We start from the raw sequence: 144179 nt of genomic DNA on the forward strand, positions 1-144179 counted from the left end.
CTTGCAGATCAGGAAAATAGTGTTTTTTGGCAAAAAAAGTGTGTTTTTAAAACCCCAGAAAATGATGGCTGTATTTCTAGCTTAAATTGCACACTGACTAATCCAGATGTTGTATATTTCCAAAAAAGTGTTTTTTTGGTAACAGAACATGAAAGCTGTATATATTAAACTTGAATTTAACACTTGCTGATCAGGAAAATTGTGTTTTTTGGCAAAAAAAAGTGTGTTTTTAAAACCCTAGGAAATGATGGCTGTATTTCTAGCTTAAATTGCACACTGACTAATCCAGATGTTGTATATTGCGAAAAAAGTGTTTTTGTCACGGGGCGCCAAAGGCTGGGAGGATCCCTGCTCCTAGATCTGCCTTGAGCGCCGAGCTGATCACTCGGTGCTCGACTTGTTTGTCTGTCATGTGACGCTGGCCACGTGACATGACCCTCAGACCCCACTCTAAATACAGGCAGCCTGCTGGCCACAGGTTGCCTGTTAATTCTAGGTTCCTGGCTATTTGTTGGACTACTGAATACTCACCTGATCCTGTTCCCTGACGATCCTTTGCCTGCTCCTCCTGTACTGCGCATCCCTCCTGGTATTGTGACCTCGGCTCCCACCTGACTACTCTTTGTGGACTCCTCCGGTACTTCTCTACTCTCCTGGTATTTGACCCCAGCTTCTCCTGACCATTCTTTGCTTAACCCTTTGTACTGCGTAGCTCTCTTGGTTCTGACCCGGTCCGTTCACATTCCATATTTTGTCTTGTCTGTCTTCCCTGCACATATCCTAAGTAAGGGACTGTCGTCCAGTTGTCCCCTGTCATCAGGACTCGTGAGGCAAGTAGGCAGGGCCAGGGGTGAGGGTGGAGCGCAGTGGTCACTATCTTTCCCCCTGTGTGTGTGTGTACGTGACCGTTACAGATTAACAGGCCGAATAACCACTGTATCATGAATCCTCTTGTGACCCTGACTGACCATGTCTCTAACCTGACACAGATGGAGAGAAACTCCGTTCTTTTGAGTTAGGGCAAGGTTCTTCCACTCCTCAGCCCTCCAGTCCACATTTTGAGCCCCAGATCAAGCTCGCAGAACCCTTTTCTGGAGACCGGAAGAGGTTTCTCTCCTTTAAGGAGAGTTGCAAACTCTACTTCCGTTTGCGCTCCGTGTCCTCCAGTCCCGAGAGCCAACGCGTGGGTATTATCATTTCTCTTCTACAGGGTGATCCCCAGGACTGGGCATTCTCGTTACCTCCTGGGGCCAGTTGTCTAACTTCTGTGAAAGTTTTTTTCAGGCCCTGGGTACTTTCTATGACGAACCAGACAGGGCCCTGGTAGCCGAGACGGCTCTTAGGGCACTGGTTCAGGGCCATCTCCCTGCGGAGGAGTATTGCACCCAATTTAGACGGTGGTGTGTCCCCTCAGGATGGAATGAACCATCCCTGATGAGTCAGTTTAGGTCTGGTCTGTCTGATAATTTAAAAGATCGGTCAGTTATCAAATTCCAGAGACCTTAGAGGAGATGATGACCCTAGTTGTCCGACTTGACGACGAGAGAGACGACAGGAATGACAGTTCTGTTCTCAGATGGTGGTCCAGCCAGAGGCCTTTTTCAAGGACAACACTGAGGTCTCCACCGAGGAACCCATGCAGGTTGGCATGACCCGGGGTAATTTTCGTCACAGACGCGGAGAGCGCTTCTACTGTGGAGATCCTGGCCATTGGATCAACAAGTGTCCTAAGAGGGTCCTCTCTGACAAGTCTCCTAAGGCAAGACAACCTAAAGACCTGGTACACCCTGATTTTTCTAAATGTAAGCTTTTGGTACCCATAACAATTTCTCTGGGGGTTAATAAGTGGCCGGGTAAGGCCTTTATTGATTCTGGTTCAGCGGCCAGCTTTATTGACTTTGAATATGCTAGTAAATTGGGTATTCCAATGTTTGCTTTACCTACACCTATCCATGTCATGGCTATTGATGCTACTCCCCTGATTGGTGGTACGGTGAGGTCATGTACCTCTGAAATTTCTCTAACCGTGGGTGTGTGCCACTCTGAGAGATGTTCTCTTTTAGTCCTGGAGAACCTACCGGTTGAGGTGGTACTAGGGTTGCCTTGGCTCCGTTTACATAACCCCACAATAGATTGGTCCAAAGGAGAGTTGGTGAAATGGGGACCTAAGTGTGACTCATGCTTATCCGTGGTCCAGGCTGGGGTTTCAGTAAGGTATAATACATTACCCTCAGTTATTAAGGAATATTCTGATGTATTCTCATCACCTACTCCAGAGGTTCTACCCCCCCCCCCCCACAGACCTTATGATTGCGCCATAGAGCTAATAGAGGGTGCCAAATTTCCTAAAGGGCGAATTTATAATCTTTCTAAGCCAGAACGCAAGGCTATGGAAGATTATATTAAGGAGAGCCTTGCTAAAGGGCATATTAGACCTTCAGTCTCTCCTATGGGAGCAGGGTTTTTCTTTGTTAAGAAGAAGGATGGTGGTCTTAGGCCTTGTATTGATTACCGTGGATTAAATAAAATCACTGTCCAAAATAGATACTCTCTCCCATTGATTCCGGATTTATTTAACCAGGTTCTGGGGGCAACCTACTTTTCCAAGATTGACCTGAAAGGGGCATACAATCTAATCCGAATCAAGGAGGGAGACGAATGGAAGACAGCGTTCAATACTCCGATAGGACTCTTTGAATATCAGGTGATGCCTTTTGGACTCAGCAATGCCCCAACTGTGTTCCAAAACTTAATGAACGATATTCTTAGGGAGTTCTTAGGTAAATTTATTATTGTCTATCTTGACGACATTTTGATATTCTCTCCTGATTTCGAATCTCATGTGTCTCATGTCAAACATTAGAGGTGTTGAGGGAGAATCAGCTATCCGCTAAGCAAGAGAAATGTGTCTTTGGTGTACAGGAGATACTGTTTCTAGGGCATGTTCTGACTCCTCACGCCTTTAAGATGGATCCTGGTAAGGTTTTGGCAATTAAGGAATGGGTAAGGCCTTCATCCTTAACCTCCTCAGGACCGCCGTACGCAGGATTGCGTCTTTGCGGCGGCCCTGCTCTTCTGGGTGGAGACGCGAGATTTCCTGTGAACGCGCGCACACAGGCGCGCGCGTTCACAGGAACGGAAGGTAAGAGAGTGGATCTCCAGCCTGCCAGCGGCGATCGTTCGCTGGCAGGCTGGAGATGTGTTTTTTTTTAACCCCTAACAGGTATATTAGACGCTGTTTTGATAACAGCGTCTAATATACCTGCTACCTGGTCCTCTGGTGGTCCCCTTTGTTTGGATCGACCACCAGAGGACACAGGTAGCTCAGTAAATATGTTGCACCAAGCACCACTACACTACACCCCCCCCCCGTCACTTATTAACCCCTTATTCACCCTTGATCACCCCATATAGACTCCCTGATCACCTCCCTGTCATTGATTACCCCCCTGTCATTGATCAACCCCCTGTAAAGCTCCATTCAGATGTCCGCATGATTTTTACGGATCCACTGATAGATGGATCGGATCCGCAAAACGCATACGGACGTCTGAATGAAGCCTTACAGAGGCGTGATCAATGACTGTGGTGATCACCCCATATAGACTCCCTGATCACCCCCCTGTCATTGATTACACCCCTGTCATTGATCAACCCCCTGTAAAGCTCCATTCAGATGTCCGCATGATTTTTACGGATCCACTGATAGATGGATCGGATTCGCAAAACGCATACGGACGTCTGAATGAAGCCTTACAGGGGCGTGATCAATGACTGTGGTGATCACCCCATATAGACTCCCTGATCACCCCCCTGTCATTGATTACCCCCCTGTCATTGATCAACCCCCTGTAAAGCTCCATTCAGATGTCCACATGATTTTTACGGATCCACTGATAGATGGATCGGATCCGCAAAACGCATACGGACGTCTGAATGAAGCCTTACAGGGGCGTGATCAATGACAGGTGGTGATCACCCCATATAGACTCCCTGATCACCCCCCTGTCATTGATTACCCCCCTGTCATTGATCAACCCCCTGTAAAGCTCCATTCAGATGTCCGCATGATTTTTACGGATCCACTGATAGATGGATCGGATCCGCAAAACGCATACATGCGTCTCCCTGGAGCCTTCCAGGGGGGGTGATCACCCCATATAGACTCCCTGATCACCCCCCTGTCATTGATCACCCCCCCCTGTCATGCTGCATTCAGATGTCCGTATGATTTTTACGGATCCACGGATACATGGATCGGATCCGCAAAACACATACGGACATCTTAATGGAGCCTTACAGGGGGGTGATCAATGACAGGGGGGTGATCACCCCATATAGACTCCCTGATCACCCCCCTGTCATTGATCACCCCCCTGTAAGGCTCCATTCAGACATTTTTTTGGCCCAAGTTAGCGGAAATTATTATTTTTTTTCTTACAAAGACTCATATTCCACTAACTTGTGTCAAAAAATAAAATCTCACATGAACTCCCCATACCCCTCACGGAATCCAAATGCGTAAAATTTTTTAGACATTTATATTCCAGACTTCTTCTCACGCTTCAGGGCCCCTAGAATGCCAGGGCAGTATAAATACCCCACATGTGACCCCATTTCGGAAAGAAGACACCCCAAGGTATTCCGTGAGGGGCATATTGAGTCCATGAAAGATTGAAATTTTTGTCCCAAGTTAGCGGAAAGGGAGACTTTGTGAGAAAAAAAAATATATATCAATTTCTGCTAACTTGTGCCAAAAAAAAAAAAATTCTATGAACTCGCCATGCCCCTCATTGAATACCTTGGGGTGTCTTCTTTCCAAAATGGGGTCACATGTGGGGTATTTATACTGCCCTGGCATTCTAGGGGTCCTAAAGCGTGAGAAGAAGTCTAGGATCCAAATGTCTAAAAATGCCCTCATAAAATGAATGTGGGCCCCTTTGCGCATCTAGGCTGCCAAAAAGTGTCACACATGTGGTATCGCCGTACTCAGGAGAAGTTGGGGAATGTGTTTTGGGGTGTCATTTTACATATACCCATGCTGGGTGAGATAAATATCTTGGTCAAATGCCAACTATAAAAAAATGGGAAAAGTTGTCTTTTGTCGAGATATTTCTTTCACCCAGCATGGGTATATGTAAAAAGACACCCCAAAACACATTCCCCAACTTCTCCTGAGTACGGAGATACCAGATGTGTGACACTTTTTTGCAGCCTAGGTGGGCAAAGGGGCCCACATTCCAAAGAGCACCTTTAGGATTTCACAGGTCATTTACCTACTTACCACACATTAGGGCCCCTGGAAAATGCCAGGGCAGTATAACTACCCCACAAGTGACCCCATTTTGGAAAGAAGACACCCCAAGGTATTCCGTGAGGGGCATGGCGAGTTCCTAGAATTTTTTATTTTTTGTCACAAGTTAGTGGAAAATGATGTTTTTTTTTTTTTTTTTTTTCATACAAAGTCTCATATTCCACTAACTTGTGACAAAAAATAAAAACTTCCATGAACTCACTATGCCCATCAGCGAATACCTTGGGGTCTCTTCTTTCCAAAATGGGGTCACTTGTGGGGTAGTTATACTGCCCTGGCATTCTAGGGGCCCAAATGTGTGGTAAGGAGTTTGAAATCAAATTCTGTAAAAAATGACCAGTGAAATCCGAAAGGTGCTCTTTGGAATATGGGCCCCTTTGCCCACCTAGGCTGCAAAAAAGTGTCACACATCTGGTATCTCCGTACTCAAGAGAAGTTGGGGAATGTGTTTTGGGGTGTCATTTTACATATACCCATGCTGGGTGAGAGAAATATCTTGGCAAAAGACAACTTTTCCCATTTTTTTATACAAAGTTGGCATTTGACCAAGATATTTATCTCACCCAGCATGGGTATATGTAAAAAGACACCCCAAAACACATTCCTCAACTTCTCCTGAATACAGAGATACCAGATGTGTGACACTTTTTTGCAGCCTAGGTGGGCAAAGGGGCCCACATTCCAAAGAGCACCTTTCGGATTTCACTGGTCATTTTTTACAGAATTTGATTTCAAACTCCTTACCACACATTTGGGCCCCTAGAATGCCAGGGCAGTATAACTACCCCACAAGTGACCCCATTTTGGAAAGAAGAGACCCCAAGGTATTTCGTGATGGGCATAGTGAGTTCATAGAACTTTTTATTTTTTGTCACAAGTTAGTGGAATATGAGACTTTGTAAGAAAAAAAAAAAAGAAAAAAAAAATCATCATTTTCCGCTAACTTGTGACAAAAAATAAAAAGTTCTATGAACTCACTATGCCCATCAGCGAATACCTTAGAGTGTGTACTTTCCGAAATGGGGTCATTTGTGGGGTGTTTGTACTGTCTGGGCATTGTAGAACCTCAGGAAACATGACAGGTGCTCAGAAAGTCAGAGCTGCTTCAAAAAGCGGAAATTCACATTTTTGTACCATAGTTTGTAAACGCTATAACTTTTACCCAAACCATTTTTTTTTTACCCAAACATTTTTTTTTTATCAAAGACATGTAGAACAATAAATTTAGAGCAAAATTTATATATGGATCTCGTTTTTTTTGCAAAATTTTACAACTGAAAGTGAAAAATGTCATTTTTTTGCAAAAAAAACGTTAAATTTCGATTAATAACAAAAAACGTAAAAATGTCAGCAGCAATGAAATACCACCAAATGAAAGCTCTATTAGTGAGAAGAAAAGGAGGTAAAATTCATTTGGGTGGTAAGTTGCATGACCGAGCAATAAACGGTGAAAGTAGTGTAGGTCAGAAGTGTAAAAAGTGGCCTGGTCTTTCAGGGTGTTTAAGCACTGGGGGCTGAGGTGGTTAAAGGCCTTACAACGGTTTTTGGGTTTCGCTAATTACTATCGTAAATTTATCATGAATTTTTCTGTAATTGCTAAACCATTGACCGACCTTACTAAGAAAGGGGCGGATTTGGAGAATTGGTCTACCAAGGCCATTTCTTCATTTGAAACATTAAAAAAGGCATTTAGTAGCGCTCCCATTCTGATCCAGCCTGATCAGGAGAGACCCTTTATTGTGGAGGTGGATGCGTCCGAGGACGGCGCAGGAACAGTCCTTTCACAAGGTCCTGCTAGCCTCACTAACCTGAGACCGTGTGCCTTCTTCTCCAGGAAATTCTCTCCCACGGAGAGAAACTACGACATAGGGAATAGGGGGCTGCTGGCTATTAAATGGAGGGGGCAAGGCATTGATCCTGTTCCCTGACGATCCTTTGCCTGCTCCTCCTGTACTGCGCATCCCTCCTGGTATTGTGACCTCAGCTCCCACCTGACTACTCTTTGCGGACTCCTCTGGTACTTCTCTACTCTCCTGGTATTTGACCCCGGCTTCTCCTGACCATTCTTTGCTTAACCCTTTGTACTGCGTAGCTCTCTTGGTTCTGACCCAGTCCGTTCACGTTCCGTATTTTGTCTTGTCTGTCTTCCCTGCACATATCCTAAGTAAGGGACTGTCGTCCAGTTGTCCCCTGTCATCAGGACTTGTGAGGCAAGTAGGCAGGGCCAGGGGTGAGGGTGGAGCGCAGTGGTCACTATCCTTCCCCCTGTGTGTGTGTGGACGTGACCGTTACAGTTTTTTTGGTAACAGAATATGAAAGCTGTATATATTAAACTTAAATTTAACACTTGCAGATCAGGAAAATAGTGTTTTTTGGCAAAAAAAAGTGTGTTTTTAAAACCCCAGAAAATAATGGCTGTATTTCTAGCTTAAATTGCACACTGACTAAGCCTGCAAATGTACCAGATGTTGTAAATTGGCCAAAAAATTTGAATTTTCAATGTCCAAAAAGCTCAGATGCAGTGCAAGTGCAATGAGCTTGCATAAAATGGCCGCCGCCACCGCCCACCTAACTGACAGTCAGACAGTTAACCGCTTGTTGACAGCCTTTCAAAAAGCGCCAAGAAAGCACCGAACACCGAACCCAAACTTTTACTGAAATGTTCGGGTTCGGGGTCCAAAAATCCTAAAGTTCGGTACGCTCAACACAAACTGAAAGGATTTGGACCTTTCTGGACCTCTACGACAACCTTGGTTTGAGACACTGACGTCAGGAGAGATGTTTATCAGTTGCTAATAACAGACACACAAGTATTACTGAGATACACTCTAATTTTATTATGCTATAGCTTGGCCTTATATAGGCACTAGAAAAGTTTGCATAACAACAGCGTTAATCCAATCATAAAAGATAAACATTGGTGCTCAATGCACAGATACTACTGGAACATCCTTTTACGGTATGTAATACGTCACACATAAGAATGTACGCAGTTGTGCCGAATGACCCTGAATGAGACAGAACATTTGTTCTAGTTCTGGGAGAGTCCCAGAATCTGTCCTGAGACAGATGACAGATAAGTGAACCTAACTCACAGCGGGGTGGGGGATGTGAAGTGCGTGGGTGAGATATAACAATTCTGTACATGTAAGAGAAGACAAGATGGAGTCACATTTCTCTTCAATCCCCTCTTAGAACCAAATTTCTTAGATAATATGGTTCTTACCCTTGCCCTTTTCCCTGTATACCGCCAGATATTTTCTATATCCTTCATGTGAGTATAGAGTATACCGCTGCGTCTGTATCAACCGGCTTTATAAAAAAAAATCACATGACCTAACCCCTCAAATGAACGTCAAAAAAGAAAAATTAAAACTGTGCTAAAATTTTTTTTTTTCAACTAACATCACTAAAAGTGCAACACCAAGCGATCAAAAAGGTGTATGCCCCCCCCAAAATGGTACCAATCTAACCGTCACCTCATCCCGCAAAAAATGAGCCCCTGCCTAAGACAACCGCCCAAAAAATAAAAAAAACTATGGCTCTCAGAATATGGAGACACTAAAACATCATTTTTTTGTTTAAAAAATGATTATTGTGTAAAACTTAAATAAATAAAAAAAAGTAGACATATTAGGTATCGCCACGTCCGTAAGAACCTGCTGTATAAAAATATCACATGACCTAACCCCTCAGGTGAACAGCGTAAAAAAAAAAAAAAAAGTGGGTGAGATATAACAATTCTGTACATGTAAGAGAAGACAAGATGGAGTCACATTTCTCTTCAATCCCCTCTTAGAACCAAATTTCTTAGATAATATGGTTCTTACCCATGCCCTTTTCCCTGTATACTGCCAGATATTTTCTATATCCTTCATGTGAGTTGCCTTCAGGATTAGGCAGCAGAGTCTCATAAAATGACATATTTGAAACTCCTTTCATTATCAGTTTCCGTACACATGGTATGATACATGTTGCAACTCCTGGCCCCCCCACCGATCAGCTGTTTGAAGAGAGGGCAGTGCTCGTATGAGCACTGTGTTCTCGTCTCTGTTTACCTGCTCGCTGTCAACATTGCAGCAGTGTAATTACAAGTATGGCATCTCCATTCACTTCAATGAGACAGCTCTGTTATACAAACTTGAATAGAAAGAAGCCGTACCATTTAAGTAAATAGGGACGGCAGAGTTGCAATTACACCTGTTTACAACTGCGTTGTCGACAGCGAGCAGGTAATCAGAAAAGAGAAGGCCTTCTCTTCAAACAACTGATCGGCAGGGGTGCTGGGAGTCAGATCCCCACTGATCTGATGTTTATAACCTATCCTGAGGCCAAGTCATCAAAACAGGAAATGAGACAACCACATTAACCCCTTAAGGACCTGCGCCGTACATATACGGCACAGATGTCCGTGATTTATGGACCAGCACCGTACATGTAGTCACTGATAGCCGGACCCCTGCTGCATGCACCAGCGTTGGTGAAATTACAGATGCCGACGCATTAACCCTTGATGTGCCGCGGTCAGCGCTGACCGCGGCACATGCGATGTGTGGAGGGAGGGAGAGAGCTTCCATCGGGTCCCCGCGCTGCTGTGACGGGGACCCAATGGCAGGGAAGGCAGCCCGATGTAAAAAAATAAAGAAATTTGGAAAAAAATAAAAGTAGACATATTAGGTACCACCGCGTCTGTATCAACCGGCTTTATAAAAAAAAATCACATGACCTAACCCCTCAAATGAACGTCAAAAAAGAAAAATTAAAACTGTGCTAAAACATATTTTTTTTTCACCTAACATCACTAAAAGTGCAACACCAAGCGATCAAAAAGGTGTATGCCCCCCCCCCCAAAATGGTACCAATCTAACCGTCACCTCATCCCGCAAAAAATGAGCCCCTGCCTAAGACAACCGCCCAAAAAATAAAAAAGACTATGGCTCTCAGACTATGGAGACACTAAAACATCATTTTTTTTGTTTAAAAAATGATTATTATTGTGTAAAACTTAAATAAATAAAGAAAGTAGACATATTAGGTATCGCCACGTCCGTAAGAACCTGCTGTATAAAAATATCACATGACCTAACCCCTCAGGTGAACAGCGTAAAAAAAAAAAAAAAAAGTGTGTCAAAAAAGCCATTTTGTGTCACCTTACATCACAAAAAGTGTAATACCAAGCGATCAAAAAGTCATACGCACCCCACAATAGTACCAATCCAACCGTCATCTCAAACCGAAAAAATAAGCCCCTACATAAGACAGTCGCCCAGAAAAAAAAAAAAAAAAACACGGCTTTCAGAATGTGGAGACACAAAAAAAAAGTTTTTTTTCAAAAATGCTTTATTATGTAAAACTGAAACAAACAACCAAACAAAGTTGTCATATTTGGTATTGTCGTGTCCGTAACAACCTGCTCTATAAAAATCCCACATGATCTAACCTGTCAGATGAACGATATAAATAGCAAAAAATAAAAACGGTGCCAAAACAGCTATTTTTTGTTACCTTGCCTCACAAAAAGTGTAATATAGAGCAACCAAAAATCACATGTACCCTAAAATAGCACCAACAAAACTGCCACCTTATTACGTAGTTTCCAAAATGGGGTCACTTTTTTGGAGTTTATACTCTAGGGGTGCATCAGGGGGGCTTCAAATGGGACATGCTGTGAAAAAACCAGTCCAGCAAAATCTGCCTTCCAAAAATTATATGGCATTCCTTTCCTTCTGCGCCCTGCCGTGTGCCCGTACAGCAGTTTACAAATGGGGTGTTTCTGTAAACTACAGAATCAGGGCAATAAATATTGAGTTTTGTTTGGCTGTTAACTCTTGCTTTGTTACTAAAAAAAATTTATTAAAATGGAAAATTTGCCCAAAAATTTTAATTCTGAAATTTCATCTCCATTTGCCAATAACTCTTGTGGAACACCTAAAGGGTTAATGACGTTTGTAAAATCAGTTTTGAATACCTTGAGGGGTGTAGTTTCTTAGATGGCGTCACTTTTATGGAGTTTCTACTCTAGGGGTGCATCAGGGGGGCTTCAAATGGGACATGGTGTCAAAAAAAACAGTCCAGCAAAACCTGCCTTCCAAAAACAGTATGGCATTCCTTTCCTTCTACGCCCTGCCGTTTGCCCGTACAGCAGTTTACGACCACATATGGGGTGTTTCTGTAAACTACAGAATCAGGGCCATAAATATTGAGTTTTGTTTGGCTGTTAACCCTTGCTTTGTAACTGGAAAAAAATATTACAATTGAAAATCTGCGAAAAAAGTGAAATTTTGAAATTATATCTCTATTTTCCATTAATTCTTGTGGAACACCTAAAGGGTTAACAACGTTTGTAAAATCAGTTTTGAATACCTTGAGGGTGTAGTTTCTAGAATGGGGTCATTTTTGGGTGGTTTCTATTATGTAAGCCTCGCAAAGTGACTTCAGACCTAAACTGGCCCCTAAAAATTGGGTTTTTGAAAATTTCTGAAAAATGTCAAGATTTGCTTCTAAACTTCTAAGCCTTGTAACATCCCCAAAAAATTAAATGGCATTCCCAAAATTATCCAAACATGAAGTAGACATATGGGGAATGTAAAGTAATAACTATTTTTGGAGGTATTACTATGTATTATAAAAGTATAGAAATTGAAATTTGGAAAGTTGCAAATTTTTCTAAATTTTTGGTTAATTTGTTTTTTTTTTATAAATAAAAATTACATTTTTTGACTCAATTTTATCACTGTCACGAAGTACAATATGTGACAAGAAAACAATCTAAAAAATGGATTGGATAAGTAAAAGCGTTTTAAAGTTATCACCACATAAAATGACACAAAAAATGGCCTGGTCCTTGGTGAAATATGGCAGGGTCCTTAAGGGGTTAAGGGCTGTTTCACACGAGCGAGTCCATTGCGGGAATCGCACTCTGTGTGTGAGCGTGATCCTCCATTGTGGACACGGCTTGTCTTGCAGGAGCGCATAGCATTAGGCCTCATGCACACAAATGTATTTTCTTTCTGTGTCCGTTACGTTTTTTTTGCGGACCGTATGCGGAACAATTAATTTCAATGGATCTTCAAAAAAAAAAGGAAGTTACTCCGTGTGCAATCCGTTTCCGTATTTCCGTTCCGCAAAAAAATAGAACATGTCCTATTATTGTCCGCATTACGGACAAGGATAGTACTGTTCTATTAGGGGCCAGCTGTTCTATTCCACAAAATACGGAATGCACACGGACGTCATCCGTATTTTTTGCGGATCCGTTTTTTGCAGACAGTAAAATACTGAAAAAGCCATACGGTGTTGTGCAAGAGGTCTAACTGCGTGTGCATACCGTTTCCGTATGTCTGTTCCCTAAAATAATAGAACATGTCCTATTATTGTCCGTATTACGGACAAGGATAGTACTGTTCCATTAGGGGCCAGCTGTTCCGTTCCGCAAAATATGGAATGCACACAGACGTCATCCGTATTTTTTACGGATCCGTTTTTTGCGGACCACAAAATACATAAGGTCGTGTGCATGAGGCCTTATACTGACATAAAAGCTGTCAGTATGATTCTGTAGAAGTAAGGTCAGGCGGAGGCACATTGTATTATAAATCAGCATTAGGGCTTGTTGCAGGTCCTGAAAGAAGAAGAAAGAAGAAGATGCCGGCTGCGCAAACAACAGGATGAGGTGAGTTCATTTTTTATTTATTTTTAACCCCTCAAGCCACATTTTTGTAAGCATTCTGTATTAAGAATGCTATTATTTTCCTTTATAACCATGTTATAAGGGAAAATAATACAGTGATTAGACCTTAATGGGGTTGCTCATCCCTATCATCTCCTAGCAACCATGTGTGAAAATCACTGCTCATGTGCACAGCCCCATAGAAATGAATGGGTCCGGTTTCAGTGCGGGTGCAATGCGTTCACCTCACGCGTTGCACCTGCGCGGAATTCTTGCCTGTGTGAAAGGGACCTAAACCTTGCACTTTTTTCTTGAGTTGCTACTCCAGTTTTTTTCTTTACATTAACCCTCTACTGGAGTGAGTTTGTAACTTTTTTTTTGCAACTTTTTAAAATACTCCCAATGATAAATCTGGTTCACATGGCACTAATATAACAGGGTTTCCGATTCATTACCTGACATGTCACTAACTGCAACAACAACAACAAAAAAACATGAACAGCAAAGCCTATGCACCATTGGAAAACAATGGGACACTAAGTGCCGCGTGAAAAAGAGTCCCATGTGAACATAACCCTATTGCATGCAGGAGAGGGCTATTTCTTCTTATACGCCTCTATCCAATTCCACGGGTCCACCCTGTACCAGTCCTGAACTAGCACACGTCACCCTGGCATGGTCACGAGGTCATAATGTCAGCGGGAGGTCGATCACGTGATCTCTTGGCGCCCGCCTGGAATGCTGTACGTACAAATGTACGGAAATGCTTGCGTTCCACCAGATGCGTGTCACGTAATTAGTTATCGCGATAGTTTGGGCTACGTTGGTGTGTTCTACTGAAGATGGAGGCCTCCGGGTCGCTGACTGTCAACAACAAAATGAGAACCGGTGTCGGGGGTGTTGGTGCCGGGAGCCCTCAGCCGGGAAAGGGGCGAGAATATAATCGCAATCAGCGCAAGGATTCTGAGGTTAGAATGCGTTTTCTGTCCGTTCCGCAGTGTGAAGAGGGCTGTACTTGGGCGTCAGACTGCTCTGAGGAAGTAGGAGGGAAGCTCCTGCAGATAATGGGCGTAGGAATCAGGTATATGTAGATTTCCCGGAGACTGTGTGTGTATAGTATGGATTCCAGCCAGGGAGCCTCACTTCAGCAGTAAAAGGGGTGTTCCCATCCTGGACATTGGGGGGGATATCGCTGTGATAGGCGGTTGTCTCACTTCTGGGACCCGCAGAGTGACCGCCCTCCATTCATTCCTATAGGAGTATTTCCACCAGCCCTATAGATGTGAATGGCGCGGTCGCTGGGCTTGCACCATGCGCCTTCCATTTATTTCAGTGGGACTTCTGAAAATAGCAAAGCGCACTGCTTCAGGTATTTTGGGTGCTCCCATAGGAGTGAATGATTGGGGGCGGCCACCCATGCCAGCACTTTGAAGGCTCCATTCAAAGTATAAGGCGGGTCACAGAGGTAGGATCTGCACCTATCAGACATTGGGGGCATCCAAGTGATAGTGTCCCAGATGGGAATAGCCTTTTAATACAAGGCACTTACTAATGTATTGTGATTGTCCATATTGCTTCCTTTGCTGGCTTCATTCATTTTTCCATCACATTATACACTGCTCGTTTCCATGGTTACAGACCACTGCTGCAGAGCAGATATGAGGTGGCCAGGACAGGAGCTGCTGCCCATGCGTGTCTATGCACGTCCCCACAGTCCTAGCCACCAGAGAAGCCAGCACTTTTTACTATGATGTCCAAGCACGGCCACCGCTGGACTGCAGGGTGGTCGTAACCATGGAAACGAGCAGTGTATAATGTGATGTAAAAATAAATCCAGCCAGCAAAGGTGGCAATATGGGTAATCACAGTACATTAGTAGGTGCCTTGCATTAACTTTCTCTACATGATAAATGCCATGTGCTGAAATGAGACAACCCCTTTAAGGGCATGTTCCTACGGCTTTAATTCAGCAAAAATCTGAGACTTACCCTAAGGTTTTTGCGGTGTATTTCCATTCCAGTCAGTGGGCGGCTGTTCTGGAGCAGTTACCGCTGTGCAAATTCATGCCCTACAGAATATAGTATGGTAACATGATGCCACAAAGGGATCATACCTTCTTTATAAAGTTACAAGCACAGCTGAACAACTGTGCATGCTGGGAGTTGTAGTTTCACAGCGGCTGGAATGCAGTGGGTTGCTGAGCCCTGATATAGACAGCATTGATCAGGGGAGAAAGCAATTACAAGAATCTCCAGTGAAATCCTGGTTGGCTGAAGACACGGTAATGATTACTTTGTGGCCAAGCATGTTGCCTAGCAACCCCAGTTGTCTTCGGGTGACACATGCAGATCTTCACGTTCATGTGCCTCTTGCGTTCAAGCACATCTCTCGGCATAATCAACCCTGTTAAACCAGACATATTCCTGGTAGGGTTGATGATGCGGTTTAAAAAAATACCTTAGTTAAGTTTGTAGCCTGCAATGTTTCTAAGGTATTAATGTTTTCATAATTATGCAAATTGGGTGCTTCAAGCATCAAGGGGCCGGTCAGGAGGCTTGGAGCACCACTGTTGTAACGCCTATCCCCTTTCTGCTCTCTCCTTGACAGGGCTGGACATCTCATGTAGTCCTGTATTCTCGCACCTGCTCTCACGATCTACTGCTGCTTCCCAAACAGCCAAGATTCTGAGTGAGTGTGCTCCGAGGACACGTCAATCTACCCGGAAGTGGATGCCCTGGCTTTGGTGCTCCCGCTTCTAGGTGTAAATATACAGCAGATATAAAAAGTCTACACACCCCTGTTAAAATGTCAGGTTTCTGTGATGTAAAAAATGAGACAAAGATAAATCATTTCAGAACTTTTTACACCTTTTATTGTGACCTATAAACTGTACAACTCAATTGAAAAACAAACTGAAATCTTTTAGGTGGAGGCAAGAAAAAATATAAAAATAAAATAATATGGTTGCATAAGTGTGCACACCCTTAAACTAATACTTTGTTGAAGCACCTTTTGATTTTATTACAGCACTCAGTCTTTTTGGGTATGAGTCTATCAGCATGGCATATTTTGAATTGGCAAGATTTGCTCACTCTTCTTTGCAAAAACACTCCAAATCTGTCAGATTGCGAGGGCATCTCCTGTGCCCAGCCCTCTTCAGATCACCCCACAGATTTTCAATCGTATTCAGGTCTGGGCTCTGGCTAGGCCATTCCAAATCTTTCATCTTCTTCTGGTGAAGCCATTCCTTTGTTGATTTGGATGTATGCTTTGGGTTGTTGTCATGCTGAAAGATGAAGTTCTTCTTCATGTTCAGCTTTCTAGCAGAAGCCTGAAGGTTTTGTGCCAATATTGACTGGTATTTGGAACTGTTCATAAATCCCTCTAGTTTAACTAAGGCCCCAGTTCCAGCTGAAGAAAAACAGCCCCTTGGCATGATGCTGCCACCACCATGCTTCACTGTGGGTATGGTGTTCTTTTGGTGATGTGCAGTGTTGTTTTTGGGCCAAACATATCTTTTGGAATTATGGCCATAAAGTTCAACCTTGGTTTCATCAGACCATAACACCTTTTCCCACATGCTTTTGGGAGACTTCAGATGTGTTTTGGCTTGGATGTTTTTCTTTGTAAGAAAAGGCTTTCGTATTGCCACTCTACCCCACAGCCCAGACATATGAAGAATACGGGAGATTGTTGTCACATGTACCACACAGCCAATACTTGCCAGATATTCCTGCAGCTCCTTTAATGTTTCTGTAGGCCTCTTGGTAGCCTCCCAGACCAGTTTTCTTCTCCTCTTTTCATCAATTTTGGAGGGACGTCCGGTTCTTGGTAATGTCACTGTTGTGCCATATTTTCTCCACTTGATGATGACTGTCTTCACTGTGTTCCATGGTATATCTAATGCCTTGGAAATTCTTTTGTGCCCTTCTCCTGACTGATACCTTATAACAATGAGATCCCTCTGATGCTTTGGAAGCTCTCTGTGGACCATGGCTTTTGTTGTGGGATGAGACTAAGAAATTTCAGGAAAGACCAACTAGAGCAGCTGAACTTTATTTGGGGTTAATCAGGTGCACTTTAAATGATGGCAGGTGTATGCTGACTCCTATTTACCATGATTTGGAATGTGATTGCTTAACCCCTTAAGGACGCAGGGCGTATCGGTACGCCCTATTTCCCGAGTCCTTAAGGACTCAGGGCGTACCGGTACGTCCTAACTTGAAATCAGTATTCCGGCGCCCGAGGGGTTAAACGGAACGGGATTTCGGCTGAAATCCTTCAGCCGGCATCCTGTGACAACGCCAGGGGGGGTCATGTGACCCCCCCGTGTCGGCGATCGCAGCAAACCGCAGGTCAATTCAGACCTGCGGTTTGCTGCGCTTTTTGCAGTTTCTGATGCCCGCGGTCCCTGACCGCGGGGATCAGAAACTTTTGAGTGCCTATAATCTATATTTTTCACCCCCCCCTGCACCCCTGCACGATTTTATGCCGGCGGGTGGTGCGGGGGGGGTGTCGCATGCGGTGGGGGCGTTGCGGGAGGCGGGCGGTGCGGCAGGCGGGATCGCGATCCCCCGCCCGCCTCCCCATGAACGATCGTTGGCTTCTAGTGGTTATACCAGGGTGCCAGCACATTGCTGGCACCCTGGTATAAACGGCTGACATCTGTGCAGATGTCAGCCGTTTAACCCTTTCCATACCGCGGTCCGTACGGACCGCTGTATGGAAAAAGTTAACTGTCGTCGGTCAGGGAGCTCCCTCCCTCTCCATCGGGGGGCTGCTGTGCCTTTGCAGCCCCCCGATGGAGAGGGAGAGAGCCCCCAGAGAGCCCCCCTCAGCCCCGTGCTTACCCTTCCCCGTCTGCGAAGTTCTGAGCAGACGGGGAGGGTTCCCATGGCAACAGGACGCCTGCTCAGGCGTCCTGCTGTCCATGGTGCTGAACAGATCTGTGCTAAAAGCACAGATCTGTTCAGTGTAAGTAAAATACAGTACAGAACAATATATATTGTTCTGTACTGTATTATACAGACATCAGACCCACTGGATCTTCCAGAACCAAGTGGGTCTGGGTCAAAAAAAAAGTGAAAAAAAGTGAAAAAAGTTAAGATAAAAAAAAAACATTCATCACTGAATAAAAATTAAAAAAATTAAATACACTACACATATTAGGTATCGCCGCGTCCGTAACGACCTGATCTATAAAACGGTCATGTTACTTTCCCCGCACGGTGAACGCCATAAAAATAAAAAAATAAAAACTATGAGAAAATTAAAATTTTGCCCACCTTACTTCCCAAAAAAGGTAATAAAAGTGATCAAAAAAGTCATATGTACGCCAAAATAGTACCAATCAAACCGTCATCTCATCCCGCAAAAATCATACCCTACCCAAGATAATCGCCCAAAAACTGAAAAAACTATGGCTCTCAGACTAAAGAAACACTAAAACATGATTTTTTTTGTTTCAAAAATGAAATCATTGTGTAAAACTTACATAAATAAAAATAAAGTATACATATTAGGTATCGCCGCGTCCGTATCAACCGGCTCTATAAGAATATCACATGATCTAACCCCTCAGGTGACCACCGTAAAAAATAAAAAATAAAAACGGTGTAAAAAAAGCCATTTTTTGTCATCTTACGTCACAAAAAGTGTAATAACAAGCGATCAAAAAGTCATATGCACCCCAAAATAGTGCCAATTAAACCGTCATCTCATCCCGCAAAAAATGAGACCCTACTCAAGATAATCGCCCAAAAACTGAAAAAACTATGGCTCTTAGACTATGGAGACACTAAAACTTTTTTTGGTTTTAAAAAGGAAGTTATTGTATAAAACTTATATAAATAAAAAAAATTGTATACATATTAGGTATCGCCGCGTCCGTGACAACCTGCTCTATAAAATTACCACATGATCTAACCTGTCAGATGAATGTTGTAAATAACAAAAAAAAAAAAAAAGTGCCAAAAAAGCTATTTCTTGTTACCTTGCCGCACAAAAAGTGTAATATAGAGCAACCAAAAATCATATGTACCCTAAACTAGTACCAACAAAGCTGCCACCTTATTCCGTACTTTCTAAAATGGGGTCACTTTTTTGGAGTTTCCACTCTAGGGGTGCATCAGGGGGGCTTCAAATGGGACATGGTGTCAAAAAAACCAGTCCAGCAAAACCTGCCTTCCAAAAACCGTATGGCATTCCTTTCCTTCTGCGCCCTGCCGTGTGCCCGTACAGCGGTTTACGAACACATATTAGGTGTTTCTGTAAACTACAGAATCAGGGCCATAAATAATGAGTTTTGTTTGGCTGTTAACCCTTGCTTTGTTACTGGAAAAAAAATATTAAAATGGAAAATCTGCCAAAAAAGTGAAATTTTGAAATTGTATCTCTATTTTCCATTAAATCTTGTGCAACACCTAAAGGGTTAACAAAGTTTGTAAAATCAGTTTTGAATACCTTGAGGGGTGTAGTTTCTTAGATGGGGTCACTTTTATGGAGTTTCTACTCTAGGGGTGCATCAGGGGGGGCTTCAAATGGGACATGGTGTCAAAAAAACAGTCCAGCAAAATCTGGCTTCCAAAAACCAAACGGCGCACCTTTCACTCTACGCCCCGCTGTGTGGCCGTACAGTAGTTTACGGCCACATATGGGGTGTTTCTGTAAACGGCAGAGTCAGGGCAATAAAGATACAGTCTTGTTTGGCTGTTAACCCTTGCTTTGTTAGTGGAAAAAATGGGTTAAAATGGAAAATTAGGCAAAAAAATGAAATTCTCAAATTTCATCCCCATTTGCCAATAACTCTTGTGCAACACCTAAAGGGTTAACAAAGTTTGTAAAATCAGTTTTGAATACCTTGAGGGGTGTAGTTTCTTAGATGGGATCACTTTTATGGAGTTTCTACTCTAGGGGTGCATCAGGGGGCTTCAAATGGGACATGGTGTCAAAAAAACAGTCCAGCAAAATCAGCCCTCCAAAAACCAAACGGCGCACCTTTCCCTCTACGCCCTACTGTGTGCCCGTACAGTAGTTTACGGCCACATATGGGGTGTTTCTGTAAACGGCAGAGTCAGGGCAATAAAGATACAGTCTTGTTTAGCTGTTAACCCTTGCTTTGTTAGTGGAAAAAATGGGTTAAAATGGAAAATTAGGCAAAAAAATGAAATTCTCAAATTTCATCCCCATTTGCCAATAACTCTTGTGCAATACCTAAAGGGTTAACGAAGCTTGTAAAATCAGTTTTGAATACCTTGAGGGGTGTAGTTTATAGAATGGGGTCATTTTTGGGCGGTTTCTATTATGTATGCCTCGCAAAGTGACTTCAGACCTGTAGTGGTCCCTAAAAATTTGTTTTTTGTAAATTTCTGAAAAATTTCAAGATTTGCTTCTAAACTTCTAAGCCTTATAACATCCCCAAAAAATAAAATATCAATCCCAAAATGCTACAAACATGAAGTAGACATATGGGGAATGTAAAGTCATCAAAATTTTTGGGGGTATTACTATGTATTACAGAAGTAGAGAAACTGAAACTTTGAAATTTTGCAAATTTTTCAAAATTTTTGGTAAATATGGTATTTTTTTATGCAAAAAAATTTACTTTTTTGACCCAATTTTAGCAGTGTCATGAAGTACAATATGTGACGAAAAAACAATCTCAGAACGGCCTGGATAAGTCAAAGCGTTTTAAAGTTATCAGCACTTAAAGTGACACTGGTCAGATTTGCAAAAAATGGCCAAGTCCTTAAGGTGAAATAGGGCTGAGTCCTTAAGGGGTTAATTCTGAACACAGCTACATCCCCAGTTATAAGACTTATGCAACCATATTATATTATTTTATTTTTATATTTTTTCTTCCCTCTACCTAAAAATATTTCAGTTTGTTTTTCAATTGAGTTGTACAGTTCATAGGTCACATTAAAGGATAACTGTCACACTTAGACCCTAATTTCAATTTTCATATATGTAGTTACTAATAACATAATATTCCAGAATCAGTTACTATTAGACTGACTTACCCCATATTTAATAAGATTCAGCCCTTCGCAACCAGTCTGCCTAAAACTGCAATCTCACTATTCAGTTAAGATGGCCGCCACTGCCCTCACCCTGAGGCTAATCCCGCCTGCCCTCACTAGCCAGTAACAATAGCCCCCCAAAAGTGTCAGTAACCAGAGCCCTCCCCTAAAGGGTTAATCTCCTGCAGCACAAAGGGGTCCTCTTACCACATATTGCTTTCATTTATACACTGAGCAGATGGCAGATCTCCACCATGTCTAGCAACCCTATTTTAAGCACAGGTAAAAGTAGGCAGTACAGGGAACAAAAATGTGGAATTAAGGGGTAATTGAATACACAGTGAAAAGTTGAAATAGGGCCACCAAGGTGATATTAGTCACCACAATCCAATAAAAATAATATGACAGTTACACTTTAAAGGTGGAAAAAGTTCTGAAATGATTTATCTTGGTCTCATTTTTTTACATCGCAGAAACCTGACATTTTAACAAGGGTGTATAGACTTTATATATCCACTGTACATAAGGCAGACTTAGTAGTACAGAAATGTCCTCGCCCTATACAAAAGGCCTACAGTCTGTGGATATATGAAAATAACCCCACACAGCTGTGCACAGGTATAGAGGGCAGCACAAGCAAGACATCACCTACTGGGTGGACTGACGTGTCCTCGGCGTGTGCACAGTCAGCATCTGCATTGCTTAGGAAGCAGCAGGTTGCCGAGTGCTGAGCCACAGCGCAAGCGCAAGAATACACAATATCCAGCAGTGTCATTTAAAGGGAAGGAGGGGGCGCAGATAAGAGATGAGCATTACAACAGCTCCCAGTCTTTTGACCGGCACCTTGGTGCTTGAAAGAGCAAATTTGCAAAATAATAAAAATGATATCTTTGGAACACTGCTAGCTACAAACATAACTATGGTATTGTTTTCATCAACGTGATCAACTCTACCAGGCAATATGCCTGGTTTAATAGGGTTGATCATGCGCTTTCATTATTGACGTGCACTGGAAATAAAGTGAAATACATTAACACATGTTCTCTATATGTTTCCTGCTAGAAATCTGTTATATACCAGTACATAGAGTGTGCTCCATCTGAAGATAACAGACAGCCATCAACACAGACTGTAGCTGGAGAACTGGACCAACCATGATCAACCCTATTAATACAGGGACACTGCCTGGTAGGGTTAATCATGGTGAAGTAAATGAGACCCTTTTCTCTGCGATTGGTATTACCAATACAGAGAAATTCTTATCTTCAGCTATGTGCAATTGAACACTGAGGGGCTGGCCTAGTGCTCGGAGCACTGCATTGCTTCCGCCTCTCCCTGTTGCCACTTTCCCTCCCAGTGAGATTGACAGTGAAATCTCGTGCATGCGCTGACACAGTGAAGATCTCCTGAGGTCGTCCCCGCTCCGAGATGGTCATTTGGGCGCATGCTTGAGATTTCAGAGCCAGACATCGTAGCTGTGAAGCACCTGGCTCTATCAATCTCAGGCTACTTTCACACTAGCGTTTTAGTTTTACGGTATTGAGATCCATTTTGTCCCCATTCATTGTCAATCGGGACAGAACTGAACAGAACGCTCCAAAATACATTCCGTTCCGTTTAGTTGCGTTCTCATACCGGAGAGAAAATCGCAGCATGCTGTAGTTTGCTTTTCGTCCTGGGATGCAGAGCAAGACGGATCTGGCATGACCCCCAATGCAAGTCAATGGGGACGGATCCGTTTTCTCTGCCACAATATAAAACTGATCCGTCCCCCATTGACTTGCATTGGGGGTCATGCCAGATCCGTCTTGCTCCGCATCCCAGGACGAAAAGCAAACTACAACATGTTGCGGTTTGTTCTCCGGTATGAGAACGCAACGGAACGGAATGTATTTTGGAGCGTTCTGTTCAGTACAGTTTTGTCCCCTAGTGCATGTGCATGTTCATGACGGATCCGTCTTGGGTATGTTAAAGATAATACAACCGGATCCGTTCATAACTGATCCAGATGGTTGTATTATCAGTAACGGAAGCGTTTTTGCTGAACCCTGCTGGATCCAGTAAAAATGCTGGTGTGACAGTAGCCTCATGTATATGCCGATGTATACTGTATGTATTTATTTGGCCTTAGTTTCCTATACACATCCCCAACCTTTCTTTGGTTCTCCATCTGTGACCTGTGCAGTGGATATACAGGTGTACAAGAACTATGAACTGGATATATTATATCGGTATTATAATGCATTCATTTTCTACATGCCCCAACTACAGTGGATTTATGTACTGCCTTTTCCATGTAGCCTGCTTTCTTTTCTCCCTTTCTTATTTGTGATATTATGTATTTATAATGAATTTATGGAGTATTTTGGCAGTACTGTAGTTGTTGATTGAGTGATCTTTTCAGGTGGGTATCTATGGGCTCACGTTAGAACTTTTCAATATACTATTTGATGAGGATATAGTGGGTTTTTGTGTATATGTTCTTAGTATACCATTGTGTCTTACAGGGTTGCTCAGAGTCTCCAGATCTAGAATTCGTTTATGCTGATAGCGACAAATGGGCTGCAGAGCTCTCAGGTATAGGAGTATGTTGTTGTTTTGCTGTCCAGACTTCTTCTCACGCTTTAGGGCCCCTAAAATGCCAGGGCAGTATAAATACCCCACATGTGACCCCATTTTGGAAAGAAGACACCCCAAGGTATATATATTATATTTTTTTTCTCATAAAGTCTCCCTTTCCGCTAACTTGGGACAAAAAGTTTCTTTCATGGACTCACTATGCCCCTCAGCGAATACCTTGGGGTGTCTTCTTTCCAAAATGGGGTCATTTGTGGGGTGTTTGTACTGCCCTGGCATTTGAGGGTCTCCGCAATCATTACATGTATGCCCAGCATTAGGAGTTTCTGCTATTCTCCTTATATTGAGCATACGGGTAATGAGATTTTTTTTCTTTCCGTTCAGCCTCTGGGCTGAAAGAAAAAATGAACGGCACAGATTTCTTCATTCGCATCGATCAATGTGGATGAAAAAAGCTCTGCCAAAAAAGGTGCAAAAAAAAAAAAAAGGAGGGGAAAGGCGTCTGCCAGGACATAGGAGCTCCGCCCAACATCCATACCCACTCAGCTCGTATGCCCTGGCAAACCCAATTTCTCCATTCACATCAATCGATGTGGATAAATAAATCATTGCCAGAATTATTTTGTTTTTTATAAAAAATGTTTGCCAAAGCATATGAACACCGCCCCTCAGCTCATAAGCCTCGGCAAACGTATCTTTTCTCGCTGGTTTCATTGGGGGACACAGGACCGTGGGTATAGCTTGCTGCTGCCACTAGGAGGCAACACTAGGCTGAAAAGTGATAACTCCTCCCCTGCAGGCTATACCCCCTCCAGCCTGGAGAGAGCATATCAGTTTTTAGCTTAGTGTCGTAGGAGGCAGACCTCCCTGCTTAGCAGGGTGGCTCTTTTACAATTTTGTTTTTATTTTATTTTTTCTTTAGGTTAAGGGGCACAGATTCGCTTGCGTCTCTGTCTCCCTGGGAGGCTGGCCCGTGTTGCCTGTTCCACCGCCCTGCCTCCCCCAAGAAGACAAAGCGGACCAGGGCAGCCTCGCTCCCCTGCTTCCCGCCAGCAAGAGGGCCACCTCCTCTACAGCCCTTCTCTGCCTGGACCCCTGATGCCTGGTGCCAGCGGTAGTGGGGTGGCCCTGCTGGTACAAGAATAAGGGTGAAGAACACAGATGAAGACAGGTGAGTTTTACTGTCCCTCCCTGTCCCCCTCACATGGCCCCTTCTTGAGGGGGTAACGAATCCTCCAGCTCACCTCAGTGGAAAGGGTTAATCCCATTCCATCTACAAACAGGCGCCTTCTGCGCCCTATTCCGGTCCCCCCACTTTCCGACCGACCGGGTGGGCTTCCCGATCGGCCATGCGACGCATCCGATCCGCCCTCTGGGAACGGATCCCCTACTCGGCCGGACGCCACAAAATCTAGTCCCCGGCTTTATTCGGGCCTACCGTCTCATTTCTTTCCTTTCCCTCCGGCAACGCTAATTTACTCCTCCGATGGGCTTACGCGGTCAGTGGACACAGGCGACCGCATTCCAGACATCGATCCAGGGACGCTCTGTGCTGACTAGCGGTGAGTCCCGTCGGCCGGCGTGATAATTTAGTCCCCGGCTTTGCGGCCTTCTAGGCCGGAACTTCCTCCCTCATTTCAGGCCCCTGTTCACTCTAGGTTTCTATCTGCAGGCACAATGTGCCTTAATATTGCAGTAGACAACCCTTCCTGACCTCCTCTCCATATCAGGCTAGGCCCTCACCAAAAAAAAAAAATAATAAATTATGCGCATACAGATCCTACTTTCCTCAGCCCACAAAATCCAATGGAGTGCATCTGAGGGATCCCAATCCGCCCTCTGAGGCCGTTTGGTTGATTATGCTCCAACTGCGCAAATCCAGTGGGGTACATCTGGAGGATCCCAATCCGCCCTCCGGGCCATTTGGTTGATTATGCTCCAACTGCGCAAATCCAGTGGAGTACATCTGAGGGATTCCCATTCCGCCCTCCGGGCCGTTTGGTTGATAATGCTCCAACTGTATAGATCCAGTGGGGTACATCTGGAGGATCCCAATCCGCCCTCCGGGCCATTTGGTTGATTATGCTCCAACTGCGCAAATCCAGTGGAGTACATCTGAGGGATTCCCATTCCGCCCTCCGGGCCGTTTGGTTGATAATGCTCCAACTACATAGATCCAGTGGGGTACATCTGGAGGATCCCAATCCGCCCTCTGAGGCCGTTTGGTTGATTATGCACCAACTGCGCAAATCCAGTGGCGTACATCTGAGGGATTCCCATTCCGCCCTCCGGGCCGTTTGGTTGATAATGCTCCAACTGCATAGAACCAGTGGGGTACATCTGGAGGATCCCAATCCGCCCTCTGAGGCCGTTTGGTTGATTATACTCCAACTGCGCAAATCCAGTGGCGTACATCTGAGGGATTCCCATTCCGCCCTCCGGGCCGTTTGGTTGATAATGCTCCAACTACGTAAATCCAGTGGAGTACACCCGAATGGTCCCCAATCCGCCCTCCGGGCCGTTTGGTTGATAATGCTCCAACTGCATAAATCCAGTGGGGTACATCTGGAGGATCACATTCCGCCCTCTGAGGCCGGTTGGTTAATGGTGCTACAACTGCGCAAATATCCAACTGCGCAAATCCAGTTGAGGACAACTGAAACTTCCCATCCACCCTCCGGGGGCGTCTGTTTGAGTTTCTCCTCCTGCGCAACTCAGCGGAGGACCTCTGGAAGTTCCCAATCCACCCTCCTGGGTCGTTTGGTTAATAGAGCACCGTCTGCGCAATCGGTAAGCAGACCTTTAGTTCCATTCCACCTCCGGGGTAGTTTGGTTCTTATATCAACACCGCCACAGCCTGCAACAGCCATGGGCTAGAGGCTGAGAGGTGGAACTGCGCACGAGCGGGCCGAAGCAGGACAGTTATTCGGACTCTGACATGAATCCGGATTATTTTTCCTAGATAACGTCCGTGCTAACCGGTTCTGGTGTATGCATTAACCCCTTCCTTAGGCACTATTTACACTTCTACTAGATACAGTGCTTAATTTGGGTATTACCTCCTTCCTGAGGTGGACTGACCTCACTAGCATTGGTCTCAATGCCAGCCATAGGGGCCCCTCGTTCTGTGAGTGGCGGAATTGAAGTTCCACTGGGCTCAGTATCGTCAGCATACATTAACCTCTTGTATAGGTGGCATTATGGCATTCTCACTGCTGTCGCAGTGTTTACGTATGCATTACACCCTTTCTGGGGTGGGATGATGGCAATTTCCCACAGTGTACAGAACTCGTCATATGCAAGTTCCTGCTAGGTCGTTACCCCCCTTCGATGGGTGATGTATTTGCACTACCTCGGTTACAGTACTTACTGGATGTGTGACCCCTGATCATAGGTAAAGCGTTTGCACTGCCACTGGGCGCAGTGCTTGCCGTAGATTTTTCCCCCTCCATTAAGGGGGTAATTACACTTCCGTAGATTGCGGTTCTGACGATCACGCTACCCACTTCCCTAACAGGGGGTTTGCGCTTCCGTTGGTTGCTATTCCATCTCCCATTTGCCATCACATACTTCCTATGGCATTACCCTCTACAAAGATTCAGTAACGGGGGAATCACTATGCATCTTTGCTTGCTGTATTTCAGCTACGCCACGACTCTAGATGCCTTGGTTCCCTTCACAGGTGGTCCGTGGCAACAGTCGGTACTGCTGGTGCCTGATATTCTCCATCTAGTGGCATATGGATACTGCCACTGGATACTATGGATACTCCCATATTGTATCCCTCTTTTCTTCATGCACTTATTGGAGACATTAGAATGTCGGCCTTTGTACTCTCAGGGGAGTCACTCAGCCTTATGTGTCCTAGAGGCTCCCCATCCCCATGAGCCTTCACCGTTCAGATCAGTCACACTGCACAGAGTACTTTGATCAAGATCCAGCAAGCGGAATATTCCACCGACTCCGGATGCTTCGTCCACCACTCATCCTTATCTAGGTAAGGGCGTTATGCTGGCAATCTGCAGTGGCTACTACAACGGCTTCTCCTTCGCAGGGTAGTCTTCACGCTAGGGCTAGATGCTCCTAATCGCTGTAGCGAGACAGCCCCCCTCAGGTAGGAGTTCTACCCTGGTACTAATTCGGCAGTTGCTCCTGTTCAGCGCCCTTGTCAGGTGGAGGGTTTAAGGTTAGCTCTACTAACTGGGCCGGCTTGATACCAGAACTTCTACTGGATGTCCTCAGGCCTTTCCCTTATGTCCACGCTGGTGGAGCATGCGGTAGCCCCTACCGCACGAGGGGTGTTTGAGTCACACTACATGCTAAGGTTCCTTCTGCACAATTCTTTCGTCAGGCAACGGATTCCTCTAACACGAGAATCAGTGACCTCTACGGTGTGGCCTACTCCTCGGCTGGAGTATGGCGTGAGCATTACTCTTGGGGCTTCACTTGTAGGGCCTCCCTTCAGGCGGAGTATCACATCACCACTAGACGCTGTAGAGCTCCAGTCTCACATGGGAATGGGCTCTAGTTCTGGCCTCTTTCTGGTTTACTACCAATAAGGGTCCGTGGCTCTGACAACTGTTGTCCTTCTGCCACATCCAATCCATATGTTTGAGAAAGGCTCTTGATGTGAGCCGAAACGCGTCAGAGTATTGTATGTGACCAATAAAGTCATCATCTTTTGTTGAAGACTACAGTGAGTGCCGGTCTTTCTTCATTATTATTATTATCTGTTGTCCTTCTGTCGTCGGCTCGGGTGTGGCGATGGTGTAGTTACTATGGCTGATCAGCACCTACCTTTTGAGTGCGTTCTACTGGGTAGATCAGTCCCTACGGCACTCGTCAACACTAGATTGCCATTCTAAGCGGGACCTGGATTCTAGTAGTCATACCGTAACGCAATTGGTGCTACCTCTGTTCAGATGTCAGTGATATCACCTCAAGCCAATGGTGGTTGTTCTTTCACTGCTCATTCCGGGGGTGGACTGAGAGCCTTCCCAAGACGGGTAGAGCGGGTGTCTGTTACGATGTCCCCCGCTAGTAGGGGTTTCGTCCCTGGTACGGATCACACGTTTCCTTTCCGGTCTCCCCTCCTGGTGGATAACTGATCTCCTTATCCTCCTGTCTAGCTGACCAGTAGCCATGGGTTGTATGACTCTGGAAGCCCATCTCTATTTTTTCGGGCCCAGGGTTCCTCGGGTATGGCGGAGGCGTTGGACATCGTGGTCGAACTTCACCTGGCAAGAGTATTTCTCTCATCTTTGTTCCACTCATCTGCCCTTCCAGGCAGCGTTGCCGCTTTGTTGAAATATGGTCACTGACGGGGCTTCCCATCACTGGCGGTGCTCACATTGGCTTTACTTTACCTTTCCCGTGTGGTATTGATACTTTGGTCTGCAGTGGGGCACGCCTGGCTCAGGCGTTTGTTTCTTAGTGATTCTCAGGCAGCTTCTCTCACTAAAAATCTCACCACCAGCCTCTATGGCTATAAGGGCGTTGGTCTACCAATATTCTGCTCCCTAGGGGGCGTTCTCTGGACCAGAGGTGAATGATACGGACTTGGCCTTTTAGTTCTGATTCCACAGCTGCGGCCAGGAGCCAGCTGTTTGGTGGCGTTATTTTTATTTTTATTTTTTTCTCTGAATTGATACGCCTTCTTGTACGTACTTTTTTTCTTTGAGTGTGAACATAGGGCAGTGTTCCGTCCAGGATCCTCTTTTTTCGCAGAAGGTGGTCGCCTTTCCACGCCCCACAGACATGGGTTTCTCTTCTTTCTCCCTTGTAGTACACGGACAGAGCTCTCCATCAGTCATGTGATTTGGCCCCTGAGCTTGCTTGTCCTTGTCTAGCGCTTACAGCCCTACGGACTTCTACCAATTATTATTCTGGGGTCCTTGTCAAGGCTGACTGCCTCCAAAGGATGTTTTCCAGATAGATCCGTTCAACAGTTGCTCGGGCATTCCGCCCTCGGGTAGGCAACGCCCAGCTGAGTCTTGGCCCACCTGACCAGCGGTCGGCACTTCTCGGGTCCATCTCTTTCATGCAGTAGCTTCCAGTGTGGAAGGCAGTATCTTGGTCTTCCGGGCACACGTTCATCAAGTTTTACCGGGTGCCTTCCTAGGCACCGGCGGATACTGTTCCAGGCAGCAAATTCTTGCAGGCGGCAGTGAGTTACGCATCCTCGAGGGTGTTTTTTCTCCATGGGCATGTGATTTGTTCCCTCCCCGTGGACTGCTTTAGGACGTCCCACGGTCCTGTGTCCCCCAATGAAACCAGCGAGAAAACGAGATTTTTGTGAAACTCACCTGTAAAATCTCTTTCTCGCGTAGTTCATTGGGGGACACAGCTCCCACCCAGTAATTTCTGTTTGCTGTTATTGTTGGCGGTTGTGGAGCCAGTATGGCCCCAGTTCTGGTTTGATCCGACTGGCGTTGGTCAGTTGTTGGTTGTTTACCGTATGGCTATTTTCTCCTACTCCTATTGCTTGGGCACAAACTGATATGCTCTCTCCAGGCTGGAGGGGGTATAGCCTGCAGGGGAGGAGTTATCACTTTTCAGCCTATTGTCGCCTCCTAGTGGCAGCAGCAAGCTATACCCACGGTCCTTGTGATTTCACAAAAATCTCGTTTTTTACTGCAGAGGAGAAATCTCGTCTTGCAGCGCCGCATACACCGACTTTGTGTAATTTAAAAGCAGCGCAATGCTTCTGTCAGAATGCACATCAGTGCTGCAGCTAGTTCATCGCTTGGTCCACCTAGAAGGTAAAAAAAAAAAAAAAACAGGCCGCAACGCAATAAATTTATTAACATTAACTTTATATAACATTTGAACAGAACATTAACTTTTATAAACTTTATTGAACTTTTGGAACATTAACTTTTTTGCTTACCTGTGATTTTTTTTGTTTTGTTTGTTTTTTGTTTTTTACCTTTTAGAGGTCAAACCTCTCCTTCCCCATGGGACAATGTGCAAAGCGCAAATCGCCCAGAGATGTGGCGAAGTACATTATGCACTTTGTCCCAGGTGAAAGGAGAGGTTTGCAGCAGCTGTGAGTGAAAGGGCCCTAATAGCCCTGTGTGCCTGTCCTGTGTCACGCAATCCCTATGCTAATAGTCTACCTGTGTGTGGTACTTCTGGAAACACTCCCCTAAGCATAGGTCAGGGCAGTCAGGACAGAAATAGCGGGTGTCATGCCTTATTCCACTCCTGCTACAGACACAACATCTTTTTCGGGGTGACGCTTGGTTTGAGGTACCAGCAACGACATTGGGGAAATGTCGCTCGTGTAGACTGCTCACTACACTGGTGGTTGGGGCCACGGGACCTCCTGGATACAGGAGATTCTCGATGATCTCTTCCTGAAATTTGAGGAAGGATCTTGTTCTCCCAGCCTTACTGTAGAGAACAAAACTATTGTACATAGCCAATTGAATTAGGTATACAGACACCTTCCTATGCCAGACTCTGGTCCTGCGGGAGAGTAAATAAGGAGCCAACATCTGGTCATTGAAGTCCACCCCTCCCATGAGCAAATTATAGTCGTGGACCAAGAGGAGCTTTTCAATGACACTGGTTGCCCGTTCAATTTGTATTGTCGTGTCTGCGTGAATGGAGGAGAGCATGTAAACGTCACGCTTGTCTCTCCATTTCACCGCGAGCAGTTCTTCGTTACACAAGGCAGCCCTCTCCCCCCTTGCAAGATTGGTGGTAACGAGCCGTTGGGGGAAGTCCCGGCGACTAGGTCGCGCGGTGCCACAGCAGCCAATCTGTTCTAGGAACAAATGCCTGAAGAGGGGCACACTTGTGTAGAAATTGTCCACATAAAGGTGGTACCCCTTGCCAAATAAGGGTGACACCAAGTCCCAGACTGTCTTCCCACTGCTCCCCAGGTAGTCAGGGCAACAGACCGGCTCCAGGGTCTGATCTTCACCCTCATAGACACGAAATTTGTGCGTATAGCCTGTGGCCCTTTCACAGAGCTTATACAATTTGACCCCATACCGGGCGCGCTTGCTTGGGATGTATTGTTTGAAGCCAAGGCGCCCGGTAAAATGTATCAGGGACTCGTCTATGTAGATGTTTTGCTCAGGGGTATACAAATCTGCAAATTTGATGTTGAAGTGGTCTATGAGGGGCCGAATTTTGTGGAGCCGGTCAAAAGCTGGGTGACCATCCTGCAGGAAACGCAGGATGGTCTCAAATAGTGTCCTGGACATGGCAGCAGAGAACATGGGCATGTGATGAATTGGGTTCGTGGACCAATATGACCGCAATTCATGCTTTTTTGTCAGGCCCATGTTGAGGAGAATACCCAGAAAAGTTTTAAATTCGGAAACTTGGACGGGTTTCCACCGGAAAGACTGGGCATAATAGCTTCCCGGGTTGGTGGCTATAAATTGAGTGGCATACTGATTTGTTTCTGCCACGACTAAGTCAAAGAGCTCCGCAGTGAAGAACAGCTCAAAAACCCCCAGGGCCGATCCGATCTGAGCTGTCTCAACCCGAACTCCAGACTGGGCGGTGAAAGGGGGAACTACTGGTGCGGCTGAAGATGGGGGCTGCTAATCAGGGTTTGCCAGCACCTCAGGGACTCTAGGGGCTCTACGGGCCTGTCTGTGCGGTGGCTGCGAAGGTGGGAACTACTGCACGTGCCACCGTGCCAGCTTCAACTGCCCTTCTGGTGCTCGCCACTTCACCATGTTGTACGGCAGTGCTGGTACTAGGTCCAGGATGGGCTGCGCTGCTGGTGTATGCCTCACCACGTAATCCGACAGCGCCAGCTCCACTCTGCTGTCCTTGAAGCGGATCCTGCGCAACCTGTGGTCTAGCAACACGGGGCCGGGTACGCCTGGTGGTATCAGGGACCTCAACCTCATCGTCCGAACTTTGGGTCAGACTGCTACTGCTTTCTACAGGTTCGTATTCTGACCCGCTGGATTCGTCAGATGAGGGTTCCCATTCCTCATCCGACTGGGTCAGAAGCCTGTAGGCCTCTTCAGAAGAATACCCCTTACTTGCCATTTGGTCAACTAAATTTAGGGGGTATTCCCTGAGACTACCCAAGAAAAAAGCAAGCCTGTCTTACAAATGGGAGACTAGCGAAGTACAGGAAGCCGCTGCGATTGATAAAAAATATCAAAACAGATTTATTTTTTATCGCCGCAGCGCTTGAAAATTGTCACTGCGGCGGGGCGGGCGTGGGTGAACGCACGTGTGGGCGACCGATCAGGCCTGATCGGGCAAACACTGCGTTTTGGGTGGAGGGCGAGCTAAGGTGACACTAATACTATTATAGATCTGACTGTGATCAGTTCTGATCGCTTACAGATACTATAAAGTACCAATGCTGATTAGCGATACGCTAATCAGCGACTGCGGTGGGCTGGGCACTAACTGAAGCTACCTACCTACCAAATGGGGCCTAAACTAACCTAAACCGAACAGTCAATACTAGTGGAAAAAAAAAAAGTTACAGTTTACACTAATCACTTTTTTCCCTTTCACTAGTGATTGACAGGGGTGATCAAGGGGTTAATTGGGGTGATGGGGGGTGATCTGGGGCTAAATGTGTTGTGCTTGGTGTACTCACTGTGATGTGTGCTCTCTGCTGGGACCAACCGACGAAAAGGAACCAGCAGAGAGCACAGAAGCCATTTAACACATTATATTTATAAATATAATGTGTTAAATGGCTTGTGATTCGTTTATTTAAAAGTCACCAACCTGCCAGCGGTGATCATTGGCTGGCAGGCTGATGACCAACTCCTTCGGAAACTTTTGCCGGCCTGCACTGCGCATGTGCAGGCCGAATATGCGCGTCGTCTCGCGAGATGACGCACCGATGCGTCAACTAGAAATAACCCGGCCGCCCGCAGGGCGCATCCCTGCGTTAGGCGGTCGGGAGGTGGTTAAAGGATAAATGTCGTATTTATTATTATAATATTTTTTTTGGAGTATTGGATTGTTGTGATTAACCGCCTAACGCAGGATTGCGTTCCGGAGGCGGTCGTTTTGTTCCTCCTGGACGCGCCGGCGCGTCATCTCGCGAGACGCGAGATTACGCTCACAGCCGACCCGTGCATGCGCATTGCGGGCCGGCAAAAGTTAGAGGAGTATTTCGTCACCAGCCTGCCAGCCAATGATCGTCGCTGGCAGGCTGGTGATTTTCAAAAAATCTAATCACAAGCCAGTTAACACATTATATTTACAGGGAGTGCAGAATTATTAGGCAAGTTGTATTTTTGAGGATTTAATTTTATTATTGAACAACAACCATGTTCTTAATGAACCCAAAAAAACTCATTAATATCAAAGCTGAATATTTTTGGAAGTTTATTTTTAGTTTGTTTTTAGTTTTAGCTATTTTAGGGGGATATCTGTGTGTGCAGGTGACTATTACTGTGCATAATTATTAGGCAACTTAACAAAAAACAAATATATACCCATTTCAATTATTTATTTTTACCAGTGAAACCAATATAACATCTCAACATTCACAAATATACATTTCTGACATTCAAAAACAAAACAAAAACAAATCAGTGACCAATATAGCCACCTTGCTTTGCAAGGACACTCAAAAGCCTGCCATCCATGGATTCTGTCAGTGTTTTGATCTGTTCACCATCAACATTGCGTGCAGCAGCAACCACAGCCTCCCAGACACTGTTCAGAGAGGTGTACTGTTTTAGCTACCAAAATCGTGAGTGCTGGAATTTTGTTGTGCTTCATACTAAAGGTGTACTGTTTTCCCTCCTTGTAAATCTCACATTTGATGATGGACCACAGGTTCTCAATGGGGTTCAGATCAGGTGAACAAGGAGGCCATGTCATTAGATTTTCTTCTTTTATACCCTTTCTTGCCAGCCACGCTGTGGAGTACTTGGACGCGTGTGATGGAGCATTGTCCTGCATGAAAATCATGTTTTTCTTGAAGGATGCAGACTTCTTCCTGTACCACTGCTTGAAGAAGGTGTCTTCCAGAAACTGGCAGTAGGACTGGGAGTTGAGCTTGACTCCATCCTCAACCCGAAAAGGCCCCACAAGCTCATCTTTGATGATACCAGCCCAAACCAGTACTCCACCTCCACCTTGCTGGCGTCTGAGTCGGATTGGAGCTCTCTGCCCTTTACCAATCCAGCCACGGGCCCATCCATCTGGCCCATCAAGACTCTCATTTCATCAGTCCATAAAACCTTAGAAAAATCAGTCTTGAGATATTTCTTGGCCCAGTCTTGACGTTTCAGCTTGTGTGTCTTGTTCAGTGGTGGTCGTCTTTCAGCCTTTCTTACCTTGGCCATGTCTCTGAGTATTGCACACCTTGTGCTTTTGGGCACTCCAGTGATGTTGCAGCTCTGAAATATGGCCAAACTGGTCGCAAGTGGCATCTTGGCAGCTGCACGCTTGACTTTTCTCAGTTCATGGGCAGTTATTTTGCGCCTTGGTTTTTCCACACGCTTCTTGCGACCCTGTTGACTATTTTGAATGAAACGCTTGATTGTTCAATGATCACGCTTCAGAAGCTTTGCAATTTTAAGAGTGCTGCATCCCTCTGCAAGATATCTCTATTTTTGACTTTTCTGAGCCTGTCAAGTCCTTCTTTTGACCCATTTTGCCAAAGGAAAGGAAGTTGCCTAATAATTATGCACACCTGATATAGGGTGTTGATGTCATTAGACCACACCCCTTCTCATTACAGAGATGCACATCACCTAATATGCTTAATTGGTAGTAGGCTTTCGAGCCTATACAGCTTGGAGTAAGACAACATGCATAAAGAGGATGATGTGGTCAAAATACTCATTTGCCTAATAATTCTGCACGCAGTGTATAAATATAATGTGTTAAATGGCTTCTGTGCTCCTCTGCTGGTCCTTTTGGTCGGTTGGTTCCAGCAGAGGAGCAGACATCACAGTGAGTACACCAACACTACACTTAGCCCCACATCACCCCCCATCACGCCAATTAACCCCTTGATCACCCCTGTCAATCACCTAGTGAAAGGGAAAAAAGTGATCAGTGTAAACTGTCAAATTTTTTCCCACTAGTATTGACGGTTAGGTTTAGGATAGTTTAGGCCCCTTTGTTAGGTGGTTAGCGCCCAGCCCACCGCACCGCAGTCACTGATTCACTGATTAGCATATCGCTAATCAGCATTGGTACTTTTATAGTATCTGTAAGTGATCAGAAAGTCTGGAGTTCGGGTCGAAACAGATCGGATCGGCACTGGGATTTTTTGAGCTGTTCTTGACTGCGGAGCTCTTTGACTTAGTCGTGGCAGAAACAAACCGGTATGCCACTCAATTTATAGCCGCCAACCCGGGAAGCTTTTATGCCCAGTCTTTCCGGTGGAAACCCGTCCAAGTTTCCGAATTTAAAACTTTTCTGGGCCTTCTCCTCAACATGGGCCTGACAAAAAAACATGAATTGTGGTCATATTGGTCCACGAACCCAATTCATCACATGCCCATGTTCTCTGCTGCCATGTCCAGGACACGATTTGAGACCATCCTGCGTTTCCTGCACTTTAGCGACAACAGCACCTCTCGTCCCAGGGGCCACCCAGCTTTTGACCGGCTCCACAAAATTCGGCCCCTCATAGACCACCTTAGGCCTCTTTCACATTTGCGTTGTCCGGATCCGGCGTGTACTCCACTTGCCGGAATTACACGCCGGATCCGGAAAAACGCAAGTGTACTGAAAGCATTTGAAGACGGAGCCGTCTTCAAAATGCTTTCAGTGTTACTATGGCAGCCAGGACGCTGTTAAAGTCCTGGTTGCCATAGTAGGAGCAGGGAGCGGGGGAGCGGTATACTTACAGTCCGTGCGGCTCCCGGGGCGCTCCAGAATGACATCAGAGCGCCCCATGCGCATGGATGACGTGTCCATGTGATCCATGCGCTTGGGGCGCCCTGACGTCACTCTGGAGCGCCCCGGGAGCCGCACGGACGGTAAGTATGCTGCTCCCCGCTACACTTTACCATGACTGCCAGGACTTTAGCGTCCCGGCAGCCATGGTAACCATTCAGAAAAAGCTAAATGTCGGGTCCGGCAATGCGCCGAAACGACGTTTAGCTTAAGGCCGGATCCGGATCAATGCCTTTCAATGGGCATTAATTCCGGATCCGGCCTTGCGGCAAGTCTTCAGGATTTTTGGCTGGAGCAAAAAGCGCAGCATGCTGCAGTATTTTCTCCGGCCAAAAAACGTTCCGTTCCGGAACTGAAGACATCCTGATGCATCCTGAACAGATTTCACTCCATTCAGAATGCATTAGGATAAAACTGATCAGGATTCTTCCGGCATAGAGCCCCGACGACGGAACTCTATGCCGGAAGAAAAGAACGCAGGTGTGAAAGAGCCCTTAAAGGACTTCTGTCACCCCACTAAACAGTTTTTTTTTTTTTTTTTTGGTTACTTATAATCCCTATACTGCGATTTATGCATACATACTGTAATTAATCATTTTGGTTCAGCAGATTCTGTTAAAAACTTACTTTTTAAAATATGCTAATTACCTTGCTACCAGCAAGTAGGGCGGCTACTTGCTGGTAGCAGCCGCATCCTCCTATCCTAAAGACGCCCCCTCCGCATGTTGATTGACAGGGCCAGCGGACGGGTTCATCCTCTGGCTGGTCCTGTCTGCTATCAAGATCTCGCGCCTGCGCCGTAACGGTATTCAGTCGGCGCAGGCGCACAGAGGCGGACGCTCCTTCGGCCGCTCCATCCTCAATGCGCCTGCGCCGATGACGTCACATCTACACCCGGCGCAGGCGCATTGAGGAAGGAGCGGCCCGACTGAAGACAGGTACGGCGCAGGCGCCAGATTTTGAATGCAAACAGGGCCAGCAGAGAAAGATCCCGTCCGCTGGCCCTGTCAATCAACATGCGGAGGGGGCGTCTTTAGGATAGGAGGATGCGGCTGCTACCAGCAGGTAGCCGCCCTACTTGCTGGTAGCAAGGTAATTTGCATATTTTAAAAGTATGTTTTTAACAGAATCTGCTGAACCAAAATGATTAATTACAGTATGTATGCATAAATCGCAGTATAGGGATTATAAGTAACCAAAAAAAAAAAAAACAGAAGCCCTTTAACACCAAATTTGCAGATTTGTATACCCCTGAGCAAAACATCTGCGTAGACGAGTCCCTGATATATTTTACCGGGCGCCTTGGCTTCAAACAATACATCCGAAGCAAGCGCACCCGGTATGGGGTCAAATTGTATAAGCTCTTTGAAAGGGCCACAGGCTATACCCACAAATTTCGAGTCTATGAGGGTAAAGATCAGACCCTGGAGCCGGTCGGTTGCCCTGACTACCTGGGGAGCAGTGGGAAGACAGTCGGGGACTTGGTGTCACCCTTATTTGGCAAGGGGTACCAGCTTTATGTGGACAATTTTTACACAAGTGTGCCCCTCTTCAGGCATTTGTTCCTAAAACAGATTGGCTGCTGTGGCACCGTGCGACCTAGTCGCCGGGCTTCTCCCAACGGCTCGTTACCACCCGTCTTGCAAGGGGGGAGAGGGCTGCCTTGTGTAACCAAGAACTGCTCGCGGTGAAATGGAGAGACAAGCGTGACGTTTACATGCTCTCCTCCATTCACGCAGACACGACAATACAAATTGAATGGGCAACCAGTGTCATTGAAAAGCCCCTCTCAGTCCACGACTATAATTTGCTCATGGGAGGGGTGGACTTCAATGACCAGATGTTGGCTCCTTATTTACTTTCCCACAGGACCAGACGCTGGTATAAGAAGGTGTCTGTATATTTAATTCAATTGGCTGTCTATAATAGTTTTGTTCTCTACAGTAAGGCTGGGAGAACAGGATCCTTCCTCAAATTTCAGGAAGAGATCATCGAGAATCTCCTGTATCCAGGAGGTTCCGTGGCCTCATCCACCAGTGTAGTGAGCCGTCTACACGAGCGACATTTCCCCAATGTCGTTTCTGGTACCTCAACCCAAGCGCCACCCCGAAAAAGATGTTGTGGCTGTAGCAGGAGTGGAATAAGGCGTGACACCCGCTATTTCTGTCCTGACTGCCCTATGCTTAGGGGTGTGTTTCCGGAAGTACCACACACAGGTACACAGCATAGGGATTGCGTTACACAGGACAGGCACACAGGGGTCTTAGGGCCCTTTCACTCACAGCTGCTGCAAACCTCTCCTTTCACCTGGGACAAAGTGCATAATGTACTTCGCCACATCTCTGGGCGCTTTGCACATTGTCCCATGGGGAAGGAGAGGTTTGTCCTATAAAGGCAAAAAAAATAATAAAAAAATCACCGGTAAGCAAAAAAGTTCATGTTCAATAAAGTTTATAAAAGTTATGTTCTGTTCAAATGTTATATAAACTTAATGTTAATAAATTTATTGCGTTGCGGCCTGTTTTTTTCTTTTTTTTTTTTTTTTTTTTTTTTACCTTCTAGGTGGACCAACCGATGAACGAGCTGCAGCACTGATGTTCCTATGCTTTGGCAAACACTTTGTATATAAAAAAATATATATATATCCCGGCAATGATTTATTTATCCACATCGATTGATGTGAATGGAGAAATCGGGTTTGCCAGGGGTGTCTTTTTACATATACCCATGCTGGGTGAGAGAAATATCTCTCTAAAATGACAACTTTGTATAAAAAAAATGAGAAAAGTTGACATTTAGAGAGAGATTTCTCTCACCCAGCATGGGTATATGTAAAAATACACCCCAAAACACATTGCCCTACTTCTTCTGAGTACAGAGATACCACATGTGTGACACTTTTTTGCAGCCTAGGTGCGCAAAGGGGCCCAAATTCTAAAGAGCACCTTTAGGATTTCACAGGGCATTTTTTACACATATGGATTTCAAACTACTTCTCACGCATTAGGGCCCCTAAAATGCCAGGGCAGTATAACTACTCCACAAGTGACCCCATTTTGGAAAGACACTCCAAGGTATTTCGTTATGGGCATAGTGAGTTCATGGAAGTTTTTATTTTTTGTCACAAGTTAGTGGAATATGAGACTTTGCAAGCAAAAAATAAATAAATAAAAAAATCATCATTTTCCGCTAACTTGTGACAAAAAATAAAAACTTCTATGAACTCACTATGCCCATCAGCCCAGTATAGGCTCCGGTGTCTGCAGCTCCCTCTGTTGTACGGGGCAGAGTTTTTGTATTAGGGTTGTCCCTTGCTGCAGCGCTGGCAAATCGTAGCGCACAGCTCATAGCCTGGGAGTCCCAGACATACTAGTAAGTGCAGTGGGACCCCTGGGCGCTGCTCTGCCCACTGATATAGTTAGTTTTTAGTTTTTAAACTAGTGAAAGGTCCTCTTTAATGGGGTTTAAGCTAGGGGAGCTGAGGTGGTTAATATCACCTTGGTGGCCCTATTTCAACTTTTCACTGTGTATTCAATTACCCCTTAATTCCACATTTTTTGTTCCCTGTACTGCCTACTTTTACCTGTGCTTAAAATAGGGTTGCTAGGCATGGTCCATCTATCTGTTGATAGACGGAGCACACAGCGTGCAGGCTCACATTAATGACAGCCAGGGTCCTCCCCAGCAGCTGATAACAGTGCCTGGGCTGTGTGTACATCTCCCTGTCCCTGCGCTTGGCAGACGCTCCCTCACTCAGCAAAGCAGGAGAATGCAGAGTGGAAGCAGCGCACACCAGGGAAGGGAGATCTGCCGTCTGCTCAGTGTATAAATGAAAGCAATATGTGGTAAGAGGACCCCTTTGTGCTGCAGGTGATTAACCCTTTAGGGGGAGGGCTCTGGTTACTGACACTTTTGGGGGGTTATTGTTACTGGCTAGTGAGGGCAGGCGGGATTAGCCTCAGGGTGAGGGCAGTGGCGGCCATCTTAATTGAATAGTGAGATTGCAGTTTTATGCAGACTGGTTGCGAAGGGCTGAATCTTATTAAAAATGGGGTAAGTCAGTCTAATAGTAACTGATTCTGGAATATCATGTTATTAGTAACTACATATATGGAAATTGAAATTAGGGTCTAAATGTGACAGTTATGCTTTAAAGGGGTTTTCTCACTTCAGCAAATAGCATTTATTATGTAAAGAAAGTTAATACAAGAAACTTACTAATGTATTGTTATTATCCTTATTGCATCCTTTTCCAGCTGGATTAATTTTTCCATGGTTACGACCACCCTGCAATCCATCAGTGGTGGTCGTGCTTGCACACTATAGGAAAAAGCAGTAGCCTATGTGTGCCCCACATTTCCGGTCACCAGAGTGGCCTATGCTTTTTCCTATATTGTGCAAGCACGGCCACCACTGATGGATTGCAGGGTGGTCGTAACCATGGAAACGAGTAGTGTATAATGTGGTGGAAAAATAAAACCATCCAGCAAAGGAAGAAATATGGAGAATAACAACACATTAGTAAGTGGCTTGTGTTATTCTCTACATGATAAATGCAACTTACTGAAGTGACACAACCCCTTTTAAAGACATTATGGAATTGTGCCGAAAATCAGTCAAGATGAGAACTGCTTCAGTGAGCAATAGAAAGAACTGAACCGTTCCCTCAGACAGGACATGGGCAGGAAGTCAGCAGCTGCAGGTACGGTGACATACACTGGAGCTATGTGGCGATTGTATTATTTTGTTCCTCTTTCCTATCAGAGCTTTATAGTTACACAGAAGGCCCAGAATTTCAATTGAACAGAAAATGTTTTGAAGATGACTTGCGATTACATGGTAAGCTGGAGAAGATGGTGCAATAAATGGCTTGAGGGGCTCCGGTTAGATTGTACTGTACTTTTAATTTTTTAAATTTTTTTATTTAAGTGCCTGATAAAAAGTGGACAGAGTTGGATGTGTCCCAGCAACGTGCACACACCATGCGGCTCCTCGATGGTTTGGAGGTCACGGCCAGGGAAAAACGGCTAAAAGTGGCTAGGGCAATCCTGTATGTGGCACAGGGTAAGCAGAGGGCATTTCCAACTACTCATGTATTCTGCTGTGTTTTGTTCCATATGGTTTCCCTTTTGCTCTGTTTTATTACTTTCATACCTTTTAGTTGCTTTCGCACTAATTCTCCCTTTTTTTTCTTTTATTAGGCACTTTTGGGGAGTGCACATCTGAGTCTGAAGTGCAGACCTGGCAGCGACATAACATCTTCCTGCTGCTAGAAGCCGGTGCATTCAATGCCCTTGTGGAACTTCTTAACATGGAAGTTGAGTGAGTATATTAATAAGGGTTCAAATACCACAGTAACTGCAAAATATAGGAAACTGATTCCGTTCTTTCATACAGACATGCTTACTTCCAGGGGTTTTATGCACACATTTCAAAAGGATTTTATTCCTCTAACTATTATGCCTTGCAGAACTTTCTATTAGACTTTGTATTCTCCTCGCTGTGATCAGGATTGCGTCATGCACTACCAAATATGAAGCTGTTCTGTACCTCTGCGTGTCAGTGTTACAGGGAGGCACATGGAGGGCTTCGGTTTTTTTCTCTCACAAATAAATATTCCTGGCTATGGAAGTATTCTCCCCTATTTTGCACCAGCCTGGAGTATCCTATTCCTGGAAGGCACCACCAGCTGCTTTATATGGAGCACACAGGCCAGTCTGAGGGTTCAAGGACAAATTGTGACATGCTGCATTGCTTCTGGGGGGGAACAGCGTGTCTCATGAGGCACTGTATGGCTGCAGAGTTTGTACAAATCTACACTGTGGGGGAGATTTATCAGAACTGCCCATAGCAACTAATCGGATTCCACCTTTCATTTTCCAAAGGAGCTGTCAAAAATGAAAGGTGGAATCCGATTGGTTACTATGAGGGATGAGCAGATCAACTTCAGATGCTTCATCCGAAGTCTATTTGCATAAAACTTTGTATTACTGTACGGGATTTTTTACAGTAAAAATTTGTTTACGAAGTTATTATACGAAGTCTTGCGAGGCTTCGCAAACTAATAACTTCGGCTGTTATCGGAGCCAATACATTCTAATACTGTACGGAGCTCCCGTTGTCTTTATTCTAAAATAAACTTGTAACTATTCAATTTACAGGTGTTATCCAGGAAAATATATTTATTAATTATCTTCAGGACAGGTCATCGGTATCAGTTCTGCGGGGGTGCAACACCCTCGACCCCTGCCGATCAGCTGTTAGAAGTGGCCTTGACCGGTGCAGCCTCTTACTAGGCCAGTGACATGACTGTACATTGGTCACATGGCTTATTTGCAGCTCATCCCCATTCAAGTCAGTGGGGCTGAGCTGCAATACCAATAAACCACTGTACAATGTACAACGCTGATCGGCGGAGATGCCAGGACTTCGACCACCTGTATGTGATAATGATGACCTATCCTGAGGATAAGTAATCATTATCTTTTCCAGGATAACCCACGAACAATAAAATATACATTTTAGCTCACCTACTTGTAAGGGTCCATTCACACGTCTGCAACTTTTTTACAGCCCGCAAATTGCGGATCCGCAAAACATGGACACTGGCCGCATTTTGCGGACCGCACATGGCTGGCACTATAATAGAAATGCCTTTTCTTGTCTGTCTGCGGACAAGAATAGGACATGTTCTATTTTTTTTGCGGGGCCGCGGAACGGAAGTGCGGCTGCGGACAGCACATTGTGAATGTTTGGAACGGATGTGGACCCAGATGTGAATCTGGTTCAGTGACAGGTCAGGACGTCCAGATAGCAGTTAGGAGAAGGATATTTCAGCATATTATCTAATGGGGAATGTTGCAGATCCTGCTTGTAGTGATAGATGGTTATAAAGAAAAAAGCGAGGGTTAATCCAATCTAGTGGATGACTCCAAGAGATAGGATATAACTGGAGGCACCAGTGGATGGAGAACTGGAAAACAGAGGCAAGAAAATCAAGTGTAGCAGGGGAGGCAGCTGAAAGGGGTGTTCACACTGAAAGAGATCAGTGTGTAAATGGAAGTAAACGAAAGTGACTAAACAAGTCAAGGAGGTTACACCCCTATAAGAAGCGCCAAGACCCAAAGGTGTATCAGAGAAAAAAAAAATATAATTGTATATAATAAAGTGATCCAAAGATAATTAGCTGAAAATAAGGGTTGGGTGTTCACCCTAATCAGGGTGACTAAAAGGAAAAGGGGGAGTTAGTGGACAATAGACACACTACTATAGCATACCTATAATCACAGTTAGTGGAATTAATCACATATATTAACCATATGAAGGTATATTGAAGTAGCCAAAGATAATAATCAACTCACTTCACGGGGGGTGGCCAGCTGGATAAACTCAAGACACCAGCATGGACCAATAACCCCCCAGCCAGGAGCGCCTGTGGAGTCTTCAAAACTGATAGTTGCCCAGTATGGAAAGAAAGGCTTCACCTCAGTAATATTGTTGAAGGCTTTGGCTTCTTTAATGTAGAAAAGTGGCTCATAAAAAGGGCTTAACGTGTGTCGGGGTGTGCAAACCCCTTCATCAGCCAAAGCCTTCAACAATATTACTGAGGTGAAGCCTTTCTTTCCATACTGGGCAACTATCAGTTTTGAAGACTCCACAGGCGCTCCTGGCTGGGGGGTTATTGGTCCATGCTGGTGTCTTGAGTTTATCCAGCTGGCCACCCCCCCGTGAAGTGAGTTGATTATTATCTTTGGCTACTTCAATATACCTTCATATGGTTAATATATGTGATTAATTCCACTAACTGTGATTATAGGTATGCTATAGTAGTGTGTCTATTGTCCACTAACTCCCCCTTTTCCTTTTAGTCACCCTGATTAGGGTGAACACCCAACCCTTATTTTCAGCTAATTATCTTTGGATCACTTTATTATATATAATTTTATTTTAATTTTTTTCTCTGATACACCTTTGGGCCTTGTCGCTTCTTATAGGGGTGCAACCTCCTTGACTTGTTTAGTCACTTTCATTTACTGTGGTGATAAATGACAGTGAATGACTACTCGGACGTCTGTGTTTTAGGAACAGTGCAGCTTGCAGTAATGCTGTACGGAAGCCCGCCATCTCTCTGGCCGACAGCACAGACCTTCGGTAAGGTGACTCTCTAAATTGGCTTTAAAAACTTGTCGTATTATTGTTTTACTTTGTTAATTTCTTTCCACTGCCATTGCTTTTCAGAGTTCTCTTAAACATCATGTACATCATGGTGGATACATTACGTGAAGAGGGAGAAGCCGACAGTGAGGACTGGAAAACCATGAGGCAAACTTTCCGCGCAGAGCTAGGTATGAGGACAGCCATCTGAATAATGATATCAGATGTCACCTAAGAGACCAGGGGTTGCAGGATTTGTAAGTCTCCGCTGACATTGCCGTCAGTTTGAATTCCATCAGATTTCTGTTGCTTTTTACAAGAACAAAAAATTGCAACCTCACAGATTACTGGCAAATCAGTAAGATTCACACGGGTTCTCGGCAATACTGTTAAAATGGAATCCATGACGTCAGTGTGAACAGTCTTGGGCTACATTCACACAACTGAAAAAATGTCTGCGTGTGAATAAATCCATAGACTACCATTGTTTTTAAAATGGACATGGCAGCCGTTAAAAAAAAAAAGTCTGTCACGTGTAAGTTTTTCACTGTGAGTGTTGTGTGAATGTAGCCTTAAAATATTCATTCAGTACCACCACCAAATAAAAAAATGCAGAAAACGAAAAAAATAATAATAATAATCATTTATTAATACAGTATATAATAAAAAATTAATTGTATTAAAATAGCAATGGCAGGCACATAAAAGATAGCGGGGCATTAACCGGTGGTTACAGTAACCTGAGATTAACCTCCATATACACATTCCTTACATACCCTGCTATATATATATATATATATATATATATATATATATATATATATATATATATATATATATATATATATATATATATATACACACACACACACGCCAGTGATTAAAGATAACATGAACACATACCAATAACAAACGCCAAGTTGCATGCTTAGTGTCATCCACAAGACAGACTTACTTAAAAAAGGAAGTCGCATGATAAAGGGCCCTGTCATCTTTGTTATTGATATATGTTCATGTGAGCACCACAACTGACACAGCGTCTTATGTGTGGACAGAAAGTCAGTTTCTCTATTCATGCCTTTGGGAGCCTCGATGCCGGTTAATATAAAAAAACTAGCTGAAGGACTCGGCTTCGCTCGGGTATATTTAATCTATTTAGTTTAATGTTTGTGTGTGTCGTTAAAAGATATCAACACTATCCACTATAACAGTGACATCGACAGCACCCCGCCCCCAAAACAGTGACCTCCACAGCCCCCCACACACAGTTTCTCGTCACTTAAAATTGGACCTCCACAGCAGCCAACCCCCTTAGGTCCCTTTCACACAGGCAAGAATTCCGCGCGGGTGCAATGCGTGAGGTGAACGCATTGCACCCGCACTGAATCCGGACCCATTCACTTCAATAGGGCTGTGCAGATGGGCGGTGATTTAAGCGTTGCGTGAAAATCACAGCTTGTTTTATATTCTGTGTTTTTCAAGCAACGCAGGCCCCATAGAAATGAATGGGACTGCGTGAAAACGCAAGCAAGTGCGGATGCAATGCGATTTTCACGCATGGTTGCTAGGAGATGATGTTAGTAAATTGATTAAAGTCAATTTACTGTATTATTTTCCCTTTATACCATGGTTATAAAGGAAAATAATAGCATTCTTAATACAGAATGCTTAGTAAAATGTTGCTTGAGGTGTTAAAAAATAAAAAAAAATTAACTCGCCTCATCCTCTCTTGTTCGCGCAGCCGGCGAAGGATCTTTTTATCTCTATTCAGCAGGACCTGCACTGACGTCACTGAGCGCGATTACGTCATTAAAGGTCTTTTTGCAGGTCCTCAAAGAAGAAGAAAGAAGACTATGCCGGCTGCACGAACAAGTGGATGAGGTGAGTCATTTTTTATTTTTTAACCCCTCAAGCAACATTTTTCTAAGCATTCTGTATTAAGAATGCTATTTTCCCTTATTACCATGTTATAAGGGAAAATAATAACATTTACACAACACATTCAGTTTTTTATCACGCGCATGCAAAACGCATCGCACCAACACGATAAAAACTGAACAACGCAATCACTGTCAAAACTGACTGAAATTGTGTGCGCGATCGCGTGGGTTTCCCGCAATGCACCCAGGACGCCCGTCTGAAAGAGGCCTAACAGTGAGTTTCACAGCACACCACCCCCTTAACAGTGACCTCCACAGCAGCCTGCCCCTAGGGTAGCCAGAGGTCTAGTTTTAGGCCGAACAGTACAGCTTTCAGACTCCCTGTCTTCCGTCTTGCGCAGGGCCTGGACAGACACAGGGATGTCCCTTTGAACAGTTCACTCTCAGACAGCAGCACTGTGCTGTCTGAGTGTGAGTTGCAGGAAGAGTCACCGTCCCTCCCACCCCTGCAGCTGACAGAAGTTGATTTTTAACTTCATTTTTTCAGTCCCTGTCGGCTGAGGAGTGGGAGGGGCGTGGCCTAATCGTAACATGGGCTTGGCTTAGCCGGACCTGGGGCCGGGGGTTTAAGTTCGTCTTTTGAGGGTGGACACATTGTGGCAGAGGGCTTCTGGGCTCTTTTCTGCAAGAGTGACGCCCCTCTGGGCACTTTACTAGCTCATTTGCATACCAAATAAACTGGATTTTTAGAGGATAAAAACATCTATTGCTGAAACATCTTGAAATAAGGTACCAAGTGCTATTAGGCCATGGCTTTACTTCAATAGTGATTATTCTGGTGACAGATTTCCTTTAAAGCTCTCCTACAGCAGTGAAGAAAAATGGCTGTGTTATGGAAACCTAGAGTAAAACTGTGTATGTGGAGGCTAACGGCCTGCGAGCTTCTATTGGCTGATAAGGGTCATGTGACCAAGCTTATATTGGCTAATGCATTTTTTGGGAATATCTCAGGAATGGTATGTCCTAGAGAGCTGAGACCAGGTCTAAAACCTTGATTGTAACGCGATGGTGCGAATTCCTTTAGTGGACATACATACACGCATACACTCAGCTTTATATATTAGATTAACTTCCTGTCTAGACGCTGTGTCAGTTGGAGAATCAGTGTTGGTCACATTAAGTGGATAACTCACAACCACAATCACCGATATTAAGATTACCATCACTTCAAGTTACATCATTTACCTTTCTATCAAGCCAGAGTTAACTGTTTTAAAGGGTTAACAGTTTTTTCTAACTGTGTGACTGGTACTTTCACTTTGTGCAATTCATCTAATAAGCCTTATCTCTAAACTACTGAGAGGTCATAAACATTTATTTAAGAACTGAGCTATAATGAGTGTTTATAAGGTCAGAGAGCAGAGATAAGGAGTCCGTCTGCTCCCCAGATGACGGAAAAGACAAAATATCAACAGGATGCTGCTAGAGCATCTCAGCTATGTACACAACAAAGGATTCCATATTTTTTAATAAAGACCAATTGAAAAAATGATTTTTAAGCTCAAAATAAGTATAATGCAATAATAAATTGTCCCCAATAGTGTACATAGCGTTTTAAATAAAAAAGATGTCCATAGGCTTTAAAAACAGAAGTCCATTCAGACGGCCGTAGTGCGTTCCGCAATTTGCCCTGTAATTGCGGACAAGAATTGGACATGTTCTATCTTTTCTGCGGAGCCGCGGTAGGGAATAACGGATGCTGTCCGCATTTTTTGAGGGCCCATAAAAATGAATGGATCCGCAGACCTTCCGCAAAATAGCGGAACGGGTGCGGATCCGTTCATACGGCCGTGTGAATAAGCCCTTAATATGATTAGGTATTTACTTTTAGGATAATTTACAATGTCCTATATCTCATATAAGAATTTATTTTTTATATAAGAGCGAAAAGTATGAGTTGTCTATTTATCTGTATTTTTGTTTTAATGCAGGATCTCCTGTATATAACAGTGAGCCATTTGCTGTGCTACTTTTTGGGATGGTCACTAAGTTCTGTAGTGGTCACGCTCCACATTTTCCTATGAAAAAGGTGCTGTTGCTTCTGTGGAAGACAGTGTTGGTAAGTGTATGACTGCAAGTTTTGTGTGTGTGTATATGTATGTAGAGAGAAAAAAATATAAATATATATATATATATATATATATATATATATATATATATATATATATATATTTATTTTATTATTATTATATATTTTTCCTTCACAGTGCACTCTTGGTGGGTTTGAAGATTTGCAGAAAATGAAAGCAGAAAAGCGAGAGATCTTGGGACTGCCCCCACTTCCTGAAGATAGCATTAAAGTAATACGCAACATGAGAGCTGCATCTCCACCGGCTTCAGCATCTGATCTTATTGAGCAGCAACAGAGAAGAGGTCGAAGGGAGCATAAAGTAAGTTGCCAGATGATGGTATGAAATGACATTACCTAAAATGAACTGTATGAACTTGCTAATGGAATGGAGGATAAAATAAAATGTAGGTATATACAGAATACTGTACAACTGGGCTTTGTCTTCTAGGCTCTCATTAAGCAGGATAACCTTGATGCGTTTAATGAGCGGGATCCATACAAAACAGATGACACTCGTGATGAAGAAGAGGAAAATGAAGAGGACAACAGCTTAGAGGGAGAACCTTTTTCAATTGAACGGGAGGAAGTGATGCCACCATCAATTACTCAACCTCCTGCTGATCGTCTTGCTTTCCCTAAAGGTTTACCTTGGGCGCCAAAAGTGAGGTGAGAGTAAAGTGTTGTTAAATGAGTCCAACATCAGTCACCTGACTCTTGGGGGTTTGTTTCAAACTTGTACCCCTTTTTCAACTTTTTCACTTGTGCAAGATCTTGGGTGCATCACTACTAACGTCTGTTGGTTTACAGGCATCAATCAGCAATGATGAAGCTGTCTGGGGTTGTGAAAGCCTTTATTTGTAGAGTTAGCACTGCTGCCCCTTTGTCTTCAAAAGCACAATTTGCATATGGTGTGCTGGGTATATAAAAAGGTTTTTCTACAAAATGAAAAAACAGAGAAACTTACAATTAACATGAATAGAGACTTGAGCAAGAAAATTATAAGGTGCTTGTGGCAGTTGGGGGCTGAAATGGTGGTGACTAGGGATGAGTGAACTTGTGTTTTCAAGTTCGGCATACAAGGTTTGGGTTATCTAAGAATTCCGTTATGGTCTGTGGTAGCGGCATCCATATCGGAATTCTTAGATAACCCAAACCTTGTATGCCGAACTTGAAACACAAGTTCACTCAACACTAGTGGTGACCGAATTTTTTTTTTTTATACTTCTACAATTCGAGTTTCTCACAGTCCATCCACATGGCATGTCATGATTAAGATTGTTGATTGAAACGAGTTGGTATTAATATGACGTGCCACTGATGTTGTATTTTATTAATTCGTTGAGTGCTGGACAACCTCATCTTGGACCAGTCATGATTGCTTGAGCGGTTCTCGTGCGGCAGAACTTTGCCTCCTCTCTGGCCAGCTGGCGTAAGTCTGACTCTGCATCCAGCAAGCTGCAGGGCCATGCGGTTTACTGTTGAGAGAAGTGGAAACTCTTTGCCTAAGAATGCACAAACATTAACAAGCAGCAATGAATTAACACTTCTTTCATTAGCCGACAAGGGCCATCACCATGTCTTGACAAACCGTAGGGGTCAGAGATTGTGGAAGCTAAATGACTCATCCGTTCTATTAAATATGGAGCTTGATAATCTCCATCTGTCCTCAAATCTATTAAAACTGTAAACCATTTTGTGGTTTTCACCTTCAAACAGGGAGAAAGACATAGAGATATTCTTGGAATCGAGTCGTAGTAAGTTCATTGGATACACTCTTGGAAGGTAAGATAAGGCTTTTATTTTCTGCTTCCTAGCTTATTAAAAATGAAAGGCAATGTTCACAATGCCTTCTCTTCCAATCTCACAGTGACACAGACACGGTGGTTGGTTTACCGCGCCCTATTCATGAGAGCATTCGAACTCTAAAGCTGGTGAGTTCACTGTGAATTATATAATATGTGCATCAAGCTATAGACGTTGTGGTAACAGTAGTAAGATTTTATGTCCCAGATATTTAATTTAGAAGTTGTTTTACAGGAAACACTTTGTTCATAATGCATAGTGTTGAGATTTAAATCCACAAGCAACATAAAAGGGTTTTCCAGGACATGGATACTGCTAACATATCGTAAGGATAGGTAATCGGTATCAGATTGGTGGGGGGCCAACACCCGGCATCCCTACCGCTCAGCTCCATTCCAGTGAATGGGAGCTGTGCTGCAGAAACCTACCATGGTGACTACACGGTGTACGGAGCTGTCTGCTTCTGTTCTTCTAGATCCGTATACTGTGTTAGTTCTGGTGGCAATAGCTCCTTCTAGCAGCTGATTAATGGAGGTGCAGCCAGATCCCCATCTAAGGGTAGGCCATCAGTATCAAAGTCCCTTTTAAGATAAAACCCAGAAATTTCATGTTTAAAATGGTTGCTTATTATTATGTCAGAAAAAAACTGATACTGTGAAATTACAGTAATCACTTTGGCCTCTCCCACAGCACAAATATACTTCTATTGCTGAGGTTCAGATTCACCTAGAGGAAGAGTTCATAAGGTGTCCACTGTCAGGCGTAAGTATCATTACCATGCTTAGTCTTTTTATTTTTTATGTTTTTTCCAGAACTTATCCATGTAATTTGTATCCTTATTATTGATACTTAGGGTGAAGAGGAGGTTGAACAAGTGCCTGCGGAGATTTTATACCAGGGTCTTCTTTCTAGTTTACCTCAATACATGGTAAGTACATTATGTCTGTGCCAATAATCTCATCATAGTTTTCACATAAACCTGATAGGTCATTTATACTCAATAATGAATGGTGATGCATTTTCACCCAATAGGGACTTTGAGGTCTTCATTAACACCCCTTCCTCCTCTTCACAAGGTGACCTCAGCACAGGTCGCAGAGCATACTCACAACAATCTCCCATAGAAGTAAATTAAAGAGGACCTGACCTCACGAAATGCAGTGCAATCTTCAGGTAGCTTGTTATAGAGCAGAAGGAGTCGAGCAGATAGTTAGTTATTTTTTTGTGGGAAATTTTTCAATAAAACTTGAATTTCTACATTTATATCTTTGCGTTGTAGACCTCCTGTGAAGAGCTATCTGTACAGGAGGAAGGTGTTATCAGTGACTGACAGCACTGTGTGTATAAGTGTACAAACCGAGATGGCTGTCTCCCACTAGTAACACTTCCCTCCTGTACCGATACGTATTCATAGGAGGTTAAAAAGCAAAGATGTATAAATGTATAAATTTACAGATTTAACCAAATCATTTCCCACAAAAATATATTTCAATCTGCTGAGCTTCTCCTGCTCTATAACATGGTGCTTTCAGATTGCATTACATTTTGTGGTGACAGGTGTTTGTCATTCATTTCTCCTGTCCGTGTGACTGCTGCAAATCATATTTCTGGTCACTGCTCACATAAAATCATTAACAATAAAAAATAAAAATAAAAAAAAACACGTATAATCAGAAAATGAAAACTAAATACAAATATATGCTTCAATCTGTAGTTTAATTAGTTCCACTATAAGGTGTATATAATACAGTATACACAGCATCTTGGTACACACCAGATCAATAATGTTTTTAATTTTCCATTCTTATAATGTAATTAAGACAAACAACTTATACCTTAAAAAAGGGGGCAGGAAAAGGGCAGGAAAAAAAAGAATATTTATGTTTTTTTTTCCCTACCACCTTTTCCAGTAGAATTGCAGTACTTGCCTCACTGAACTTCCTAGTGACCAGAAAAGTGCGGCTGCTGCAAGACTCCCTCCTGCTTGTCCCACCGCACTAGATGGAGCACATTGGTCATTTGGATAAACTGCCTGCTCCTTTCTACTCCACAGGTACAATGTATGCCTGTAAGTAGGTCTGCAGCTATCAACTATTTCTGTAATCGAGTATTCTGTCGATTTAAGCCTTCGAGTACTCGAATAGCAAAAAACGAATTAAAAGAACATTTTTCTTTATAAAAACACATCAGCTTCCGCCCCTCCTAGCCATGTCCCCAGGACCAGTGAAACAAAATGCTTACCTCTCCGTTAGGGGGTGCCGCTCCACAGCTCCTTCATCATCTTCTCCGCGCACTGCACTGTCGTCCTGACGTCACACAGCATCAAGTCATAGTGAATGCTTAGGTGTCAGGACTGAAAGTGCAGCGCGGTGCGGGCTGTCATGTGACCATGATTTGCATCAAGGATTTTTTTGTGTCAAATTACTCGATTCTATCGAGTAATCGTTTAAGCCCTACCTGTAAGTTCACATTATATCCAAATGATTGGGGCACTCCATCTAATTGAGAGGGGAGATCACATTGTTGGTAGATGGGATGTTTTGTCACATGTAATAAAGCATGGGTCAGTACTTTATACACAGGACAGTCATTACAGAAAAGGAGATTACAGCCAGAGAGGCTGCTGACCCGTGTGAGTTGCGCTCCAGATGCAACAACCTGAGAAGCAGTGTAGATAATCCACAGGGTAGAGCCGTAATCCCCTACCAGATCCAGAGGAAGGTTCGGAGTGTAGACAGAAGATCAACAGAAGACCTTGGAAAATTTGGCATACTTGCAACGAATTTCGGGACCATACCGATTCCTTCGTCAGTCAATGACCAACGTATCTTGCAGAACACAGATCAAAATTTAAAATACACTGTTTGAGGTAAAACTAAAGGAAGGGGAGGTGCATCAACAGATTACACGCCTCGTCGATTGACATGCTAAAATCCATATAAGAAATCACAGGAATAATTGTATATATAATAAATATTCCAAACTAAGACATTTACTTCAATGCAATGCATTTTCCATAATGAAAACATTAAATACAAAAAGCTTATTATTGTATGGATAAATAATATGTAATGTTATTCATGGTGCATAGAGTAAATAATATTCATTTTAGTAATACAATAAAGAAGTTATATTCTTACAACTTAATTTAATTTGTCTGTGGAGCTACACCATACTCACAAATATAAATCGATTCCTGCAATAATAATAGTAACCACTGAGGCTCAGAATATACTCTGGGGGGGAAAGAAAATGTTTGTTATTAAATATATTCTATTTCATTATTGTTAATAAGTCCATAGACAAATTAAATGATGTTTTAAAGGGGACCTTTTATGGGATTTTTTTTAATTCTAGATAAATACCTTTACTTGCTGTCATTTATTTTTATTTTTTATATCTGTCCTACGCTCCTGTGCCCCCCTGCAGTTTTCCTGCTCAGTATGTAAATACTGAGCATCGGTACAGGGAGGAGGAGACTCCAGGGTTTCTCAATGGGTGTCTCCTTCTCCCTGGCTGTGCCGCGATCCAATCACAGCTGAGAGCGTCACAGCCAGAGAGGAAAAAAAAGCTCACCTACTCCCTTGCTGTGACGCTCTCCGCTGTGATTGGATCGCGGCACAGCCAGGGAGAAGGAGACGCCCATTGAGAAACCCTGGTGTCTCCTCCTCCCTGTACCGATGCTTAGTATTTACATACTGAGCAGGAAAACTGCAGGGGGGCACAGGAGCGTAGGAGCAATATTTAAAAAAAACATTCAGGGTGGCAGCATCAGCAGGGGATTTATCTAGAATAAAAAAATCCCATAAAAGGTACTCTTTAAGAAAAGCAATTTCTACCGCATCACTCTGTTTGGTATGAGGTAGCGTCACTTGTGAGTTCCACGCTCTTCTGCCTTTTTAACCAAAAGAGAGAGTCACAGCCAAAACTGAAAATAGAGTGTAATTGGTATGTTTCTTGCATAATGGGGGCTAATGTATTGCTGTATCTTTTTAGCTGATCAGACAGTCCCTTTAATGACGGTACCTTGTCCAGTAAAGACACAAGCACTCTGTCGTTCCCTCTCCTAATAATAACAACTCTATTTAGTGAGCATTGTGTGCTAGAGTCTGTAGAGACATATTGAGAATAATCATTATGTTTGCTCTAAAATAAATGTTACTCTTGTAATCCGTTAAGATTGCGTTACTGAAGATCCTGCTTGCTGCTGCACCTACTTCCAAGGCCAAGACCGATTCAATTAATATTCTGGCAGATGTGCTTCCGGAAGAAATGCCGTAAGTAATTCTAGGATGAGTGGGCGCATGTGTAGGATGGTTTAGCTCAGCTGCTGAATGAAAATCTGTGCCTTTCTATAAAGTTATTTTTTTTTGTTTTATGTGAATTTGCCCCTCCACTGCTGTCTTACACCCTCATTTTCTCTTCTAGAACCACTGTTCTACAGAGCATGAAACTGGGAGTAGATGTGAATCGACACAAAGAGATTATTGTGAAAGCTATCTCTGCTGTGTTACTGCTGTTACTAAAACACTTCAAGCTAAACCATGTTTATCAGGTTTGTATTTGTTAAAGGGGTTGACGGAGTAAAAAGTCAGGGACGCTATTAGAATTACAAAAAACATACTGTTCCCAACGCCCTCTGTTCCAGTGCCAACACTCCAATTCTCCTTGCCACTGCAGCCATGGTGTCATGTTTTTGGCTGCCTTGACGACGTACCCGTATACTGCACATGGCCAGTGCAGCCAGTCAGTAGTTTCAGTGGTATATGGCACAAGACCTCTGAGGACAGTTATTGCCTGTAGCAGTCATGTGTGGTATATAGGCACTTCACTGCTGCAGGCAGGAAAACAAAGCCTGCAGGGAAGATGGAGCAGTGGTGCTGGAATGGAAGAGGGTTTAGGATGGTGAGTTTCAAGTTTCTTCTTTTATTCTAACAGCTTTGCTGCTGTAAAAAAAATTTTTTTACCTGGACTGTTCCTTTTTAAAGTTTTTCCGTCTTTCTAAACTGAGGGTTCACATGACACATAGGCACTAAATAAAAACAGAGAGGTCAGAGATTTTTCCAAAATACAGTTGCTTTTACATAAAAAAAAGAATTTATCAAGCCCTGCACTGCAGGATTCTGGCTTCAAAAAGTCACAAAATTTGTATTTTTGGGCTTAGTTGCGCAAACATTTTGCAGCATTTTACACCCCTCACGCCAGTTTTGAAAAGTGAGAGTGAAAGTGGGCTAAAAAAAAATAGTTGCAACCAGTAAAGGATTTGAAATAAAAAGTGGGGTAAGACCTCAAGACAGACGTGTTAGACTTAAAGGTGAATCAAATTTTATCAAGGCGATGTTTGATTTGTCACAAATTACGGCAACGTAGTCTTCAAAGGACTTATTCACACCTTTCAGGGCCTCCGTCGCATATTCCATCAAAAAGACTGAACGAAACAGTCCCGCATGCCGGGCTTCTTTTTCCTGTTAAAAAATAAAAAAACATTTAAAACTGAAACTGAGCGAAGTCCATTCGGGTCAGTTATATGTCTTATCCGGCACTTCCGTTATTTTTGTTGTTTTGCTCCTCTAACGGAGAAGAATAACGGAAATAAACAGCGACAACGTGAACTCAGCCTAACTCTGGTAGCCCAGACATATACTATATACTTGTTTGTAGATTTGATGGACGTCTGCCCCAGAAGTTCCAGCAAAGGATGGGAAAGGACATGGGTGAAGGGAGAAGGTCCCATCCAGTCATATGCCTTTTAACCTTTGTCCTGCATCATCCAGGGCCGGTTCTAGGTGAAATGGGGCCCTGGGGCGGAAAACAAAAAGGCCCCCCCCCCCCCCCCACATGACACTTGCTGACTTTAACGTCCCGTATTGTAAACAAATGCGGGCTAGTACACTGGCACGGGTGAGATGGTGCCTTGGATGGATCCGATCCAGTTTAATCAACCAACCTACCAGTAACTGCCCCCCCCCCCCCCCCCCCCAATGCACATTTCTCCAGTCCAACTGTCCAAACAGAACCAGGGCGGGCTAGTACACTGGCACGGGTGAGATGGTGCCTGGGATGGATCCCGATCCAATTTAATCAACCAACCAGTTACTGGTAGGTTGGTTGATTAAATTGGATCGGATCCATCCCAGGCACCATCTCACCCATGCCAGTGTACTAGCCTGCCCTGGTTCTGTTTGGACAGTTGGACTGGAGAAATGTGCATTTGGGGGGTGTGAGGGGGCCAGTTACTGGTAGGTTGGTTGATTAAACTGGGTCGGATCCATCCCAGGCACCATCTCATCCGTCCCAGTGCCACTATACTAGCCCGCCCTGGTTCTGTTTGGACAGTACCAGTAACTGCCCCCCCCCCCCCCCCCCCCCCCCCCCCCCAATGCACATTTCTCCAGTCCAACTGACTCCAAACACAAACAGAACCAGGGCCGCAGCCTGCAGGGCGGGCTAGTAGTACACTGGGACGGCCCAGACGGGTGAGATGGTGCCGGACTAAGTAAGTCATTGAGTGGGAAACACTGGGAATGGGATGGATGGATGGATCATGGATCCGATCCAGTTTAATTAACATCAAAACAATATAACCAATGAATTATGACCCTACCAGTGAGTGGAAGTTTGGAACTTGGCTGTGGGCTGGCTGCCTTCTGTCTGTGGGCGGCGGGCCTTCCCTGGCGCTGCTGGCAGAGTCAGACTGGGCTCTGGGCTGTGGCTGGCTGGCTGGCTGCCAAATGCCAATGGCGCTTGCTTGTTTGTTGCTTAACCACCTCCGGACCGCTGTACGCAGATTCGCATTCCGGAGGTGGCAGCGCTGCGCACAATCACGCATATACGCGTCATCTCGCGAGACGCGAGATTTCGCTCAAAGCCGGCCCGCGCATGCGCATCGCGGGCCGGCAAAATTTAAAGAACAAGTTCGTCACCAGCCTGCCAGCAACGATCATTGGCTGGCAGGCTGGCGATTTTCAAAAAATCCAATCACAAGTCATATAACAGATCATATTAGTAAATATGATCTGTTATATGGCTTGTCTGCTCCTGTGCTGGTCCTTTTCGTCGGTTGGATCCAGCAGAGGAGCAGACTGAACTGTGAGTACACCAAACACTACACCTTAGCCCCAGATCACCCCCCTGCACCCCAATTAACCCTTTGATCACCCCTTTGATCGCCCCTGTCATTCACTAGTGAAAGGAAAAAAAGTGATCAGTGTAAACTGTCACTTTTTTTTTTTTCACTAGTATTGGCTGTTAGGTTTTAGGGATAGTTTAGGCCCCTTGGTTAGGTAGTTTAGCGTGAGTTAGCGCCCAGCCCACCGCACCGCAGTCACTTATTCGCTGTTTAGCGTATCGCTAATCAGCATTTGTACTTTTATAGTATCTGTAAGTGATCAAAACTGATCACGGTCAGATCTATAATAGTATTAGTGTCACCTTAGCTCGCCCTCCACCCAAAACGCAGTGTTTGCCCGATCAGGCCTGATCGGTCGCCCACACGTGCGTTCACCCACGCCCGCCCCACCGCAGTGACAAAAAATATATATTTTTTTGATCACTGCACATTCATTTTACACGCACTGCGGCGATAAAAAAAATCAGTTTTGATATTTTTTATCAACCGCAGCTGCCTCCGGTACTTCGCTAGCCTCCCCTTTGTAAGACAGGCTTGCTTTTTTTCTTGGGTAGTCTCAGGGAATACCCCTAAATTTAGTAGTCCAAAATGTCAAACAGGGGGTATTCTTCTGAAGAGGCCTACAGGATTCTGACCCAGTCGGATGAGGAGTGGGAACCATCATCTGACGAATCTAGCGGGTCAGAATATGAACCTGTAGAAAGCAGTGGCTCTCTGACCCAAAGTTCGGACGAGGAGGTTGAGGTCCCTGGCAGCACCAGGCGTACCCGCCCCCGTGTTGCTAGACCACAGGTTATGCAGGATCCGCTTCAAGAGCAGCAGAGTGGGGCTGTCGCTGCCGGATCACGTGGTGAGGCATACACAAGCAGCGCAGCCCTCCCTGGACCTAGTACCAGCACTGCCGTACAACATGGTGACGTGGCGAGCACCAGAAGGGCAGTTGAAGCTGGTACGGTGGCACGTGCAGTAGTTACCCCGTCGCAGCCACCGCACAGACAAACCCGTAGAGCCCCTAGAATCCCTGAGGTGCTGGCAAACCCTGATTGGCAGCCCCCAACTTCAGCCGCACCTGTAGTTCCCTCTTTCACCGCCCAGTCTGGAGTTCGGGTCGAAACAGCTCAGATCGGATCGGCACTGGGATTTTTTGAGCTGTTCTTGACTGCGGAGCTCTTGGACTTAGTCGTGGCAGAGACAAACCGGTATGCCACACAATTTATATCCGCCAACCCGGGAAGCTTTTATGCCCAGCCTTTCCGGTGGAAACCAGTCCAAGTTTCCGAACTTACATTTTTTTTGGGCCTTCTCCTCAACATGGGTCTAACTAAAAAGCATGAATTGCGGTCATATTGGTCCACGAACCCGATTCATCACATGCCCATGTTCTCTGCTGCTATGTCCAGGGCACGATTTGAGGCCATCCTCCGTTTCCTGCATTTTAGCGACAACACTACCTCCCGTCCCAGAGGCCACCCAGCTTTTGACCGGCTCCACAAAATTTGGCCCCTCATAGACCATTTCATCCAGAAATTTGCAGATTTGTATACCCCCGAGCAAAACATCTGCGTAGACGAGTCCCTAATACATTTTACCGGGAGCCTTGGCTTCAAACAATACATCCCAAGCAAGCGTGCCCGGTATGGGGTCAAATTGTATAAGCTCTGTGAAAGGGCCACAGGCTATACCCACAAATTTCGGATCTATGAGGGAAAAGATCAGACCCTGGAACCGGTCGGTTGCCCTGACTACCTGGGGAGCAGTGGGAAGACAGTCTGGGACTTGGTGTCACCCTTATTCGGCAAGGGGTACCATCTTTATGTGGACAATTTCTACACAAGTGTGGCCCTCTTTAGGCATTTGTTTCTAGAACGGATTTGCGCCTGTGGCACCGCGCGAACTAGTCGCGTGGGTTTCCCCCAACGGCTTGTAACCACCCGTCTTGCAAGGGGGGAGAGGGCTGCCTTGTGTAACGAAGAACTGCTCGCGGTGAAATGGAGAGACAAGCGTGACGTTTACATGCTCTCCTCCATTCACGCAGACACGACAATCCAAATTGAGCGAGCAACCCGTGTCATTGAAAAGCCCCTCTGTGTCCACGACTATAATGCGCTCATGGGAGGGCTGGACTTCAATGACCAGATGTTGTCTCCGTATTTAGTTTCCCGCAGAACCAGACGCTGGTATAAGAAGGTGTCTGTATATTTAATTCAATTGGCGCTGTATAATAGTTTTGTTCTCTACAGTAAGGCTGGGAGAACACGATCCTTCCTCAAATTCCAGGAAGAGATCATCGAGAACCTCCTTTATCCAGGAGGTTCCGTGGCCCCATCCACCAGTGTAATTAGCCGTCTACACGAGCGACATTTCCCCAGTGTCGTTCCATGGTACCTCAACCCAACCGTCACCCCGAAAAAGATGTTGTGTCTGTAGCAGGAGTGGAATAAGGCGTGACACCCGCTATTTCTGTCCTGACTGTCCTGACCACCCTGCCCTATGCTTTGGTGAGTGTTTCCGGAAGTACCACACACAGGTACACCTAGCATAGGGATTGCATCTCACAGGACAGGCACACAGGGCTATTAGGGCCCTTTTACTCACAGCTGCTGCAAACCTCTCCTTTCACCTGGGATAAAGTGCATAACGTACTTCGCCACATCTTTGGGCGATTTGCGCTTTGCACATTGTCCCATGGGGAAGGAGAGGTTTGTTCTATAAAGGTAAAAAAAAACTAAACAAAAAAAAATAATACCGGTAAGTAAAAAAGTTAACGTTCAGTTAAAAAAGTTTTTAATATGTTCTGTTGAAAAGTTAATAAATTTATTGCGTTGCGGCCTGGTTTTTTCTTTTTTGTTTTGTTTTTTTTTACCTTCCAGGTGGACCAACCGATCGACTAGCTGCAGCACTGATGTGCATTCGGACAGAAGCATTGCGCTGCTGTCAGATTACATGCAAGTCGGTGTATGCGGCGCTGCAAGACGAGATTTCTCCTCTGCAGTAAAAGATACGTTTGCCGAGGCATATGAGCTGAGGAGGTGGCGGTGTTCATATACTTTGGCAAACACTTTGTATATATAAAAAAAAAAAATCCCGGCAATGATTTATTCATCCACATCGATTGATGTGAATGGAGAAATCTGGTTTGCCAGGGCATACGAGCTAAGTGGGTATGGATGTTGGGCGGAGCTCCTATGTCCTGGCAGACGCCTTTCCCCTCTTTTTTCTTTTTTTGGCAGAGATTTTTTCATCCACATTGATCGATGCGAATGAAGAAATCTGTGCCGTTCATTTTTTTCTTTCAGCCCAGAGGCTGAACGAAAAAAAAAATCTCATTACCCGTATGCTCAATATAAGGAGAATAGCAGAAACTCCTAATGCTGGGCATACATGTAATGATTGCGAAGACCCTCAAATGCCAGGGCAGTACAAACACCCCACAAATAACACCATTTTGGAAAGAAGACACCCCAAGGTATTCGCTGAGGGGCATATTGAGTCCATGAAAGATTGAAATTTTTGTCCTAAGTTAGCGGAAAGGGAGACTTTGTGAGAAAAAAATCAAAAAAATCAATTTCCACTAACTTGTGCCAAAAAATTTTTTTTTCTATGAACTCGCCATGCCCCTCATTGAATACCTTGGGGTGTCTTCTTTCCAAAATGGGGTCACATGTGGGGTATTTATACTGCCCTGGCATTTTAGGGGCCCCAAAGCGTGAGAAGAAGTCTGGTATCCAAATGTCTAAAAATCCCCTCCTAAAAGGAATTTGGGCACCTTTGCCCACCTAGGCTGCAAAAAAGTGTCACACATGTGGTATCTCCGTATTCAGGAGAAGTTGGGGAATGTGTTTTGGGGTGTCATTTTACATATACCCATGCTGGGTGAGATAAATATCTTGGTCAAATGCCAACTTTGTATAAAAAAATGGGAAAAGTTGTCTTTTGCCAAGATATTTCTCTCACCCAGCATGGGTATATGTAAAATGACACCACAAAACACATTCCCCAACTTCTCCTGAATACGGAGATACCACATGTGTGACACTTTTTTGCAGCCTAGGTGGGCAAAGGGGCCCACATTCCAAAGAGCACCTTTCGGATTTCACAGGTCATTTACCTACTTACCACACATTAGGGCCCCTGGAAAATGTCAGGGCAGTATAACTACCCCACAAGTGACCCCATTTTGGAAAGAAGAGACCCCAAGGTATTCCGTGAGGGGCATGGCGAGTTCCTAGAATTTTTTATTTTTTGTCACAAGTTAGTGGAAAATGATGATTTCTTTTTTTTTTTTTTTTTATACAAAGTCTCATATTCCACTAACTTGTGACAAAAAATAAAAACTTCCATGAACTCACTATGCCCATCAGCGAATACCTTGGGGTCTCTTCTTTCCAAAATGGGGTCACTTGTGGGGTAGTTATACTGCCCTGGCATTCTAGGGGCCCAAATGTGTGGTAAGGAGTTTGAAATCAAATTCTGTAAAAAATGACCAGTGAAATCCGAAAGGTGCTCTTTGGAATATGGGCCCCTTTGCCCACCTAGGCTGCAAAAAAGTGTCACACATCTGGTATCTCTGTATTCAGGAGAAGTTGGGGAATGTGTTTTGGGGTGTCTTTTTACATATACCCATGCTGGGTGAGATAAATATCTTGGTCAAATGCCAACTTTGTATAAAAAAATGGGAAAAGTTGTCTTTTGCCAAGATATTTCTCTCACCCAGCATGGGTAAATGTAAAATGACACCCCAAAACACATTCCCCAACTTCTCCTGAATACGGAGATACCAGATGTGTGACACTTTTTTGCAGCCTAGGTGGGCAAAGGGGCCCATATTCCAAAGAGCACCTTTCGGATTTCACTGGTCATTTTTTACAGAATTTGATTTCAAACTCCTTACCACACATTTGGGCCCCTAGAATGCCAGGGCAGTATAACTACCCCACAAGTGACCCCATTTTGGAAAGAAGAGACCCCAAGGTATTCGCTGATGGGCATAGTGAGTTCATAGAACTTTTTATTTTTTGTCACAAGTTAGTGGAATATGAGACTTTGTAAGAAAAAAAAAATAAAATCATCATTTTCCGCTAACTTGTGACAAAAAATAAAAAGTTCTATGAACTCACTATGCCCATCAGCGAATACCTTAGGGTGTCTACTTTCCGAAATGGGGTCATTTGTGGGGTGTTTGTACTGTCTGGGCATTGTAGAACCTCAGGAAACATGACAGGTGCTCAGAAAGTCAGAGCTGCTTCAAAAAGCGGAAATTCACATTTTTGTACCATAGTTTGTAAACGCTATAACTTTTACCCAAACCATTTTTTTTTTTTTACCCAAACATTTTTTTTTTATCAAAGACATGTAGAACAATAAATTTAGAGCAAAATTTATATATGGATCTCGTTTTTTTTGCTAAATTTTACAACTGAAAGTGAAAAATGTCATTTTTTTGCAAAAGAATCGTTAAATTTCGATTAATAACAAAAAAAGTTAAAATGTCAGCAGCAATGAAATACCACAAAATGAAAGCTCTATTAGTGAGAAGAAAAGGAGGTAAAATTCATTTGGGTGGTAAGTTGCATGACCGAGCAATAAACGGTGAAAGTAGTGTAGGTCAGAAGTGTAAAAAGTGGCCTGGTCTTTCAGGGTGTTTAAGCACTGGGGGCTGAGGTGGTTAATTGCTGCTTGCTCCTTGCCTCAATGCCTCCTTAAGTTCAATCCAGGGGGGGGGGGGGGGCGGAGCCTGTGGCAACGTACGTCAGCCAGACCCTAGACGTGCCTGCCTGTACCGTGCATGCCGCTGCTCCAGTCTCGAATCTCTTAAAGAGACAAGCAGCGGCAGCGCAGGCACCATCAGGTGAGTCAGGGGGGGCCCCTCCACTTGACTCCAGACTCCGGACCAGCCCAGTTAGTTTTAATTTATCAATTACATTACTGCGGCGGCGGCGTGGCGTCTCTCCAGACACAGGCACACAAATTGACAATAGAATTATTCAATTAGTAGTTGCGGCCGGGCTGGCGCTGGGGGCCCCTAAGGAGTCGGGGGCCCGGGGGCAATTGTTCCCCCTTGCCTCTATGGTAGCGCCGGCCCTGGCAGCACCACATGTCCTCTGTTCTCTTTTGCCTGAAGCCGTTGCATGGTTTATAATGCTTTACCTTTCTGTATGTGTTATTTTTGTTAACATAAAGGACCCTTTGTCTGTAAAGTGTTACAGAATATGTGTGCGCCAAATAGCGGGTATTCACTTTCGCTTTGTCACATGCTGACGTTTTTTTTCTCTCCCCAGATGGAATATATGGCTCAGCACCTGGTGTTTGCAAATTGCATTCCTTTAATATTGAAATTTTTTAATCAAAATATCATGTCGTACATCACAGCCAAGAACAGGTGATTGAGGCGAGCGTGGTAAATGGCATTACATTTCTGGTAAATTGCATGTAAACAAATTATTTTTTTTTTTTTTTCATTTTGATAGTATTTCAGTTCTTGACTACCCGTACTGTGTGGTCCATGAGTTGCCAGAGTTAACAGCAGAGAGTTTGGTAAGTCTGGTGAATTGATATATGAAGATTGAATAATATGAACTTATTATTTTTTTTTATTTTTTTTAACTGGTCTTGTAATCTCCTTACAGGAAGCTGGAGATAATAATCGATTCTGTTGGCGTAACTTGTTTTCATGCATAAATCTTCTGCGCATCCTAAACAAGCTGACCAAGTGGAAGCACTCTAGAACCATGGTCAGTAGACTCCATCTTAATCTTAGTGTATATATATGTGATAATATGCAGCCTAACTTTTAATGAAGTATTAAAATGCCTCACATGCTTTTCTGTAATTGTGAGTAAATCCTAAAAAATGCGGCATGTTGAAACCTTGTGGGAGATGGGAAGTGAACGACAGTAGACCGAGGAAGGTGTGTGGTCTTGTCAGTAAAAAAAGCAATAGCCACTCCTAAGTACTAGGGGACTGATGTATTATCTACTTTTTGTAGATTTTTGTGCCTAAATTATAATTTTACATTGAACATCTCACTTCTGGAATGAAGTGCTCATGGACTTTACATGTGCTTAAAGGAGTTACAACAGCTGCGGCTCCTCTCCCCATACCACACATGACATATGCAGTCAGCAGTATAGAGCCCGAGATCTGTTCTATGCTTAGGAGTCCAGTGGGCGGTCCTGTATGTGATTGCTCTCCACACTGGACTCTAAGCATAGAAGGAGAGGAGATTTAGGACACCAGATGATGAGTAGTTACACTTTTCCCATAAAACTATATACTGTATCAGTCTGCTCCGCTTCTCTGGTCTGTGACACAAAGCCCGCAGATTGCACAGCATTTTCCACATGACTGCTTCACTTTATCATCTACACAATACTGTGCTTCTTAACAGTACTGATTCGATATTTTATTGTAGCATTGTGTTTGCCTTTTTGAGCCCAAAGAGTTGTGTGCTTGGCGATTACAGCTACTATTTATCATGTATCTTGCTACTTTCTCTTCCATAGATGCTTGTGGTATTCAAGTCTGCCCCCATTCTAAAAAGAGCTCTTAAAGTCAAGCAGGCGATGATGCAGCTATATGTACTTAAGTTGCTGAAAGTACAGACCAAGTACCTAGGACGGCAGTGGAGAAAAAGTAATATGAAAACTATGTCAGCCATTTACCAGAAAGTGCGACACCGTCTAAATGACGACTGGGCGTACGGAAACGGTATGACATCTAAGAACTTGTTGGATTTAATTTTTTTGTGTCAATTTCTTTAACAGACTTTTTTATGAAGTTTTTTTTTTTTGCTATTTGACATAGATCTTGATGCTCGCCCCTGGGATTTTCAAGCTGAGGAATGTGCACTAAGAGCCAATATTGAGCGCTTCAACTCTCGCCGTTATGATCGGACTCATAGAAACCCGGAATTTCTTCCAGTAGACAACTGTCTCCAGAGTGTGCTTGGTCAACACGTAGAACTACCAGAGGATTTTCAGATGAACTATGACTTGTGGCTGGAGAGAGAAGTGTTTTCTAAACCCATATCATGGGAAGAGTTGCTGCAATAACATGCACTTTAAAATCCGCCTGGAGATAGATAATATTCAGCTTCATCTTCAGCATTTATAACACTAGTTTTCAGAAAAGGTTGGGACCTCTTACTGGCATTCTCCAATGTACAGTACAATACCTGGGCCAAACAGCTAGAACATAGAAAAACACTCATACTTTCATGGTATCTAACAGCGCATGCCCTTTTTAGTGTTTTTTCTGCACACTTTGGTTCACCTAAAGTAATCACTCCACTTTTCATGAGTGGGTCTGTGCTTACATTGTTACAGATACCAAGGTAGGCCATGTAAGGCTGGTTTCACACTGCGGTACAGCCTTCCGCCAGGCTGTTCCAACATAGAATGTAAGAAATCGGCCGGACACAAACTGGCAGATTAGTGCCAGATCCCATTATATTTGATGGGGCCGTGCGGCATTCCAGCCATGAAGAATCTAGCAGGCTGTTCCCAACCAGAACAGCCTGCCAGATCTGTAAACTCTAGTGTGAAACTCGCCTTATTGAAATATATCTGCTTCAAGAGGGCAGCTACTGTCTGACCCTTCATATATTGTAAATGGCCTTCGCTGTGTAGCTACAACATGTAAGAGTGTTTTATCCCGCTAAGACCTTTTGCACGTGACCGTATCCGTATATTTGATCCGTGTGCTGTCCACATTTTTTTGCGGACCCATTTACTTCAAAGGGTCTGCAGTCCGCATTTTGTGAACAAGTATAGAACATGTTCTGTTTTATGCGGAACAGACATTCGGACTTGCAAAGCACATAGAAGTAATTTGTGTCCGTATGTCCATTCTGCAGGGATAGAACATGCCCTATACTCAACCACAAAATGCGGACCCATGGAAGTCAATGAATCCACACAAAAAAATGCAGACGGCACACAGACCACATACGTATTTTGTGGACCACAAAACGGATATTTGTGTGCATGAGGCCTAATGGAAAGATTATTTGTGACTCGCATTATTTATATTTTGTGTATTCCACCAAATGGTCTCAGTTGAAAACCGTGTTGCGGAAAGCAAATGTACACCAGTGAACTATTTATTATGGGTTTGAAGTAACATTCCTCGGTTATGTTCCAAGTTTTATGTGTTTTGTTTGTGTGAATTTAGCTATAAATATATTTTATCAGCTTCTACAAAATGTCTGACTACACATAAAAGCGGAATTAAGTTAGATTTTATTGGGCTGCAAAAATCTAAAAAATCATCCAAAAATTCAAATAATTGTCATCCGTGTAGGCACTGCACTCTTTCATTATTCATTCATGCAACTTTTTTTAACAAATATCCTTTTAGACCTTAAACAGTCATATACCCCATTGTGGACCTTTTAGGATTGATGCGTTGGCAGATGTCAGTCTGAAAGGGGAACTGACACATCCATCGTGAAAGCTGAAAATTGAGTGCTATATTGTTCCAACTTGAAAAAGTATCCTTATTAGTAACCTGTAGAGGGAAGAATATTTAATGGATACTTACCCTTCGTCTTTTTTAACAGAAGACCTGGCAGCCGCTTCGTCCGTTTCCTACAGTGTCACTGCATATGCTGTCACTGTATATAATGTAATTTTATAATACTGTTGAGGGGGCCCTGATAATGCAACCTTTCAGTTCTCCTAGTGAGCGGGCCCCAAAGCAGACTTCCCATATAGCTACGCTCCTGGCGTCATCACTGACATTAACCTGGCTGCTCCTGAATACAGAACTCTACAATGCCTGCACAACCCCGTCCCATGTGTCCTGTTCTCTGACCTCCCCTCTATTGCTGTCTCTGGATGGCACAGGGATGTGATGGCGAATTTTTATCGCGAATATAGGTACTTTGAAAATTCGCAAATATTTAGAATATAGTGATATATATTCGTAATTTCGAATATTTGAGATTTTTTTATTGCGAAGTTTTATCACTAATTTTTCAATTGCCAAGTAAAAACATGATTCCTCCCTGCTTCTTGCTTGTGGGCCAATGACTCATTGGCCCACAAGCAAGAAGCAGGGAGGAATCATGACTTTAAATAGGAAAAATGATGAATATTCTAAAAAACTAATATATGGCACTTAAATTCGAATATATTAGTTTTTTCGAATATTCATAATATTCTAAAACAAGAATAGCGAATATTCGAAAAAAAAAACGAATATAGAGCAATTTAGCTAATATAGTGCTATAATCTTCTTTGTCTAATAGTTGTAATTTTTTTCTCATCTGAAGTTCAGATTGGATTATGTCACTATATTAGTTAAATTGCTCTACATTTGTTTTTTCGAATATTCGCTGTATTGCTATATATTCTTGTTTTATAATATTACGAATATTCGAAAAAACTAATATATTTGATATAGTGCTTTGACTCATTGGCCCACAAGCAAGAAGCAGGGAGGAATCATGTTTTTGCTCGGCAATTGAAACATTTGCGATAAAAATTCGCATTAGGGAAAATTTGCATATTACTCGATCATTACCGTGTCGATTTTTCGAGTAAAAAAAAAAATCGTAGAATATAACGAATATTCAAATTTGCGAATATTCTAGAAAATATTCGCGAAATATCGTGAATTTGAATATGACCCCTGCCGCTCATCGCTATATATAAAGCTGAGGGTATGTGTGTATGTATGTCCGCTAAAGGAATCCGCACCGTCGCATTTACACGAAATTTGGCACACAGATACATCAGGTGTCCAGGAACGTTGTAGCTCTCTAGCACGTATCGTTCCTGAGATATAAAAAAAAAAAATATGCATTAGCCAATAGAAGCCTGGTCACATGACCCTTATCAGCCAATAGAAGCTCGCAGGCCTTTTAGTCTCCACATACACATTTTTTTTTTTCCCCAGGTCTCCATAACAACCCAGCCATTTTTCTTCACTGCTGTAGGTCAGCTTTAAAGGAAATCTGTCACAGGATAATCGCTATTGAAGTAAAGCCATAGCCTAATAGCACTTAGTACCTTATTTCCAGATGTGCCTTTGTTCCAGCAATAGATTTTTTTTTATCCAATGAAAATCCAGTTTATTTGGTATGCAAATGAGCCAGTAAGGCGCCCAGAGGGGCGTCATTCTTGCAGGAAAGAGCCCACGCATGCCTCCTGCCACAATGTGTCCACCCACCCCTCCTACATCACATTCCAGCCATAACTCTTCCCCCCCCTTTTCCCTGTTCCCAGCATGAGGGCGGGCTTGGGCACTAGCAGGAGGCATGCCTGGGCTCCTTCCAGCAAGAGTGACGCCCCTCTGGGCACCTTATTGGCTCATTTACACACCAAATAAACTGGATTTTCAGAAGATAAAAAACATCTATTGCTGAAACAAAGGCACATCTAGAAATAAGGTACTAAGTGCTATTAGACTATGGCTTTACTTCAATAGCGATTATCCTGGTGACAAAAACTCCCTTTTTGAAGTCGGGCGTCACCAAAACCGGGGACCTGCACAGGGCCGACTTCAAAGCGGAGAAAGCCTCTTCCGCTCGATTATCCCAGCGAACCATCATTGACTTGTGTCCCTTCAAGAGTCCTGTCAAGGGCGCGGCTAGAGTAGTAAAGTGGGGAACAAACCTCATGTAATAGCCCACCATTGCCAGGAATGACTTTAGTTGCCTAGTGGTGACAGGTCGGGCCAATTCCGTATCGCCTCTATTTTGTTCACTTGGGGTAGGGCTGAAATGATTATTCAAGTAATTCGACACAAAAAAATAATTGATGCAAATTTTTTGCAACGAGGATTCGTTTGTGTCATGTGACCACGGAGCTGGAGTGAAGCGCTTGCTATTACTTACCGCTCCGTGGTCACCCGTCGGCCCGTACCGCACTGCACTGGATTCTGACACATCGTCAGGTCATAGTGCACGTAAGCGCGCACTATGACCTGACGCTGTGTGACGTCAGGATACAGTGCAGCGTGCGGAGAAGAAGAGGAAGTAGCTGTGGGGAGGCGCCCCTACAGGAAAGATAAGTATTTTATTTCACTGGCGCTTGGGACATGGCACTGAAGGGGGACAGCCGACTATGGATGGCACTGAAGGGGCTGATCTGATGGCACTGGGGGACATGGAAGGGCTGATCTGATGGCACTGGGGGACATGGAAGGGCTGATCTGATCAAGCCTGTGTAGTCGGTAGATAAATACTCAGACGACTCCGTTTTTGGTACTTCCGACTCAGACTCCTCTGTATTTAATATGCAAATGTATTTTATACATACATGTCATTACCACAGAACTACTGGCTAGGAAGCTGCTGCCTTCTCCTTTGTGTGCTGATCTTCTGCTGAAGATAGGGCAGTAGGAGGATCCAGGAAGGGGCAGGGGAAGGGGCATTTATTTTAAAACATGATTTCCCTAGTAGAATCCCATAGTCATTTTTAAAGTTTAAGCTAACAATCTGAGTTTACAAGTTTTTATAGCCTTAGCTGAATGACAGCAGTTTTTCAAATGGTTTACAGCTTCAGTCTTGAGCTATTGACTATCCATTCCCTTCACTTATACAAGTGTCTCTAGTCCTGCAAAAAACATATTTACTTAATCAGTTATTAGTGAGAGGCTAGGTTAACCATGGGCGTTGCGTTCCCTGTAACAGTATTGCCGCTCCTTAACTGTGCGTTGCGTGCCATATAGTGAAGCATATGAAAAGCATGCTTCTTCATGGTCACTTAACGTTTTCGTTTTGCGGTAACGTGACGCACTGCATGCATTGGCCTTTATTCTTACAGTATAGAAGTACCGTATTTTTCGCAAAAGTGGGGGAAAAATAGCAGTGCGTCTTCTAGGGCGAATGCTGCGACCGTCCGGTGAATAGGCTGGGAAGGAGGAGGAACTGGGGGCTGGCATCTGTTTCTGTAATGGCAGCGGGGCCCGGTGCAGTCACTGTATTCTACTACACCGGGCCCCGCTCACTGTAGTATAAGGTAATCATATCTAACTTGTGGGTATTGTTAAAGTATTCCAATCATCTTAAATCTAGCGCTGTACTACTTACTACTAACTTCTTGGCAGTCAGGAGGCCGGGGGGGGCACTGGTAGCGTAGCTCACTATGTCACGCGCCTGCTCCGCCCACTTTTTGAATGAAGCAGGAATCGGGCCCCGCTGCCATTACAGAAACAGATGCCGGCCCCCATTTACTACACAGGGACACTGTTATGGGGGGGATCTGTGGATGACACATAAGATAAGATGCTATATACAGTGGGGGAAATAATTATTTGACCCCTCACTGATTTTGTAAGTTTGTCCAATGACAAAGAAATGAAAAGTCTCAGAACAGTATCATTTCAATGGTAGGTTTATTGTAACAGTGGCAGATAGCACATCAAAAGGAAAATCGAAAAAATAACTTTAAATAAAAGATAGCAACTGATTTGCATTTCATTGAGTGAAATAAGTATTTGAACCCCTACCAACCATTAAGAGTTCTGGCTCCCACAGAGTGGTTAGACACTTCTACTCAATTAGTCACCCTCATTAAGGACACCTGTCTTAACTAGTCACCTGTATAAAAGACACCTGTCCACAGAATCAATCAATCAAGCAGACTCCAAACTCTCCAACATGGGAAAGACCAAAGAGCTGTCCAAGGATGTCAGAGACAAAATTGTAGACCTGCACAAGGCTGGAATGGGCTACAAAACCATTAGCAAGAAGCTGGGAGAGAAGGTGACAACTGTTGGTGCGATTGTTCGAAAATGGAAGGAGCACAAAATGACCATCAATCGACCTCGCTCTGGGGCTCCACGCAAGATCTCACCTCGTGGGGTGTCAATGGTTCTGAGAAAGGTGAAAAAGCATCCTAGAACTACACGGGAGGAGTTAGTTAATGACCTCAAATTAGCAGGGACCACAGTCACCAAGAAAACCATTGGAAACACATTACACCGCAATGGATTAAAATCCTGCAGGGCTCGCAAGGTCCCCCTGCTCAGGAAGGCACATGTGCAGGCCCGTCTGAAGTTTGCCAATGAACACCTGAATGATTCAGAGAGTGACTGGGAGAAGGTGCTGTGGTCACCAAAATAGAGCTCTTTGGCATTAACTCAACTCGCTGTGTTTGGAGGAAGAAAAATGCTGCCTATGACCCCCAAAACACCGTCCCCACCGTCAAGCATGGGGGTGGAAACATTTTGCTTTGGGGGTGTTTTTCTGCTAAGGGCACAGGACAACTTATTCGCATAAACGGGAAAATGGACGGAGCCATGTATCGTGAAATCCTGAGCGACAACCTCCTTCCCTCTGCCAGGAAACTGAAAATGGGTCGTGGATGGGTGTTCCAGCACGACAATGACCCAAAACATACAGCAAAGGCAACAAAGGAGTGGCTCAAGAAGAAGCACATTAAGGTCATGGAGTGGCCTAGTCAGTCTCCGGACCTTAATCCAATCGAAAACCTATGGAGGGAGCTCAAGCTCAGAGTTGCACAGAGACAGCCTCGAAACCTTAGGGATTTAGAGATGATCTGCAAAGAGGAGTGGACCAACATTCCTCCTAAAATGTGCGCAAACTTGGTCATCAATTACAAGAAACGTTTGACCTCTGTGCTTGCAAACAAGGGTTTTTCCACCAAGTATTAAGTCTTTTTTTGTTAGAGGGTTCAAATACTTATTTCACTCAATGAAATGCAAATCAGTTGCTATCTTTTATTTAAAGTTATTTTTTCGATTTTCTTTTTGATGTGCTATCTGCCACTGTTACAATAAACCTACCATTGAAATGATACTGTTCTGAGACTTTTCATTTCTTTGTCATTGGACAAACTTACAAAATCAGTGAGGGGTCAAATAATTATTTCCCCCACTGTATGTGTCATCCACAGATGCCCCCATAACAGTGCCATCCACAGATGCCCCCATAACAGTGCCATCCACAGATCCCCCATAATAGTGTTATCCACAGACCACCATTAGTTCAAAAGCACACCTTTTGGTTCAAAATATTTTTTTTCTTATTTTCCTCCTCAAAAACCTAGGTGCGTCTTATAGGGCGAAAAATACGGTAATTAATTATAACTTTTTGTGAATTGGGACATTTAAACTTGCATATTTTTTTTTTATTCCAATTTAAATCTAGTAGGAGTCGGTTCATTTTTTGCCGACTCCAGGTACCCTAACTCCAGACTCCTCGACTCCAACTCCACAGCCCTGGATCATCTGATGGTACTGGGGGAGTGGGGGACATGAAGGGGCTGATCTGATGGCACTGGGGGAGTGGGGGACATGGCAATGGATGGCATGGAGGGGCTGATGGCATTGGGGCAGTGCAGCTCAAGGCACTGGGGTGGGGGACAGCTGAAGGCACTGGGGGAACGGAGCTGATGGCACTGGGGTGGGGGAGGGCTGAAGGCACTGGGGGAATAGAGCTGATGGCACTGGAGTGGGGGGGAGGTGATGGCACTGGGGGAACTGATGCACTTGGGCTGATCGCATAGGGGCGAACGAAGGGTGTTGGGGACTGATGGCAGGGGTTCTGATGAGTTTTTATAAAGGAAAACAGTCTATTAATTTATTTTTTCTTATTAGATTACTCGATTAATCGTAAAAAATAATCGATAGAAGACTCAATTACTAAAATAATCGTTTACTGCAGCCCAAACTTGGGGTTTGATGACTCCATGCCCAATGACATATCCCAGGTACTTAGTCTCTTCTAACCCTATCGCACATTTTTTTGGGTTAGAGGTTAGGCCAGCTTTCCGAAGGGAGTCCACTACAGCCTGTACTTTGGGTAGGTGACTTTCCCAGTTGGTACTGTGGATGACAATGTCATCCAGGTAAGCCGAAGCGTACTGACCATGTGGACGAAGCACAATGTCCATTAGTCGCTGAAAAGTGGCAGGGGTGCCATGCAGGCCAAAGAGTAAGACCTTATATTGATACAGCCCCTCAGGCGTGATGAAGGCAGTTTTCTCTTTTGTGAGGTCCAAAACAGAAAAATACCGGGCTTGTCCTAACCTCTCGATGAGCTCATCCACCCTGGGCATGGGATACGCATCGAATTTAGAAACCTAGTTAAGTTTTTGAGAGTCGTTACAAAACCGCAACGTCCCGTCCGGCTTGGGTATCAATACTATAAGACTGGCCAACTCACTTTTTGACTCCTCAATGACGTCTAGCTGCAACATTAGCTGCACCTCCTCAGATATGACTTGTTGCTGAGCCTCGGGTACCCGGTATGGTTTTAATCGGAATTTTGCCTGAGGCTCAGTGACAATGTCATGCTGGATTATGGAAGTGCGTCCAGGGAGGTCCGAGAACACATCCGTGTTCTGACTAACGAAGTCCCTGGCCTCCTGAGTCTGTTTAGAGGAGAGGCTGTCAGCAATTTTTACTGTGGCAGCCACCTCTCTTTCATCAGACAGAGGGCCCGGTTCCTCTTTTCCTAGAAAACCTGGCCGCAGGCTGTCTTCTGTACAGTTTTCCCTATCTTTCGCCGCCCTGGCTGGTGTACCTTGTAGTTTACATCTCCAATTTTCTCGAGTACCTCGTAGGGCCCCTGCCACCTAGCCTGGAACTTACTGTCCACAGTTGGCACCAGAACCAAAACTTTTATGTGGAGTGGGTTGTTGTTCCCACGCCTCTTTGGCCACGAGACTACGAGGGTGTCTGCCATATAGCAGTTCGAAGGCCGAGAACCCAGTAGAGGCCTGGGGTACCGCTCGCACTGCGAACATGAGATCGGGCAGAAGGAGGTCCCAGTCCTTCCCATCTTTAGACACTACCTTTTTCAACATAATTTTTAATGTTTTGTTAAACCGTTCTACCAGGCCATCCGTTTGCGGATGGTAAACAGACGTCCGTAGTTTTTTTTATGTACAGGAACTTACAGAGTTCCCTCATCACCTTGGACATAAAAGGGGTCCCTTGGTTGGTCAGAACCTCTTTAGGTAGTCCTACTCGGGAAAACATCTCCATCAACTCCTTAGCTATGAGTTTGGCTGAGGTATGTCGCATTGGCACCGCCTCCGGGTACCGAGTGGCGTAGTCTAGAATGACTAAGATGTGTTGATGCCCTCTGGCGGACTTTAGTACTGGGCCTATGAGGTCTATAGCTATTCGGTCAAACAGTACTTCGATAATCGGGAGAAGTACTAGGGGACTACAGAAATGTGGCTGGGGGCTAGTTATCTGCAGGTCAGGCAAGACTTACAAAACTCTTCCACTTCTTTGAATATGCTGGGCCAGTAAAACCGCTGTAGAATACGATCCTGAGTTTTCTGCAGCCCCAGGTGACCCCCGAGAACTTGTTGGTGGGCTAGATCTAACACAAGCTTGCGATAAGCCTTGGGGACCACCAACTGTTCAATAGGCTCACCTCATAGTTGGTTTACCCGATACAACATATCCTGATGAACCACAAAATGGGGAAACACTGACTCTGCCCCAGATTGTTGTGGTTCACCATTTACTATTAACACATTTTCCCAGGTGCGGGATAGGGTTGGGTCCCAACGTTGGGTGGTACCAAAATTATCCCTGGAGACATTGACGTCTGCCAATTCAGGACCCAGCGACAAGTCCTCCACCGAAGTTGCGGTCACCCCTACTGCTGGCCCTTCGGTCTAAGGTTCCCAGGGTTCTGGTCTTCCTCCTGAGCTGGGTCACTCTGCTAGGGTTACCCCTGTCTCATGGGTATCAGTCACTCTCCTAGCAGGCCACAGTGCCAGGAAGTCTCTCCCTATTAAAAGTTCATAATGTAGATTTGTGGCCACAGCCACCTCGTGGGTCCATCTACCGGCCACCATGGTTAAGAGACACCAGCGCGGTGGGGTAGTCTTTTAAGTCTCCGTAGATGCACATCACCCTGACGTTCCAGCCAGTATACTCAATGGACCTCACCAGGGTAGCCCTTACTAGGGTCACCAGTCTCCCTGGGTCCAGCAGAGCCTCCGCCGGAGTGTCTCCCACTTCCACCTTGCACAAATGATTTAGAGACTCTGGGGTACCTGTTGCCTGCATCCTCCACCAATTGTGGGGACTTGCTCTGGTAGAAAGGATTAGCGAACGCAGTATAAAGGCAACAACAAGTTTTTTGCATCAAACAGTTCAGTGTTTTATTCACACTTTAGGCAAGTGACAAAACAAGCAGTCATATTCAAACAAAAAGTCACCTTGCGGTGTTGGTGGTAATTCACACCATGCGGTAATTCTGCCTCAAAGAGTCCTTGCTCATAGCAGCACCAACCTGTTTTCACGCCAAGCAGGTAGCAAGCCTTCATCCAGACACAAAGCTCCCAGATCACAACACAGATATATGGCTTCTGAGCCAAGCTTCCTATTTAAGGACAGCCAGGGTGTCAAATACCGGACCGGCATTTTTAACCTTACCTGCCTGTAAAAATATATATATACGCATCCATCCATATATGTAGTGAGTGCATGTATATGTGCGTTGATGAATGTGCTTACTGTATGTATGAGTGCATCCATGTACAGTCAGGTCCATAAATATTGGGACATCAACATAATTCTAACATTTTTGGCTCTATAAACTACCACAGTGGATTTGAAATGAAACGAACAAGATGTGCTTTAACTGCAGACAGTCAGCTTTAATTTGAGTGTATTTATATCCAAATCAGGTGAACGGTGTAGGAATTACAACAGTTTGCATATGTGCCTCCCACTTGTTAAGGGACCAAAAGTAATGGGACAGAATAATAATCATAAATCAAACTTTCACTTTTTAATACTTGGTTGCAAATCCTTTGCAGTCAATTACAGCCTGAAGTCTGGAACGTATAGACATCACCAGATGCTGGGTTTCATCCCTGGTGATGCTCTGCCAGGCCTTTACTACAACTGTCTTCAGTTCCTGCTTGTTCTTGGGGCATTTTCCCTTCAGTTTTGTCTTCAGCAAGTTAAATGCATGCTCAATCGGATTCAGGTCAGGTGATTGACTTGGCCATTGCATAACATTCCACTTCTTTCCCTTAAAAAACTCTTTGGTTGCTTTTGCAGTATGAATTGGGTCATTGTCCATCTGCGCTGTGAAGCGCCGTCCAATGAATTCTGAAGCATTTCGCTGAATATGAGCAGATAATATTGTTCGAAACACTTCAGAATTCATCCTGCTGCTTTTGTCAGCAGTCACATCATCAATAAATACAAGAGAACTAGTTTCATTGGCAGCCATACATGCCCACACCATGACACTACCACCACCATGCTTCACTGATGAGGTGGTATGCTTAGGATCATGACCAGTTCCTTTCCTTCTCCATACTCTTCTCTTCCCATCACTCTAGTACAAGTTGATCTTGGTCTCATCTGTCCATAGGATGTTGTTCCAGAACTGTGAAGGCTTTTTTAGATGTCATTTGGCAAACTGTAACCTGGCCTTCCTGTTTTTGAGGCTCACCAATGGTTTACATCTTGTGGTGAACCCTCTGTATACACTCTGGTGAAGTCTTCTCTTGATTGTTGACTTTGACACACATACACCTACCTCCTGGAGAGTGTTCTTGATCTGGCCAACTGTTGTGAAGGGTGTTTTCTTCACCAGGGAAATAATTCTTCGGTCATCCACCACAGTTGTTTTCCGTGGTCTTCCGGGTCTTTTGGTGTTGCTGAGCTCACCGGTGCGTTCCTTCTTTTTAAGAATGTTCCAAACAGTTGTTTTGGCCACGCCTAATGTTTTTGCTATCTCTTTGATGGGTTTGTTTTTGTTTTTTTCAGCCTAATGATGGCTTGCTTTACTGATAGTGACAGCTCTTTGGATCTCATCTTGAGAGTTGATAGCAACAGATTCCAAATGCAAATAGCACACTTGAAATGAACTCTGGACCTTTTATCTGCTCATTGTAATTGGGCTAATGAGGGAATAACACACACCTGGCCATGGAACAGCTGAGAAGCCAGTTGTCCCATAACTTTTGGTCCCTTAACAAGCGGGAGGCACATATGCAAACTGTTGTAATTCCTACACCGTTCACCTGATTTGGATATAAATACACTCAAATTAAAGCTGACTCTCTGCAGTTAAAGCACATCTTGTTCGTTTCATTTCAAATCCACTGTGGTGGTGTATAGAGCCAAAAATGTTAGAATTATGTCGATGTCCCAATATTTATGGACCTGACTGGATGTGGTGAGTGCATGTATGAGTGCGTCCATATATGTGGTGAGCGCATGTATGTCGTAAATACATGTAGGAGTGCGTCCATATATATGATGAGTGTGTGCATCAGTGTGTCCATGAAGTGAGGGGGGCCTGGGGCATACAAAAATTTGCTGTGGGCCCGTCAGTTCTAGCTATGCCCCTGAAAACAAGACCGGCAGGTGGGCACGGTGGACTAGAGTTGAGGAACATTGCCCTAAAGAATCTGAGGCTATCGGATCCTATGGAGGCCTGCAGGTTGCTGGGCTCCATAGCAATTTAGTTCAACTCCTATAGACTATAATATTAATTCATTGCAGTCTATGGGACTAGCAATTTAACAATTACCTGTTCATGTCCCCTCTCCTAGTAGACTTTAAGTATGTGTAAAAAAGTTTTAAAAAATATATAAAAATTCTAATCACGTCCCCTTCTCCATAATAAAAATTTATAAGTGTTCCTGCAAAACGGATCCGGTTTTCCAGTCTGCGCATGCGCAGACCTTTAAAAATGCAAAATGCATTTCTCAGACTAATCCGCATCATTCTGACAAATGCCATCCGTTTGCGTCAGGATTTCCGGATCCGGCAGGCAGTTCCGGTGACGGAACTGCCTGCTGGAATCCTCTGCCACAAGTGTGAAAGTACCCTAATAATACTTATCTCTAAATTACTAAAAGGTCATAAGCATTTATTTAAGCCACATTCTTATCAGTAAGTGTTTAAAGGTCAGGGATAAGGAGCCCATCGCTCCCTGCCTGACAGAGCAGAGAGAAAATACAGATCCTGCTAGTAGATAAACTCAAAGCAGTGCAGGAAAAACAGCTCATCATTGAAAAACTTATTTTTAGGTCAAAATTAGTACAATGTAATAATTTAAAACTGCATAGCCTTTAAACACTAAACATTTAACACTTGCTGCAAAAGGATGTAACTGTATGTTCACTTTGCAGTGCTTTCTGGTAAATGGATAAATAGTTATTTCCATAGGATGGCGCAGGATCTGTGCCATGTAATCCGGAGCAGCAGCCAACTACAATGGCCTAAATCGGAGATAATGCTGAGGCAGGGCCTAATAAGATGCCTACAAATTAGCGTGGTATTAAAAAGCAGGAAGTGCTCAACCCCATATGCAGTGGTGCATCTATACTTATTATTTTACAAAAAGGTACACATTCCTGGCATTGCTGCATCCATAATGACCCAAACTATTATTATTTCTTACCTTATCTTAAAAAAAAGATTAAGTGATTAAAGGGTCATATAAACCTTAAAATGCTGGCAATGAAAACTATAATTTGTCCCAGAAAAAAAGCCACAAAGTTTCATTGAGGAAAAAGTATATATAAAAGTATATATAATAGGTTATGGCTCTCAGAATAAAATTAATGTTATCTTTTCTACACAGTGAGCGGTGCAAAATTTTAAAATAATAAAAAAAATATATTCCCCCCAGAAAGGGGTCATAAAAAGTGAAGTTACAGGTCCTCCAAAATCATCTTGCAAAAAAAAAAAAAAGAAGCCCTAAGGGTCCATTCACACACCCGCAATTTTTTTCCGGATTTTGCGGACCCATTCATTTTCAATGCTATGTGCTGTCCGTATCTGCATTTCCGGATCTGCAATTCCATTCCCGAAAAAAAATATAGAACATGTCCTATTCTTGTCCGCAACTGCGGACAAGAAAAGGCATTTTCTATTATAGTGCCGGCGATGTGCGGTCCGCGAAATATGGAACGCACATTTCCGGTGTCCGTGTTTTGCAGATCCGCAAAACACCTACAGACGTGTGAATGGACCCTTATACAGCTATATTGACGGAAAAATAGTTATGACTCTTGGAATGTAAAAAAAATTTGGTCCTTAAACGCGGTTTCCCTATCCTGAATGGAAGCAGCACTGCAGTAATCATCTCTGTCCACTACACAATTGACATAGCTGTGTAGTTCCAGGGCAACTCCCGAACAGCTGATCAGCCAAGGTGCTGGGTGTCGAACACCCTCTAATCAGTTATTGATGGCCTATCATTTAAGGATTCAGTAACTCTCTCAATGAGTTTATTGCATCCCATTCAGTAAAGAAAGAGTTAACTGCAATTCACTTTAAAGAGGACCTGTCACCATAAAAAACTGTGTAATCTGCAGGTAGTATGTTATAGAGCAGGAGGAGCAGATTGACATAATTTTATGGGAAAAGATTCAGTATAACTTGTAATTCATACATTTACATCTCTCCTCTTTCTGACTTCTGTTATACACGGCGGAAGTGTTATCAGTGATTGATAGCATTCCATGTGTAGTAAGTCTTTTTACATAGCTGTCACTAAAAGCTGTACACGGGGTCATCTTAAGTTCAGAGCAGAAATATAAATGTATACATGAATTAGTTTCTCTAACATTTTACTGAATCTTATCCCACAATACTATATATCAATCTGTTTGTCTTCTCCTGCTCTTTAACATGCTGCCTGCAGATTGAACTGCATTTTGTGGAGACAGGTCCTCTTTAGGTTTGTTTCTCGCCCATCCTCTCGCATTTTACAACTCTATAATGACAGGACTGACGCATAGTAAATTTTGTGCTAATTTTCAAACGTGAGCCTAGAAACTATGGGCCGGTAGGTTTAACTTCTATTGTGGGTAAAATATTTAAAGATTTTCTAAGATTTTATCCTGGAATATTAGTGATAATAACCCTATAAGACAGATCTGTATGGTTTTACGAGGGATTGGTCCTGTTCAATGAATTTGATAAGCTTCTATGACGAGGCAAGTTCCCCAGATATTTTCATCCTGTGCCACATACAGAGTTGAGAATGCTTTATCTGAGAGAAAATATGTATGAATAGGTTAACAGTTCGCTTAGTGATCAGAAACAGAGGATCGCTATTGTAACTACTCAGATTTGATCCCAGTTACTAGTGGAGAACCACAGGGGTTGGTATTGGGTCCTCCTTATTTTTATATGTTTACTAACCTCTTGGCATCATAAACAATGTTCATTTCCATTGACGCCCCATGACAGCACCTATTAGATATCCTCCCCCATACAAACAGGAACACCCCAGATCGTTAAAAGGTTCCTGCTCTCTCCATTCCCCTGTTTCCTGTCCATAGGACAGGGGAGTGAATATTTCCAGGATCTAATTAGCACGCAGCAGGGTCTCTAGGGTTTTTAAATTATACCTAGTAGAGATTACCTGACGGCGCAAGACTCCAATAGGAGCCGCTGTGAAGTCTGGTTAATCTTTTTCTTGCCATGGGGGGAGTCCTGGTCGCTGCCTCATGTTCCTTCAGGTCTGCGGCTGGGCTTTGTTCCGGTGGGGGATAGAAATCTTCCTCCCCTTGCATGTCAGGTGGCTTGTGTGTTGGCAGGCCCTGTTTCCGGCATGCAGTGGGCAAGCGCACCGGATGTGATGTGTGCGTTCCACGCTGGTACAGGGATGGGAAGGACCCAGAAACATGGCGGGAAGTGCACGCCCTTCAAAAGGAGATGCCGGCCAATATGGAAGGGAGCAGCAGCGGAGTGGCAGGTTGCTGTATAGTGACCGGACCCCTTCCAAAAGAACCCCTTTCAGCTGGAAATTATACAGGAAGTGGGGGTTGGAGCACAGTGAATGGAGCGGCAGGAGCAGCATTCAGAATCTGGCATGGTACTCCTGGGGAGTAAGAGGGGTTGTACCCCACCATCTCCTGGTAGGATATTGTTTTTATTATATACAGTTTACTGTGGGCTATGTATTAATACAGGTTAAGGAGCCCCCAAGGAAAGCCACCCACAAGACAAAGGGCAGAGAGTGTGGGATTTGCAAAAAGAAGTTAAGCCCATCCTACCCCAAAGTCTGTTGTCAAGCATGTTTGGACAGAGTGTTAGCGTAAGAATCTCCATCTCTCTTCCAGAACATACAGAATCTGGTCAAAAAGGAGGTTCGTTCCTCTGTAGAACAGCTTAAGAAATTTCTACCTAGCTCCACTAAGCAGAGAAAAATTCAGATGGTAGAGTCGGACTCTACTGAGTCAGATTCGTAGGAAGAAGGGTTAATAGAGGATTCTGATTCTTCCTCTGAAGATCTTGCTGGGAAGCCATTGTTTAAAGTAGAAGATACATACCTTTTATTAAGGGCAGTAAGGTCTACTATGGAAGTAGAAGAAGAAAGAATCCAGATCAAGACAGGATTCAATGTTTGAAAGCCTGAGACCGAGAAAGGCGAGAGTGTTCCCTATACAGGACTGTGTTAATGAATTGATAAAAAGAGAACGGAGCAAACCTGATTAATAAAAAAAAATATATAAATCTTTATTCCTAGATCAGTGAAAAGAAAATACCCATTTAATGATCAGGAAGTGTCGGCATGGCAAGATGTACCTCTGGTTGATGCCCCTGTAGCAAAGGTTAATAAATAGTCAGCCCTCCTGTTTGATTTTATTTCGGATGCATGTGCTGACGCTTTAAGATTGTCTGCTAGGCTAGAGCAGCAGCTTTGTCTAATTCTGCCAGGAGATCCCTTTAGTTAAAAGGGTGGAAAGGAGTCATTGCATCTAAGTCCAAAGTATGTGCCCTGCCCAGCCCTGCCAGGGTAATTTTTTATTTGGTCCTGCACTGGATGATATTTTAGACAAAGCTTCTGACAGAAAGAAGAGGTTTCCTGTATCATTCTTTCCTAGACAAAGAAAACCATTTCGGTTTAGGGAGAAAAAAGAGGAGACTAGAGTCCAAAGAAAAAGTACTGACAGGAGAAGAAATAAGTCAAAGGGCCTGTTGTTTAAGCCCAAACCGCAGTCTTCTGATGTTATTCAGCAATAACACCAGGTCTCGGGTTGGGGGTCGCCTTACTTTATTTTATTAAGCCTGGCAAAATATTACAGCAAGTCCCTGGATAAGAAGTATAATAGAGGAAGGTTATTGGTTGGACTTCATGAAATCCCCACCAAAAAGAGTAAAAATTACATCTTTGTGTCATCATTCTCCAAAGCAGTTAGCTTTATTAGGGGAAATAAAAGACCTAGTGGACAAAGCAGTTTTAATTCCTGTTCCAACAAAGGAAATAGAAGGGTTCTATTCGACTCTTTTGCTTGTCCCCAAGCTAAACGGATCCTATCGGACAATAATAAATTTGAAAGACCTGAACTCGTATCTGACTTATCAGAAATTCCGGATGGAATAAATTGCATCTACAGTCCTTCATCTGTTCCCCAATTGTGTTATGGCATTGATAGATATTAAGAACGCCTATTATCACGTGCCCATACACCTGTCATCTCAGAGGTTTCTCAGGGTAGCGGTACAGACAAAAGACTCAGTCCTTCATCTGCAGTTCAGAGCACTTCCTTTTGGGGTATCTCAGGCACCGAGAATCTTCACAGAGCTAATGGCAGAGGTGATGGCTCAAGTAAGGAGGTTGGATATTATAATTATCCCATACCTGGACGACCTCCTTATAGTGGAGCAGTCCCCAGACACCCTTTTAATACAGATTTAGGATGTGTTTAAGATCTTGACAGATCTAGGTTGACTCAAACTGGGAAAAGTAGTCTCTGACTCCAAATTACCGATGTACTTTCCTAGGGATTCAACTAGATTCTGTGGGAGTTGTAGAATAGATGGAGTTTCACTGCACTGACGATATAAGTCCCTTTATATTAGAGGAAACGTCACCAGAGTACTTGGCGGGGATATACAGTGTATATGGCAATGACTGCTAACAGTGGTGCTCAGCCCAACATGTAACTAGATTGTTACTATTGCGATATACTTGTACAAAAAGAAAACAAGGGCGGCACTCACCGATACTTGCAGAAGTACAGTAATTTCTTTATTCCATTTCGGCATAAGGACGGGAGCCAACTACATATATGTGTGCATCAGCAGGATAAGCGCTTCAATTATGGAAGATTCTACATCCCAAAGATCTTTTCTTCCAGAAAAGAGGAGCTTGTAATTCAACAAAAGATTCTGAAATTCAGCAAAGCCAGAGTAACTACCCTGAGGGGAAGCCATGTCAGTGCTAGGAATAATGACATCTTGTATTCCAGCGGTGAAATGGGTTCAGTTCAGGTCCCGGGTTCTTCAGTCTCACATTCACTCATGCTGGAATGGAGATCAGTCATCCCTAGACTACAAAATTTAGATTTCCAAGTCAGTGAGGAATTCCCTTTATTGGTGGATGAGTCCAGTAAATCTGAGTTCAGGAGTGGAATGGATAAAAGACAATCCCATAATAATAACAATGAATGCCAGCCCCAAGCGGTTGGGAGCTCACTTAAATTTGGGGTTTTCCCAAAGCCAGTGGTCACTTGCCCAAAGTCAGCAGAATTACAGGGAGCTAAGGGCAATATTTTGTGTTCTGAGAGAATACCTTTGCTTTTTAATAATCAGGCACATGAAAATCTTTTCCGACAGCGCGACAGCAGTAGCATGTGTCAACAGAAAGGGGGGAACACAGTCTCCTCAGTTATTAAATCTGACTTTTATGATCTTCCGCTAATTGGGAGGAAAGGTTCTTTCTCTTTCAGCAGTCCATTTAAAAGGGTCAGAAAATATTCAGGCAGACTTCCTAAGCAGGCACAGGATAAAACAGGGGGATTAGTACCTTTGTCAAGAAGTCTTCAACCAAATAGTGCATCTATGGGAGGTCCCCTCAATAGACCTGTTTGCTTCCAGAAAGAACAAGAAATGCAACCCAGCGGATCAGTCTCAGGGATTAGATGCTCTGTCACAACCATGGGGGAAGGATGTATGTTATGCGGAATGCCTGTTACCCAGAATGATTCAAAAGATCAGGAGGGAGGAAGCAACGGTAATTTTGATAGCCCTCTATTGGCCAAAAAGAGTATGCTTCACGTGGTTGAGAAAACTGTCCATTTCAGACCCTTGGGTGCTGCCAGAGAGGTAGGATTTGTTATATCAGGGCCCTCTACTACATCCACAGGTAGTGAAAGTACACCTTACGGCCTGGATATTGAAAGGGAATTCCTTAGATCTAGAGGCTTGTCAGAGCAGGTGATCAATACGCTTCAAGCTGGCAGTAAAATAATTGCTTCAGATATATACGTAAGAATCTGGAAAGCATTTTTCCAGATAAGATTTGGATTTATCCTAACCTCCGGATATTACATTGATCCTAAACTTTCTGCAGGAAGGGCTAAATATGAGATTAAGATTAGGGATCGACCGATACCGATAATCTGTGAACTTTCAGGCTGATAGCCGATAATTCATACTGATATTTTATATCTCATAATATATATTATATTAGTTGGTAGTCACTGAGGTGGTTGAAATTATATTATAAATTAATAAAGCCCTTAGTTGGTAGTCAATTTATAATTTACATTAATAATATACTAGTGCCAAATGCCTATTTCCTCACCACCACCCCTCCTCACTGACTTTATTAACCCCTATCAGACCTCAGATCAGCCCTTTATTAACCCCTATCAGACCTTTATTAACCCCCATCAGACCTCAGATCAGACCTTTATTAACCCCCATCAGACCTCAGATCAGACCATTATTAACCCCTATCAGACCTTTATTAATCCCTATCAGACCTCAGATCAGACCTTTATTAACCCCTATCAGAGCTCAGATGAATAAGATAAAAATCTCCTTACCTCTCCTGTGTCACGGCTTCTCTTCATCTCCGGGTCCGGCGTCTCGCTCCCCTGTCTTCTCCAGCCTGCACTGTCACCTGACAGCACGCACTACGTCCTGACGCTGTACGGGGTCAGGACAGTGCAGCGCGGGCCCTATCAAAGAAGACCAGGGAGGGTGAGTATCGGAAGCACTTGCTGCGCTTCTTCCCCGCTCCCGGCACCCGATGCATACTAGTGCGCGCTTCCATAATTGAAGCGCTCATCAGTATTCGCTTTATACGCATTATCGGCAAGGTTAGATGCTGATACCGATAATGTACAAAATCCTGAATATCGGACGATAATCTGTCGATCCCTAATTAAGACCTAGTACCCTAAAAGTTCAGGTTTCAGCATGCCTTGTTTGACATTAGATTGGCGATTCACCCCTGGATTAAAAGGTTTATAAGAGCATCCTCCAGATTGAATCTAACCCTTATGCCCCAATCGTGCCCTTGGGATCTCAATGTGGTTCTTTCTACTCTAACCCAAAGTCCATTTGAACCCATAGATTCTATTTCTATTAAGACGTTGTCATACAAAACAGCCTTCTTGGTGGCCATCAGTTCGGCTAGAAGGGTGGAAAAGATTTTCGCTTTATCTGCTTCACCTCCTTATACCTCTATCTTGGATGACAGAATTGTGTTTTAAATCAGATCCTGCCTCCTTCCGAAAGTAGTCTCAGATTTCCATAGATCCCAAGAAATCATTTTACCTTCCTTCTGTCAGAACCCCAAAAATGAAGGTGCAGAAAGGTTCCACACGCTAGATGTAAGGGGATGTGGGTGTCATTATTTAGAGTCTACTAAAGATTGGAGGAAGGCTTAATGGCTATTCATTCAATTTCAGGGTCCAAATAGAGGTCTGAAAGTCACAAGTCGTACTATTGCTTGGTGGATTGTTAGATAGGTTTAGTGTATTCTTCTGCGGGTCTCCAGGTTCCTATGGGATTTTCAGCACACTCCACAAGAGCCCTAGCGACAACTTGGGCAGAGAAAGGCTGCGCCTCTATTGACCAAATTTGGAGAGCTGCTACCTGGAGCTCTCCAAATATATTTTTTAAGCATTACAGACTGGACCTTTTGACTCGTCAGGACTTCGCTTTCGGGAGAAAAGTTCTGCAGGCTGTGGTCCCCCCCTCCCCCGAGTCATCTAGTTTAGTCTCTCACAGGTGCTGTCATGGGGCGTAATGCAAATACATAGATTACTCTTACCGGTAATCCTTTTATAATAATATAATTCCAAAGGGTTCACATGCTTTTTCTTGCAATTGTATATGTGCATATATGTGTCTTTTTGAAGTGCGTGTTTCACTGTATATAGAATTATTTCAGTCCTATGGATCTTGTCACAAACTGAGGACTGGAGAGAGGAGGATCCTTTTAAAGATCTGGGAAGTTCCTGTTTCCTGTCCGGATAGGGGGGGGGGGGGGGATCTCTCACAGGTGCTGTCATGGGCTCATGGAAAACGGATTACCGGTAAGAGTAATCTATGTATTTTTGTATAATTTTTTCCTTCGCCTTCCAAGAGCCATAGTTTTTTTTTCTGTTCATTTGGCCATATGAGGGCTTTTTCTTGTCTTTTTATTTTTTTGCCAGACAAGTTGTACTTTCTAATATCATCATATAATTTTCCATACAATGTATTGGGCAGCTGCAAAAATATTAAGGGGGGGGGGGGAAATTGGGTAGTTACGAGTTTAATTTTACAGCATTTACTATTCAGCGACATATTGTCTTTATTCTACAAGTCAGAATGATTGCTGCAATACCAAATTTATATAGTTTTGTTATGTTTTAATACTTTCAAAAACAAATATAAACTTTGAAAAAAAAATGATTTGCATCGCCATATTCTGACACCCATAATGTTTTATATTTATGTCTAAAGATCTGTGTGAGGGCTCTTTGGAGCTGTAGTTTTTTATTGATACCATTTCAGGGTATGTATAACTTTTTCATCTCTTCTTATTCATTTCAATTTTTATATTCTGATAGTTCAGGCATTTTCGTCACAGAGATACCAATGATATATTATTTTAGTTTTTTGTTATAAAATGGGGAAAAGTTAAGGTTTTAATTTTTTATTTCTTTTGATCTTTTATTTTATGAAACCTTTTTTTTAACTTCATTTTTAACCACCTCAGCTCCCCTAGCTTAAACCCCCTTAATGACCAGACCACTTTTTACAATTCTGCACTACACTACTTTCACGGTTTATTGCTCGGTCATACAACTTACCACCCAAATGAATTTTACCTCCTTTTCTTCTTACTAATAGAGCTTTCATTTGGTGGTATTTCATTGCTGCTGACATTTTTAATTTTTTTGATATTAATCGAAATTGACCGAAATTTTTGCAAAAAAATGACATTTTTCACTTTCTGTTGTAAAATTTTTCTAATAAAACTACATTTCTAGATAAATTTTTCTCTAAATTTATTGTTCTACATGTCTTTGATAAAAAAAGAATGCAATAAGTGTATATTTATTGGTTTGGGTAAAAGTTATAGCGTTTACAAACTATGGTGCAAAAATGTGAATTTAGCACTTTGACTTTCTGAGCACCTGTCATGTTTCCTGAGGTTCTACAATGCCCAGACAGTAGAAACACCCCAAAAAATGACCCCATTTCGGAAAGTAGACACCCTAAGGTATTCGCTGATAGGCATAGTGAGTTCATGGAAGTTTTTATTTTTTGTCACAAGTTAGCGGAAAATGATATTCTTTTCTTTTTTTTTTCTTACAAACTCTCATATTCCACTAACTTGTGACCAAAAATAAAATTTTACATGAACTCGCCATGCCCCTCACGAAATACCTTGGGGTGTCTTCTTTCCAAAATGGGGTCACTTTTGGGGTATTTATCATGCTCTGGCATTTTAGGGGACCTAAAGCAAGAGAAGTAGTTTGGAATCCAAATGCGTAAAAAATGCCCTGTGAAATCGTAAAGATACTCATTAGAATTTGGGCCCCTTTGCGCACCTAGGCTGCAAAAAAGTGTCACACATGTGGCATCGCCGTACTCAGGAGAAGTAGGGCAATGTGTTTTGGGGTGTATTTTTACATATACCCATGCTGGGTGAGATAAATATCTCTGTAAAAGACAACTTTTCCCATTTTTTTTATACAAAGTTGCCATTTTACAGAGATATTTCTCTCACCAGCATGGGTATATGTAAAAATACACCCCAAAACGCATTGCCCTACTTCTCCAGAGTACGGCGATACCACATGTGTGACACTTTTTTGCAGCCTAGGTGCGCAAAGGGGCCCAAATTCCAATGAGTACCTTTTAGGAGAGCATATTTAGACATTTGGATTCCAGACTTCTTCTCACGCTTTAGGGCCCCTAAAATGCCAGGGCAGTATAAATACCCCACATGTGACCCCATTTTAGAAAGAAGACACCCCAAGGTATTCCGTGAGGGGCATGGCGAGTTCATAGAAGATAATTTTTTTTGGCACAAGTTAGCGGAATTCTTTTTTTGTTTTGTTTTTTTCTCACAAAGTCTCCCTTTCCGCTAACTTGTGACAAAAAGTTCAATCTTTCATGGACTCAATATGCCCCTCAGCGAATACCTTGGGGTGTCTTCTTTCCAAAATGGGGTCATTTGTGGGGTGTTTGTACTGCCCTGGCATTTGAGGGTCTCCACAATCATTACATGCATGGCCAGCATTAGGAGTTTCTGCTATTCTCCTTATATTGAGCATACGGGTAATGAGTTTATTTTTTTCCGTTCAGCCTCTGGGCTGAAAGAAAAAAATGAACGGCACAGATTTCTTCATTCGCATCGATCAATGTGGATGAAAAAATCTCTGCCAAAAAATGTGCAAAAAAAAAAAAGGAGGGGAAAGGCGTCTGCCAGGACATAGGAGCTCCGCCCAACATCCAAACCCACTCATCCCGTATGCCCTGGCAAACTCGATTTCTCCATTCACATCAATCATACATGCAGCACTGCATACACCGACTTTTGTGTAATATGACAGCAGCGCAATGCTTCTGTCAGAATGCACATCAGTGCTGCAGCTGGTTCATCGGTTGGTCCACCTAGAAGGTAAAAAAAAAAAAACAGGCCGCAACGCAATAAATTTATTAACATTAACTTTATATAACATTTGAAACAGAACATTAACTTTTATAAACTTTATTGAACTTTTGGAACATTAACTTTTTTGCTTACCTGTGATTTTTTATTTTTTTTGCTTACCTTTATAGGACAAACCTCTCCTTCCCCATGGGACAATGTGCAAAGCGCCCAGAGATGTGGCGAAGTACATTATGCACTTTGTCCCAGGTGAAAGGAGAGGTTTGCAACAGCTCTGTGTGAAAGGGCCCTAAGAACCCTGTGTGCCTGTCCTGTGTCACGCAATCCCTATGCTAATAGTGTACCTGTGTGTGGTACTTCCGGAAACACTCCCCTAAGCATAGGGCAGGGTGGTCAGGGCAGTCAGGACAGAAATAGCGGGTGTCACGCCTTATTCCACTCCTGCTACAGACACGACATCTTTTTCGGGGTGGCGCTTGGTTTGAGGTACCAGCAACGACATTGGGGAAATGTCGCTCATGTAGACGGCTCACTACACTGGTGGTTGGGGCCACGGAACCTCCTGGATACAGGAGGTTCTCGATGATCTCTTCCTGAAATTTGAGGAAGGATCTTGTTCTCCCAGCCTTACTGTAGAGAACAAAACTATTGTACATAGCCAATTGAATTAGGTATACAGACACCTTCTTATACCAGCGTCTGGTCCTGCGGGAGAGTAAATAAGGAGTCAACATCTGGTCATTAAAGTCCAACCCTCCCATGAGCAAATTATAGTCGTGGACCAAGAGGGGCTTTTCAATGACACTGGTTGCCCGTTCAATTTGGATTGTCGTGTCTGCGTGAATGGAGGAGAGCATGTAAACGTCACGCTTGTCTCTCCATTTCACCGCGAGCAGTTCTTCGTTACACAAGGCAGCCCTCTTCCCCCTTGCAAGACGGGTGGTAACGAGCCGTTGGGGAAAGCCCCGGCGACTAGGTCGCGCGGTGCCACAGCAGCCAATCTGTTCTAGAAACAAATGCCTGAAGAGGGGCACACTTGTGTAGAAATTGTCCACATAAAGGTGGTACCCCTTGCCAAATAAGGGTGACACCAAGTCCCAGACTGTCTTCCCACTGCTCCCCAGGTAGTCAGGGCAACCGACCGGCTCCAGGGTCTGATCTTTACCCTCATAGACACGAAATTTGTGCGTATAGCCAGTGGCCCTTTCACAGAGCTTATACAATTTGACCCCATACCGGGCGCGCTTGCTTGGGATGTATTGTTTGAAGCCAAAACGCCCGGTAAAATGTATCAGGGACTCGTCTATGCAGATGTTTTGCTCAGGGGTATACAAATCTGCAAATTTGGTGTTAAAGTGGTCTATGAGGGGCCGAATTTTGTGGAGCCGGTCAAAAGCTGGGTGGCCTCTGGGACGAGAGGTGCTATTATCACTAAAGTGCAGGAAACGCAGGATGGTCTCAAATCGTGTCCTGGACATGGCAGCAGAGAACATGGGCATATGATGAATTGGGTTCGTGGACCAATATGACCGCAATTCATACTTTTTTGTCAGGCCCATGTTGAGGAGAAGGCCCAGAAAAGTTTTAAATTCGGAAACTTGGACAGGTTTCCACCGGAAAGACTGGGCATAAAAGCTTCCCGGGTTGGCGGCTATAAATTGAGTGGCATACCGGTTTGTTTCTGCCACGACTAAGTCAAAGAGCTCCGCAGTGAAGAACAGCTCAAAAAATCCCAGTGCCGATTCGATCTGAGCTGTCTCAACCCGAACTCCAGACTGCGCGGTGAAAGGGGGAACTACTGGTGCGGCTGCCAATCAAGGTTTGCCAGCACCTCAGGGACTCTAGGGGCTCTACGGGCCTGTCTGTGCGGTGGCTGCGACGGGGGAACTACTGCACGTGCCACCGTACCAGCTTCAACTGCCCTTCTGGTGCTCGCCACTTCACCATGTTCTACGGCAGTGCTGGTACGAGGTCCAGGATGGGCTGCGCTGCTGGTGTATGCCTCACCACGTAATCTGCCAGCCCCACTCAACCTGTGGTTTAGCAACACGGGGTCGGGAACGCCTGGTGGTATCAGGGACCTCAACCTCATCGTCCGAACTTTGGGTCAGACTGCCACTGCTTTCTACAGGTTCATATTCTGACCCGCTGGATTCGTCAGATGAGGGTTCCCATTCCTCATCCGACTGGGTCAGAAGCCTGTAGGCCTCTTCAGAAGAATACCCCTTACTTGCCATTTGGTCAACTAAATTTAGGGGGTATTCCCTGAGACTACCCAAGAAAAAAAGCCTGTCTTACAAATGGGAGGCTAGCGAAGTACAGGAAGCCGCTGCGATTGATAAAAAATATCAAAACAGATTTTTTTTATCGCCGTGCAGTGGAAAAAAACAATTAAAAATTTTTTGTCACTGCGGCGGGGCGATCGTGGGTGAACGCACGTGTGGGCGACCGATCAGGCTTGATCGGGCAAACACTGCGTTTTGGGTGGAGGGCGAGCTAAGGTGACACTAATACTATTATAGATCTGACTGTGATCAGTTCTGATCACTTACAGATACTATAAAGTACCAATGCTGATTAGCGATACGCTAATCAGCGAATCAGTGACTGCGGTGCAGTGGGCTGGGCGAAAGGGGCCTAAACTAATCTAAACCTAACAGTCAATACTAGTGGAAAAAAAAAAGTGACAGTTTACACTGATCACTTTTTTCCCTTTCACTAGTGATAGACAGGGGTGATCAAGGGGTTACTTGGGGTGATGGTGGTGGGGGGGGGGTAATCTGGGGCTAAATGTGTTGTGCTTGGTGTACTCACAGTGATCTGTGCTCTCTGCCAGGACCAACCGACGAAAAGGACCCAGCAGAGAGCACAGAAGCCATTTACACACATTATATTTATAAATATAATGTGTTAAATGGCTTGTGATTCGATTTTTTAAAAGTCACCAACCTGCCAGCGGTGATCATCGGCTGGCAGGCTGGTGACGAACTTCTCCTGCGACTTTTCCCGGTCCGCACTGCTCATGTGCGGGCCGGCTATGCTCGTAATCTCACGTCCTGCGAGATGACGCGCCGATGCGTCTACGAAGAATAACCCGGCCGCCCGCAGGACGCATCCCTGCGTTAGGCGGTCGGTAGCTGGTTAAAGGGGTTTTCCAGGGGCTCCCAACAGCTCAGCTGCCCTCTCTCAGCTTTCCCTAGGCCATGTGACTTCAGGTTCATTGGTCACATGTCCTAGGCGCAGTGAAGTAAATGGGGCGATACGAAACATGAATTGCGATACCAAACACAGCCACTATACAATCTACGGCGCTGTGCTTGGTGAGCAGGTAGAAGGCTGCTGCGTTACTGCAAGCGCCGATGCTATCTCAAACAAGTGATTGAAGGAAATCCCGGGTGTCGGACCCATACAAATCGAATACTGATGACCCATGAGCCTAAAATGTATCTGTACTTTTAACATACAGTGGGATGCGAACGTTTGGACAACCTTGTTAATCGTTATGATTTTCCTGTATAAATCGTTGGTTGTTACGATAAAAAATGTCAGTTAAATATATCATATAGGAGACACACACAGTGATATTTGAGAAGTGAAATGAAGTTTATTGGATTTACAGAAAGTGTGCTATAATTGTTTAAACAAAATTAGGCAGGTGCATAAATTTGGCCACTGTTGTCATTTTATTGATTCCAAAACCTTTAGAACTATTTATTGGAACTCAAATTGGCTTGGTAAGCTCAGTGACCCCTGACCTACATATACAGGTGAATCCAATTATGAGAAAGAGTATTTAAGGGGGTCAATTGTAAGTTTCCCTTTTCTTTTAATTTTCTCTGAAGAGTAGCAACATGGGGGTCTCAAAACAACTCTCAAATGACCTGAAGACAAAGATTGTTCACCATCATGGTTTAGGGAAGGATACAGAAAGCTGTCTCAGAGATTTCAGCTGTCTGTTTCCACAGTTAGGAACATATTGAGGAAATGGAAGACCACAGGCTCAGTTCAAGTTAAGGCTCGAAGTGGCAGACCAAGAAAAATCTTGGATAGACAGAAGCGACGAATGGTGAGAACAGTCAGCGTCGACCCACAGACCAGCACCAAAGACCTACAACATCATCTTGCTGCAGATGAAGTCTCTGTGCATCGTTCAACCATTCGGCGCACTTTACACAAGGAGATGCTGCATGCGAGAGTGATACAGAGGAAGCCTTTTCTCTGCCCACAGCACAAAAAGTGCCGCTTGAGGTGGGCTAAAGCACATTTGGACAAGCCAGCTTCATTTTGGAATAAGGTGCTGTGGACTGATGAAACTAAAATTGAGTTATTTGGCCATAACAAGGGGCGTTATGCATGGAGGAAAAAGAACACAGCATTCCAAGAAAAACACCTGCTACCTACAGTAAAATATGGTGGTGGTTCCATCATGCTGTGGGGCTGTGTGGCCAGTGCAGGGACTGGGAATCTTGTCAAAGTTGAGGGACGCATGGATTCCACTTAGTATCAGCAGATTCTGGAGACCAATGTCCAGGAATCAGTGACAAAGTTGAAGCTGCGCCGGGGCTGGATCTTTCAACAAGACAACGACCCTAAACACTGCTCAAAATCCACTAAGGCATTTATGCAGAGGAACAAGTACAACGTTCTGGAATGGCCATCTCAGTCCCCAGACCTGAATATCATTGAAAATCTGTGGTGTGACTTGAAGAGAGCTGTCCATGCTCGGAAGCCATCAAACCTGAATGAACTAAAGATGTTTTGTAAAGAGGAATGGTCCAAAATACCTTCAACCAGAATCCAGACTCTCATTGGAACCTACAGGAAGCGTTTAGAGGCTGTAATTTCTACAAAAGGAGGATCTACTAAATATTGATTTCATTTCTTTTTTGTGGTGCCCAAATTTATGCACCTGCCTAATTTTGTTTAAACAATTTTAGCACACTTTCTGTAAATCCAATAAACTTCATTTCACTTCTCAAATATCACTGTGTGTGTCTCCTATATGATATATTTAACAGACATTTTTTTATCGTAACAACCAACGATTTATACAGGAAAATCATGATGATTAACAAGGTTGCCCAAACTTTTGCATACCACTGTACATATACACTCACCTAAAGAATTATTAGGAACACCATACTAATATGGTGTTGGACCCCCTTTTGCCTTCAGAACTGCCTTAAATCTATGTGGCATTGATTCAAGAAGGTGCTGATAGCATTCTTTAGAAATGTTGGCCCATATTGATAGGATAGCATCTTGCAGTTGATGGAGATTTGAGGGATGCACATCCAGGGCACGAAGCTCCCGTTCCACCACATCCCAAAGATGCTCTATTGGGTTGAGATCTGGTGACTGTGGGGGCCATTTTAGTACAGTGAACTCATTGTCATGTTCAAGAAACCAATTTGAAATGATTCGAGCTTTGTGACATGGTGCATTATCCTGCTGGAAGTAGCCATCAGAGGATGGATACATGTTCTCATTCTGTTTACGCCAAATTCGGACTCTACCATTTGACATCCTCCATTGTATGCATATTTTGCTGGGGATAGTCGATTACTGCGGTCCACATGCGGTGGGGCTGCTCCCCCAATGAAAAACACGCTACAGTGTTAGGGGTTGAGCAGCTCCTCCAGAATTGCCACTATATTTCTGTGTTTTTGTCTTGTTTGATATGTAGTGTATGTGCCTTTACCTGGCATTCAAACACTCTCTTTTGTACCTGGTAACCTCCATCACACGGTCTGATATGGGTGTGGCTTACAGTCTGGCTTTGTTCACATTGCACTAGTTTTCCTGCTGGGCGGTTGTGTGGAAGCTTGGCTGTGAGCTGGATTACATCACCTTCAGACCTTGTTCACACCATAGTTAGCGTAGTGGTAGGACCCTCTGCCATGCTGAGTGACCATGACGTGGTGCATGATGGGCTCCGATATTTTCCTGACAGGAATATATTGGCGAAAGTCTCAGCTTTTAATATCTGCATTTATGACTAGCCAGTATAGTCAGTGGCATATCCATTTGGTGCCTTCTTTCTGTGATTTATATGATTATATTTTCATCCGCACGATGCTCCATTTTGTGTAGGATGCCTTTGTGGTGCATGTGGACCGCGCCGACATCCTCCATTGTATGCATATTTTGCTGGGGATAGTCGATTACTGCGGTCCACATGCGGTGGGGCTGCTCCCCCAATGAAAAACACGCTACAGTGTTAGGGGTTGAGCAGCTCCTCCAGAATTGCCACTATATTTCTGTGTTTTTGTCTTGTTTGATATGTAGTGTGTGTGCCTTTACCTGGCATTCAAACACTCTTTTGCACCTGTTAACCTCCATCACATGGTCTGATATGGGTGTGGCTTACAGTCTGGCTTTGTTCACATTGCACCAGTTTTCCTGCTGGGCGGTTGTGTGAAAGCTTGGCTGTGAGCTGGATTACATCACCTTCAGACCTTGTTCACACCATAGTTAGAGCAGTGGTAGGACCCTCTGCCATGCTGAGTGACCGTGACGTGGTGCATGATGGGCTCCGATATTTTCCTGACAGGAATATATTGGCGAAAGTCTCAGCTTTTAATATCTGCATTTATGACTAGCCAGTATAGTCAGTGGCATATCCATTTGGTGCATTCTTTCTGTGATTTATATGGTTATATTTTCATCCGCACGATGCTCCATTTTGTGTAGGATGCCTTTGTGGTGCATGTGGACCGCGCCGACATCCTCCATTGTATGCATATTTTGCTGGGGATAGTCGATTACTGCGGTCCACATGCGGTGGGGCTGCTCCCCCAATGAAAAACACGCTACAGTGTTAGGGGTTGAGCAGCTCCTCCAGAATTGCCACTATATTTCTGTGTTTCTACCATTTGAATGTCTCAACAGAAATCGAGACTCCAGTCTTCAACAGTCCAATTTTGGTGGGCTCGTGCAAATTGTAGCCTCTTTTTCCTATTTGTAGTGGAGATGAGTGGTACCCGGTGGGGTCTTCTGCTGTTGTAGCCCATCCGCCTCAAGGTTGTGCGTGTTGTGGCTTCACAAATGCTTTGCTGCATACCTCGGTTGTAACGAGTGGTTATTTCAGTCAACGTTGCTCTTCTATCAGCTTGAATCAGTCGGCCCATTCTCCTCTGACCTCTAGCATCCACAAGGCATTTTTGCCCACAGGACTGCCGCATACTGGATGTTTTTCCCTTTTCACACCATTCTTTGTAAACCCTAGAAATGGTTGTGCGTGAAAATCCCAGTAACTGAGCAGATTGTGAAATACTCAGACCGGCCCGTCTGGCACCAACAACCATGCCACGCTCAAAATTGCTTAAATCACCTTTCTTTCCCATTTTGACATTCAGTTTGGAGTTCAGGAGATTGTCTTGACCAGGACCACCCCCCTAAATGCATTGAAGCAACTGCCATGTGATTGGTTGACTAGATAATTGCATTAATGAGAAATAGAACAGGTGTTCCTAATAATTCTTTAGGTGAGTGTGTGTGTATATATATATATATATATATATATATATATATAGTTATATCAATATGTTACAGTTACATATCAAAGGTTTTGAGCAGTGGAAATCCGAGTGCTGAGACCCCCACCATTCTTAAAAACAAGGATAAGTGTTCACACAGAGTGCTGTCTCCCCTCACTACAGGAGATGGACTGGGGACAGACTCATAGGGGGAGATTTATAAAAAATGGTGTAAAGGAGAACTGGCTTAGGCTACTTTAACATTAGCGTTTTTTGCGGATCCGTCAGGGATCTGCAAAAACACTTCCGTTACAATATTACAACCACATGCATCCGTCATGAACAGATCCGGTTGTATTATGTCTTCTATAGCCATGACCGATCTGTCATGAACACCATTGAAAGTCAATAAGGGGCGGATCAGTTTTCTATTGTGTCAGAGAAAACGGATCTGTCCCCATTGACTTACATTGTTTGTCAGGACCCGTCTTGCTCCGCACCACATCGTGGACAGAAAAACGCTGCTTGCATTTTGGTGCATTCCGTTTTGTTCAGTTCAGTTTTGTCCCCATTGACAATGAATGGGGACAAAACTGAAGCGTTTTCTTCCGCTATTGAGATCCTATGACGGATCCCAATATCAGAATTGAAAACACAGATGTGAAAGTAGCCTTAGTTGCCCATAGCAAACAATCAGATTCCACCTTTCAGTTTTCAGAGCTCTAAAGCCAGTTCTACTTTACACCAGTTTTGATAAATCTCCCCTATAGACTATAGTGAGCGGCGAGGAGAGACAGCAATCTGTGCAAGCGCTTGTTTCTTCTTGTTTTAGTGATCGGTGGGAGTCTCGGCACTCAAAATACCAAGATCAAAACCTTTGAAGTTTGTTAAAAGCACAGGTACACTTTAAATTTATTGGCTGTATCAAACAAGGCATGGATGTAAATAAGTTTTGTCTCTATACAAATCACTAGTCAGACCACAACATCTAATACTATGTACAATTTGGGGCACCTGTGCGTAAGGACATAGCTTAAAGGGGTTGTGTCACTTCAGCAAGTAGAGAAAGTTAATACAAGCCACTTAATAATATATTGTTATTACCCATATTGCCTTCTTTGCTGGTTGGATTCATTTTTCCATCACATTATACACTGCTCGTTTCCATGATTATGAGCATCCTTCAATCCATCAGCGGTGGCTGTGCTTGCACATTATAGGAAAAAGTGCTGGCCTCTCTGGTGGCTGGGACCGTAGGAGCTCACATAGACTGGTGCTTTCTCCTATAGTGTGCAAGCCTAGTCACCACTGATGGATTGCAGGGTGGTCATAACCATGGAAACAAGCAGTTTATAAATGTGATGGAAAATCACCAGAACCTATTGACAGGGCAGAGGGCGGCTTCGGCTGTGACCGGACTATCAGATACGGCAGAGGGTGGCTAGATCTGTCACCGGACTATCAGACAGGGCAAAGGGCAGCTATGGCTGTGACCGGACTATCAGACACGGCAGAGGGCAGCTATGGCTGTGACCGGACTATCAGACAGGGCAGAGGGCGGCTATGGCTGTGACCGGACTATCAGACACGGCAGAGGGCAGCTATGGCTGTGACCGGACTATCAGACAGGGCAGAGGGCGGCTTCGGCTGTGACCGGAGTATCAGATACGGAAGAGGGTGGCTATGTCTGTCACCGGTCTATCAGACAGGGCATAGGGCGGCTATGGCTGTGACCGGACTATCAGATATGACAGAGGGCGGCTATGGCTGTGACCAGACTATCAGACAGGGAGGGCAGAGGGCGGCTATGGCTGTGACCGGACTATCAGACAGGGAGGGCAGAGGGTTGCTATGGCTGTGACCGGACTATCAGATACGACAGAGGGCGGCTATGGCTGTGACCGGACTATCAGATACGGCAGAGGGCGGCTATGGCTGTCACTGGACTATCAGATATGGCAGAGGGTGGCTGACTGCAGGTCCCCAAACACAGCGAACACTCCGGATGGAACGTCACCTCTGCCCCACTGGCCGTATCCAGCACAGTAGGAGTTGTCAGAGGCACCTTTCAGAGAAAACTTCAGTGGGACACATTACCTAGCACTGTGGCCCCTTGGGTCTATGGACTGGTGGGGACCCCAGTGTGAGAAAACCCCTTCTTCGCTGTAACACATGTCAGTTTTGATGCACCCAGGATTGTAAAGGGCTACTATAAAATAAAAATACACTTAATAAGATATAGTAAAATACAAATAAATAAAGAAAGGTAAATCTCCAGAAGAGCAGAATTACATACATAAAAAAGTGTGGTTATAATTAACCACTCAACAACAGCGCCCCCATCCCCCAGCAGCCTCTGCAGTACATGATCTAAACCTGACCTGGAGATCACACCGCTGTCATGTGGGAAGTTTCACAGGATCCATTCATCTTCGGCTACAAGGCAGACTTACTATGTGACATCAGCGCTGAAGGTTAAAACCACCGTGTCAGCCAGCATGAAATCTATACTGAGCGGCTTCATGACATATTTCAGGGCAGAGGAGACAGAGATTCCATTAAAAAGAGCCCAGCCTCTGCTCGACAGTCTCGTTACCTGGTATGTGGAGACCGCATCGTGCTCGGCAGAGGCACAGTCCTGAGGCAATGTGTCAGGGGGAGCATTATACTATTCATGAATTATAATGCACGCCGCAGAGTGGACACAGGACTCCGGAGCTCCCCGACATGTCTCCAGTGAACGGGCGGCTCTGACGAATCAGTGGGAGGAGCTCTCCTCACCTACCAGACCAGCAGATTGTAGTTCCCGGGTTATACCTGGCAGCCAATGGCGAAGTGGGAAAAAGCCGGCGCGCAGGCTTAAAGAGACAGAGCAGCAGAGGGTTTAGGCGCAAATGGCGACAAGACTACAAAGTCTTGTTGCCATTTTCTAATTCTAAGTTGCATTGGCGACCATTTTATTCAACTGTGTGACGTGATAATTTTTTCTTTTTTTTAGATAAGGGGCAGAAATGGTGTGAAAAAATAACTGTTACTCACCTATCTCCCGCTGCTGCTGTTCTGACTCTCTCCACTTCATGGTCCAAGCTCAACACATAGGAAAGGCAGGAGATAATCACTCAGTCAGTCACTGGCCACAGTGGTGACCCGTCTCAGTTATCTCCTGACATCTCCTGTGTGTCAAGTTGGGCCCAGAAAAAAAACGGGCCCTGTGGTAACCTATGAATGGCAGTGGCAAAGGCTTGATGTGGTGAATAATGCTTCTTTTATTTATTTTATACCATTCTGCCCCTTTATTAAAAAAAAATAATTCCCACTGTACAACCCCTTTAATTTATAATCCGCTGTTCACTCTGCCAGTTCAATCTTACACTGTGCGTACTCTATTCTTGTTAGACCTGTGATACTGGCGTAACTCAGGGGAACAGCCTGTCAGATCCGTAACTACCGTGTACAGCTGTACGCTGCCTGAAACTTTCCCGGACCCATTCACTATAATTGAGACCAGCGGAGATCTAGCCGCAGCACAACAAATACGGCGAGAGGCGGCAGGACAAAAAAAAACGCTGCCGCGTCTCGGCAGCTTACAGTTGTACACCGTAGTTACAGATCTGGCAGGCTGTTTGCTAGTGTGAAACAGGCCTTATTTCATCTCCTAAATTAAAACATGGTGTTTCTAGAAGAAGAAGGAGACCCTTTTTTCTCTATGCATTAGCATTGGCAATACACTGGCATCTCAGTGGGGAAATGTACTTTGCCATAAAGAGGGCTGTCCATTAGTTGAGCTAATTACTGTCTTTCAGTCCAGTCAGAGTTTCTTACCCTTATAGAAGATCTAGTGACCCGCAATGCATCTCTCTATTGAATTTATTGATTCTGAAGTTATACATACAGCAAGAAAGCTGCTAAAAGCCAGATTTCCCAGTACTAATGAGTGTGGATTGACATCAGTGTGTGGGAAGTAGTCAAACCTGCAATACAATGCTGGTTTAGAAATTGCTACTTGTCATTTTTACTTTTTCTGTCTACAAAATATCAAATAATGTTTCATTTTACAAATCCAGAGAACAGTCCAGCTGAACATTTTGGCTACAGTATATTTATAATGTCTTCCTCATCATAAGAAATATCCGTTATTGCAGTAGACCTATAGGGGTTAGCAGCCTTTTTTTGTGCCAGAAAAAAAAAATGATGCTACTTGCTCAGTGTGTCGTGCTGTACAAAGTCATATAACACAAACATGTGACATAAACCAGGTATTTATTAGCTACATCCCAAAATTCTCAACAGTACTGCCCGACTTGCATGATTTAAAGAGGTTTCTAACTTTTTAGAAAAATTGCCTTCCGGCAAAATACAGTTGTGTTCAAAATTATTCGAACCCCACTGAAATTGAGTGTTTTGGCCAGTTTGACATTGATTTTGATCATTTCAGTCATCTTGTTTACAATTAAATCAAAGAGGCCCTTGTAAGTCAGACAAATATAACATAACATTTATAATGAAATAACCACAAATGTATTTTCTGTGCTCACATCATTATCAGTTTTATTCAACCCCCAAGTGACATTCAATCTTAGTACTTAGTACAACATCCTTTTCCAGTTATAACAGCTTTTAAACGTGAAGCATAGCTTGACACAAGTGTCTTGCAGCGATCTACGGGTATCTTCGCCCATTCTTCATGGGCAAAAGCCTCCAGTTCAGTCACATTCTTAGGCTTGCGCGCTGCAACTGCTTTCTTTAAGTCCCACCAGAGGTTCTCAATCGGATTTAAGTCTGGTGACTGCGATTGCCACTTCAAAATGTTCCAGCCTTTAATCTGCAACCATGCTCTAGTGGACTTGGAGGTATGCTTGGGATCATTGTCCTGTTGAAAGGTCCAACGTCTCCCAAGCCTCAGGTTTGTGACTGACTGCATCACATTTTCATCCAATATCTCCTGGTACTGAAGAGAATTCATGGTACCTTGCACACGCTGAAGCTTCCCTGTACCTGTAGAAGCAAAACAGCCCCAAAGCATGATTGACCCCCTGCCATGCTTCACAGTAGGCAAGGTGTTCTTTTCTTCATAGGCCTTGTTCTTCCTCCTCCAAACATTACGTTGATCCATGGGCCCAAACAGTTCTAATTTTGTTTCATCAGTCCACAGAAAACTATCCCAAAACTTTTGTGGTTTGTCCACATGACTTTTGGCATACTGCAGTCGACTCTTCTTATTCTTTGGAGACAGCAAGGGGGCGCGCCTGGGAGTTCTGGCATGGAGGCCTTCATTACGCAGTGTGCGCCTTATTGTCTGAGCTGAAACTTCAGTACCCACATCTGACAAATCTTTTTTCAGTTCCTCAGCAGTCACACGGGGACTTTTCTCCACTTTGCGCTTCAGGTAGCGCACAGCAGTCGAAGTCAGCATCTTCTTTCTGCCACGACCAGGTAGCGTTTCAACAGTGCCCTTTGCCTTGAATTTGCAAATGATGCTTCCTATGGTGTCTCTTGGTATGTTTAACATCTTTGCAATCTTCTTATAGCCATTGCCCTTCCTGTGAAGAGAAATCACCTCTTCTCTTGTCTTCCTGGACCATTCTCTTGACTTCACCATGTTTGTAAACACACCAGTAAATGTCTAGAAGAAGCAGAGTATCACAGTCCTTTTAAATCTGCCTAATTGGTGCTTATTATGCTTGATTGCTGCTCCTTGACATCCACAGGTGTTTTCAATACCTGATCGAAAACACTTGAATGAACCTCTGTTCTTAAGAGTGGTAGTCTCTAAGGGGTTGAATAATTTTGTCAATGAAGAAATCACAAAAAAAAAACATTTAATACTGTATTACAAAAACAATTGATGTCATTTTAGTTGCATTTGGTTCTTTAAAAAGTCCTTGTAAGATTTCATTCTGAACACAATTACAAATGTACACTAAATTCCCTAAAACCCTTTACAGCATTGGGGGTTGAATAATTTTGAACACAACTGTATATGGCTAATAAAGCATGTCACTGTTTGCAGGGCCGATTTTAGACTATGTGGCCCTGTGGCCCAAATCTTGTAATAATGTACCAGCAACACAGTCATATTCCGTTGGTTCCGTAAATGAAAACATATATGTGAACACGTGTTTATTTAACTTTATTAAACTCACCATATTGAATTGAAATACATAACTACAACATTTAATTTTTATTCTACACATAATACTAGAAAGCAGTATCCTGTGATTGTAGTGTTTTTGTTTAGTTGTTTACTAGGAGAAATAGTATGTGTAATATCATTTGATATTCCATCTATGGATGCAGAGAAATCTGCGAAGTGCTGATTTAACCATTAATACTGGGAACTTATTAAACCATGTCAGTGTAAATAATACTAGAACAATATAGGTAACTTCACAGTTTAGAAAACATAAATAATAAAAATAACTTAGTACATCTTAAAGTGGTATTCCCAGCTTGGATATATACAGCATATCAGGATATACAGTATATGTCTGATAGATGCAGGTCCCAACTCCAGAGATAAGTGTGGGTCTCAGAGGTGGAACATGCATCTATCACACATTTGTAGCATTTATATTCTACACATAATACTGGGTTCTCCGAGAATTAAGAAAATAAAAATACTTAAATATTACTTTATTGTAAATATATTCCCAAATACCTTTCATTAGTTATGATGGCTCATTTTGTCTTGGGAGCAATCATCATGAGAAATAAAATGGTTGCCTTTTTATTAGTACACATAAAACCTGTCCTAATCACACAGCAGGACAGGTTACTTCAGAACACTGAGCTAAAGAGCTGCCTCAGCTTGCTCTCTACTGGTCAGGTATTATGATCCTGAATACAGCTGATAGGATATTCAGTTAAATCTCTAGGAATGGAGTTCATGAAGAGACATGAAGTACAGGACAGACTGCATACAAGAGCTGCTGCTTATTAGTCACATCCCCTCCATTCCTAAAGAGATTCAGCTGAAGATCTTAGCTGCATTCAGGATAATAATCCCTGACAGGCAGAGCTGAGAGGAGGAGGAGGAGGCAGCTCTTTGTCTCAGTGTTTTGAAATAACTTGTCCTGCTGTGTGATTAGGACAGGTTTTGTGTGTACTAATAGGACGGCTGCCATTTTATTTCTCCTAATGATTGCTACCCAGACAAAACAAGCTATTATTACTAATGAAATGTGTTCTTAATTCCCAGAGAACCCCTTTAATGGACATGCAATAAACATTGACATTGAAATAAAGCTACAACCACAGTTCATGGTAACTGAAAGTGAATCTTCCTACTTTTGAAAAGTCCAGATTTCTGCAAATATCACGCTCAACTGCAATTTGAGCTACACCATTTAACCCCTTCACGTAACATCACGTACATGTACGTGGGGGAATGTGGTGCCTCACCGCATCCCCACGTGCATGTACGTGATCGGCTTTCTGTGTCAGCGCAGGGAGCGAAGCGCTGAAGCTTCAGTGAAGCCGGCGTGCTGGGGTTGCTAGGCAACCAGAGAAGCCGGCAGGAACTGTATAGGAGCTCTGACCCGCCCGCGATCGCTGTGATTGGTCCATTACTGCAGAGGGACCAATCGCAGCGCATCGGGGCAGGTAAGGGGGGGTTAGGGAGGGACTATGTGCTTCTCCTTCTCTGATCGCCCCAATTCCTGTCAGGGAAGCGATCAGAGAAGGAGATAGTGTGAAAATATTCCCGACCTATGACGAGTATACTCGTCATGGAGCACTGCTACTTAGCGCGCCATGATGAGTATACACGTCATGGCATTTAACTGTCACCATGTCTGCAGACATGGTGACAGCGCTGAGATCCCGGCTGTCACACACAGCCAGGCACCTTGGGTCAATGCCGAGGGGGGTCCTGTGACCCCCCCCCCTATCGGCGATCGCTGCAAACCGCAGGTCAATTCAGACCTGCGGTTTGTAGCGCTTTCTGCAGTTTACAACTTTAGTATGTCCAAAATAAAGCTTTTTCACCCCCCCTGCACCCCTGAATGATATTATGTGGGCGGGTGGTGCAGGGGGGGTGTCGCAGGAGGTGCGGGAGGCGGGCGGTGCGGCAGGCGGGATCGCGATCCCCCGCCCGCCTCCCCTTGAATGATCATTGGCGTCTAGTGGGTATACCAGGGTGCCAGCACATTGCTGGCACCCTGGTATAAACGGCTGACATCTGCGATGCGATGTCAGCCGTTTAACCCTTTCCATACAGCGGTCCGTACGGACCGCTGTATGGAAAAGGTTAACAGCGCAGGGAGCTCCCTCCCTCTCCCATCGGGGGGCTGCTGTGCCTTTGCAGCCCCCCGATGGGAGAGGGAGAGAGCCCCCCTCAGCCCTGTGCTTACCCTTCCCCGTCTGCGCAGTTCTGACCAGTACTGAGCAGACGGGGAAGGTTCCCATGGCAACAGGACGCCTCTCAGGCGTCCTGCTGTCCATGGTGCTGAACAGATCTGTGCTAAAAGGCATAGATCTGTTCAGACAAGTGTAAAATACAGTACAGTACAATATATATTGTTCTGTACTGTATTATACAGACATCAGACCCACTGGATCTTCAAGAACCAAGTGGGTCTGGGTCAAAAAAAAAGTTAAAAAAAGTGAAAAAAGTAAAGTTTCAAAAAAACACATTTATCACTGAATAAAAAATAAATAAAAAAAATACACTACACATATTAGGTATCGCCGCGTCCGTAACGACCTGATCTATAAAACAGTCATGTTACTTTCCCCACACGGTGAACGCCATAAAAATAAAAAAATAAAAACTATGAGGAAATTGAAATTTTGCCCACCTTACTTCCCAAAAAAGGTAATAAAAGTGATCAAAAAAGTCGCATGTACGCCAAAAAAGTACCAATCAAACCGTCACCTCATCCCGCAAAAAATGAGCCCTTACATGCGACAATGGCCCAAAAAATAAAAAAACTATGGGTCTCAGACTATGGAGATACTAAAACATGATTTTTTTTTTGTTTCAAAAATGATATTATTGTGTAAAACCCTGATAAATTATAAAAAGGTAGACATATTAGGTATTGCCATGTCCGTAAGAACCTGATCTATAAAAAATACCACATGACCTAACCCCTCAGGTGAACACTGTAAAAAAAAATTAAATAAAAACGGTGTCAAAAAAGCTATTTTTTTATTACCTTACATCACAAAAAGTGTAATAGCAAGCGATCAAAAAGTCATATGCACCCCAAAATAGTACCAATCTAACCGTCATCTCATCCCGCAAAAATGATACCCAACCTGAGACAATCGCCAAAAAACTGAAAAAACTATGGCTCTCAGACTATGGAGACACTAAAACATGTTTTTTTTTGTGTCAAAAATGATATTATTGTGTAAAACCTAAATAAATAAAAAAGTATACATATTAGGTATCGTCACGTCCGTAAGAACCTGCTCTATAAAAATAGCACATGATCTAACCTGTCAGATGAACGTTGTAAATAATAAAAAATAAAAACAGTGCCAAAACAGCTATTTTTTGGCAAATTTTCCATTTTAATTTATTTTTTCCCATAACAAAGCAAGGGTTAACAGCCAAACAAAACTCAATATTTATTGCCCTGATTCTTTAGTTTATAGAAATGCCCCATATGTGGTCGTAAACTGCTGTATGGCCACACGGCAGGGCGCAGAAGGAAAGGAGCGCCATATGGTTTTTGGAAGGCAGTTTTTGCTGGACTGCTTTTTTGACACCATGTCCCATTTGAAGCCCCCTCGATGCACCCCTAGAGTATAAACTCCAAAAAATGACCCCATTTTGGAAACTACACCCCTCAAGGTATTCAAAACTGATTTTACAAACTTTGTTAACCCTTTAAGTGTTCCACAAGAGTTAATGGCAAATGGAGATGAAATTTCAGAATTTCTATTTTTTGTTACTTTGCCTCACAAAAAGTGTAATATAGAGCAACCAAAAATCATATGTACCCTAAAATAGTACCAACAAAACTGCCACCTTATCCCGTAGTTTCCAAAATGGGGCCCACTTTTTTGGAGTTTCTAACCTAGGGGTGCATCAGGGGGCTTTAAATGGGACATGGTGTCTAAAAACAATCCAGCAAAATCTGCCTTCCAGAAACCATATGGTGTTCCTTTCCTTCTGCGCCCTGCCGTGTGCCCGTACAGCAGTTTACGACCACATATGGGGTGTTTCTGTAAACTACAGAATCAGGGCCATAAATAAAGAGTTTTGTTTGGCTGTTAACCCTTGCTTTGTTACTGGAAAAAAAATATTAAAATGGAAAATCTGCCGAAAAAGTGAAATTTTGAAATTGAATCTCTATATTCCATTAATTCTTGTGGAACACCTAAAGGGTTAACAACGTTTGTAAAATCAGTTTTGAATACCTTGAGGGGTGTAGTTTCTTAGATGGGGTCACTTTTATGGAGTTTCTACTCTAGAGGTGCTTCAGGGGGGCTTCAAATGGGACATGGTGTAAAAAAAAACAGTCCAGCAAAACCTGCCTTCCAAAAACCGTATGGCATTCCTTTCCTTCTGCGCCCTGCCGTGTGCCAGTACAGCGGTTTACGACCACATATGGGGTGCTTCTGTAAACTACAGAATCAGGGTCATAAATAATGAGTTTTGTTTGGCTGTTAACCCTTGCTTTGTAACTGGAAAAAAAATATTAAAATGGAAAATCTGCCAAAAATGTGAAATTTTGAAATTGTGTCTCTATTTTCCATTAAATCTTGTGCAACACCTAAAGGGTAACAAAGTTTGTAAAATCAGTTTTGAATACCTTGAGGGGTGTAGTTTCTTAGATGGGGTCACTTATGGAGTTTCTACTCTAGGGGAGCATCAGGGGGGCTTCAAATGGGACATGGTGTAAAAAAAACAGTCCAGCAAAATTAGCCCTCCAAAAACCAAACGGCGCACCTTTCACTCTACGCACCACTGTGTGGCCATACAGTAGTTTACGGCCACATATGGGGTGTTTCTGTGAACAGCAGAGTCAGGGCAATAAAGATACAGTCTTGTTTGGCTGTTAACCCTTGCTTTGTTAGTGGAAAAAATGGGTTAAAATTGAAAATTAGGCAAAAAAATTAAATTCTCAAATTTCATCTCCATTTGCCAATAACTCTTGTGCAACACCTAAAGGGTTAATGATGTATGTAAAATCAGTTTTGAATACCTTGAGGGGTGTAGTTTCTTAGATGGGGTCACTTTTAGGGAGTTTCTACTTTAGGGGTGCATCAGGGGTTTCAAATGGGACATGGTGTAAATAAACCAGTCCATAAAAATCAGCCTTCCAAAAACCAAACGGCGCACCTTTCACTCTACGCCCCGCTGTGTGGCCGTACAGCAGTTTACGGCCACATATTGGGTGTTTCTGTAAACGGCAGAGTCAGGGCAATAAAGATACAGTCTTGTTTGGCTGTTAACCCTTGCTTTGTTAGTGGAAAAAATGGGTTAAAATGAAAAATTAGACAAAAAAATGAAATTCTCAAATTTCCTCCCCATTTGCCAATAACTCTTGTGCAACACCTAAAGGGTTAACAATGTATGAAAAATCAGTTTTAAATACCTTGAGGGGTGTAGTTTCTTAGATGGGGTCATTTTTGGGTGGTTTCTATTATGTAAGCCTCGCAAAGTGACTTCAGACCTGAACTGGTCCCTAAAAATTGAGTTTTTGTAAATTTCGGAAAGATTTCAAGATTTGCTTCTAAACTTCTAAGCCTTATAACATCCCCAAAAAATAAAATATCATTCCCAAAACAATTCAAGCATGAAGTAGACATATGGGGAATGTAAAGTCATCACAATTTTTTGGGGTATTACTATGTATTAAAGAAGTAGAGAAACTGAAACTTTGAAATTTGCAAATTTTTCCAAATTTTTGGTGAATTAGGTATTTTTTTGTGCTAAAAAAAAATTTTTTTTTACTTCATTTTACCAGTGTCATGAAGTACAATATGTGACGAAAAAACCATCTCAGAATGGCCTGGATAAGTCAAAGCGTTTTAAAGTTATTAGCACTTAAAGTGACGCAGGTCAGATTTCCAAAAAATGGCCTGGTCCTTAAGGTGAAAATGAGCCCGTTCCTTAAGGGGTTAAACGATCTTGTGACACAGAAGACCTTAAATAGTTTTTAGTTAATTTCAAACGCGTGAAACTTTTTTCCTAAAGCAGGAGTGCTCATAAATATACCCAATGCCGCACTAAGATTTGGGTACACATCCAGTAGGTTTGTAGAATAAATGTAATTCAGCATGTTCAGTGGTAAATCAGCCATCAGGTATGCTTCTTATCTCAGAACATAATTTAAAATGTAGGTCAGTAGGATCTACATCACCCACTTCTTGTGCAAAGTGTTTGCAGTGGTCTTCAAGCTTTTGGTCATCTTTAGCAGCTTTCATTTCTTTTTTTATTAAAAAGAAAACCAGAGGCAATAAAAGTAATTTACCTAAGAAAACCTCTCACGTATGTTCAGAATCAGGGGTACAAAGAAGACCTTTTTCACCATTTCCTCAGGAGTGCTGTTGTCTTCATCTTTGTTCATAATCGAACATTCTTTGCTTTGTTTGTTTTCTTCTAATGGGCAAGGAAAATTCTATATCAGCTTCAGTAGCTAATGTGCTTTGCAATGGCATAGGCTGACTCAAACCAATCTTCCCTGTAGTCCTGCAGAAAATGGAGCACTGACTCAATTTCCTTCCTAAGAATTTTAATGCCAACATTTGGATTCTAAAATAGCTTGCCTGCACGATTGATATGGTATAAAACATTATACCAGACAACAGTGCAAATAATAAAGTGGCCTGATGAGATTTCACTGGAGAGGCTTTTGGCTTCTGCAGCTTTTACATCTTTTTTTGATGCAGCATAGATGACAAGATCTTCAAATGCAGTACAAACTTCACCTAGGTTTTGGCGAAGAACCTTTGAACTGTCAATGCGGCATTTCCAGTAAAGTGGTTTTAAGGATAAAATGGTAATGTTTTTCTTGAAAATTTACCACCGCTGTGTCAATGAACTGAAGAGCACAAAAATTTGCTGTAAAACTCCAAAAAACGTGACAAAGAGGACAGATGATTTAGCAGCGTCAACAATGACCAGGTTCAGAGAGTGGGTACTGCAGGACATGTACAATGCTCTTTCATTATTGTTTCTTGCCTTTCATATTACTACCATTATCGTAACTCTGGCCTCTGCAGTGATGTATGCTGATTTTTAGGTCCTGTAGGTGTTCTAAGAACACATTGCACGATGCTTCTCTAGAAGTTTCTTCAAGTGCAAGGAAACCTGTAAAGTATTCAGACACTGATGCACCAACCGACAGTTCACAGCTGACAATGCGAATTGTAACTGACAGATGTTCAGCGTGACTTGTGTCCAGCGTGCAATCCATGATTACTCCACTTTATTTTGCACTGCAAATCCTTTGTGCAACCACTTGTTTTCTTGTTTATTAGCTCATATGGAATATCCTTACTCAGGTAGTGATCTTTGATTTGTTTTCTTTTGTATTTCTCTCACATACTCAAGAAATTGCAAGAAAATTTCCATTACTAGGATGGTATAGTTTATCTGTACTTCCACGTAAAGCTAAGTGGCTTTCAGATAAATAGCAGATAATGTGGATAGATCTCCAGTATGTTTTTCTATTTCAGTTTGCTGCATGTTGGCACTGTCAATATTTTTTTGCTCACAAATCAACCCCTTTCTAGTTATGCCAGTCTTGCATGCACTGCTCATGTGGAGCTGAATGTTCGTGTTCCTTCAGATGACTAAGGATATGCTTCCACTTTTTAAATCTGTCTTTGGAGATTGCAATGTCCCGTTTTCCTAATAGCGTAAAGCAGAAACAAAATACTTTATTTGCCAGCACAAAATACACCAGCCAAGTGCGTGAAACTTTGTCTCCATTCCCCAACTGAATAATTGCGGAAAGAGTTGCCATTTTTTATTGGTACTATTTTTGGGTACATAAGATTTTTTGATCATTCAATATAAAAAAAAATTGGGGCAAGGTGACCAAAGAAATGGCTGTTTTGGCACTTACTTTATTTTTACAGCATACAACTGAGGGGTTAGGCCATGTGATATTTTTATAGAACCGGTTGTTACGGATGTGGCGATATGTTCTAAAAATGTAAAAAATTTTTTTTATAAAAATCGCTTGATAAAGGAAAAGGCCACTTTTTTTTTACTGTAAACGTTTAATTATTTTTTATTTTTACACATCACTTTGTTTAACCACTTAAGGACCACAGGTTTATACCCCCCTAAAGACCAGGCCCTTTTTTACAAATCGGCACTCCACAACTTTAGCGGTTTATTGCTCGGTCATGCAACTTACCACCCAAATGAATTTTACCTCCTTTTCTTCTCACTAATAGAGCTTTCATTTGGTAGTATTTCATTGCTGCTGACATTTTAACTTTTTTTGTTATTAATCGAAATTTAACGATTTTTTTGCAAAAAAATGACATTTTTCACTTTCAGTTGCATTTATTGTTCTACATGTCTTTGATAAAAAAAAAAATGTTTGGGTAAAAAAAAAAATGGTTTGGGTAAAAGTTATAGCGTTTACAAACTATGGTACAAAAATGTGAATTTCCGCTTTTTGAAGCAGCTCTGACTTTCTGAGCACCTGTCATGTTTCCTGAGGTTCTACAATGGCCAGACAGTACAAACACCCCACAAATGACCCCATTTCGGAAAGTAGACACCCTAAGGTATTCGCTGATGGGCATAGTGAGTTCATAGAACTTTTTATTTTTTTTTATTTTTTGTCACAAGTTAGTGGAAAATGATGATTTTATATATTTTTTTCTTACAAAGTCTCATATTCCACTAACTTGTGACAAAAAATAAAAACTTCTATGAACTCACTATGCCCATCAGCGAATACCTTGGGGTGTCTTCTTTCCAAAATGGGGTCACTTGTGGGGTAGTTATACTGCCCTGGCATTCTAGGGGCCCAAATGTGTGGTAAGAAGTTTGAAATCAAAATGTGTAAAAAATGACCGGTGAAATCCGAAAGGTGCTCTTTGGAATGTGGGCCCCTTTGCCCACCTAGGCTGCAAAAAAGTGCCACACATGTGGTATCGCCGTACTCAGGAGAAGTTGGGGAATGTGTTTTGGGGTGTCATTTTACATATACCCATGCTGGGTGAGAGAAATATCTTGGTCAAATGCCAACTTTATATAAAAAAATGGGAAAAGCTGTCTTTTGCCAAGATATTTCTCTCACCCAGCATGGGTATATGTAAAATGACACCCCAAAACACATTCTCCAACTTATCCTGAGTACGGAGATACTACATGTGTGACACTTTTTTGCAGCCTAGGTGGGCAAAGGGGCCCATATTCCAAAGAGCACCTTTCGGATTTCACCGGTCATTTTTTACACATTTTGATTTCAAACTTCTTACCACACATTTGGCTCCAGGGAGACGCCTGTATGTGTTTTGCGGATCCGATCCATCTATCTATCAGTGGATCTGTAAAAATCATGCGGACGTCTGAATGGAGCTTTACAGGGGGGTAATCAATGACAGGGGGGTGATCAGGGAGTCTATATGGGGTGATCACCACAGTCATTGATCACGCCCCTGTAAGGCTCCATTCAGACGTCCGTATGCGTTTTGCGGATCCGATCCATCTATCAGTGGATCCGTAAAAATCATGCGGACGTCTGAATGGAGCTTTACAGGAGGGTGATCAATGACAGGGGGGTAATCAATGACAGGGGGGTGATCAGGGAGTCTATATGGGGTGATTACCACAGTCATTGATCACGCCCCTGTAAGGCTCCATTCAGACGTCCGTATGCGTTTTGCGGATCCGATCCATCTATCAGTGGATCCGTAAAAATCATGCGGACATCTGAATGGACCTTTACAGGGGGGTGATCAATGACAGGGGGGTAATCAATGACAGGGGGTGATCAGGGAGTCTATATGGGGTGATCAGTGGTGATCAGGGGCTAATAAGGGGTTAATAAGTGACGGGGGGGGGGGGGGTGTAGTGTAGTGTAGTGGTGTTTGGTGCTACTTTACTGAGCTACCTGTGTCCTCTGGTGGTCGATCCAAACAAAAGGGACCACCAGAGGACCAGGTAGCAGGTATATTAGATGCTGTTATCAAAATCTAATATACCTGTTAGGGGTTAAAAAAATCACATCTCCAGCCTGCCAGCGAACGATCGCCGCTGGCAGGCTGGAGATCCACTCTCTTACCTTCCGTTCCTGTGTGCGCGCGTTCACAGGAAATCTCGGCTCACGCGAGATGACGCCAATCGGCGTTAGCGTAGCCTGGGGGAGCCGCCGCGATGACGCCTTTTGGCGTTACAGTTGCGGCAACTGGTTAAAAAAAAAAAATGTTAAACTTATTTTTTTTTCACTTTTTATTTTTGAACCCAGTACAGGGACTTCAACATTTCAGGGTCTGATCTTCATTTCAGTGTAGTACTATACATGCTGTATTGTGCTACAATAAAACTGTCAGTTTCACACTGACAGTGTGCCTATGAGACCCTGACAGGCCTCCTGGGGTTACCATGACAGCCATTGGCCCCCTGTCACTGCAGCATGGGGGACTAATGGAGAGGCAGACGGTGCCCCCTCCCTCTGCCATCCTCTTTTATGCCATGGCCAGTGTTGATTGTGGCATATAAGGGGTTAATCTCCTGGCATCAGCATTTATAACTATGCCAGCAGATACAGCAGGGTCCCTGCATTGATCGGGCATGCACAGCTCCTGTGCCCACCCAATCATCATGACATAAGTTTTGCTGTTTTCAGGAAAAATCTAGAAGCTGGACAACACTGCCCAAGCAATCAAGAGAACCATGAGAAACATAAGGCCATGTTCACATTACCATGTATTAGTCCCTTCTTCTTATGCGTCAGAAGAACTGAAAATTAAAGGAAAAACAGATCCTGTATTTTACCATGTACTGAAGCTGCTACAGGTGCCAGCATCGCGATCACTGCACTGTGCACAGCCAGTACAGCCTGTAACACTGTATGTGCTGCTTTTTGTCCTGTTGTGTGGGGGACGAGTTGGGCAGCTGCAGCGCAGCTATTCACTTTTTAAGATTTTGGAGTGAGTAGATGCAGTGGCGTGCCTAGGGTGGATCCTTTCTCTGCCCCCCCCCCCCCCCCCCATACACTAACTATATAAAAAAACACATTTACATGCCCCCTGTGGCTCCCACACAGTATAATAACCCCAATGCCCCCCCATACAGTATAGTGTCCCCTATACAGTATAATGACCCCCAGTGCCCCCATACAATTTAATGACCCCTTAGTGGCCCCTCACACAGTATGTGTTGGGGGCCATTTATTATTATACTAAATGGAGGGGTCACTATACTGTGTAAGGGGACCTCACACAATACAGTTGCAAGAAAAAGTATGTGAACCTTTTGGAATGATATGGATTTCTGCCCAAATTGGTCATAAAATGTGATCTGATCTTCATCTAAGTCACAACAATAGACAATCACAGTCTGTTTAAAATAATAACACACAAAGAATTAAATGTTACCATGTTTTTATTGAACACACCATGTAAACATTCACAGTGCAGGTGGAAAAAGTATGTGAACCCTTGAATTTAATAACTGGTTGAACCTCCTTTGGCAGCAATAACTTCAACCAAACGTTTCCTGTAGTTGCAGATCAGACGTGCACAACGGTCAGGAGTAATTCTTGACCATTCCTCTTTACAGAACTGTTTCAGTTCAGCAATATTCTTGGGATGTCTGGTGTGAATCACTTTCTTGAGGTTATTCAAAACAATGGCTGATCTTAGGGAGACCAGCTACAGAAAACACTGTGGAGCCTCATTTAAGAGTCTCGACACAGCAATCCAAAGTGCAAAGCTCCCTGGGAAACAGTAATATGCAAAATAGTTGTGGCGCCCCAGTTATGGGTCTTCAACACAGTGATAGCCAGATATCCCTCAAAGGAAGGAAAACCGAGCAAAAGGGTGTCCCCATTACAGAAATCACCAAATCCACCATATTAAGTGGCCCCTATGTCAAGATCCCGCTCTTTTACAAGCTTTAAGGATGTGACGGGGAAGCCCTAAGCCAGTTATCCATCCACACACAGCTGTTTCGGGGTGTTGCCCGTCATGAGTGTGGAGTAGGTCATGCCACAGCATCTTAATCGGGTTGAGGTCAGGACTCTGACTGGGCCACTCCAGAAGGCGTATTTTCTTCTGTTTAAGCCATTCTGTTGTTGATTTACTTCTATGCTTTGGGTCGTTGTCCTGTTGCAACACCCATCTTCTGTTGAGCTTCAGCTAGTGGACAGATGGCCTTAAGTTCTCCTGCAAAATGTCTTGATAAACTTGGGAATTAATTTTTCCTTTGATGATAGCAATCCGTCCAGGCCCTGATGCAGCAAAGCAGCCCCAAACCATGATGCCCCCACCACCATACTTCACAGTTGGGATGAGGTTTTGATGTTGGTGTGCTGTGCCTCTTTTTCTCCACACATAGTGTTGTGTGTTTCTTCCAAACAACTCAACTTTGGTTTCATCTGTCCACAGAATATTTTGCCAGTACTGCTGTGGAACATCCAGGTGCTCTTGTGCAAACTGTAAATGTGCAGCAATGTTTTTTTTGGATAACAGTGGCTTCCTCTGTGGTATCCTCCCATGAAATCCATTCTTGTTTAGTGTTTTATGTATTGTAGATTCGCTAACAGGAATGTTAGCATATGGCAGAGACTTTTGTAAGTCTTTAGCTGACACTAGGATTCTTCTTCACCTCATTGAGCAGTCTGCGCTGTGCTCTGGCAGTCATCTTTACAGGACGGCCACTTCTAGGGAGAGTAGCAGCAGTGCTGAACTTTCCCCATTTATAGACAATTTGTCTTACCGTGGACTGATGAACAGCAAGGCTTTTGGAAATACTTTTATAACCCTTTCCAGCTTTATGCAAGTCAACAATTATTAATCGTAGGTCTTCTGAGAGCTCTTTTGTGCGAGGCATCATTCACATCAGGCAATGCTTCTTGTAAAAAGCAAACCCAGAACTGGTGTATGTTTTTTATAGGGCAGAGCAAATGTAACCAACACCTCCAATCTCATCTCATTGATTGGACTCCAGTTGGCTGACACCTCACTCTAATTAGCTCTTGGAGATGTCATTAGTCTAAGGGTTCACATACTTTTTCCACCTGCACTGTGAATGTTTACATGGTGTGTTCAATAAAAACATGGTAACATTTAATTCTTTGTGTGTTATTAGTTTAAGCAGACTGTGATTGTCTATTGTTGTGACTTAGATGAAGATCAGATCACATTTTATGACCAATTTGTGCAGAAATCCATATCATTCCAAAGGGTTCACATACTTTTTCTTGCAACTGTATAATAACCCCTCAGTGGTGACCTCACACAGTATAATAACCCTAGCCCCCTCACATACCTATCATTGCTGGAGCCCTACGCTCTGGCACACATGCCACAGGTTAGCCGAGAAATTCAATTCATTATGAATTATGGGGGTCATTTACTAATATGAAATACGCCTAAATATGGCGTATTTCAGGTGCAGATGGCAGCGCAATGGCACCTTTAAACAGGGACTGTTGCTGGTATGGGATTTGGCTGGTTAGGTGGGGGGACAATATTCATATTATTGCTGTTCTTGGCTGCAATCTCCTGCAGTTTATTTGACAGTAAACGCCGAATATTAATCACCTCTGGCATACCCACTTCTCCAACCCCAACACTTTCCTGCCCTACAGGTGGGAGCCCTTCTTCTGCCATCTGCATTTCCTACTTTTCCACATCTAATATTGATGAGAATATGTTATCAGGAACTTCCAGATCCTCCTCTTTCTGTATCTTGCTGACTTTTCTAGGACATAGAGACTTTGAAGGATGATTTGGAAGAAGTAAAGCCAGCAAAAGATGAGGATGGTCAACATTAAGACCTGGCCCCCCCCTAAAAGGGGCAGGCTGGATGATTTTCAACAACACTGTCTCTAGCGCATGAGCACTTGTCACATCTGTCCCTATGCTCAGCTCACAGGACAATGGCGGCGACCACGTAGGATGAGATTTTTATAGGGCTGTGACATCACAGGGGATGGCTGTCTGCGGATTGGCTAGCTACTCGGATGTATTGTGAGGGTATTTTGAAGGACTAATTGGGTTTGTCCCCTTTAATTCTGTCTCTGTTATATTACCTTTAATATTCTGGGTAATAAAGCCTTCCTTGTAATGTAGTGGGCTAGAGATAGTTAGTACCCATCCGCCATTGTCTTGATAAGACTACATTCCTGAGTGATCTCAGAGATATACTTGATGCACACTGGAGGAGGGGCTGATGGGAATAACTCTGGTTTGCACGGACAACTAGTGGGCACTCCATTGAAGACTTCATTATAGGTAGGATGTAAGTATTGATTTGCCCTAATTCTTGTACTCCCTGGGGTGTTGGCCATGTGCGGTAACATGGCCAACTAAGATTCCCCTCCCCCCAGGCCAGTGAGGATTATTTACTTTTTATTATCTGTCTGTGTTATCTTATATTTAATCACACTTAGTAAATATATTTATTACTTAGCCTGGGTAAGCTTATTCATTATCAAATCTTTTGTATTTACGTTTTAAAACAAAGGCATTATGGGTTATCTTATATTCCCGGGCTTCTTACTTTCACTTTATAAGACGTCCAGCTGCCATTTTAAGAAAAACTCATTTGTTACCACGAAGCATGAGGAAATTCTGATTCGTTGTGAATCTAAGTTCTCCTAAACTTCGGACCAAATTCCGCTTTGAATGCTTCACTTAACACTACTGGACACCATAGATTATAATGGGATCCAGACAGGGCCGGTGCAAGGATTTTTGCCGCCCTAGGCAAGACAAATTGCCGCCCCCCCTTATCAGATGATGTGCCCATATCATGACATCACATATGTTCCACCCCTTTCTCAGCATTTAAATTAAAAGTACTGCTATGTTTCCCTTAGGGTTAATCAAGCTTCTTGTAGCTGTCTCCCTGACAGCCGCTAGAAGTGCTTCCGCGATTCTCACTGTGAAAATTACAGTGGGAAGACGCGGAACATAGTTTTGAATGTGTGCGCATGCGCATTCGCAGCTGAGAGGAGGATCGGGGAGAAGAGTTCCCAGTGTCGGCGCTGGAGAAAGGTAAGTGGCTGAAGGGGTTTTACCTTGCTCTGCGTGCTCAAGGGTGGGAGGGGTCAGGGGGGGTAAACGTAGAGATCAAGGCACACAGTGCACGGCTGTGCACCCTTGAGCTACCCAGCCTTCCATCCAAGTCGGCATAGCTCCGCCTCTACCCTCAGCCTGAAGGTAAGCTCAGTCAGACCAGTCTCTCTGGTCTGCTGCACCCCCACGGCTTCACTGAGGCTCAGGACTGTCTGTACATCATCTCCGGCCGCCAGCTCAGTGCTGTGTCGCCTGAGGGATTCTTACTAGAGCGCTCAGCCGGCGCAGCCTGAGGGGCGCCGCCGGCCGCCACGTATACCAACGTTTTTTTTTTTTAACCGCACGGTTCCGGTGCCCCCTGCTAAATTGTGCCCTAGGCGGCTGCCTAGGTCGCCTTACAGGTGGCGCCGGCCCTGGATCCAGAGGGGTACTGGTCACTTTCCGGTATAAGTGCTGGGTTTCAGTTGGACAAAAAGTAAAAAAGTGTTGCATGCAAAGGTTGTCGTGTCATTTTTGTGACAACTTGTAAGTCACAACATCACCCCATTCACTTTCATTAGGATCAGTGCAGGCAGCGCTACACTGCAATCTTTGGCTGTGCAAGATGTGTGGCAACCATAGTCATCATGTAGACCTTACCTAAAGCAACTCTACATAATTTCATGACTCCACTTTTGAGGTATTTTTTCCCCAATAACTGGTATTTTTCTCACTGGTAGTCGGGTGGGTTGTAGGCTACGATTCTAATCTCATTACAGTAGAAATGATTTGATCACAGACAAATTGGAACAGCAGGCATGGAGGAGCATGGAGAACAGCAGTGTGAGACAGAAGGTGGATTTCAGACTACTATTAGACAATAAAGCTAAACTGTAATTACAGATTGTGTACTATAAAGGATTGGCATTGCTTCTCCTGAGTGAAACCAAGAAGAGCCAAAAGGACATTGCATCTCAGCCCTCTTTGTTTTAGTGGTTGCTAGGGTCTCATCTTCTATCCTTCCTTCACCATCTAACATTAAGCCTATATGACATGAAAAATATAGATTTTTGCATACATCGGACTACATATATTTTACGTAAAACTTTTGTGAGATACATTATTTTTATAGCATGAAAGCAATAAATATATTGTACTGTAAATATTATTATACTGTATCTTATTATACAGCCTGTACATAGTACCATACAGCAATTGTGAACATTTTCAATATTTCAATGTGCTCATATCTTTAGATCATCATGTCTGGTTATCCTTATAGAGAAACAACTCCAAAAGAAACATTGATGGCTCACCTCAGTCTGTTTGTCCTCAAACTGGAACCTTGAGTGCAAGGAGACAATCCTGGACCGGAATAAGGTTTCTAGAGAACTTGCAGAAAAAAACCATCCGCTTTTCAAGAACGTCCATAAAACATATCTTCTTTATTCAATTACAATTAAAAACCTCTTGTACAAAAGCAAACAGTAGCAAACATGCCATGACTAAGGACTAGAGTTCCGAAACATGTTGGCTCCTGTTTGCCTTTGTACAAGATATTTTTGATAAATATCTGAATAAAAAGTGGGTGTATTTTTCGGCGTATCCTTAACCCTTTCCCGACCAGTGTCGTAAATGTATTTCAATGCTTTTATTGTGTAAAAAAATAAACGTTTGGTATTGCAGCTTCCGTAATGACTGGCTCTATAAAAATATCACATGATCTACGCCTTCAAGTGAACACTGTAAAAAACAAAAAATAAAAACTGCCAGAATAGCCATTTTATGGTCACCTGGTCCCATAAAAAGCGTAATATCGAGCAATCAAAAAGTAATATCTACCCAAAAATGGTACCAATGAAACCATCATCTTATCCTGGATAAAACAAGCACTCATAGAAGACTTTTCCCAGAAAAATTTAAAACAATACGGCTTTCAGAAAAAGACGATGCAGAAACAGTGCTGTATGGTGCTGGTTGGGAACTCACTGCAGTGTGATGCACCCATACAGCAGTATACGAGCGGTGTTGCTGTACTCAGGAGAAAATAGGTAACAAATTGTGTGGTGGATTTTCTTCTATCACCTCTTGTGAAAATTAAACATTTGGGCCTAAAGTGAAATGTAATAAATATTGAGTTTTGTTATGGTAAAAATGGATTAAAATGGAAACTCTTCCAAAAAAAAAAAAGGGAAATTTTTTAATTTCCGATCTATTTTCCTTAAAGTCCTTTGGAACACCTAAAGGATTAACAAGTTTGTTAAATCAGTTTTGCATAACTTGACAACATACAAACTTTGTGGGGAAATTTATCATTTGTGCAGGGTATGATTTCAGTTTTAAGTCCGTCTTTGCTTTCTCCTTGCTTTGCGAGGTTGCACCAAATTTATGAAATGACGTGCAGTAATAATATATTTGGCGCAAATACAATGTGTACACCGATGTCTGTAAAAGTATACCAGAGGTTTGCCTGCCATGGATCTGCCACTTTTTTGCGACATTTTAAAAAGTCACACATCATAAATGAGAATTAAAAGATTTTTCTGAGATGCTCTGGATACCCAGGACCCCCGCCGATCAGATGTTTGAGAAGGCACCAGTGTTCCTGTGAGTGCCGCAGCCTTCTCCGTGCTTACCAAGCACAGCGCCGTACATCGTATAGTGGCTGTGGTTGGTATCGCGCTCAGCCCCATTCACTTCCATGGGGCTGAACTGCGCCGAGGCCATGTGACCAATGAATGTGTCATCATTGGCCTACAGCGATTATGGCGAAAAAAGATAGGAAGGCGCTCATAGGGTAATAAGTTCAATAACAAATATATGAAAATAGGACATCAATGGTTGTGCTCACCTTGTAGTGTTGTGCATACGTAGGCACAACACTCGTAAGGACAGGGGGTCGGTGCAGCCGGTATCTTCTCAGTCCTCGTAGGTGGAGTTGCCAAGTCTCCAGAGGAATGATATGTAACGCAATAGGAAAAGTTTTGTGCACTAAAATAGTACACCAATTGATACCTTCTGGCGCAAAGACACGACCTGTGGCCGCGATTCAAGCCCCAGCACGGACCCCACAGGTCGTGTCTTTGCGCCAGAAGGTATCAATCATTAGCCTACGAGAAGCTGTGAGAAGGCAGCAGTGCTCACAGGAGCGCCAGTGCCTTCTCAAACAGCTGATAGATGGGGATCCTGTGTTTTGGACCCCTACCAATCAGATACTGATGACCCATCCTGAGGATAGGTCATCAGTATTACAATCTTAGAAGACTCATTTAAAGATGTTCTAATCTGAAATCCTGACTTACTTTTCATTTGACTTCTAAAAGTGGTGAGACTCACCAAATATCGCAAAAATATGCCCCAAACGTCAAATTTTGGGCATAACTTGCAACTTTTTTACACCACAAAACTGGAATAGATTTGATAAACGAGGGTCCTGGATGTATTTCTGGAGTGTAATAATATTACAGGCTATAGCTACTAGAGAGGGGTCGTTGATCCAGGGAGTTATTCTGATTGCCTGATTGGAGTCGGGAAGGAATTTTTTATTCCCCTAAAGTGAGGAAAATTGGCTTCTACCTCACAGTTTTTTTTTTGCCTTCCTCTGTATCAACTTGCAGGATAACAGGCCGAACTGGATGGACAGATGTGTTTTTTTCAGCCTTATAAACTATGTTACTATGTTACCCCCTTTGTGTAGTGTGATTTTAGAGCCAAATTCTTCTATCTGTTCTCTGCTTTTGGCTAATCTACTCAATATCCATTAGCACAAAGCAAAGTGTAAGACTGCAGAATTACACTATATAGGATTTGTTTACTGCCTATTACCATGGACACCCATAAGTCTGCATAGAAGCTGTAGAACAAAACAATAAGAAATTTTTTAAGTTAATCCCTTCCTGACATATGCCATATATCTATAGTGCTGCAGGCCAGGAGTTCCCGTAATGCACCATACATGTATGGTGCAGTGAATAGGTGGGCACAGATGGTGTGTCTGCGTAATCACTGCAGGGGCTTCACTGTGACTGACAGCTGGACTCCTGGTATAATGGCTGAGATTGGAGATAACACTCCACTGTTGACCACTGCATCTAAGTGTTTTACAGAGGGAAGGGGTTCCCCTCTACCCCATCTGCCCCCCTATGGCAGCTGGAGGTCTACAATGTGTGGAAGCCAATCAGGCCTTGCCAGAGGCACACAAGTATAATGCATCGAAATAAAAGTATTGAAATGTATTATACCAGTGATCAAGATATCTGAACAGCAAATCCCCTAGTGGAATTTAAATAAAAAGTTAAGCATTTAGAAGAGATTCACAAGGAGTGAGTGGACTGTGTCAGTGCTTCAAGGGCCACTACATACAGATGTATCCAGGACATGGCCTACAACTGTTGCATTCCTTGTGTCAAGTCACTTATGACCCACAGGCAACATCAGACGCATCTTACCTATGCTAAGGAGAAAAGGGACTGGACTGTTGCTCAGTGGTCCAGAGTTCTGTTTTCAGTTGAAAGTTAATTTTGCATAATTTAGGCATATTTCTGGCACAGATTGCGGCGCAAATCATCAGAGACTTTCCCCACTCACGCCAGGTCTAAAAAAGTGGGTGGCAAGCCCATCTTATTCAACAATTTCTGCGCTGTCTTTAGCATAGAACATGGTCTAACAAGGTATGTAGCTTGCTTACTTTTAGATACACCAAAGTTATGTAGCGGCCAGCTATAGGAATTATTAAATCTTAATAAATGACCCCCATATTCTTTATAAAAATGGTCTAAAAATGTGAATACATGACAATTTCTCCTTTTTCAGCCATGTCAGTACACCTCCTAATAATTTTTCTCTTCTATGTGTACAGAAATACTGTTATAAAATGTTACAGTTTCAAAATCTAGAATTTTGATACATTTATTTCTATTCTTTTCCACAGCCGCAAAATAATCTCTTTAATCTTCCATGTGCAGAAATCTCATGCTTTCTGCTGAGGATAATCTGCAGAGCGGATACTGTATGTTTCCCTTGGAGCTGCTATTTTATCGGGTTTGATGTGTTATGGAAAAATCCCTGTTAGCTCACTTATTCGCCAGCTGGTGTTTCTCAGGCACAGGCAGGAGCATCTGAAAGATGCTGATCAGGTTTCCATGGTGACAGATCCTTCGCTCTGGATGCTCAGTGTCAGAAGGGTTGAATTCACACAGCTATATATAGCTTGCCATGGGGGCACTTATGGAAATAGGTCTGCAGAGGACACGGCGAGGGGTCTGGTCATTACGTCCTAGGGCACCAAAAAGGCGTAAAGTCACATGGGTTTCCGCCTTAGATGGCATTTCCTGTGATAACATAGATATTGCTGAGACACACATTAAAGAGGTAATTGTAGATTTCATGATGAGCGAACACGAAACCCCCTGACGTTCTCATACTGTGACTCAATGTCTTCATGTACCAAGCCAGCATTTTCCGTGCACATGATTATTAAACAGTCCCTTCCTTTCTAAACAAATTGTGAATTTTATGATCATGCTGGATCTCTGCCGGCTCAAAATGGTAAAACTGGACCACATCTTCATATCCATTTGTACAGACCAAGAGTTGAGAAGACTGAACTTCTTACAATTTGATTTGTGTCTGATTCGTCATTTTAAAAAAAATATGCTCCAGCCTGGGAGAGAGCAGTCTCTCATCTGTCTCCAGGAAAGCTGTGTGCACCGTGCTTGCTATCCTGTCCAGCATGTTTGTGATTTCGGCCCTGACTTTGGTTATTTTGTGTGTTCTGATCAGCATGGGTTCTGGTTTATACCTTGATCTTGATTTTGTGTCTTGGATCTGGTTTTCTTATGATTTTGATTCGTGTCTGCTTGGGTTCTGGCTGTGTGAACAGGTCCCTGCAGTTTTAACTGTGGGTGCTTGGACTAGGTACCTGCACTTAGCCAGCATAGGCAGTGTCGACCAGTTGTGGCTGTAATTGATGACTGATCTTCTATGCAGGAAAGGTCAGTGGTCAGGTGAGACTAGGTCTGCACTGTGCCTTAGCCTTATGTCCAGTTCAATTCTGATTCGCTTTGTTTTGTAACCATTGCTGAATGAACTCATTTGTCTATTCTGTGCCCTGAAGTCTTGTCTATGAACACTGTGGATATGTTGAGTTTTCCTAAACCTCTGAACATGGCAGGCTGATCAGTGATAACACGGATAGGAGGATTGGGGAGTGGGAGCAGTGTTCTGTCCTTCTTCTGTTGGGGTGTTGGGGGCAGGATGTCCATGGTGGAGGAAGCAGATAAATACCTGGTGTGGAAACCAGATTGACACAAATATGGCAATAGGGCTTGACCTGATTGCTGCAGTGCTGCCTTGTGGCTACCACGAAATGCATTGACCCAGTGGTACATGAAAGACATGTACTGTCCCTGCCCCTAACAGCTGCTCGGGGTGTTGACTAGGGCGTGGACCTTCCCACATAGGGACAATTGCAAGGAGCAGCCTATGTTTTCTGCAACATGAGAGCACAAGGGAGGGCTTTTTTGGAGAAATAAGAGAGACTCTCTTGAGTATCTACTATATAGTGTGTGGTAGGGTTTTATTGCCTCTTCTTAGTAAAAAAAAAAAAAAGGCGCCCCACTAGAAGGGTGCAGTGAAGACACTAAAAGGCTTTTCTGGGGCCACAAGGAGCAGGAGGAATGCTGTGAACCCTGGCTCCAAGGCATGGTGTCTGATTCAGTCCACAATTTGATTTTTATTTGTCCTCAATAATAATGTGGCGCCTATTGGAAACCAAGGAGAACTGTGGCCTACTACTACTACTGGCCAGATGACTGGTGCTGCTACTACCCACATTCTGACTCTTGGATGAGGAGGCATGGGTCTTTCATTTTCCACTTTTCTGTTTTTCATTTTCATTTCATTATGAGGCCAATAAAGCAAAAGCCACAGTTTTTTATAATACACAGATTATTAACCCCTTGGAGACCTACAGTTGACACTTTGAAGATGGCGCCCACTCGCACATACTGCGGGTGATAGCAGAGACCTGGGGTCGAATGTATTGGATCAGCCATAAGGCTGATCGCATACATTTGAAAGGGGTCATCCGATATCTAAAATATCCCCCCCCACCCTTGTATGGATTATACTTACCTGCTCGTCACATGCCGAGTCTTTAAAGATGGCACCCGCTCCGGGGCAGACACCCGGTGGTAAAGTCTGTGACCAGTGAAAACGCCGATCACAGACGTTTAACCCCTCAAATGCCATGGTCAAATGTGACCACGGCATCTGAAGGGAAAAAAATCCAGATCTGGGAGCTTTTTCCTTGTAACAGCCTCGCTGAGATTGTGAAACCTGTTACACTGTAGTAATAGGTGCTTGAGGCTCCCATGCCGAGTACTGGTATATCCCAATACAGGCTTGCATAAGTATCCATCACAGAATACAACTGGCAATCTAATGTTATAGTCACCTAGGATGACTGAAAAACTGTAAAAAAAAAAAAAATACTGCATATACACTGATGAGCAAAAAGGTAACAATTTTTTGAACTTTTGACTTTCAGGCTCCATATCTCACCATCCACTACAGCTTTGAACGTGAGACTACCACCATTTTATAGACAATCATCTTGGCTATAGCATACATACATTTTTAATTTTTGACCGATTGCCTTGGTAGGGTCTCAATTTTTGCGGGATGAGGTGACGGTCTGATTGGTACTATTTTGGAGGGCATACGCCTTTTTGATCACTTGCTGTTGCAATTTTTGTGATGTAATGTGACAAAAATAGCTTTTTTTTTTACACAGGTTTTTTTTTTTTTTTTTTACGGTGTTCACCTGAGTGGTTAGGTCATGTGATATTTTTATAGAGCTGTTTGTTACGGACGTGGCGATACCTAATATGTATATTTTTTTTAGGTATTTCACTTTAGCACAATAATAGCAGTTTTGAAACAAAAAAAATGATGTTTTAGTGTCTCCATGTTCTGAGAGCTATATTATTATTTTGTCTTAGGTAGGAGCTCATTTTTAGCGGGATGAGGTGACGGTTTCATTGATACTATTTTGGGGGGCATACGCCTTTTTGATCGCTTGGTGTTGCACTTTTTGAGATGTAAGGTGACAAAAATTGAATTTTTTTACACATTTTTTTTAAATTTTTTTTATGGTGTTTATCGGACAGGATGGATCATGTGATATATTTATAGAGCCGGTTATTACAGACGCGGCGATACCTAATATGTGTGTGTGTTTTTGTTTTTCAGTTATTTATTATAAAATAAGAGGAAAGGGGCGTTTTTTTTTCTTTTTTACTTTATAAATTTTATGACTTTATACATTTTAATAAAAACACTTTTTTGTAATTTTTTTAATTTACTTTATTTATGACATTCACTTTTGTGGGTCTGATCCCCTCTGTAATGCATTGCCTGTTAGTGTATGACACTGAGTCATACACTAACAGGTTGCCTAGGAGACCCAGCCTGAGGTTGGATCTCCTCGGCTCCCGTAGAAGGCAGTTCCCGATGCCGTGAAAGGCATTGGGCAGCCTCTGCACGGCATCGGGCTGCCTTGTGTCGCATCGGGTCCCCGCCACAGCAGCGCGGGGACTCTATGCACTCCCTCACCCATACACAAACCTCTTCTATGTCACGGTCAGTGCGGACCGAGGGTGGCATAGAAGGGGTTAATCCGCCGGCATCGCTGTAAAAGCTACCACAGACTGCCGGGCGCCTGCAGTGATCGCGCGTGCACCACTCCAGTGCCCGTGCGATCACTATGGCGTACTATTACATCAAATTGCGGGAACTCAGTGGTTCCCATGACGTAACAGTACGTCAAAGGTCGGAAAGGGGTTAATACTGATGACCTAGAAGGCTGTCTGAGAAGGCACCGGCGCTCCTGTAAGTGCCAGGGCCTTCTCCAGCTTTTCCTAGGCCAGTGACGACACGTTCATCAGTCACGTAGCGTCATAGAAGTGAATGGAGTTGAACTGCGATACCAAGCACAGCCACTATACGATGTACGGCGCTGTGCTTGGTGAGCAGAAAGAAGGCCACAGCACCCACAGAAGGCCGATGCCTTCTCAAACAGCTGATTGCTGGGGTCCCGGGGTCAGCCCCCCACCGATCAGATACTGATGACCTACCTTGAGGATAGGTCATCAGAAGTAAAGTCCTGGAAAACCCCTTTAATACATGATTTATTATCCATGCTGAATTTCATGGCCTGTGGGATGTGAGGAGCATTCTGAAACCTTTACTAAAAGAGCTTTCTTTGCGCCCAGATTACAGACATGCATGTCTTGACCTAATCTGATCATCGCCTATGTGTGCGGTGTCAAGCCAATAAAACGTTCAGCACTGAGATAGCACTGGCTGACACGGCAGTATGTGGATTCACCATCTACACTGGTAATGTGTGGGGTTACTCTGTCCACGTAGACATAGACTGAAGCAAACAATGGAATAATGTCATTTACAGACGTATGGAGGATAAGCAGTGTACAGCAGATATACTAAACACATCCAGTCACGTGCCGGCCATGTAATACAAGGGTGGGCCCAGGCTGCTACAGTGAGGACAGCTTCGGCTAATAGAGGCAGAGGCGGGCTGAGAATCTAATGTAGTTCTTGAGAAATATCTAAAAGGGACCCCATGTTGTAGGCAGGTCCAACATATGTAGGTGGGGCCAGCAATACCATAATGCAGCACAAAATACCGCCCCGCAGAGCCAAATATCACAGTTTAGCACAAAACACTGTCCCAGCAAAAACAAATAGCTCAGTATAGCACAATATACCATCCTGCAGAGCCAAATAGTACAGTGTAGCACAAAATACCGCCACAGCAGAGCCAAATAGCACAGTGTAGCACAAAATACCGCCCCGCAGAGCCAAATATCACAGTTTAGCACAAAACACTGTCCCAGCAAAAACAAATAGCTCAGTATAGCACAATATACCATCCTGCAGAGCCAAATAGTACAGTGTAGCACAAAATACCGCCACAGCAGAGCCAAATAGCACAGTGTAGCACAGAATACCGCCACAGCAGAGCCAAATAGCACAGAGCCGCTCCCAAAATTAATTAATGCTGATAGCATCATATTGCTATGTACCCGGCCGTCAGCCATGTGGAGGGCTTCTATGGTCCCCCTGGGCAGAGGAGTAGTCTCTACCAGGCCAAGGAACCTGAGGGGGCCCAAAAACCCTTGTGCCGCATAAGAAGACACTGGTATTATAGAAAGTGCATGCGGGTCAAGTTACACCTCTGGCTGGAGGGAAGGCTTTAGGGCAAGAATTTAGCATGGTGGGGTTGAGGTTTCAATTTTTGCCTCAGGCAGCAGGAATTCTATGTGCTTCCCTGCCCCGGCCACAAAGTACTGAGGGAAGGGGACCCAAGCTAAGCTCTTGCACCAGGGCCCATGAGGAGTTTAGCTCAGTGGCGGATCCAGAGCCTGGTCTCGGGAGGGGCACTTCCATATTGTTTTGTGGCGGCGGACAGAAAATAATGTGAAAAACCAACACTGTTTCCCTATACTCACTGCGTAAGCGATCCAGTATCACCTTTAGCGAAACCAATCTTAAGATACATAGATCAAATTCAAAATAACAAATTATAACTCCATCACCAGTTGTAGTTCAAATAATACTCAATTTTATTGGTACTCACAGAGTTATAACCATTTCTGGCCTCACAGACAATTAAGAACATTTAAAAATCCTAATCAGACTGCGGGTATATGGCAATTAATAATACATTCATATAAAGTGCAAGTGCAACAGTATATATGGGAAAATATAATCAGTGCATACAAGTAATGTTTCTCTGTCCACATAATGTGGTCACAGAATCAGACTTCCGATCCTGGATCCACGGGACATTAACATACATACTGTCATAGTAAGATAACATGTATCTAGCAGATAATCTAGCATACTGACCCAAAAATCTGCCACAACCCGTCAGACTGTGCCCCGACGCGCGTTTCGCCGTCAGCTTTTTCAAGGGGGAGAAAATAATGTGATGATTATAGAACAGACTATTTTATTTAACTTGTGTGAGCAGAAGAAATGCTCTGTCTATAACTAAGGAATATCAGAATATCAGGGTATATTATACAGGGGGTAATATAACTGAGGAGGGGTACCGGGGGACATTATACAGGGGGTAATATAACTGAGGGGTAGCAGGGGACATTATACAGGGGTAATATAACTGAGGGATATCAGGGGACATTATACAGAGGTAATATAACCGAGGGGTAGCAGGGGACATTATACAGGGGTAATATAACTGAGAGGGTATCAGGGTAAATTATACAAGGGGAAATATAACTGAGGAGGGGTACCGGGGGACATTATACAGGGGGTAATATAACTGAGGGGTAGCAGGGGACATTATACAGGGGTAATATAACTGAGGGATATCAGGGGACATTATACAGAGGTAATATAACCGAGGGGTAGCAGGGGACATTATACAGGGGTAATATAACTGAGGAGGGCTATCAGGGGACATTATACAGGGGTAATATAACTGAGGGGGTATCAGGGTAAATTATACAAAGGGTAATATAACTGAGGAGGGCTATCAGGGGACATTATACAGGGGGTAATATAACTGAGGGATATCAGGGGACATTATACAGGGGTAATATAACTGAGGGGTAGCAGGGGACATTATACAGGGGTAATATAACTGAGAGGGTATCAGGGTAAATTATACAGGGGTAATATAACTGAGAGGGTATCAGGGTAAATTATACAGGGGTAATATAACTGAGGGGGTATCAGGGTAAATTATACAAGGGGTAATATAACTGAGGAGGGCTATCAGGGGACATTATACAGTGGGTAATATAACTGAGGGGTAGCAGGGGACATTATACAGTGGTAATATAACTGAGGAGGGGTATCAGGGTAAATTATACAGGGGTAATATAACTGAGGGGGTATCAGGGTAAATTATACAAGGGGTAATATAACTGAGGAGGGCTATCAGGGGACATTATACAGTGGGTAATATAACTGAGGGGTAGCAGGGGACATTATACAGTGGCAATATAACTGAGAGGGTATCAGGGTAAATTATACAGGGGTAATATAACTGAGGAGGGCTATCAGGGGACATTATACAGGGTAGGGGTGGGCGATATGGCCTAAAATCTATATTGCGATATAATTTTAAGCATGTGCGATATATATTGCGATATATTGTTTTCTATATTGGGAGGGGTTTAAACTTTTTTATTTTTTTACTTTTTATTTAATAACTATTAGCCTCCTTAAGGGCTAGAACCCTTGTCATATTCACCCTAATAGAGCTCTATTAGGGTGAATAGGACTTTACACTCTCCCTGCTGCCCTGTGCTTTGTGCACACAACAGCAGGGAGCTGACCATGGCGGCCAGCCTCTGATGTGCTCCCCCTCAGCCTCTGATGTGCCCCCCCAGCCTCTGATCTGCCCCCCCCAGCCTCTGATCCGCCCCCTCTGGTAACTCAAACCCCCCCTCCCTCCCTCATTGGTGACAGTGGTCACAGGGTCCCCCCCCCCCATCATTGGTGGCAGTGGGCAGTTCCGATCGGAGTCCCAGCAGTGTAATGTTGGGGCTCCGATCGGTTACCATGGCAGCCAGGACGCTACTGAAGTCCTGGCTGCGATGGTATGAGTGAGCAGCATTATACTCAAGTGCGCCGTGGCCGCCGTGCGCTCCTTCTTCTGTCTGTGCGGCTCATTGCTAATGCTTATAGCATTAGCAATGCGCCGCACAGACCTATGAGAAGAAGGAGCTCCCGGCGCACGTGAGTATAATGCTGCTCACTAACATACCATCGCAGCCAGGACTTCAGTAGCGTGACTCCTGGCTGCCATGGTAACCGATCGGAGCCCCAGCATTACACTGCTGGGACTCCGATCGGAACTGCCCACTGCCACTAATGATGGGGGGGAGGAGGAAGGGGACCCTGTGGGATATGGCCGGCACATTCATTGGTGGTGCAGTGGGCACAGTCCCTCCCCTCCTCCTCTGTCCTCATTGGTGTTCAGTGGCAGCCGCGCACAGTGGGGAGGGAGGGACTCCCTCTTTCTCCCTCCACTGTGCCGGCCGGCTCATCAGGAGAAAATGGTGCGCGGTCCGGCGATATGGCGAAAATCCATATCGTGGCCCAAATTTATATCGCATATCGCCCACCCCTAATACAGGGGTAATAAAACTGAGGGGTATCAGGGTACATTATACAGGGGTAATATACCGTAACGGAGGAGGGCTATCAGGGGACATTATACAGTGGTAATATAACTGAGAAGGGCTATCAGAGGACATTATACAGTGGTAATATACCTGAGGTCTATCAGGGTACATTATACAGGGGTAATATAACTGAGGAGGGCTATCAGGGACATTATACAGGGGTAATATAAGTTATATTACCCATGTATAATGTCCCCTGCTACCCCTCAGTTAAATTACCCCTGTATAATGTCCCCTGATATCCCTCAGTTATATTACCCCTGTATAATGTCCCCTGATAGCCCTCCTCAGTTATATTACCCCTGTATAATGTCCCCTGATATCCCTCAGTTATATTACCCCTGTATAATGTCCCCTGATAGCCCTCCTCAGTTATATTACCCCTGTATAATGTCCCCCGCTACCCCTCAGTTATATTACCCCCTGTATAATGTCCCCTGATATCCCTCAGTTATATTACCCCCTGTATAATGTCCCCTGATATCCCTCAGTTATATTACCCCTGTATAATGTCCCCTGATAGCCCTCCTCAGTTATATTACCCCTGTATAATGTCCCCTGCTACCCCTCAGTTATATTACCCCCTGTATAATGTCCCCTGATATCCCTCAGTTATATTACCCCCTGTATAATGTCCCCTGATATCCCTCAGTTATATTACCCCCTGTATAATGTCCCCTGATATCCCTCAGTTATATTACCACTGTATAATGTCCCCTGATAGCCCTCCTCAGTTATATTACCCCTGTATAATGTCCCCTGATAGCCCTCCTCAGTTATATTACCCCTGTATAATGTCCCCTGATATCCCTCAGTTATATTACCCCTGTATAATGTCCCCTGATAGCCCTCCTCAGTTATATTACCCCTGTATAATGTCCCCCGCTACCCCTCAGTTATATTACCCCCTGTATAATGTCCCCTGATATCCCTCAGTTATATTACCCCCTGTATAATGTCCCCTGATATCCCTCAGTTATATTACCCCTGTATAATGTCCCCTGATAGCCCTCCTCAGTTATATTACCCCTGTATAATGTCCCCTGCTACCCCTCAGTTATATTACCCCCTGTATAATGTCCCCTGATATCCCTCAGTTATATTACCCCTGTATAATGTCCCTGATAGCCCTCCTCAGTTATATTACCCCTGTATAATGTCCCCTGCTACCCCTCAGTTATATTACCCCCTGTATAATGTCCCCTGATATCCCTCAGTTATATTACCCCCTGTATAATGTCCCCTGATATCCCTCAGTTATATTACCCCCTGTATAATGTCCCCTGATATCCCTCAGTTATATTACCCCTGTATAATGTCCCCTGATATCCCTCAGTTATATTACCCCCTGTATAATGTCCCCTGATATCCCTCAGTTATATTACCACTGTATAATGTCCCCTGATAGCTCTCCTCAGTTATATTACCACTGCATAATGTCCCTTGCTACCCCTCAGTTATACACTGCCCGTCCAAAAAAAAGTCGCCACCAAAAATATTTTGTTGGACCGCCTTTAACTTTGATTACGGCACGCATTCGCTGTGGCATTGTTTCGATAAGCTTCTGCAATGTCACAAGATTTATTTCCATCCAGTATTGCATACATTTTTCACCAAGATTTTGCATTGATGATGGTAGAGTCTGGCTGCTGCGCAAAGCCTTCTCCAGCACATCCCAAGGATTCTCAATGGGGTTAAGGTCTGGACTCTGTGGTGGCCAATCCATGTGTGAAAATGATGTCTCATGCTCCCTGAACCACTCTTTCACAATTTGAGCCCAATGAATCCTGGCATTTTCATCTTGGAATATGCCCGTGCCATCTGGGAAGAAAAAGATCCATTGATGGAATATCCTGGTCATTCAGTATGTTCAGGTCAGCTGACCTCATTCTTGGAGCACATACTGTTGCTGAACCTAGACCTGACCAACTGCAGCAACCCCAGATCATAGCACTGCCCCCACAGGCTTGTACAGCAGGCACTAGGCATGATGGGTGCATCACTTCATCTGCCTCTCTTCTTACCCTGATGCGCCCGTCACTCTGGAACAGGGTAAATCTGGACTCATCAGACCACATGACCTTCTTCCATTGCTCCAGAGTCCAATCTTTATGCGCCCTAGCAAATTGAAGCCTTTTTTCTGGTTTTCCTCACTGATTAGTGTTTTTCTTACGGCTACACAGCTGTTCAGTCCCAATCCCTTGAGTTTCCTTTGCATTGTGCATGTGGAAATGCTCTTACTTTCACTATTAAACATAGCCCTGAGTTCTACTGTTGTTTTTCTTCGATTTGATTTCACCAAACGTTTAAGTGATCGCCAATCACAATCATTCAGGATTTTTTTCCCACCACATTTCTTCCTCGAATACGATTGGTCCCCACTATCCTTCCAGTTTTTAATAATGCGTTGGACAGTTCTTAACCTAATTTTAGTAGTTTCTGCAATCTCCTTAGATGTTTTCTCTGCTTAATGCATGCCAATGATTTGACCCTTCTCAAACAGACTAACATCTTTTCCACAACCACGAGATGTGTCTTTCGACATGGTTGTTTAAGAAATGAGAAGCAACTCATTGCACCAGGTGGCAACTTTTTTTTTGGACAGGCAGTGTATTACCCCTGTATAATGTCCTCTGATATCCCTAAGTTATATTACCACTGTATAATGTCCCCTGATAGCTCTCAGTTATATTACCACTGTATAATGTCCCCTGATATCCCTCAGTTATATTACCCCTGTATAATGTCCCCTGATATCCCTCAGTTATATTACCCCCTGTATAATGTCCCCTGATATCCCTCAGTTATATTACCCCCTGTATAATGTCCTCTGATATCCCTAAGTTATATTACCCCCTGTATAATGTCCCCTGATAGCTCTCCTCAGTTATATTACCACTGTATAATGTCCCCTGATAGCTCTCCTCAGTTATATTACCACTGTATAATGTCCCCTGATATCCCTCAGTTATATTACCACTGTATAATGTCCCCTGATATCCCTCAGTTATATTACCACTGTATAATGTCCCCTGATATCCCTCAGTTATATTACCCCTGTATAATGTCCCCTGATATCCCTCAATTATATTACCCCCTGTATAATGTCCCCTGATATCCCTCAGTTATATTACCCCTGTATAATGTCCCCTGATATCCCTCAATTATATTACCCCCTGTATAATGTCCCCTGATATCCCTAAGTTCAGGGCTGGCGCCACCAGTAAGGCGACTTAGGCAGTCGCCTAGGGCGCCATTTAGTAGGGGGCACCCGTTGCGGTGTGGTGTAAAAAAAAAAAAGGAAAAAAAAGTTGGTTATAAGTTTGGCCGGCCGGCGGCGCCCCTCATGCTGCGCCTCCTGAGCGGCTGAGTGCTTGCCGCTCCTCTAAAAAATCTCCGGCCGCTGGAGTGCTGTTAATGTAGCCTGGCCGAGCTCTGTTCGGTCCGCGGTACAGGAGCTTTTGTTTCCTGTACCCGGCCGGACTGACAGGAAGTGCTCACTTAGTGTGCACTTCTTTTCGGTCCGGCTGGGTACAGGAAACAAATGGTCCTGTACCGCGGACCGAACAGAGCTCGGCCACGCTACACTAGAGGTGACAGGGGGGGGGGAATGGAAATGAGAGTGTCAAGGGGGGAGGGATGGAAATGAGAGTGACAAGGGGGGGGGGATGGAAATGAGAGTGACAAGGGGGGGAGGATGGAAATGAGTGACAAGGGGGGGGGAATGGAAATGAGAGTGACAAGGGGGGGGGGATGGAAATGAGAGTGACAAGGGAGGGAGGGGGGGGGGGGGGGGAGAGAGAAAGTGACAAGGGAGTCCCCAGAGCCAGACTGCAGCCAGAGACCAGATCATCTTATTGTCCTGGTGGTAAGTAGACAATGCAATATGTTTATTATGTAATTGTTTAGTTATTAATACTACATTGGAAAGTAATTTACCTCACATTTAGGGTCCATTCACACATCCGTGTGTGTTTTGCGGATCCACAAAACACGGACAGCGGCAATGTGCGTTCCGCATTTTGCGGACCGCACATTGCCGGCACTAAGAGAATATGCCTATTCTTGTCCACTATTGTGGACAAGAATAGGACATGTTCTATTTTTTTCAGGATCGGAATTGCGTATCTGCGGCCCCATAGAAATGTATGGGTCCGCAATTCCGTTCCGCAAAAAGAGACAGCTACAAGAAGCTGGATTAACCGTAAGGGAAGCATAGCAGTTCTTTTAATTTAAAAGCTGAGAAAGGGCTGGAACATATGTGATGTCTGATAAGGGAGGGGGGGGGGGGGGCAATTTTTATCTTGCCTAGGGCGGCAAAAATCCTTGCACCGGCCCTGCCTAAGTTATATTACCCCCTGTATAATGTCCTCTGATATCCCTCCGTTATATTACCCCTGTATAATGTCCCCTGATATCCCTAAGTTATATTACCCCTGTATAATGTCCCCTGATATCCCTAAGTTATATTACCCCCTGTATAATGTCCCCTGATATCCCTCCGTTATATTACCACTGTATAATGTCCCCTGATATCCCTCCGTTATATTACCCCTGTATAATGTCCCCTGATATCCCTAAGTTATATTACCCCCGTATAATGTCCCCTGATATCCCTCCGTTATATTACCCCTGTATAATGTCCCCTGATATCCCTAAGTTATATTACCCCCTGTATAATGTCCCCTGATATCCTTAAGTTATATTACCCCCTGTATAATGTCCCCTGATATCCCTCAGTTATATTACCCCTGTATAATGTCCCCTGATAGCCCTCCTCAGTTATATTACCCCTGTATAATGTCCCCTGATATCCCTAAGTTATATTACCCCTGTATAATGTCCCCTGATAGCCCTCCTCAGTTATATTACCCCTGTATAATGTCCCCTGATATCCCTAAGTTATATTACCCCCTGTATAATGTCCCCTGATATCCCTCCGTTATATTACCCCTGTATAATGTCCCCTGATATCCCTAAGTTATATTACCCCTGTATAATGTCCCCTGATAGCCCTCCTCAGTTATATTACCCCTGTATAATGTCCTCTGATATCCCTAAGTTATATTACCCCCTGTATAATGTCCCCTGATATCCCTCCGTTATATTACCCCTGTATAATGTCCCCTGATATCCCTAAGTTATATTACCCCCGTATAATGTCCCCTGATATCCCTCCGTTATATTACCCCCTGTATAATGTCCCCTGATATCCTTAAGTTATATTACCCCCTGTATAATGTCCCCTGATATTACTTTCACACTAACGTTCGGGGCTCCGCTTGTGAGCTCCGTTTGAAGGGGCTCACAAGCGGCCCCGAACGCATCCGTTGCTCCCCTGGATCCGCCAATGGTTTAGCTATGCCCCTGCCCCTCGGGAAATTTCCCTGTAGGGTCTAGGGCCAGTCCGTCCCTGAATAGTGGCGTTTAATCTCCATTTATGTGACGTCTATATGAGCACGTAATGGATGGGGGCAACAACTGAACGCAATAGACTTTACTGACTATAGGGGTATGTGCGGTTTCCGTCATGGTGTCTATCATTTGACCAGGCAAAATGGTGCCGCCTGCTACTTTATTATGTCCGCCATTACTGCCTGCAGTGTGAACCTAGCCTAAATGCTCAGACATGGAATACCTGACATAAAGTTACGTCTCCTTGTTTCACGTCATGGAATGAATGCTATTCCCAAATCTTACCCACAAGAAACCCTTTCAGCCATGGATATCTTCAGTGATACCCATCCCTAAGTGCTGCCATACTCCCAGTCTCCCGAGGGCTGAACAGTCTTCCATCCTCTGCAGCACATGGAGCCCCGGGACTGACCTCCCCCGTCTCCATTCACAAGTGACAAGCCTCAGTGCATGACTCAAGCTTTGCGTCAGCAGCCTCCATCGCTGGGACGAGGGAAGCGGCTCCTCTTGTGCTGGGAGTGGTCTGGTGGTCGGGAGTGCCCCCCTGGGTGCTGACGTCACGCCTGCGTGCGCTGGCTCCCAGTGAATGGAGCCCCTCTCCTCCCAGCCTTGATCCTCCTACCTGCATTCATCCAGGCGCGTCCGTATAATGTCCCCTGATATCCCTCAGTTATATTACCACTGTTATATTACCACTGTATAATGTCCCCTGATAGCCCTCCTCAGTTATATTACCCCTGTATAATGTCCCCTGATAGCCCTCCTCAGTTATATTACCCCTGTATAATGTCCCCTGATATCCCTCAGTTATATTACCCCTGTATAATGTCCCCTGATATCCCTCAGTTATATTACCCCCTGTATAATGTCCCCTGATATCCCTCAGTTATATTACCCCTGTATAATGTCCCCTGATAGCCCTCCTCAGTTATATTACCCCTGTATAATGTCCCCTGATAGCCCTCCTCAGTTATATTACCCCTGTATAATGTCCCCTGATATCCCTCAGTTATATTACCCCTGTATAATGTCCCCTGCTACCCCTCAGTTATATTACCCCCTGTATAATGTCCCCTGATATCCCTCAGTTATATTACCCCCTGTATAATGTCCCCTGATATCCCTCAGTTATATTACCCCCTGTATAATGTCCCCTGATATCCCTCAGTTATATTACCCCTGTATAATGTCCCCTGATATCCCTCAGTTATATTACCCCCTGTATAATGTCCCCTGATATCCCTCAGTTATATTACCCCCTGTATAATGTCCCCTGATATCCCTCAGTTATATTACCACTGTATAATGTCCCCTGATAGCTCTCCTCAGTTATATTACCACTGCATAATGTCCCTTGCTACCCCTCAGTTATACACTGCCCGTCCAAAAAAAAGTCGCCACCAAAAATATTTTGTTGGACCGCCTTTAACTTTGATTACGGCACGCATTCGCTGTGGCATTGTTTCGATAAGCTTCTGCAATGTCACAAGATTTATTTCCATCCAGTATTGCATACATTTTTCACCAAGATTTTGCATTGATGATGGTAGAGTCTGGCTGCTGCGCAAAGCCTTCTCCAGCACATCCCAAGGATTCTCAATGGGGTTAAGGTCTGGACTCTGTGGTGGCCAATCCATGTGTGAAAATGATGTCTCATGCTCCCTGAACCACTCTTTCACAATTTGAGCCCAATGAATCCTGGCATTGTCATCTTGGAATATGCCCGTGCCATCTGGGAAGAAAAAAATCCATTGATGGAATATCCTGGTCATTCAGTATGTTCAGGTCAGCTGACCTCATTCTTGGAGCACATACTGTTGCTGAACCTAGACCTGACCAACTGCAGCAACCCCAGATCATAGCACTGCCCCCACAGGCTTGTACAGCAGGCACTAGGCATGATGGGTGCATCACTTCATCTGCCTCTCTTCTTACCCTGATGCGCCCGTCACTCTGGAACAGGGTAAATCTGGACTCATCAGACCACATGACCTTCTTCCATTGCTCCAGAGTCCAATCTTTATGCGCCCTAGCAAATTGAAGCCTTTTTTCTGGTTTTCCTCACTGATTAGTGTTTTTCTTACGGCTACACAGCTGTTCAGTCCCAATCCCTTGAGTTTCCTTTGCATTGTGCATGTGGAAATGCTCTTACTTTCACTATTAAACATAGCCCTGAGTTCTACTGTTGTTTTTCTTCGATTTGATTTCACCAAACGTTTAAGTGATCGCCAATCACAATCATTCAGGATTTTTTTCCCACCACATTTCTTCCTCGAATACGATTGGTCCCCACTATCCTTCCAGTTTTTAATAATGCGTTGGACAGTTCTTAACCTAATTTTAGTAGTTTCTGCAATCTCCTTAGATGTTTTCTCTGCTTGATGCATGCCAATGATTTGACCCTTCTCAAACAGACTAACATCTTTTCCACAACCACGAGATGTGTCTTTCGACATGGTTGTTTAAGAAATGAGAAGCAACTCATTGCACCAGGTGGCGACTTTTTTTTTGGACAGGCAGTGTATTACCCCTGTATAATGTCCTCTGATATCCCTAAGTTATATTACCACTGTATAATGTCCCCTGATAGCTCTCAGTTATATTACCCCCTGTATAATGTCCCCTGATATCCCTCAGTTATATTACCCCCTGTATAATGTCCTCTGATATCCCTAAGTTATATTACCCCCTGTATAATGTCCCCTGATAGCTCTCCTCAGTTATATTACCACTGTATAATGTCCCCTGATAGCTCTCCTCAGTTATATTACCCCTGTATAATGTCCCCTGATATCCCTCAGTTATATTACCCCCTGTATAATGTCCCCTGATATCCCTCAGTTATATTACCCCCTGTATAATGTCCCCTGATAGCTCTCCTCAGTTATATTACCACTGTATAATGTCCCCTGATAGCTCTCCTCAGTTATATTACCACTGTATAATGTCCCCTGATATCCCTCAGTTATATTACCACTGTATAATGTCCCCTGATATCCCTCAGTTATATTACCCCTGTATAATGTCCCCTGATATCCCTCCGTTATATTACCCCTGTATAATGTCCCCTGATATCCCTAAGTTATATTACCCCTGTATAATGTCCCCTGATATCCCTAAGTTATATTACCCCCTGTATAATGTCCCCTGATATCCCTCCGTTATATTACCACTGTATAATGTCCCCTGATATCCCTCCGTTATATTACCCCTGTATAATGTCCCCTGATATCCCTAAGTTATATTACCCCCGTATAATGTCCCCTGATATCCCTCCGTTATATTACCCCTGTATAATGTCCCCTGATATCCCTAAGTTATATTACCCCCTGTATAATGTCCCCTGATATCCTTAAGTTATATTACCCCCTGTATAATGTCCCCTGATATCCCTAAGTTATATTACCCCTGTATAATGTCCCCTGATATCCCTCCTCAGTTATATTACCCCTGTATAATGTCCCCTGATATCCCTCCTCAGTTATATTACCCCTGTATAATGTCCCCTGATAGCCCTCCTCAGTTATATTACCCCTGTATAATGTCCCCTGATATCCCTAAGTTATATTACCCCCTGTATAATGTCCCCTGATATCCCTCCGTTATATTACCCCTGTATAATGTCCCCTGATATCCCTAAGTTATATTACCCCTGTATAATGTCCCCTGATAGCCCTCCTCAGTTATATTACCCCTGTATAATGTCCTCTGATATCCCTAAGTTATATTACCCCCTGTATAATGTCCCCTGATATCCCTCCGTTATATTACCCCTGTATAATGTCCCCTGATATCCCTAAGTTATATTACCCCCTCCGTTTGAAGGGGCTCACAAGCGGCCCCGAACGCATCCGTTGCTCCCCTGGATCCGCCAATGGTTTAGCTATGCCCCTGCCCCTCGGGAAATTTCCCTGTAGGGTCTAGGGCCAGTCCGTCCCTGAATAGTGGCGTTTAATCTCCATTTATGTGACGTCTATATGAGCACGTAATGGATGGGGGCAACAACTGAACCCAATAGACTTTACTGACTATAGGGGTATGTGCGGTTTCCGTCATGGTGTCTATCATTTGACCAGGCAAAATGGTGCCGCCTGCTACTTTATTATGTCCTCCATTACTGCCTGAGCCTGCAGTGTGAACCTAGCCTAAATGCTCAGACATGGAATACCTGACATAAAGTTACGTCTCCTTGTTTCACGTCATGGAATGAATGCTATTCCCAAATCTTACCCACAAGAAACCCTTTCAGCCATGGATATCTTCAGTGATACCCATCCCTAAGTGCTGCCATACTCCCAGTCTCCCGAGGGCTGAACAGTCTTCCATCCTCTGCAGCACATGGAGCCCCGGGACTGACCTCCCCCGTCTCCATTCACAAGTGACAAGCCTCAGTGCATGACTCAAGCTTTGCGTCAGCAGCCTCCATCGCTGGGACGAGGGAAGCGGCTCCTCTTGTGCTGGGAGTGGTCTGGTGGTCGGGAGTGCCCCCCTGGGTGCTGACGTCACGCCTGCGTGCGCTGGCTCCCAGTGAATGGAGCCCCTCTCCTCCCAGCCTTGATCCTCCTACCTGCATTCATCCAGGCGCGTCCGTCCTCGCAGCATCACATGTGAAGGGTAAGGGCGCCAGCTTTTTGCATGCTTTATGGAGTCGGGGGCACAGACCGATCCTGTGTGCCCCCCAGGGTGACATTGACGGATCCTCACCTGCTAGGGGCTGGCCATGCCACTCATTATGTACTGGCACCTGGAAGACGGAGAAGGAAGTGTCAGGTGAAGGACTCCATGTCTTGTCACCCCTTGTGCAGGTGGTACCTGAAGGCCTGGGCAGCACATCATGCCAGGGATGCGCCCAGCCTTGCCTCTCATTGTGTGACCTTGACTTCTATTCTGAGATCTTGTGAATATTTCATTCCTGCAGCCATGACATTGGTGGCGGTGCGGGGCTCCTCATATATTATTAGGTGCCCTACTTACATGCATGTGTACAATGGCACTTGGCTGGGCTCCATCTCCGCTCCAAGTTCTGCCAGTGCCGTCAGCATGGGTGTATGGGCTGTGCTGCCCACCCTGCATCACCTGTAGCTTACAGGAGTTGAGCTGGGCAGGAGAGAGTTAATATCCATAAATTATGCCATGATAGCGTATCCCATGCCCGCCCTCGCTATGATTAACCCTTGCAGGATTTGTGCTTTGTTGTTATGTTCGTGTCGCGCGGCCTGTCATTTTTCTATAGGCTGTGTTTTGCTAGATGTTAACCCTTCCCTGCATTTGGTAATGGGCTTCTATATACGTAGCTTTAAATAAATATGGCCAGTGCAGTGTATATACTGTATATCATGTCTGTATAGCAGGATGCACGGATGTATGCTGCCCCGCTGCCAATGTGGCCCCTGAAATCAGCTTAGGAAAAGCGAATGCTACATATGTGCTTCATTTACAGGATTGCGGAGGGCCCCTTTCAGCGCCCACCCTCGTATTGTACAGCCTCCATGACTGTGGTAAAGGAGCTGAGGCGGGGTGAGGGATTTACTACCTAATTTACCTGCCCCTGTCTACAAGGCCATTTAATAGTGAATTCATGTCCGCTGTCGCCGGTAATTGGTTTGTTGCCTGGTGACTGGAATGGGCCTGTACACACTTGATTTACAGCGCATGCCCTTACACTACATAGGGATGCGCGTTCTCCATGTGCGTCGCTGTATGGAAAGATATAAGGAATGCCGCTAGACGTGGTCATCCATTCATCACTTTACCACCACCGCCAAAACCCCTTCTCCAGAGGAGCTCCTACATAGTTACATAGTTATACGTCCATCAAGTTCAACCAAGGGATAGGTGGGGACGCGAATCCCAGAAGGAAGTGAGACTCACATTTCTAATGTTACTAATGAATTGCTCATCTGATTGTGTCTGGTTTTCTCAGGTATTATTTTCAGTTTGTCTTATTTTTATGTATTCATATATTTTTAGTGCCCTCCCGCAATACCCTCGGGGTGCATTGTGAATAGAATGCCATGGTTATGGACTGACACAACTTATATCGGTGTTATTGACGGGTGTAATATGACATAGAACGAAGCATAACGGACAAAGATTCTATTAGGTGCTGGACCTTCCATTCCGCAAAATGCGGAATGCACACGGCTAATATCCATGTTTTGCGGATCCGTAATTTGCGGACCGCAAAACACCCAAAGGTCGTGTGCATGAGCACTAGCACACATGAACATTGCACCAAACAGAACTATATTGTGCACTGGCATATATCACAGCAACCTTTGGAACTCCACGTTTCAGCAAGTTATGCACCCCGTTTTTTGTTTACACAGACACAATGGCTCCTCCATATGACGGCTGTGCCGAACGCTGCACCTTGTCTTGTATAAGTGAAAAAGCGCAGATACAGCCATATGTGCATGGATGAAGGGGTGCAGAACTCACAGGAGCGCCATGTTCCCTTCAGTGTCATCATAGGCTGGGGGCACTGGACCCCCACTTATCAACAGTGGAAATTGATCTGCTGCAGAGGCGAGGGACACTGCAATGTAGAGGAAATGGGGAAAGTGGGAGATTATACCTGCAGTCCTATGTAACACAGTGATACATCTCTGAGTACAAATAATGTAGTAGATGTCACCTGCAGTCCTATGTAACACCACACATAACAGAGTGATAACTTTCTGGGTACAGATAATGTAGTAGATGTCACCTGCAGTCCTATGTAACACTACAGATAACACAGTGATAGCTCTGAGTACCGATAATGCAGTAGATGTCACCTGCAGTCTTATGTAACACCACACATAACACAGTGATAACTTTCTGGGTACAGATAATGTAGTAGATGTCACCTGCAGTCCTATGTTACACCACCGATAACACAGTGATAACTCTCTGAGTACAGATAATGTAGTAGATGTCACTCGCAGTCCTATGTAACACCATAGATAACACAGTGATAACTCTCTGAGTACAGATAATGTAGTAGATGTTACCTGCAGTCCTATGTAACACCACAGATAACACAGTGATAACTCTCTGAGTACAGATAATGTAGTAGATGTCACTCGCAGTCCTATATAACACCACACGTAACAGTGTTATAGCTCTCTGAGTACAGATAATGTAGTAGATGTCATCTGCAGTCCTATGTAACACCACAGATAACTGTTATAGCTCTCTGAGTACAGATAATGTAGTAGATGTCATCTGCAGTCCTATGTAACACCACAGATAACTGTTATAGCTCTCTGAGTACAGATAATGTAGTAGATGTCACCTGCAGTCCTATGTAACACGACAGATACAATTTCATTGGGATCAGCCAACAATGTAATGTCAACGTTTGTGTCATGGAAGTGGCTTGTTCCCCTCCCCCACTGCATTATGGGTAGAGGGGTTGACCTACAGCTATCTCATGTGTGTGCCCGGCTTGCTTATTTGGCCCCTATATGGCATGTTAGAACTAAGGGTTGTAGCTAAAGGGGAAGCAGAAGCTGCTTTGGGCCCCTTCCTA

At 43.9% G+C, this 144179-nt stretch overlaps 1 protein-coding gene across 1 annotated transcript; it reads left to right on the forward strand.

Moving 5' to 3' along the window:
• Nucleotides 1-13810: 13810 nt before the first annotated feature.
• Nucleotides 13811-66742, forward strand: STRIP1 (striatin interacting protein 1). The gene is made up of 21 exons (XM_040424095.1): nt 13811-13951; nt 23512-23581; nt 41213-41287; nt 41378-41512; nt 41650-41770; nt 44531-44599; nt 44687-44793; nt 48474-48601; nt 48750-48932; nt 49062-49279; nt 50330-50395; nt 50481-50544; nt 51107-51178; nt 51270-51344; nt 54596-54693; nt 54845-54971; nt 63824-63924; nt 64013-64079; nt 64172-64276; nt 65048-65252; nt 65349-66742. Exons 1-21 carry the CDS (start codon nt 13826-13828, stop codon nt 65594-65596), a joined length of 2460 nt encoding a protein of 819 aa, XP_040280029.1. The 5' UTR covers nt 13811-13825; the 3' UTR covers nt 65597-66742.
• Nucleotides 66743-144179: the final 77437 nt, after the last annotated feature.

Source organism: Bufo bufo, chromosome 3 (assembly GCF_905171765.1).
Source record: "Bufo bufo chromosome 3, aBufBuf1.1, whole genome shotgun sequence".
Lineage (NCBI taxonomy): Eukaryota > Metazoa > Chordata > Amphibia > Anura > Bufonidae > Bufo > Bufo bufo.

Coding starts and splice junctions, on each gene's coding strand:
- STRIP1 (XM_040424095.1), top strand. CDS start 13,826: ATGGAGGCCTCCGGGTCGCTGACTGTCAACAACAAAATGAGAACCGGT. Junction 13,952..23,511: donor ATCAGCGCAAGGATTCTGAG/GTTAGAATGCGT, acceptor TGTGTCTTACAG/GGTTGCTCAGAGTCTCCAGA. Junction 41,288..41,377: donor AGATGACTTGCGATTACATG/GTAAGCTGGAGA, acceptor TTTTTATTTAAG/TGCCTGATAAAAAGTGGACA.